At 55.8% G+C, this 111,047-nt stretch overlaps 2 protein-coding genes and 1 long non-coding RNA gene across 4 annotated transcripts; 1 reads left to right on the top strand and 2 right to left on the bottom strand.

The window, feature by feature from the left end:
• Positions 1-1,844: 1,844 nt before the first annotated feature.
• On the bottom strand, positions 1,845-11,549 carry NXPH4 (neurexophilin 4). Its single transcript, XM_017536170.2, has 2 exons — positions 11,339-11,549; positions 1,845-3,416 (listed from the first exon to the last, which is right to left on the bottom strand). The coding sequence occupies exons 1-2, from the start codon at positions 11,393-11,395 to the stop codon at positions 2,553-2,555; spliced, it is 921 nt and encodes a 306-aa protein (XP_017391659.1). The 5' UTR covers positions 11,396-11,549; the 3' UTR covers positions 1,845-2,552.
• Positions 11,550-15,279: 3,730 nt separating this feature from the next.
• LRP1 (LDL receptor related protein 1) lies at positions 15,280-101,479 on the bottom strand. The gene is made up of 89 exons (XM_017536168.2): positions 100,853-101,479; positions 91,942-92,064; positions 89,059-89,196; positions 86,459-86,578; positions 84,877-85,005; positions 84,487-84,750; positions 75,488-75,650; positions 75,158-75,380; positions 73,583-73,772; positions 72,949-73,092; positions 70,947-71,183; positions 69,585-69,765; positions 68,473-68,695; positions 67,037-67,238; positions 66,544-66,669; positions 63,040-63,180; positions 62,765-62,890; positions 61,903-62,019; positions 61,433-61,513; positions 59,630-59,797; positions 55,635-55,817; positions 55,007-55,207; positions 53,062-53,307; positions 52,661-52,858; positions 51,533-51,737; positions 51,188-51,352; positions 50,335-50,579; positions 49,935-50,066; positions 49,402-49,629; positions 49,015-49,189; positions 48,830-48,924; positions 48,433-48,582; positions 48,118-48,258; positions 47,638-47,772; positions 45,741-45,872; positions 45,371-45,505; positions 45,065-45,194; positions 44,816-44,942; positions 44,356-44,507; positions 44,142-44,266; positions 43,428-43,805; positions 41,885-42,074; positions 38,406-38,610; positions 37,906-38,098; positions 35,916-36,041; positions 35,579-35,707; positions 35,174-35,293; positions 34,857-34,970; positions 34,357-34,506; positions 34,163-34,285; positions 33,775-33,891; positions 33,465-33,593; positions 33,087-33,209; positions 32,866-33,006; positions 32,593-32,783; positions 31,632-31,815; positions 31,403-31,488; positions 31,123-31,242; positions 30,445-30,632; positions 30,105-30,310; positions 29,112-29,300; positions 28,431-28,579; positions 27,927-28,020; positions 27,643-27,759; positions 27,305-27,424; positions 26,456-26,578; positions 26,171-26,296; positions 25,574-25,690; positions 24,822-24,928; positions 24,589-24,721; positions 23,645-23,764; positions 23,429-23,551; positions 22,929-23,069; positions 22,685-22,819; positions 22,493-22,612; positions 21,455-21,723; positions 20,336-20,514; positions 19,747-19,853; positions 19,361-19,477; positions 18,722-18,898; positions 18,420-18,560; positions 18,108-18,281; positions 17,716-17,877; positions 17,264-17,438; positions 17,031-17,132; positions 16,806-16,870; positions 16,603-16,693; positions 16,353-16,497; positions 15,280-16,200 (listed from the first exon to the last, which is right to left on the bottom strand). The coding sequence occupies exons 1-89, from the start codon at positions 100,917-100,919 to the stop codon at positions 16,060-16,062; spliced, it is 13,635 nt and encodes a 4,544-aa protein (XP_017391657.1). The 5' UTR covers positions 100,920-101,479; the 3' UTR covers positions 15,280-16,059.
• On the top strand, positions 82,336-85,353 carry LOC119472357. 2 transcript variants are annotated; one of them, XR_005201500.1, is made up of 2 exons: positions 82,336-82,539; positions 84,894-85,353. It is a non-coding gene; the product is annotated as an uncharacterized LOC119472357 (long non-coding RNA). The 2 variants fall into 2 exon arrangements; XR_005201501.1 differs by lacking the exon at positions 84,894-85,353 and adding an exon at positions 83,259-83,489.
• Positions 101,480-111,047: the final 9,568 nt, after the last annotated feature.

Raw genomic sequence — 111,047 nt, 5'->3', positions numbered from 1 at the left:
AAAAAAAAAAAAAAATTGTTTTTTATTTTTATTTTTAAAGACCGGGTTTCACAATGTTGGTCAGGCTGGTCTTGAACTCCCAACCTCAGGTGATCCGCCCACCTTGGCCTCCAAAGTGCTTGGATTACAGGCGTGAGCCACCGCGCACGGCCCCAAAAATAGTTTTTTAAAGGCTAGTGAAGCAGTGGGAGTGAAGGAGGAACAAAGAAACCTGTAACTGGTTGTGATCAATTAGTTGTAAACATCACTGCTCTTGGACAGACAACCAGTGGTTTTGAGAATCATTGCCTTATGTAGCAAAGTTATTCATTCAACAGACAGATTGAGCTCTTACTCTATGCCAAGCATGCCATACCCCTGGAGATATATGAAGAGCTTGCTGGCTGCTGGGATACCACGAGGTGAACAGGTAACAAAATGTGACAATGACAAGCAGGGGCACCTTACCCTGCTCTCAGATGCCCAGATGTATGAGGTAGAGGAGGAGGAGGAAGAGGAGGAGATGCCTTGGAAAAGGCAGAGGAAGAGGAGATAACAATCCATCACAGCAAATGTTCACAAGAAAAGCCTCAATGAATCCCCACCACACACTATTTACTGTGGCTTTACAAGTGAAGAAACTAAGGCCCAGATGGGCTAATTTGCGAATTCCAGCCATCCCCACCTGGCTCTCATACCAGGCCTTAGAAATGCCTCCTCAGCTGGACTCTCCTTCCCTGCCACTCTAGGCTCGGCTTTTCTCAGGTGTTTCCAGCAATAAGCCTGGTGTTAGGAGACTTCTGGGTTCTTCTGCTTCTCGCCAGTCTCGGCTCCAGAACCATTCCCCATCTCCCTGCTCTCTTCAGTTGACCCTGTTATTCCTCTATCCAGCCAGCCAGCAGATATTTATTTTCTGCTTACTGACTTTTCACTCCCAGATATGTCTGGGTCAGACCCGGTTTCTGACTCAGTTTCAGGCTGCAGCCAGTGGGCAAGCCCCTGGGGAACACTGCCCTCCCAGTGGGCATCCTGACCCTGGACTCAAGGCAAAGGTGAGGAGTTTCTCGGTGCCTCAGCTTGTCCGCACCCCCTCCCTCCTCCAGCTAGGGGTCCCTAGGGGAGGGGGGCGGCTGAGCTGAGAACCGCTAATGAAGCCGCAGCCAATTAACGCCCAGGCCAGGGTTGGGGGCGGATAAAATTAGCAGCCTCGGCTGCAGGAAGAAGCCGGAGGCAGGGGTTGGGGGAGGGTGGGCATTTGGCTAAAGAGGGCTGCGTTTGCAGGCGGCAAGTAGCGGCGACGGGCCCCGCCTTCCAAACCGGCGCTGGCCCCTTCCCCCACCCCCTCATCCCAAAGCTCCCTCCCTCCCTCCCTCATCCGTCTGCAAACTCAGCGCCCACGAAATTAGGAAGGAAAAGGAAGATCGATGACTCCAGATGCTGTGAACACCGTTCCCCCCCCTCCCAACCTGCCACCTCCCGCCGGCCCCGCGGAGCTTAGCACGTTGTCAGCGCTCCGCGGACACTCCCTGCGTCTCCATCCCATTCAAGGTCTTGCAATTCCTTCCCCACATCGTCCCAAATAGTTCGCTGATGATCCCCACTTGGGTCTCATCTCCATCTCACCTGCTGCAGCTTCCCTTCGCCCACCTCAGGGAGGAGAATCCCAACCTCAGGCGGGCTCCTACACCGAGGGTAACCCTGAGCTCTCTTTGATCCGGTCTTTGGTGGCTTCCAAGGTTGTTAGCTCTGTCAGGCTTTGCCTTGGTTTCCCCACGAGCCGCTGAGGGAGAAGGCCCTGGCCAGGTCTCTACCAGACAGACGCCCACACCACATCCCCATTCCCTACAAAGGTCTCACACAGGCGCGTATTGGATTTCACTTTATTTTGTTCCCTTTCTCGTCTGTTTTGGCGTAGAAAAAATATCACCGAGAGGAAGCAGTTGGAGAGGGCGGGTGGAGCTGGACTGCAGGGACTGACTGGAGGGAGGCGGGTAGGGGCCGGGCCGGGCCAGCGCCTCAGCCCAGGAGTTCTGCTTCCACTACCCTAACGGGGTTTGGAGGAAACCGGGACAGGCATATAGCAGGCAGAAAGGTGGGAGGACAGGCCGGGGTTTTTAGGCCTTTACAGTCTTAGGTGGGCAGGGTGGGGCAGGACAAAGTGCTGGGGGATGGGAAAGTCAGGGCGGGTTGAGGGTGCCAGGCCAGGAGTTATTAAAGCTGCGGGGGGAAAGGGAGTGCCCAGCCTAGCGCCGAGGATGAAAAAGGGACTCAGTGTGGACCTAGGGGACATTGGGACCACCTCCAAGCCCCGCCTATTCTGGGGCTGCACTCTTACCCCTTTCATTTTGGGGTGTATTGGAGGGGGTTGCCCCAGCCTCTTGGGCACTCCACATAAGGTAAAGGGCACCCACGCTAGCTGAGGGTCCCGAGAGGGCCGTTCCCCTCCACCCCCAGAGTGGAAGAAGTGGGGCCAAGGGAGTGGCAGAACACGGGGAGCGGGGTGGGGGTTCCCACCTTGTGAGGCTGGGATTTGGCAGGAGTCTCGGGGCTGGGGCTGGGGCTGGAGAGGGGCGCTATCCGAAGTAGGGGTGCTCACTCTGGAAGTTATAATCTGGGCACACCTTCTGCACCAGTTTGTAGTCAAAGCTGAGGAAAGAAACGAAGATACAGATGACTTTGAAGGGCTTGGCACAGAGCCAGGCGGCCTGGCTCTGCGTGTGCTCGGTGAAGCACACCTGCGATGGGTCGTACAGGCACGGGCGGTGCTTGCGCGCGCGGTTTGTCTTCTCATACTCCACGTGGCAATTGAAAGCGCGCGACTCTTTGGCCCCTGGCACTCCCAGCGCGCCCCCAAGCGGCCCCGCCAGTGCGCCCCCGAGGGAGCCCCCAATCCCCGGCCCTGCCGCCGCTATCCCCAGCGGGGGCCCCAGCCCAGGAAGCACCCCCTCCAGGGCGAGCGTAGACTGCAGAGGGTGGGGGGCAGGCCCGGGCAGCCAGACTCCCCCGAACTCGACACGCTTGGAGGGCGGCACAATGCTGACACTGAGATTGCCCAGGCTGGACGAGTTGTGGCGGAAATACACACTGAAGGTACCGTTCACATGGTCCACGATCTTGCCGGTCACCAGCAGTGAAAACTTGAGAGTATGCACCCGAAAGTAGAAGTCCCCCCAGCCGAAGATCTTTTTGGCGCGGGCCGCCTTGATGGACGGCTTCCTCTTGGTGCGCTGCGCGGGCAACGCCCCGGCTGCCCCCGCCCGGGCCAGCGCCCCCGTGTGGTTGGTCGGCCAGGCCCAGCTCCAGGGGCGGCCGGCGCCTAGGCCGTCGGAAGACCTCGGCTCTGGCAGCTGCTGGCCCGGAGCACCTGCTGCCGCCGCAGCGGGGCGCAGCTCCAGGTACTGCGGCCTTCCGGATTCTGGTATCTGGGCATTGACAGCCTGTGCACGAAGAAAGAGGAGAGACGCTGGGTTTGTCCCCTGCCATCCCGTCAGAGCCCTACTCAGGCCAGCGCCTTTCCACAGCCGCTAGGAGACCAAATGGAACCACGCAGTCTCGCCGGGGGCAGGGAGTGTGCCTTGGAGGAGACCTGCAGCCCTTTCAAGCTATGTGGTTTTGGCCAAGTCCCTCCATCTCTCTGGGCCTCAGTTTGTACGTCTGTGAAATGACGTCAATAATCTTTGTGTGCCCACAGGGCTCCAATGGGAGCCAAAAATCCAAAGCCAGTAAGAACGTGAGGAGGGAGTGGAGCTCTGGCTCCCGGCTGCTCTTTCCTAGCCCCATCCCTGGTTGGTTCCAGTAATGAGCCCGGGAGCCTGAGACCACGTTAACATCCAGCATCAAGAAAGAAACTCTGGCCCGGCGCGGTGGCTCATGCCTGTAATCCCGGCACTTTGAGAGGCCGAGGCGGGTGAATCACGAGGTCAAGAGATCGAGACCATCCTGGTCAACATGGTGAAACCCTGTCTCTACTAAAACTACAAAAAATTAGCTGGGCATGGTGGCGCGTGCCTGTAATCCCAGCTACTCAGGAGGCTGAGGCAGGAGAATTGCCTGAACCCAGGAGGCGGAGGTTGCGGTGAGCCGAGATCGTGCCATTGCACTCTAGCCTGGGTAACAAGAGCGAAACTCCGTCTAAAAAAAAAAAAAGAGAGAGAGACTCTGGCTGGGCACGGTGGCTCAAGCCTGTAAATTCCAGGACTGTGGAAGGCTAGGTGGGTGGATCATCTGAGGTCAGGAGTTTGAGACCAGCTTGACCAACATGGCAAAACGTCATCTCTAGCAAAAATACAAAAATCAACTGGGCGTGGTGTCCCATGCCTGTAGTCCCAGCTACTGGGGAGGCTGGGGAGGCTGAATGATTTGAACCAGGTAAGTGGAGGTTGCAGTGAGTGGACATCACACCATTGCACTCCAGCCTGGGCAACAGAGGAAGACTCCCTCTCAAAAAAAAAAAAAAAAAAAAAAAAGAAGGAAAAGAAAGAAAAAATAGAAAAGAGGCTCCAAGACCTTAGAGACCAGGAGAATCCCAAGCTCAGGCAGGGTAAACTTCAGCCCCAACTGGCCTGCGAGGAGTGGGTGCTGGGAACCAGTTGAGCAGAGGACGAAAGTCCAACTGTCTCTCCCAGTCCCCAGTGCTCCAGCACTGGTCGAGGCCACCTGGCTGTTTTTTCTCTGGGCTCCAGGGGGGCCGAGGAGCCCCCGCCCGATCCCACCATTCTGTGTGTCTCAGATGGCCGCTGATCTCAGAGACAGCACGGGCTCCAGGACAAGATGGATCGAGAGGCAGGAGCGCCAGGCCAGGCCTGGGCCATCAATTATCTGGGGTGGGGGCAGGGGGTGGTGGCCGGGAGTGAAGGAGACAGAAAGGAAGTGAGAGGAAGAAATATGGAGATGCTGCTCCAGGGAGCGGGGCGGGCGGGAGAGGAGCTGCATGTCAGAGGGTGTCAGTCAGCTTGAGCTAGCCGCCACTGCCTCGTGCTGTGGCCCTGACTGTGCACAGGTCCCTGGGGGTGGGGGGAGGCGTACCACATGTGTCAGCCTGGGGTGCTGGTGTCTCCGTTAGCCCCAAAGGGTTGTGTGTGTGTGGCCTGTACGTGTGTGTGGCTGTGGTGGCTGTGTGTCTGGATGTCCACACATATGGGTCTGAGGAGGCTGTGTGTGTGTGGCTGCCGGTCGTGGCTGCATGTCTGTTGTGTAAATCGGTGGTGACTGTGTGTATGTGCCTGGATTGGCAGTGTGTGTGTGTGTGTGTGTGCGCGCGCACGCGCATGCACGCACGTGCCTGGTGTGGTTGTGTGTCTGGGTTGGCTGTATGGCTGTGTACAGTGGTCTGAGGGTGGCTGTGTGGCTGTCTGGAGGTGTCACCTTTCCTGTGTGAGCCCCTGTCATCCTCTGCCCAAGTGTCAAGCTCTTTCTAAAGGGGGTGTATCCGTAGTCACAGAACAAGTGTGGTCTCGCCATGTTCCGATAGGCACGGGATGTGTGTGCATGTCAATTGTATCTGAGTGATCTCTGGGGAGGTGTCCCACACTGGCCCACAGGCTGTGCTGTGGGTAGGTAAGGAGCCAGAAGGCATGGGTGCCCCCCTCTGTTTGCCCACACCCATGTGTACATACTCTGTGTCACCGGGGACAGGAACAGCAGAGCCAAGCTGCTGGGCTAGAATCTCCATCGCCTGTTGTCCCTGCTGCGCTGCGATCCCGGGTTATTAATGCTGCCGCCACCCGCTCGTCATACATATTTATCGCCCCCCTCATTCCCCCTCCCATCCATCCCTCCTCCCAGCCCAGGTGAGGGGGCGGGGATGGCAAGAATGATCGACTCCGACAGACAGGCTTAAGCTGGCAGCTAACACCTGGAGGGTGGGCCTTCGAGGGGGTGGAAGAAGGGGTCTCAGGGTACAGTGGGAGGTAGAAGAGGCTCCAGAAGTGGGCTTGGAAAGGACAGGGCCTGAGCCTGGGAGAAGGCACCGGGGGAGGGGAGTTAGGTTTCCTGGGAAAGCCAGAGGGAGGGCCGTTTGAACTCTGATCCCTAATCTCATCCAACCACTGTTCTTTCCAGAAGCCCAGCCACCCAGGTCCCCCCATCCCCATGCCATCTGATGCTGTAACTCCAAATGCCTCCAAGCTATCCCCTCCCAGCACACCCAAGCACCCCTATGTCCTGTACCCAGTCAGAACCTGGCTGGGGCGATTCAGGCCAGTGACTCCTACCTGGCAGGGGTGGGGGAGGGGAGGAGCTTCAGCAGGGTAAGGAGAGGTGCCTGGGTGTCACCCCCATCTCTGATCTCAGACAAATTGCCCTCTGTGCTTCTCTGATCCTGGTGAATCCCCTGGCTTTGGGCACTCCCATCCCTACCCGCTGCTGTAGATGGCCAAGATAAAAAGGAAGAGTTGGGGGAGCACGGCTGGCTGGCCGAAGCGACCTTGTGGGGGAGCTCGAACAGGGAGGGGCGAGAGTCTGCGAGGAAACGAGCCGAGAAATGGGAACATGGAATAAAATAAAATAAAATCCTCCCTCTGGCTCCGTAGATTGCTCTCGCTCTCTCTCCCTCTCTTGCGCTCTCACCGTTTTTCCATCTCTCTCTCTCTCTCTCTCTCTCTCTCTCTCTCTCTCTCTCTCTCTCTCTCCCCCCCTCCCTCCCTCTCCCCCCATTCTCTCAGTCTCTTTTGTCACTCAGTCTCTTTTCTCACTGTCTCTGCCTCAAATTTCCTCCTCTCGCAATTCTGATTTCCTCCCTCTTTCTGTCTGTGGTTCTCTCTGGAGTCCTTCAGGCTGTCTGTCTCCAGCAGCATGAGGGGAGGTAGGGGAGGGGGGAAGGCAGGTGGTAAGGAGCTCCTCTCTGCACAGAGCTCTCGTCGCCCACCTCCATGGCTGAGGGTGGGAGCAGGATGTTGTCCGAGGAGGGGTCCCCTTTGCTCCAGAGCTGGCTGGCTTAATTAAGCTAATTGGGCGCGGTGACATTTGTGGAGGGGAGAGGCCCGCTCCACTGTTGGCGCGGGGGCGGGGCGGAGGTGCCCGGCAGCTGGGGGGTTCGGCAGGCTTCTCCAGGCCCATGCCAGCGGGAGCTGTACCAGGAGCACTTTGCCCCCAGGCAGCGGGCCCACGCACATTCGCACCTTCCGGGAGTTGAGGTGGCCTCCTGCTGCTGGGGGCAACAAACTCCACTTCGGGAGTGGCTCTTGGGGATGAGACTGCTGGGAGTAGGGGGAGGATCAGGCTGTCAGCCCCCCCCAGCTGCACTGCAGGGTGCACCTCCCCTGGGCCTCCAGACTGGCCGGTTGCTTCTCCCCTGCCGCCTGGGTCAGGTGGGATACTCCCAAGATCTGACCCGGGGAGGGGACAGTACCCTGTAGTTGGGAAAGGGATAGTCCAGGCCTGGGCTAGGGAAGGGAGAAAAGAGCATGCTGAGCCCCTGCGCCTAGGAAGAGGCAGGGGTGCCGCAGCTGAGGCCGCTGGAGTCTGGCTGGGAGCCAGGGACAGAGGTGTGGGTGAGGACAGAGCTGGGGTGGACAGGACAGCCTGTGGTGAGGACTGAGACACAGATAGAGGGGGACTGGGATTGGGGCCCGGCAGGCATAGATGTAGGGTACAGAGACGAGGATGCGGTAAGGATAGGCCTGGGGACCGGGATGGGGAGATCAGACATGGTGGCCAGGCATGGGGCAGAGACAGAGATGCGGATGGGGTAAGGACCAAAGGAATGAAGATGGGCTACAGAACAGTCCAGGAAGCAGCATGCGGACAGGGATGGGGGAGGAGGGACAGGCACAGAGGACAGGCAGGGACATCTCTTTCCAGACCCTACTATGGCCTGAGGGGTGGGGCTGGTGGTGGGGTGGGCTCTGCCCTTGGGCTGGATGCCCCCTCCCTCTACACCCCGCCTAACTGCCTTCTCTCGGCATGCCTCGCAAGGCTCACCGTTATCTGAATTTTGATTTTATTTTATTTTATTTTATTTCCCTGCTTCCTAGAGCCAGCGCGGTCCCCGCGGGAACGGCTGCCCCCCGCCCCCCGCCCCGCGCCTCACTTTATTATTGCAATAAATGTGCCTATAAAGGCGCCGGCTCCGGGGCGCGGTGGGGGTTGGGGGTAGCTGCGGAGCCGGGATGTAATTTCCCGAAGCCGGAGCCTGAGGGGGAGTGGGCGGGGTGGAGGTGGAGGAGGGGCAGGCAGGGGAGAGGGGGAGCCTCGCCAATTTCCAGCGCTCAAGGCAGCACTGCCTGCTCCCCATCCCCACTGGGCAGCTGCTTTCCACCCCCCGCCCGGCGACTCCCTCCTGTGCCAGAGCCCTGGGACCCCTCTCCTATGACCCTGCCCCCTCTCTGTTTGCCCTGTCCCTCACGGATTCCACCCATCTTCAGTTGCAGGGCTAGGTCCAAAGTTCCCCATCTCCTTGCCAATTACTCCTCCGACCTCTGTGAGGTCCCCCCCACTTACCTGCTTTCCTTAGACGTTTATGTTGTCCCTCTCCAATTACCTCCTCCCTGACCTCTCTTTGCCTTGCTTCGGTCCTTATTACCTCACCTCCTCCCCGGTTACCCTTTCCTGGGTCTCCAGCTTCTCACCCATCCCAATCCTGACACTCTAAATTCTCCTTTCTGACACTTGCCGCTCCTAATAGGACTGTGAGGCTTCCACTGCAGGCTCCGGCCCAAGGGAGCTGTCACAGCAGCCCCCTCCCCTGTCCCCCGGCCCAGCTGCGGCCCCTGATTACCCCCAAATCCCCGCCAGCAGCTCTGGGCCCTAGCTGAGGCTGTGCATGCCTAAGTGGCCCAGCCAGAGATTAGCTGGGGGGCCAGAGGAGGGTGTGGAGGCAGGAGGGGGTCGCTGGCGGAGGGGCTTCGGCCAGCCAGCTCAGAGACTCATCCTAATCCTTTCCTGAGGCGGGATAGAGCTCGTGGGTCCCATAGGGCCCCGCCCCTGCCCTTCCCCAGCTAATTAGTGATTAGTGATTAGTGATTAGTGACTATTGATCGCCTGCTGCTTCTCCCAGTAGGCAGCTGCTTTGTCAAGGGGTCGGGGAGACACAGACAGGGAGGGAAAGGAGTCAAAGACTTTATGAGAAAGACCCTGAAGAATCCCTGACTGAGAGACCAGAACCCCAGAGGCAGTAGAAGCCAGGAGTCCCAGACCCTGAGAGATGGGAAGCCTGGAGTGAGGAGGAAGGGAGAGAACCCCGGAGGAGGGTGAGCAAGCAGGACGGGAGAGGCAGAGGTGTCAGCCTCTCATGGTTAGGGTTGCCAAAGAGCTGCCCTGTAAACTGTCCCCTACCCGCCTCTTACCCAGGATCAGCCTCATCGTTTGCCCACTCCCTGTGCTGGCACCAAGACACCCCTGAGCACCCAAACACATAAGCCACACTCAGATACATAAACACAACCTGAGGCTCACAATCTCATACCACGCTCAAATGGACTCATAATCACAGGCACGTAGAAGCACACTCACAAACCCCAGAGACTCATACAGACAACACATGGGCCCCAGCATACAGAGGACCATGGGGTACACATGCACACACACCACACTCACAAGTGCACAGAAGCACACACAGGTATTTGGACACACAAACACTCCTCTACCCACACTTCCCCATGCAGTTATACATATTCACACACCCGCAGTGTGTACACACACGCAAACACATTCTCACATGCACACAGGCTGGGCTAATAGCAGATCCACTCTCCCTGTTGACTCCAGCACGGAGGCCCCACAGCTGCAGCTCTCACACACACTCAGATAGATCCCATCGCTCATATCCTCATGCTCACTCTCCCTTGAGTCTCCACCAGATGTTTCATTCCCCTTCAGGGGGCAAAGGAAATTAAACCAGATCTGTCCACAGGGGAGTTTATTTACCAGGGAGAGTGGAGATGAGGAGGGAGGAAGTGGGAAGGAGGGGCAGGAGAGTGCCATACCTACCACCTCTACACACATGGGTGGCCTTCACACATGGGTGGGTGGGTTGTAGGGCACAGACCCCCCCCCCTCCAGTCCACTAAGGACAGAGCTGGGCAGCAAGTCCATAAGAAGCTCCTGCCAGTGGAAGCAGTTTGCATGGAGGGGCTCCTCTGCCTACCTTCCAGCCCCTCAAGGTCACCAGGCGGGGCTGCGAGGGCCAGGGAGCTCTAGCGTTAGCTTCACTGGGGCAGCCCCTGCCCTGCTGGAGTTTGCCGAGTGTAATTTGGCTGAGCAGGCAGGGGTGTCAGTATTAAGGGGAGAAATACACCCCTTCCAGACTACAGGAGCTGGGGCTACAGAGAGTGAGGGTTTGGGGAAGGACCTGCCTGCCCCCAAACTAGGTAGGTCACAGTTGGGGTGCAGGAAACAGGGAAGCCATGGGCAGGTAAGGCTGGTAGTAGGAAAATGGGGGACTGGGGACTGAGCCCCCCATTGCGGGCACACACCAGGGGCATAGACAGATGGCTGCACTGTGAGGCAGGCACTGGCACTCACTCACGAAAAGCCAACACCACCACACCACACCAGTATACACATGTACCCTGGTCCCCAGTACTGGACAGCCAAGCCTGGCTTCCCTGGACACAGGTGCACATGGTGACCCACGGTCTCCACCCAGCACATATGAGCACACCATGTACGCGGGTTGAAGCCTCCAAGTCAGAAGGAGGCAGATCAAGTCTGGGTCGCCTTAGCCTCTGGGTCTTCGCCTGAAAGCCTCAGGGAAAGAGGCCTTGGAGTGGGGTTGGAGGAGGGAGGGCATGGGAGGAGAGACTCCCCTTCCAAACAGCCCCCACTTCAGTGGGGCACGAGAGGGGGTGTGTCTGTTAGGTCGTGCAGGGGAGATGGTGTCTCCGTGGGAAATGTGATATGAGGCTGTAGCCAAGTTCAGCCGTGTCTGCCTGAGTCCGTGTGTGCGCGTGTACTCAGGCCACGGATGCTCCCAGCACAGAGCCCACCTGGCATGGTGACAAGTGCAGAGAAGAGAAATGGGAAGGAGAGGGTGGAGGGGTGTAAGGACAGACAGACAGTGAGGAAGGCGAGCGAGGCTGGCGCGGAAAGACGGCAAAGCTGACACCCTGCTGGCTTGTCTGTCTGTCTCGCACTCCCGCTCTGTCTGGCGCACTCGCGGGTCGGGCTTCGTCCCCTCCCCCGCTGCGCCTGAAGCCGGCTCCGAGCGGGGGCTCTGCCCGGCACCCTCTCCAAGCCTCAGCCAACTTGCGCTGGGAGAGCGCCCGTCCTGAATCCGGCAGTCTGTCTGTCCGCGTCCCCCACGCCGCGCAAAGTTAGGACGCTCGGAGCTGGGGGCGGGGCGGGCGCACGGAGCCCCTCGCACTCTGGGACCTTCGTGTCCCGGACCCCCGCGCCCTCGCCCCAGCCCTGCCACCCTTACCTTCCTAAGGAGCCACGGGCCAAAGAGCAAGAGGAACCATTCCGGGAGCAGCCGCATCTTCCCGGGCGGCTGCGTGGGGCGGGCGGGGCGGGTCCCGGGCAGGCGAGAGCTGGGCCTGGGGGCGCGGGGCTCCGGGCGGGCAGGCTGCGGGAGCGGCTGGAGCAGCGGGAGCGGCGGCGCGGCCCGCGGACTGGGCGCGAGGCGCGGAGCCGGCGCTGGGGGCGGGGCGCGGGCGGGGGAGAAAGTTGGGTCTGACTCCGCGGGCGGGGGGCGGGGCTCCGCGGCGCTCCAATCCCGGCCGCGCCCCGCGCGCCCCCTCCCGCCCAGCTGGGGGCACCGAAGGTGACTTTCACCCCGACACGCCCCGGACACGCCCCTGGCCCAGGTACGAGGCGGAGGGGGTCGAGGGGCTCAGGCCCTGGACTCCCGAGAGGCCGCGTCTGTGCGCCCAGGAGGAACAGGGCAGGGCGTGGGGCGCCGGGCTCCGGGCTCCGGGCTCCCGGCTCCCGGCCCGCGCACTCGGGCCCGGCGAGACTCTCCATGTCCGAGGCCTCTGCCCTGCTCAGGGGCAAGGTGGGACCGGGGCAGGCGCTGGGCAGGGGCCGAGGTGGGGACGGGCGGGGCCTCGGGCGGCAGCCGCCGCGCAATGCTGACGGGGATGGATGGGCGCCCCGCGGCTCATTCGGCCCGGAGATGAGAATCATTGATCACGGACGGAAACCCCATCACGTCTGTCAATAGGGCTGACAAACGGCGCCCACCGCCCCTGTCCCCGCCCCACCGCACGTCTGCGGTTTCAGGACCCCTCGGCTAGACCCGCTGTTCACCTTTGCCCTTCGTCGCCACCACTGACCCCCAAGAGGTCTGGCGCGCCCCAGCATGGGGGCTGGGCAGGAAATCCCGCTCAGCGCCGTCCGCCGGGCCTCTTGGTGCAGTCTCTGTTCCTTCCCTCCCGCCGTCCCGTCTTTCACCATCAGCCCTTCAGATCCTCATCCCCTTCCCTATCTCTGTCCTTGTCTCTGTCCCCAGCCCCAGCTTTCTGTCCCCATCCTCTTCTCTGTTTCTTCCTCGGTTCCCTCCTCCCCCAAGCCTCTCTCTCTCTCCTGCCCGGAAGGCTTCAGCTGTCAGCTGTTGCTATGCACTGAGGCTGTGGCTGAGTTTGTGGTATGACCAACACCTAGACAGTGAGAGGTAGGGACTAGAGAAGAGACCAAGAGACAGATACATCCCTTGAGGGCCCACCCCAGGCATGCATGCAGATGCATTCACCGGGACAGGGTACACGGAGCGAAATACAGAGACAGGCGCACACCTAGCGGCACCCCCACACACTGAGGAGCACAGCAACAGAGGCGAGCACACCTGCACCCAGACGAACACACCCAGACAGCTGCTCAGATCGCTTGCCCTCTCCTTGTCTTGGCAGAGAGAGCAAACACCCACAGAGGTGGACACACACACACTGAGACACACAGGTGTATGCTGTCACTGGCAGCCCAGAAGACACGCGGGAACACATACAAATAAATGGACAGACAGATATGGGATGTGACAGCCACATGCATGAGTCAGGGAAAGGACAGAGTGCTGAGAGGATGAGGCAGACGCGGAGACACCCAGGGAGATAGGCGGAAGCCAGGAGGCAGGAACCTGGGTGCCAGGGCGGGGGCAGAGAGGAGAGAGGCAGGAAGGGGCAGGAGTGTCCAGGCTGAAGGCCAGAAGGTTGGAGCCAGAACCCTGAGCCCAGGTTCCAAGCACGAGTTCTGCTTCAGTAGTGGCTGGGAGCAGTGGGCACACCCAAGGCTAGGCTGTCCAGGACAGAAGCCCATTACCAGGGTCCTGGTCTTCTGGGGCCCAACCCACCGCATCTCTCCTCCTTAAGCTACAGTCTCAGACCACCCGTTCTCTCTCCAGTTACACATACATGTGCGCACTCGCACAAACACGAGTGCACACATGCGTGCACACTACTCGCCCTGTCTCTGGGTCTTTGCCTCCGTCCCTCTGTCTCTCCACTTCTGGGCCTCTGTCCCTGTTTCTTCTCATCTCTCAGGTTGAGGTGAGGGCTTCCCACCTGCCTCCCTAGTGGGGAGTTAGAGGGACTGCCTCCTGGTGGACGCTCTTCCTAGTGAATCCTGACAGGCAGGCGGAGGAGTCTGCTCACTGAGGGGTGTGCCTTCCAAGCTGCAGTGGGGGCCCTTGTCGAACTGCCCAGGATCTTGAGATGACAGAGAATCAGTGGGAGGGGGGGTAGATGCATGGCTGGCAGAGGAGGGGCAGGCGTGGGGCTGGTGGTGGTGGGGAGCGGGCAGGCACTGGCGGGAAGGGGAGCCAGCTGGCAGAGGGTAAAGGGGTGTGGCAAAATAGCCGGAGGGAAGGAATTGAGAGAGGCTGGGCTGGGGTCCTGTCGCAGGTGCATGAGTGCTGAGGCGGGGGCGTGTGGGGCTGCAAGATAGGCAGTGCTGCAGGAGTACGGACACCACCTGGTGGCCAGATGGGGACACAGACCTCCCACCCGGCAACCAAGGATTCTGTTTCCACGCAGAGCTGCCCATCCAGGGCTCTTGAGAAGGCAGGGATCTCAGAGTTGGCTTGGAGGATGAGGTTGGAGAGGGCGTCTCAAGGCTAAGAGGGAAGGGGCGGGCTCTTGTTTCCACAGGTGCCTAGACTTGTAGCTTCCCCAAGGCAGAAGGAAGCCCAGTAGGAATCTCCTGGAGTTGAACCAGTGAGGGAGGGGGAATGAAAGGCAGTGCTCCCCGTTGGGAGTTGGGTAAGGGGTCTTCAGGCATTTGTGGCCACCCTCCCTGAGCTCATATTTGCTGTCCTGGGGCTCTAACCCTCTCTCAGTCCGGGGCAGTGTAAAACTGTGCAACCAGGCTAGGTGCGGTGGCTCATGCCTGTAATCTCAGCATTCACTCACAAGGCGAGTGAATCACGACGTCAGGAGTTCCAAGACCAGCCTGACCAACGTGGTGAAATCCCATCTCTACTAAAAATACAAAAATTAGCCAGGCATGGTGGCACATGCCTGTAATCCCAGCTACTCAGGAGGCTGAGGCAGGAGAGTTGCTTGAACCAGGGAGGCGGAGGTTGCAGTGAGTGGAGACTGCGACACTGCACTCCAGCCTGGTGACAGAGTAAGACTCCATCTCAAACAAAACAAACAAAAAACTGCGCAACCTTCTGCAAGAAGTACCTCTAGGCAAGGGTTGAAATGGACCTGGATACCTTTGATTGACAGTTTTTTCCTGTTACTCCCTGGAATGGCTAAAAAGATTGGTGAGCTGGGGCTGCTAAGGGCCTGGCAAACTGGTCTTCCCAGCTCTCCTTCACCCCAGGAGACCCCCGGCTCTGGAATGCAGCATTTTACTTCACATCTGATTCATTAGTCTCCACAAATGTCAGTGCTCCAAGAGCAAATGCAGGCAGAGAGAATCACATGGGAGCACCCTGAAGGATAGGAAAGACTTCGCAGCCTCAATGTATTCACTTCTTACAGTGGAGCTTCTCACTGTGGGAGATCATTTTGTGTAGGGGGGTGGTGTCCAGTAGAAGTGAATGCAGAGAAACAGATCTGAGTTAGTGTCCTAGAGCCAGAAGGAACACACGATCCGGAGACTCGAAGTCACGGCTGAAGGTCACACAGCCAGAAGAAGCAGATCTTCCTTGTCAAGTCCAGTGCCACCCGCTTCCCGGCACAGCAAGATGGAGAGGGAAGGGCACTGAAAACTAGCTCGTCTACCTCCAGCACGGAGCAGGTCTCCCTCTGGTGGCCAAAGCAGGCAAGTGCAGCCCCAGCTCCCAGCGTCTCTCACACACAGGCAGACACCAGTGGCTTTTTTTTCTTTCTTATTTTTTTTGGTTTTTTTTTTTTTGTTTTTTTTTTTTTTTTTTTTTTTTTTTTTTTTTGTGCAATGGTGCAATCTCGGCTCACTGCAACATTTTTTTATTAATTTTATTTATAACAATATCTGTGTTATTTAGTTGTAAAGGAATTCAGCAAAAATTATTAAAACGTTCATGTCCCCAAAACGGGGCTGCCCGCTTGCCCTTCCTCGGTGTGGCCCACCTCCTCGGCATCCCCAGGAGAGGGGAGGTTGGGGGAATGTTTACCAGAGGAAGTCTCCAGCCCTGGAAACCTCGGTGGGGGCCCTGGAGATGGGGAGGGCCTGTCTGAGAGGGGGACTGAGCATGGCCATCTCATAGGGGCCCCTGGAGTCGGGGCTGGGGTTTGGGGTGGCCTTCCCCAAGAACTGAAACACTCCATCCTCTCCTGCCCACCTCAGCCAAAGCCACAGCTTCCAGACAGGGGCAGCAAAGAACTCTCCCTCCCCAGAATTAGCCCTCAGGGAGCTGTGGGAGCGGGTAAGCAGGAGTAGGGGAGAGCCTTGGCAAAGTGTCTTATACAGGGAGGGGTCAGCAGCCCCAGCTCTCCCAGTGGGGTGCGTTCTGGTGCGAGGGTAGAAGTGCAGCCCCAAGCCCTCCCTGCCTGCCTCCCTGAAGGCAGGATGGGGGTGCCGAGGAGCAGGCAGGGAGGGGATGGAGAATTAATACTGTGCTCGCTTGCTGGCTTGCTCACTCACATATAAAACGTAATTCCTTCATTTTTACATTTATACATCCGGCGGGGCCGGGGAGGGGCTGGCTGGGGAGGGGCTCGCTGAAGGACTTCTCTGGTGGGGGCAGGAGGCTCTCTGGGGGGAGTCCGACGGGGCAGGGCCCTATGCCAAGGGGTCCCCTATCTCGTCCTCAGGGCCCCGGCCCAGGAGTTCTCGTTTCTCATCCGTGCTGGCCAAGGAGTGGCGACTGCCGTGGCCGCCCATGTACAGTGTGGCATACACGGGGTTGGTGAAGTTGGTGGGCTGCAGGGTGACAGGGTTCAGGTGGGGCTCAGCAGCTGGGCCTGTGGCCCAGGTCAACTCACCCCCTCCTCTGCCCCCTCACCTAACCCAACACCTTTGATTAGGCCACCCACAGCCTCATGGCCCTCCACCCTGCCCGCCTCCCAGCCCACCTTGTCAGGGTCCAGGGCAAAGTCGGCATCCAGGAGGCCTCCCACGTCATCAGGCTCTCCGCCCTCGTACATCTTGTAGGTGGGGTTCCCAATCTCCACGTTCATGGCCCCGTTGGTCATCCGCTGGTGTTGGAAGCCCTTGGCCCTGAGGAGAGGCAGGAGGATAAGGGGACAGAGATTATTGGGGGGGTGGCATTATTATAGGATGGCAAAATAATGGCCAGAACGTTCCAGATTCCCTGTGACTCACCCTTGGACTCGCCGCTTATACCAGAATACCACTCCGGCCACCAGAAGCAGCAGCAGCAACAACAGCAGAGGGATGAGAATGGAGGCCATATCTGGAGGGAAGAGGTGGGACACTGAGTCACCAAGGCTCAGGGAAGGCAGGAGGCACACGGTCCCCCTGCTCTGGGTCCCGGCGGCCCTGCCTGCCCCACCCCTGCCACCTACGTCCTGGCTGCTGCTGGCTGAAGACATGCTCCTCACACCGGGGCCCTGTCATGTGGGGCGGGCACCTGCAGAAAGGAGGGACACAGCTGAGTAGGCATAACTTCCATAGCCACTGCTGCCAGGGAGACGGGGTGTGGAGGGTGGGTGCTGAGGCCCGGCAGTCCTGCTCAGATCTGGGGAAGGGAGGGATGCTCTACGTCTGGGTGAAGCCCAGGCCCAACTCACTGGCACTCAGGCATCATTTTGCTGTTCATGGTGCAGGAGCCGCCATTGCTGCAGTGGCCAATGCAGGTAAGACAGCTGGGGGCCACCCGGCCATCTGTGCAGCTGTGGGAAGAAATCAGAGGCTGGGGCTGGGGCTGGCAGAGTTGTGTGTGGGATGCTGAGGAGGGGCTGGGCAGCGCTGGGACAGGGCAGGGGCTGGGCGGGGTGGAGCCATGGAGGAGGGTCCCACTCACTTGCAGGTGACATCACCACTCTGCTTGTTGACCACACAGGCTCCTTCGAGACAGCGGCTGCACTTGTTCACCTCACACCTTGGCCCCTCGAAGTAGGCAGTGCAGCGGCATTGTCGGGAGCCATCGGTGGCCATCTGGCAGGTGCCAAAGTTCTCACAGTAGCCAGAGCACTGCCCTGTGGTTGGGGAGGGAGAGGAAGTGCCTCAAACCCCACCCTTGTGCGGGTTCTCCATACGTTGAGCCCAGCTTTTCTGTCTGGATAATCCTGGTGCTGGGGGTGCACTGTATCTTTGTGGGGAAGCGCCAGCCACCTGGGCCTTGCTCAGCTGCAAAAGGCCTCCCTTCCTGAACTGGCCCCTGTGGGTCCCAGGCACAGGTGGACCATTACCCCATGCTCTGGGGTCCTCTGTCACCCTCCCGCCTGCCTTGGGGCCCAGGGATGGCTCACTCACGGTACTGGCAGCGGTCGCCCAGGAAGCCAGGTAGGCATCGGCACTGGGGCTGGTTGCCCTGGTTGACAGTGCAGGTGCTGTTGTTGGCACAGTAGCCCGCACACACCTGCTGGGTGCATTTGGGGCCCGTGAAGCCCGTGGGGCACCGGCACGTGGGCATGCCTGGTGGGAGAAGATGTGTGAGTGGGACTGTGGCCCTCGGGACCACCTGGCCCTACAGCAGAAGAATGGACTGGACCCGGGCGGGAGGCAGAGACCAGAGTGCCTGGATGCTGGGTCGTGGAGAGGCTGGAGGTGAGGCAGGGGCTGGGCATCTGCCTGAAGTGGGGCAGCGCGTGGTGGGGCTGGGGCTTAGGGGCAAGGAGCAGGCTTGGCAGCATGAGGGGGCATACCAGAGGGGGAGGCAGCGCAGGTGCCCCCATTGCGACAGTGCTCCCAGCACTGGTCCAGTTCACACTTGTCACCTGTGTAGCGGGGCTGGCAGCGGCACTTGGGCTGCCTCCGTGCATTGAGGAAACAGCTGCCGCCGTTGAAACACTGCAGGTTACAGGTTCCAGGCCGGGAAGCTGCAGGATGGGCCAGTCAGGCGGCAGAGCCAGGGGAATAGGAGGGGAGGGACGGGCAACAAGGTCAGGAGAAGTCAGGCGCCACAGGAAGGAGAGGGTCCTGAGGCACGGCTGGGGACTGGGAGGGCATGAGCGTACCATCTGGGGGGGGTGTTGGAGAAGGCACAGGCACGCACGTGCCGTTGTCCAGCCGCTTCCCATTGGGACAGGTGCAGACAGGTCCACTGGGGCTCAGCAGGCAGAGCCACTCGCATTTCTTGCGGTCACATGGGTTGGTCACTGCAGGTATGGGTGGGGTGGGGAGGACGCTGAGCAGAACCCTTCTCTGAGGCCTATGAGCCCAGGATGAGACCTCCCCACCAGGTCCCAAGGCCACAGCTTGGAGACTCAATGCCCACAGGCCTCCCCTTCCCCAGCTCAGGCTCTCCCTCCACCCCTACCTTCGGGCTGCTTGTGCTGATGGTACAGGACCACGTCAGAGGCATGGCTCAGGGCCCCCGTCAGGTTGACCAAGGGGCTGTGGCCAAACTTGTGGATCTTGAAGACACGATTATTGATGTAGGTGACACCATAGATGTAATCCTCAAAGACGTCGATGCTGAAGGGGTGACTTAGGCCTGGGGGAGGAGGTGGAGTCAGAGGGGACCCAAGGGTCACTCAGGCCCTGGCCATGCTGTCCATGACACTGGCACCCGTGGCTCCCAGACACCTCAAACTCAACACATCCAGACCAAATTCCCCTCTCTGCACCTGTTCCTTCTCCTATGGCCACCACTGGCAAAAGGTCCCATCACCCTCAGACTTCTGGGGTCACGGCTGACTTCTGTTCCTTCTCTTCTCATTTTAAGTTCCTAATGTACCTATGCTGCCTCCGCGCAACCCAACCAATGAGTGGACGAGTAGGCCAGAGGGCCAGGGTGGGCCTCAGGCCTGACTCAGGGGGAACCCAGCTGGAGAGGCCTGGAAGGTACTACAGCATTGCTGGGGTCAGTGACAAAGGATGGGAGGCATTGAAATGGGGCCTTTGGCTTGGTAGGGAGGATGGCAGGGCTGGGGACAGGCTGCTGCTGGGCTCTGACCTCGTTTGCTGTCAGCAGCCACAATGGGGTCCGTGCCATTGAGCCGGATGCTGCCGATGACTGAAAGCTTGGCATCTGCCCAGTACAGCCGCTCATTGTGATAATCCACAGCCAGGCCTGGGTAGGCAGAGAGCACCGTGAGGGCTTGACCTCCCGTCCCCAGGCTGAGGGTGGAAAGCAGAACTGCCTCTATGCCTGGGACAGCTCCACCCTGTTCACACGCTACCCACAGTCGCCTCTTCCGGGAAAAGCCTCTGCAGCCTATCCGCCCGTCCCAGTCCAAGCCCCATCCCGTCCCTCGATTTTGTGTGACTTCAGCAGCAGCTGGGCTCTGCGAGCCAGGCCCCTCCACGCCCCTGCCCCTCCCACACTCTGTCCCCACGAACCTGTGGGCCACTGAATGTTGTCCTGCACCAGTGTCTCCCGGAGGGTTCCATCCATTGCTGCCGTCTCAATCTTGGGGTGGTTGCCCCAGTCTGACCAGTACATAGTGCTGGGGGGGGAGAAGGGGTGAGTGTGGGCAGGCCCGAGGCAGGCCCAGGCAGGACACCAGCTTGCTGGTCTGGGTATAGGGACTGCTGGGGACTGGGAGGAGGGCATTCTGTCCTCCTACAGAGAAGCAGGAGGGAATCTGCATTCCAGCAGGTTGAAGGGCTTTTCCTGTAAAGCCACATTGTGCTCAATCAGAGCCACAGAGGCTGGCAGAGCTGTTCCCGGGGCAGAGCGAGGCTGCTCATGACAACCAGCCAAGCAGAGATCAGGTCCCAGCCCGAGCAGGCCTAGCTGGGGGCCCCGGGCAGAGGCAGAACGGGGAAGGCCAGGCAGGGGCGGCCAAGAAGACCCAAGGGCCTGAGAAGGACTCTGTCCTCAGGCTGGCCTGGGAGGGAAGGGCACGCCTGTGGGTGTAGCCCCTGACTCTGTCCCAGTGGCTTCCTACCACCAGCCCAGAGGCCTCCCCCCAGGGCCCTTGCCCACCCCCTCAGTGGGTCCACCACAATGGCATGGGGCTCGTCAATCATGCCCGAGATAAGCGTCTTGCGGTTCTCGCCCTTCATCTGTGCCACTTCGATCACATCTCGGCCCGAGTCGGTCCAATACACGTTCCCGGCCACCCAGTCGATGGCAATGCCTCTGGGCATCTTCAGCCCTGAAATCTGAATGGAAGCCACAGGTTCAGGGACCACTGCTTTGTCTTCCTGACATTATCCCCCACTACCACTCTGTCAGCCTGTCCCTGCTGGAACGTCAGCCCAGGCTCACAGCCAGTTCCCTGGCTTTAAAGAGATTCAACTGGCATGGAGCTTATGTGCAGACCTGCGGCTCTCACAAGTGGCTGGTGAGCCCTCCCTAAGCCTGAACGATGGCAATGATCACCTGATTTTATTGATAAAGTGACACCGAAAGACGTTAAATGAGTCGGCTAAGACGTATATGGCAGGTGGTGGCAATGATGGGGGACCGTGCGGGGGAATGTCTGCCTACCCATCGTGCCCTGGGCTGCCTGCAGTAGAGCCAGCTGCTGACCATTCCCACTGCTCTGTCTTCCCACTGGTCATGCCTAGAACACAATCCTGAGACTGCCCTGCCCTACTCTCACCCTTTGCCCCTCGCACTGATAGCCCTTTCCTTTTTTTTTTTTTTTTTNGCAGTGATGTTGCTCTCCCACTGTCCTACTTGTATAAAATAATTTGATCTGTACCCCTAACGCTCTTGCATTGTGGTTGTTGTTGTTAGAGACGGCATTTCTCTCTATTGCCCAGGCTGGAGTGCAATGGCGAGATCCCAGCTCACTGCAACCTCCACCTCCCAAGTTCAAGGAATTCTCCTGCCTCAACTTCCCAAGTATGTGGGATTACAGGTACCTGCCACCATGACTGGCTATTTTTTTTTTCCTTCTTTCTACACACTCCTGGAAAATTTTCGTATTTTTAGTACAGACGGGGTTTCACCATGTTGCCAGGCTGGTCTTGATCCAGGCTGGGATTACAGGTGTGAGCCACTTTCCCCAGCCAGCACTGCCCTTTTCAAATCCTGCTCTGAACCGCATGCTCTATGGGGTGCTTCCACTCCATCCACACCAGGTTGGGCACTCACGTTGAGGTGGGTGACACCCCGGTCAATCTGCCGCCGGTGGCGGTTGGAAGTGGTAGGAGGCGCAGCAGGTGGCAGGCTGCGGTAGGAGATGGTGCCCGTGTGCCAGTTGGTCCAATAGACGCGGCCAGCCTTCACATGGACATCCATGGCATCGATGCGGACACTCTCGTCACCCTGGAATGCCTGCTCGTAAGCTGAATGGGGGTGCCCGGGGAAAAGGCTGCGGATCTCATTGTCATCGGCGATGTACAGGACCTGGTACTCAGAACCTGGAGGAACAAGAGGCCAGGGCTGGGGCTGTGGGATGGAGATGTGCACTGCACCCAGCTCAGCTTTCACACGAGTGGTGTCCTCTCTCCTGGTGGAACCATCTGCTCTGGCCAGAAGCTGCTGCTTACCCTCCCTGTTTGGGGTTGCAGGCTCCCCAGCCACACCTCTGGACCTCCTCCTCTCCTCCCCTGAGCTGATCTACTGCAACCTGCTCCTTTCAGCCAGAAAACAGCCTCTGGATGGTATCACCATGCTCTCTGCTACAAACTGCCTGGCACATGCTCGGGGGTGTGTAGGCACATGGGGTGTGTGTGCTTGGCATGGAGCGTGTGGGTGTGCATGGGTGGGCATGATGGGAGTGTGCGTGTATGATATGTGTGTGCAGGGGTGTGTGTGAATGTGCACAGGTATGCACAAGGCACAGGTGGGTGTCAAAGTGTGTGAGGAATATGCAGGTGAGGCCCCACAACTGTGAGTGTGCAATGCATGTCTGAGTGTGCTCTCATCCTGGGGATGGTGAGTGAGGAGGCGTGTGTAATTCAGAGCACTGCTGCACCCCAGACTCCTTCAGTCAGCTGGCCCCAGGACCTGCCTCCTCTGCTTGGGCCAGCCCTGTGCCCAGGCAGGCGCACCTAGGAGTCTGGAGCTTCCTGTCTGGGCAAGGTGTCTGCAGAAAGATATTCCATTCCAAGTCGGCCCTGTTTGCTATCCCGGCCGCCAGTCCCCCCGCTCCCCCAGAGCCTTTCTGCTCTCCGGCGGCTGCAGCACCTTCAGCCTTGCAGGTGTTGTGCGTCTTCATGAAGTTCCGAGCGCAGCTGCAGAGGTGGCCACCCTTGGTGTTGTTGCAGAGCTGCGAGCAGGTGCCGAAGCGCAGGCACTCGTTGATGTCTGGGGGTTACAGGGAAGGTCATGTGGGTTCCCGGCTGGGGTGTCCGCCCCCGTTCTGCTCCGCTTTCCTACCTTGGCATCCAGGCTGGCCGGGCACGGTGTGGAAGCCCGAGCGGCAGGCACAGTAGGCTGCTTTCTCGGTGCGCACGCAGCGCGCCTCGTCCCCACAGATGCTGGCGTTGGTGGTGCAGCTGGTCAGCTTGGGGTCTGTGGGGGACAGAGAGTGGATGCCCCCCGCCCGAGCCACCTCAGGCTGGGGCTCAGGTCTCCCCCTGCCCCCCTCCCTGTGGGCGCGCCGTCTGCTTCCGGGCCTGACCGATGCTGCAGTCCTCCTCGTCGGAGCCGTCCCCACAGTCGTCAAACAAATTGCAGCGCAGGGAGGAGGAGAGGCAGCGCTGGTTTCGGCACAGAAACTCCTTCTTGTCTTTGCAGTGGGTGGTCTGGGCCGTCGGGGGCTCTGAGGAGGGGGGAGGCTTTAGGCCCTGAGTATTCACCCCTGCCCTTCCTCCCACAGCGACCCCATAGATACCAGGGGCTCCCAATTCCTAACTGACAAGGCTTGTAGGGGGAGCAGGTCAAATGTTCGGGTTCCCAGCCCCACCTATGAGACCTGGGGCATCAGGCAGCCCCTGGAGCCTCCCCCAGGGTCTTCTCTGTCCCAACAAAGAGCCCCCAGGATCCCAGCAATGGCTCCTCCCCTTCCTGGGCGAGTCCTCCTGGTTAATCCTAACCCCGACGCAGCTCGTACGAAGCCCACGTTTGTGTGTCCCGCGCACCACCGGTGCCCCCCAGGCTTCCCGTCGGCCCCCTGCTCACCACAGTCCTCCTCATCAGTCCCATCCCCACAGTTGTCTGTGCCGTCGCATTGGCGCCCAATCCACAGACAGACGCGGTCATTCTTGCAACGGAAGGGCCGGTTGGGAGGGCACACGAACCGGGCTGTGGCAGCCAGGGGGACACAGAGCCAGAATCAGTCTTGGTGGGGTGGCTGCTGGACACAGGGGAGCCGGGGAGCCCCGCCCCAAATCTCACCACACTCCTCGGGGTTCTCATCGGAGTTGTCCCCGCAGTCGTCCTCGCCATCACACTTCCAGGCCAGCGGCTTGCACAACGTGTTGTTGCACTGGAACTCATCCAGGGGGCAGGTCCGCACTGGAGCCGGGGGAGCCGAGAGAGAGGATGAGCTGTGAGCCCACCCAGACCCTCTCTCCACAGGTGGGGGCTCCAGGCTCATAGGGGTCACCAGGCAAGCAGTGGCACAGCCAAATTGGAGCCAGGTCTCTTAATTTTCTACTTGGTGGGGCAAAACTGCTTTCTCTGGTGTTTAGGGAGAAGAGGCCATTTTTGGGGGGTGTCCAGAGGGATTCAGAGGGCAATCCTTCTCTGGTACGTGCCAGGGCACTGGGCTGTGTAGTTCCACAGCGGGGACAGGGAACAGCACTGGGCTGGGAGTGGGAGACCAGGTTTCCACCCCTGTAGAGCCAGGACATCTGCCTGCACAGTTGGGATTTCTGCTCCAAGCTCGAGTCTTCTCTCACTCCAGGCTTCACCTGCCCCCTCTGGGCTGCCAAGGCCAGGTAGGTCAGCCTGGGACAGGCATTGTCTCACTGTCCCAGGAAGGGAAAATGGGTAGGGCTTTTCTTCCTGGGGCAGCAGACTGTCTCGGAGAGACTTGTGCGGTGGGGCCTAGACAGGCACAGCCCTCAGGGTTTGCTGGATTTCAGCTCAACTGGTCCCCTAGACCACATGACATTGAGCTGGGCACAACCTGCACAAAAATGTATATGCAGGACCCTGTGTCTTGTTTACTGCTACGTCCCTAACACCTATGGCAGTGCCTGGCATGTGGTAAATGCTCTATGAGTATTTGTTGCATGAAGAATGAATACAGAAAACAAAGAACAAGTGAATGACTGGGCCACGTGAGAGGGCGGGCAGCAGAGAGAGGACCCAGGGAGAGCAAGCCAGGGGCGCACCACCCGTGCTGCAGGCCTCCTCGTCGCTGCCATCCATGCAGTCGGCGTCTGCGTCACAGCGCCAGCGCAGCGGGATGCAGTGGCCGCTTTTGCACTGGAACTGGTCCATGTCACAGCGGGGGGTGCAGTCTTTCTGTGGGCATAGGAGCAGGCAGCTGGTCAGCTCTCGACACCCCTGAGCCCTGCCGGAACACCTCTGAGGCCACTTCCCTCCTTCTCATCTCTGCGCCCACCTCGTCCGAGCCATCTGCGCAGTCATGGTCCCCATCGCATTTCCAGCGCCCCGCAATGCAGCGGCCGTTGGCACAGGAGAACTCACTCTCGGAGCAGGGTCTTGGGGCTAGGAAGGACAGGGGGAGACAGGCCCAGGAGGGTGGGCACAAGGACTCCAGGCCGCAGCAGTGCCACAGTTCCCAGCCCAAGGCCCATCCCCATGCCTCTGAAGTCCGCAGCTGACTGACCCAGAGGCTGAGCCAGGCCTGGCAGAGCCCACTGGCTGCCCCTGTGGAACAGCTGGGCACAGAGGGTGCCCACACTTACCCCATGAGACAGACACCAGAGAGGGCACAGGTGCCTGGCCTTGCTCTCAGGACAGACTGTATTTCGGGAGGGGAGGGAGGGGCAAGACCACTAAGACAAGCATCAGGGTTTGGGGAGAGGTCAATCAAGGATGATGGGGAGAGGCACGGCACAGGGACAGGGGGCTCTGGGGCAGAGGTTGGGGGTGTGGTGGGAGCACGGGCACATCAGAGACACCTACCTCTGCAACCCCGAGAGGACAGTGTGAAAATGGAGAGAAACATGAGATGAGGTGAAATGACACAAACTCAAATACACGACATGGAGTGGGGTGGGTGAGGAGGGTGGCTCCTGTCCCTGCCCTGGGAGGTGGCCGCCAGCTCTGGCTCGGCCTGTGGCAGGAGGGTGTTGCGGCAAGGGCCAGGCCCGGGAGGGGTTCTCTCGGGCTGGGCAGGTGGGGACGTACTGCAGCTCTCCTCGTCAGAGTTGTCGCCACAGTCGTTGTCGTAGTCACACTGCCAGCGGCCGGGCACGCAGCGGTTGTTCTTGCAGCGGAACTGGTATGGCTCGCAGGTGCGTTCATCTGGAGGAGGTAAGTGTCAGGGCAGTCAGGGACAGGGCTGGGGCACACATTAGGGTCTAGCCAGGCGTAGTCAGTCTGGCCTGGCGGGGAGGGTGGGCATCTCAGCTTGGGAAGGGTCAGCCTCGGGGAGCCCAGCTGGTGTTTTGAGATGTGGCGTCTACAAGGAGGTCTGGGGACAGGAGACATGGGGCTGCATGCGCAGCTGCTTTGGGGAGGAGATGAATGGATCCCATAGGGTGGGCAGGGAAAGCTCTGCACAGGTATGTGCTGATGAGGCGTGGGCAGGGAAACTGGGAGGCACAGGGCACAGGTGGATGTGGGGAAGCGAGCTCCAGCCAGACCTCCCTCCCCAGCCCCAGGAAGCCTGGCACCAGGGCCATGCTGACCAGTCAGTGGCGGCCCCCAGCCCTCCATCTGCCGGGGTGCCATGCCTCCCACCCGGGTAGACCACCTTCCTCCTGGAGCGGGGTCTCTACTCACCACACTCTTCCTTGGGCTCATCCGAGCCATCCCCACAGTCATCCTCTCCGTCACACTTCCAGCGCGCCGGGATGCAGCGGCCCGAGTCCTTACATCGGAACTCATCCACACCACAGGTCATCTGGGCTGCAAGCAGGTGGGCACAGGGTGAGGATAAGGTTCCTTCCAGGAGTGTGCCAGGAGGGTGGGGAGGGCGTGAGAGTGGCCACTGAGGGGGTTGCTTGTCAGGGTGGTGGGAGCAGCAGACACTGGGGAGGGATCTGGGCTCCAGGCCAGGCAACTCACTGCAGTTGGTGGGCTCGTCACTGCCATCCACACAGTCATTGTCCCGGTCGCAGACCCAGACCCGGGGGATGCAGCGTTTGGTAATGGAGCACTGGAACTGGTTGGGGGCGCAGGTCACCTCGGCTGTGGGGCGGCAAGAGAATGAGGGCCCTCCCTTACACCTACCACCCCAGTTCAGGATCACCATCTACTTCCTCTTCCAAGCCCTGGCCTTGGTCCTGACAGCAACTTCTTGGGAGGAAAGAACAATTTTTTTTTTTTTTGAGACAGAGTTTCACTCTTGTTGCCCAGGCTGGGGTGCAATGGCGCAATCTCGGCTCACTGCAACCTCCGCCTCCCAGGTTCAAGTGATCCTCCTGCCTCGGCCTCCCTAGTTGCTGAGATTACAGGCGCCCACCACCACGCCCAGCTAATTTTGTATTTTTTTAGTAGAGATGGGAGTTTCGCCATGTTGGTCAGGCTGGTCTTGAACTCCTGACCTCAGGTGGTCCACCCACCTCAGCCTCCCAAAGTGTTGAGATTACAGGCATGAGCCACCACCCACCTCAGCCTCCCAAAGTGTTGAGATTACAGGCGTGAGCCACTGTGCCTGGCCCGGAAGAACAGTTTATCCCCTTTTGGTGCTTTTTGTTTTCTGGATTTCTCTATCTCTATATCATGCACAATGATTTTTATGAGCAAAGCAAGTTACACCCAATATAATTTGTGTTGTCCAGCTACTAAAGCTGTTTGAGAGCCTCTTGAAGCTGTGGGGAGATTCCGCCTGCCCTGTTTCTGTGTCATCTCCCACCACCGTCCCCCACCTGACGCTGCTCCTCATCCCCCCCAGCCACCGCCTCAGGCACTCACGGCAGTCCCTCTCGTCCTCCCCGTCTCCGCAGTTGTCCTGCCCATTGCAGCGGAAGATGCCGGGAATACAGCGGTTGGTGTTGGTGCACTTGAACTGACTGGGCAAGCAGACGTGGATGTCTGTGGGGGGAGAAGGGGGTGACTCGTGGTGAGAGGAGGACTCACGGGCAGGGAGAGGGCGTCCATCCCTCAGCGGGGAAAGCACAGGCTTGAGCTGAAGGAATCCAGCCTGGAGAGCAAGCTGACATGGGCTTCAACTTCCCTGACCCTGAAAGCCCCAAATCCTGGGGTGGGGAAGATGCCGGGGAAGGAGGGAGGGTGGCTGGGCAGCTCTTTACCGCAGTTGGCCTCATCACTGTTGTCCTGGCAGTCATTGTCACCGTCACAGATGAAGGCAGGGTTTGTGCAGATGCCTGTGGAGCACTGGAACTGTCCCGGCCGGCACTTGAACTCAGCTGCCGGAGAGGGGGGAGGCTCAGTGTCAGAGCGGCTGGGGTGGGCGCCGCCAGGTCCCCTTGCAGAGTGCTGCAGCCCCAGCCTCTCTGGTGGCCATTCAAAGCCTCGGGAGCCAGGCCACCCCGACACAGCTGAGGAAGCTCCTGTCACCCCAGCAGGCACTCACGACAGTCGGGAGGCTCATCTGAGTGGTCCCCGCAGTCATCCTCGGTGTCACACTTCCACCAGAAGGGGATGCACTTGTCGTTCTTGCACACAAACTGGAGGGCAGGCGGGGGCAAGAGGGGTTGGTGGGGGTCTGGGGAACTTAGAAGTCTTTCTTTTGAGGGACTTGGATGTTTCAAACAAGTTGTGGGGGTCAGGGTGTTCTGGGGCAGGTTGGGCTACGGCGAGTGAAGGAAGGCCAGGCATGGGCTGCGTGGGGCAGAGTGGGGAGGGCAGCACTGGGGCATGGCGAGGAGGGTCAAGGTTAGGGTGTGGAGGTGTCTGTGTGAGGTGACGGGGTTAAAGTATTGCTGTGGGGAGACAAGAGGTAGGCAAGAAATGTCGGGGTGTTAGCGTGGGAAAACCAGATGCATGAGGACATTAGGACAGAGCAGGTGTTGGGGTCCAAGGAGGATTGGGGGTCGGGGAGCGGGCACTGGTGATGGGGTCTAGGGGACAGCCTCACCTGGCTGGCCGTGCAGTTGGACACGCAGGTGCGCCCGTCGCTGCCCAGGTAGAAGTTGGTGGGGCAGGCACATTTGTAGCCTCCCCCAGGGGACAGCAGGCACAGGTTGCTGCAGCCACCATTGTTGACCTTGCAGGGGTGATTGGGCACTGCCAGAAAAAACATGGTCACACAGTGGCTGGGGAGACCCAGTCTGTGGCTGCTCCTGGGCCAGGAGCTGCAGGCAGAGTACAGGCAGCACTCACTGGTGACATTTTCTAGTCTTCCAAAGGCTGCCTAATTTACTCTATCCTGGACAGAGGTGGGTGGGTCTAAACCCTGCCTCTTTTATGAGGGAGTTGAAGCCAGAGACAGGAGAGGATTCTTTCAAAGTCCCAGGATCAGGCCAGGCCTGTAGGCCGGCTCCCCACCTCCTCTGTGCTTCCCTCCCTGGGGCCTGCCTTGCTTCTGGGGGCCGGCACCCAGACCCCCGCTTGACTGGCCTCAGGGCCTTGCTGCTGCCAGACTTCAGGGCTGGATCCAGGCTGGGCTGAAGCTCCCGAGAGCCAGACCATCCCCTGTCTAGACACTCCTGGAGTCTCCAGGTGTGGCCAGGAGAGTGTGGTTGATGCTGGAGAAGGGGTGAGCAGGAGCTCCCAGGGACTGTGACCCTTCGCCTGCTCCCACCCCTCGCCTGCTCACCATCTGGCTGGCGCAGGGCATGGAAGACGTGCAGGTCCATGGGCCGGTGCAGCGTGCTGATGAGGAGCGTTTTGTTGGTGCCCGTGGTCTTGTGGGCTCGGTTGATGGACTTTGTTTCCCAGTCAGTCCAGTAGACGTAGTCCTCAAACAGGGTCAGTGCAAAGATGTGCGGGATGTCCTGGCTCAGCACTGCGGGGCCGAGGGGCAGGCACAGCGCTGGTCAGCCCAAGCTCGGACAGGGTGCCAGCCCACTCCACCTCCTCAAGCCCCACCACCACCCTGAGAGGTGGGTGTCAGCCCCAGTTCCAGACGGTTCAGGGGCCCCCCATGGTCTCACAACTAACAAGCGTCAGAGCTGGAGTTCAAACCCAGACTGCCTCATGGCAAGTTCCTACCTGCCAGTGCAGGCTTCCCCTTGGGAAGTGGGGAGCGCTGCACTTCCCAATCTCAGGCCTCCCACCCCGCCCTTCTCGGGGCCTGTCCTCCAGAACTGTGTATACAAGCGAAGGGCTCTCCTCCTCCTTCCCAAGTGAGCCGAGTGGTGGCCAGGCCCGGGAAGCCCCTCAGGTCCTCTGAACTACATGCCTTGGTGAGTGGTGACCTCAGACCGTGTCCTCTGCTTGTTTTTTTTTTTTTTGAGATAGCGTTTCCCTCTTGTTGCCCAGGTTGGAGTGCAGTGTTTCGATCTCGGCTCACTGCAACCTCCAACTCCCGGGTTCAAGCAGTTCTCTTGCCTCAGCCTCCTGAATAGCTAAAGTTTTAGTAGAGACGAGGTGTCTCCATGTTGGTCAAGCTGGTCCTGAACTCCTGACCTCAGGTGATCCACCTGCCTCGGCCTCCCAAAGTGTTGGGATTATAGGTATGAGCCAGTGTGCCCAGCCTGTCCTCTGCTTTTTATGTCCACTCTTGCCCCCAAAACTTGATCCCCTGTCGCTTCAGACCCCCATCCCCACCGAATGTGCTGCGCCTGGACAGCCTCACTGGGGCACTGACCAACGTGGCGATTGGAGCCATCCAGGCTGGCAAACTCGATGTAGTCCTCGCGGGCGTCGGCCCAGTAGATGCGCTCAGTGACATAGTCCAGCGTCAGGCCGTTGGGCCACGTGATCTTGGTGTCCACAATGACACTGCGGCTGGACCCATCCATGCCGATTCGGCCGATCAGTGAGTGGTCACCCCAGTCTGTCCAGTACAGGTACCTGGCGGTGAGTAGGCAGTGAGTCCCCAGAGATGCTGTAAACCGTCCCACCGGTGGCCTGCATGGAGGCTGGACCTGGATGCTGAGGGTGCCAGGTGCTTTCAGGGGCTCCCTCAACCCTCCTCAGCCACATACCCATTCTGCACGTCCACCACGAGAGCCCTGGGCTCACGGAGGCCAGAGCTGACCAGCACCGTCCGATAGGCCCCATTGAGCTTGGACACCTCGATGGTGTCCCGGCCTTTGTCACACCAGTACAGGTTGCCGCCCACCCAGTCCACAGCCAGCCCATCGGGGTTGCTGAGGCCTGTACGGTGCAGGACCTGCAGGAAGGGGTGGGGGAGGGAGAGCCTTGGGTGACCTTGGAGAGGACCTGTAAGCCTCTGTGAGGCTCAGCCTCCCCACGTGTAAAATGGGGTAGAGCTCCCTTTGTCAGCTCTGTTGGGAGAACCATGGAAGTAAAATGCCCAGTCCTGGGCATGACACTATGTAGGTATCAGCATAGACTCTAGGAGAGGAGTCTCTAGGTGAATGGGAACACACCCCAAGCCCCACAGTGTTGGCCAGACCTCAGGGGGAACTTCCTGATAATTAGGGAGATGAGGGGCCAGCAGCAAGGGGAAGAGTAAGAGAAATCTCCCATTCCTTGCTGTCTGGGACCGGAGGAGAGGGAGCAGCTAGAACCAGCAGCCACATAGTTACTAGTGAGCGAGAAGGAAGCGGTCCGGCTGGGTAGGGGTGGAGGGGAGATGATCTGAAAACACAGCCGGCTGGGACAGCCCGGTGTCGGTGGCTGAGGACCGCCTGCCTCACCTGCACGTTGCTCCCGTTAAGGTGCATCCTTCGGATCATGCTGCCCTGGGTCGTCACATCCGTCCAGTAGATCATCTGCTCTCGGTAGTCAAAGTCCAAGGCAACGGCATTGTTCAGGCCCTGGATTTGGAGAGTGGGAGACAGCAGAAGTCCGTTGTGGCAGCAGGGGCCACACCTGCATTTCGGGGAGGGGTGGCTGGACCCAAGCGGGGAGACTGGCAAGGGAGGCTGTGCTGGGTCTGGGAGAGGAGCACCAGGGAGGAGGACCTGGGTTTGGCACCTGCTTAAGCAACGTGTAGTTGGAGCCATCCAGGTTGAGCTTTCGCAGGTAGTACCGGTTGGCGAAGATCAGAAATGGTTCTTCGTCTGTAGACAGAGAATCTCGCCTCAGCTCCTGGCACATCCTAGCGGCCCTGGTCTCCAGCCTGTCTGGAGCTCTGCCACTCGGGCAGTCCCGCACAGCCCACAGCTGCCTGGGTCACCTCATGCCTTCCAAACACACATCTCACCGGTCACAGCCTTGCAGCTGTGGGGGTCACCGCCACGGGGTGCGTAGCCCTCCACACACAGACACTTATAGCTGCCATGGGTGTTGATGCAGCGCTGGCTACAGGGGAAGGTGGTGCTGCACTCATCCACATCGGCACACGTCCGGCCGTCGTCCTTCAGCCGGAAGCCAGGGCGGCAGCGGCACTGCGGGCACAGGGAGCCTCGGGCTGGGTGTGTGGCAGGGTCCGGGCCTTCTACCCTGCAGACCTGGCTCAGAGGCCTGGATCCCCTCTGCCCAACCTCACCAGGGGCAGCAGCACATGGGTACTGAGCCCACCCAGCTGGCCATCTGGCCCTCGGTCACACAGAACCAGGTGCATGAGGACGCCGCATTTCCACACAGTGACAGATGTTTCTGTACCCAGGGTTCACAGTCCAAGCCTCCTCCCGTGTGCCCCCTAGCGTCATCTGACAGAGCTGCACGTGCCCTCCGGCTGGAAACGCTTTCTTCCCCTGGCTGTTCTCCTGCCTCAGCAGCTGCTCCTTCTCAGGCTCTTCTGCTGGTCCCCTCACCTCCCTGCTCCTGGCTGTTGCTCAGCTCGGGGCTCAGACTTTGGACTCCTCTATTCTCCACCTACACTGCTCCCTTGGGAATCATATCCAGACTCAAAGATTCAAATAGCATTGCTATGGTGATAACTCGCAGACTTCCCTCTCCAGCCTGGGCCTCTCCCTTGAACTCCAGACCTGTGTATCTCTTGCCTACTTCATGCCTCACTCCTCTCACACCCCATATCTCATCTGTTAGCAAATCTGCTGGCTCTACCTGCCAGATAGAGGCAGACCCCAACCAAGCAGGTTTATGTCTCATTCACTGCTGAATCCCCAATGTCTAGGGGATTTATGAATGAATGAGGAGGTAGAGAAAGGCATTCCTGGCGGGTCTGAGGTGTGGAAGCTCCTCCCCAGGGCTGGGCATACCTTGAAGCCGATCTTGAGGTCCTCACAGTCCTGGCTGCAGCCACTGAGCTTGCGGCTGAGACACTCGTTGATGTGGCAGCCACGCTCGTCTGAGCTGTCGCCGCAGTCATCCTGGCCATTGCAGAGCAGGGCCTCAGCCACACAGCGCCCGCTGTTGCACAGGAACTGTGACGAGGCATTGCACTTGTGCTCTGTGGAGGGTGGGGGTGGCAAGTCAGCGGGGTCCCAGGCAGTCTGGGGAGGGGGCAGAGGGGAGCCGGGTCTGGGGCCCACCTGGGCTGGTGCAGTGTGGGTTCTTGGGAGCCTCGTCGCTCTGGTCATGGCAGTCATTCTCGCCATCGCACTCCCACTGGCGGGAGCTCAGACAGCGGCCATTGGCACAGCGGAACTCGCTGGGGCCGCAGGTCGGGTACTCTGGGGGAGGAAGGGACCTGTGAGGCTGATGCCCTGACCCAGCCGAGGGCAGGACCCCTCCCACCACGCTAAGGGCTCACCACACTCAGGGGACTCGTCGGAGCCATCGGCACAGTCACGGTCGTGATCACACACGAAGTGCTTGGGAATGCACTGGCGGTTCTGGCACATGAACTCACGGTCGTCACAGGTGCTGTTGTACACTGTGGACAGAGGTAGACAAGGCCCTTCAGTCCTGCCCAGCCAACGGCCGACTGCCCCACTTGGCCTCCTGTGGTTATCCGGGTAGAGTGGGCAGAGCACTGGACAGGGAGTCTGGACGCCTGGGCTGCAGCTATGGCTCTGCCCCTGCAACCCCCCCACCAAGGCATTTCCTCTCCTGCACCCAGCGTCCCCATCTGCAAAGCGAGACTGTGGCCATTTGCTGTCCACCTGCTCCCCTCCACCCTGCCACTCACAGCAGCCAGCTGCAATGCTCTCGTCCGCGCCATCAGCACAGTCTTTGTCACCGTCACAGAGCCAGCGCTCGGGGACGCACACGTGGGTGCCAGGGCAGGAGAAGGAGGAGGGGCCACAAGTCTTGCCTTCTGTGGGGCGAGAGGGGGCCACTGAGAGACTTAGGAGTGGGCAGAGCAGGTGGAACAGGGTCAGCAGAGGAGGCATGCACTCGCTGCTGCACCACCATCTGCAGGGGTGTCTGTGTGTGGGGTGCAGTTGGGTGGGGCTCATCCCTGGGGGCCTCCCCTGGTGCAATCCCAGCTTCCTCACCACAGTGAGCAGCCTCGTCTGAGCCGTCCCCACAGTCATCGCTGCCGTCACACAGCCACTGCTTGGAGATGCAGCGATGGTTCTGGCACTCAAACTGGGCCTCTGAGCAGAACTTGTCTGGGGCAGTTGGAAGCCATAGTTAGATGGGGAAGGGCGGGGGTCACCCACCTGGGCAGGCCAATACCACGGGAAGGACAGGAAGAGATGCCCATGGCATCCTGCTGCGGGGGTCAGCAGCAGCTACAGGCAGAGTCCCCAAGTCTGTGCTCCAGAGGTGGGGCGTGGGGCAGGGGTGAAAGCCCTGGGTGCCCTTTCCAAGGGGGGCCTTGCCCAAGGAGGGGGGCCCGGCAGGTTTTCGGAGCACTGAGTAGGTGCGGTGGTCACTCACTGCAGTGGGTCTCGTCCTCGCCATGTTCACAGTCATCCTCCTTGTCACACGTCCAGCTCATGGGGATGCAGCGCCCACTGGGGCAGGCGAAGTAATTCAGGGGACATCTGGGGCGCTTCACACCTGGGGGGGGGCAGGTGTGAGGGCTGTGCTGACCGCAGGCTACCACCCACCACACACCTGCCACTGCCCACCTGGGCAGTCACGCTCATCACTGTAGTCCCCGCAGTCGTTGGCGCCGTCGCACACCCAGCTGGGTGCGTAGCAGAGTGAGGTCCGCTCGCAGGGCTGGAAGAGCATGCCCTTCACGCCCAGGCGGAAGTAGCTGCTGCAGTCGGTGGCACCTGGTGGGGGGCAGGGGTGAGGGTGATACCTGGTTCCCCCCCACCCCTGGCATCACCCCTCCCACTGGGGAAGCTGCCAGCCCTAAGGCGCCTTCATGCGTTTCCAAAAGTTGAGTGGTGCCCTTCCAGTGGGGCACTGTCTGCACCGTCTACTCAGTGCCCTCTCTCGGAACCCCATGGGAGCCCAGGAGCAGAAGCGGGATGGGGACACAGTCTGAGGGACATGGAGGCTGCCAGGGGGCAGAGGGAAGGCAGAAAGGAACGTGGGCTGGTGCAGGAGGACCTGAGGCAGGAGATGCAGCAAGCAATGGGGAGGAGCCTGGGAGGTGCCAGCAAAGGGCGTCACTCACTGCAGTTCATCTCATCTGAGGCATCTTCACAGTCCACAAACTGGTTGCAGCGGCTGGAGTTCCCGATGCAGGTCCCGTCGCGGCAGCGGAACTCGCCCACACCGCAGGCTGTCTCTAGAACAGGGCCCGCCCCATACCATCAGCCCAGAGTTTTCTCTGGAGGCCAGGAGGAGGCAGGACAGAGCTCTTGGCCCACGGCACCTGCCCTGGCCTGTCAGAGTACCTTAGACATCACGGGGCCCAAGGACAAAGCTCAGCCAGGGAGAGAGTGGGCAGGAACTGAGGGACAGATGGGCTACGCCAGTGCGCCCACTCACTGTTGCAGGGAATCTCGTCGGAGCCATCCCCACAGTCGTCAGCCCCGTTGCACCACAGCATGTTGGACACGCAGCGACCGTTGTTACACTGGCGGAAGGTCTTCTTGCAGCGGCGGGAGTCTGCAGGTGGAGGAGGCCGTGTGTCAGCCACATGCGCAGGAAAGAGGCTGCTGTGCTGACATGTCCTGCACGTGTCCAGCTCGCCTCCCCACAACCCAAAGGCCCAGTCCAGGCTAACAGTGCTTCTGCCTTTCACAAGCTCCCAAAACTCATGGTCAGGAAGCTGGGTCCTGATCCTGCTCCACCCTGCAGGGGCTGAGGCGGCAGCTGGAGGGCCAGGAGCCTGGGGGAGGAGGACCTGGGCTCTGGGCCTGGAAGAGGCAGGGGCTGGAGGGATCTCCTTACTGCAGTAGGACGGCTTCTCATCAGACTTGTCCTTGCAGTGGGAGACACCGTCGCAGGTCAGGCTGAAGTTGATGCACTCACCGTTAGCACACTCAAACTCATCTTGTGCTCGGCAAGAGGAATTCACCGCTGGGGAGGGAGGTGGAGGGAGCTTTCTGAGCCGGGGCTATGGGCCCCAGTGCCCACACCTCCTCCCCCCAGGAGCTGAGGTCATGATCAGCTTCTTCTTGGCAAAAGACTTTGTGGGGCTGGGCTGGGGCGTGTGGGGGAGACGGTCACCGTCCCTGGTGTGTGCTCTGGTTCCCTGCCAGCCCCTCCCCCTCCCTCCCTCTCTCACCTCGGCAGGTGAGGTCCTCCTGGAGGATTCGGCCCCCTCGGCATGAGCAGTTGACATGGCCTTGGTGAGTGAGCAGACACAGGTCCTGGCAGCCTCCGTTGTTGATTCGGCACGGAGAGAGTTCACCTGAGCAGAGACAGGGCGAGCACAGGGCTGCAGTGTGTTCTCTGCTATGCATGCACCCAGAGCGTGCCCACCCACTCACCAACTTCCCGGAGCTCCCAAGCCTCCACCTGGCCATGACAGGCACAGCACTTGCAGCCGGGGGGAGGGCATGGGGATGGCTGCTTCAGGAGGGCCAGGTGCACGGGATTTGTATCAGCTGTGCTGTTGAGGATGTGTGTGCTTTTAGGCAGCGCACTGTGGGCTCTGAGAATTGTTTCTGGGAGATTCCAGTCTGAGGGCCTTGAGATCACGGGTGCAGTAGAGCCCCAGGGCACATGGAAGAGGACTGGGAAAGCTGCAGGTCTGTGGTGGGGGCGCTGGGGCATGTACTCGTGCCAACTGAGGGCGCGTGTACCCAGACTCTCAAGTGTCTGTGTGGCTCCAAGTGAGGATAGTGACCAGGGTGGGTGGTGGGGGCACCGAGGGCATGGATGAGCCCTGAAGGGCGGGGGTGACATGAATGTGTGTGTGATGTGGAGATGCCAGGCCTGTGCTGCGTCCATCTGTGTGCACAGGTGTCTTGGGGAGAAAGGGTAGAGCAGCACTGAGGGTTTTGCAGTTTCAAAGGTGTATACAGCTGTGTGTGTCTGCGTAATGGAGGCCCAGGGTGAACAGGACCAGCCAAGTGTGTGTGGGGTGTGTGTGGTGTATGTGAGTGCGTCCTGTGTGTGGTGTGTGTTTGTGGTATGTGGTGTGTGTGTGATGTGTGTTGTTCGCGGTGGGTGTGTGGTGTATGTGTGTGTGCCCTACATGTGGTATGGGTGAGGTGTGGGTGCTGTGTGTGTATACAGTGTAGTATGTGTGGTGTGTATATGTGTTGCATGTGTGGTGTGGTGTGTGTGTGTATGCAGTGTGTGTGTGGTGATTGTGAATGTGGGGTGTGTGTCCTGTGTGGTGTGTGTGTGGTATGTGTGTGGAGTGGCATATGTTGTGGCGTGTCTTGTGTGTGGTGCAGTGTGTATGGTGTATGTGTGCAGTGTGTGTATGTGGTGTGTGTGTGTGTGTGGTATATGCGGTGTGTGTGTGTGTGGTATGCGGTGTGTGTGTGGTGTGTGGTGGTGTATGTGATATGTGTGTTGTGGTGTGTATGTGGTATATGTATTGTATGTGTGGTGTGTGTCCTGTGTATAGTATAGTGTGTGTGGCATATGGTGTACATGTTGTGTGTGTATGTGGTGTGTATGTGTGGTGTGTGTGGTATGTGTGTGGGAGTGTGTATGGGATGTGTGTGTGGTATTTGTGGGGGAGTGTGTGGTGTGGTGTACATGGGGTGTGTGTGGTGTGGAGTGTATGTGTTGTGTGTGTGATGTGTGTAGGTGTGATGTGTATGTGGTGTGTGTGCATGTATGTGGTGTGTGGTGTGACGTGTGGTGTGTGGTATCTGTGTGGTGTGTGTGTCCTGTGTGTTGTGTGTGTGTGGTGTGCATATTTGGTATGTGTCCTGTTTGTGGAGTATGTGTGTTGTGTGTGGTATGTGTGTTGTGTTGTGTGTTGTGTGGGGAGTGTGTATGTGGAGTGTGTGGTGTGAGGTGTGTATGTGGTGTGGTGTGTGTATGTGGTGTGTGTGGTTTGGTGTGGGGGGGTGTGTGTTGGGGCGTGTGTGGTGTGTGGTGTGTGTATGGTGTGGTGTGGTATGTGTATGGGGGTGTGTAGTGTGTGTGTGGGATATATATGTGGTGTAGTGTGTGTGGTATAGTATGTGTGGCATGTGTGAGATGGGTGTGTGTGGCATGTGTGTCTGTGTGTGGTGTGTGTGTGGAATGTGTGTGTTTGTATGAGCAGGCACGACAGGCAGCAGGGCAAGGCAGGTGGTGGCCCCACTCACAGCTGTTGGTGTCGTTGGCCACGGCAATGATGCCCATGGGCTGCTGGGGGATGTCCACGCGCAGCAGCTTCATGTTACTGCCCACGTGCTTGTTGGCCCGCTGCACTGCCCGCCGCACCCAGTCGGTCCAGAAGATATGCTCTCCATACACGGCCAGCCCAAAGGGGTGGACAGGCTCTGACTTCAGGATCACCTGTGGAGACAGCGTCATCACGGCATTGCTCGGGCCTCTCACCTCGTCTCCACCGGACCACAGCCTGGCCTGGCATCCAACAGCCACAGAATGGGGGCTTGCAGAGGCATCCTACCACCTGCTTCATCTAGCTGATGAGGAGCAGGCTGGACAGGGTGGGGTTGCCCAAGGCTAGGGCCTGGAGGGACTCACCTCCTCCCAGCTGCTCCCACTGTGTCTGTGCCTGACAGCCTCTTCCTTGGCTGACAGCCAACCCTGGCCCTGGCCTCCCCTCAGCCACCTGCCCGCCCCCACCCCGCAGACTCACATAGCGGTGGGAGCCGTCATACTCGCACCGCTCAATCTTGTCCAGGGTGGCATCGGAGAAGTAGAGCTTCTCGGCACGGTGGTCGATGGCCAGGCCATTGGGGGTGCGGATGTCCTTCTCGATGAGGGTCAAGACATTGGCTCCCGAGAGTGCTGCCCGCATGATGCTGGGGTGCTGCTCATTCCAGTTGGTCCAGAACATGAGGCTGGGGGCAGAGGGTCAGGGATCAGGAGGCAAAGCCCGAGAATCTGCCATGTAGGGCACGGGCCAGGACGCGTAGGCACCTGGAACCCAGAGGCCCATCAGCGCAAGGCAACCTTAGAGCCATCGAGGCCAACAGTGCCCCGAGGCCCAGGAAGAGCCCCGCTATTGCACATACGGTTCACACACGACATGGCTGAGTGTGAGGATGAAGGCCAAGCGTGAGGTATGCACACTGCAGTATCTGGCAGTGACTGCCTATTTGCTGCGGAGAGAGACTATGCAGCCAAGAGAGACAGCTCTGGGATTCCAGCCCTGGCTCCGCCACCTGCCAGCGAGGTGCCCTCAGGCAACTTACTTAACCACCCTGTGCCTCAGTTTCCTCCTCTATGAGGTGGGGATGGTAGCACCACCTGCCTCACAGGGTGGTTGTAAGAGTGGAAGAAGTTAATCTCATCTTAAGGACAGATGGCACACGCTATGTGAGTATTTCCCAGGAGTTTATTCTTAACTGCTCTCTTCTGTGCAGGGAGGCTGGCTCTCCTCCAGATCATTCAGGAAGCCCTTGTGGAGCTGAGTGTGGCGTGTGTCCCAGGTCCTGGGGTATGTGGGTCCTATCCTCAAGGAGCTCTTGAGTCCCCTTCTCCATACTTTGAGGCCTTTCCCTGTATGGGGTTGGAGCCATCACTCTGCCTCATACCTGCTCCGACCTCGAAGGAGCCTGTTACCCTCTGAGCCTTGGTCAAAGAGGCAATGGGAACAGCCAGCCCCCCATTATGCTCCTTGTAGGGCGGTGCTGAGGCTGGAGGGGGCTGTGGAAGGTCTCAGGGGCTGTCAAGCACCACCCTGGGTGTGATAGAGTGGTCCTTGGACCACCAGCATTGGGTAGTGAGTTCTGGGCCCTCGGTCCTAGAGCTTGGCACTCAGCTAGGCCCAGGGTGGTGCAGGGGACCCCACATTCTCTCACTCCTAGGCCATCCTTATGCACAGTAGAGTCTGAGACCACCAAGCCACACAAAAGCTAGCTCCGGGCCGTGTGCAGTGGCTCACGCCTGTAATCCCAGCACTTTGGGAGGCCGAGGTGGGGGGATCACCTGAGGACAAGGGTTCGAGACCAGCCTGGCCAACATGGAGAAACCCTGTCTCTACTAAAAATACAAAAACCGAAAAAAAAAAAAAAAAAAAGCAGAAAACATTAGTCATTAGCCAGGCATGGTGGCAGATGCCTGTAATCTCAGCTACTAGGAAGGCCGAGGCAGGAGAATCGCTTGAACCCAGCAGGCAGAGTTTTCGGTGAGCCAAGATCATGCCACTGGATTCTAGTCTGGGTGACAGAGTGAGACTCTGTCTCAAAAAAAAAAAAAAGCAAACCAGCTCGTTTCCAGTTCCCTAACGGGACCTGCCCCGTCCCTGCCCCAGTGCCCCTGGCCCCCTCGCACCTCTACCTCTCCACCATTTTGGCAACAAGTCTGTCTTCTGGCCTGTGAACCTGTCTCCTCAGACCTCTCCAGGTCACAGCCTTCTTGCCCACCCCCAGCGTCTCCAGCACCATTGAACTATCTGCCTTCTGCTGGGCTCAGGTAGGAAAATGGTGCTGCTCTGCCCCTCGGAAGACACTGGCTGCCCCGTGCCTCGGTGAGCTCATGAGAAGCTCTGATCTTTTGTTGTTGTTGCAGAAAGGTGATTTTATTTAGGTAGAGAAAAGAGAAGGAAAGGAGAAGAGAAAGACTTCCACGAAGAGTGTGGAAGGGGATTCCAGAGGGGAAATCCCAGAGAGAAATCCCAGAGGGGAAAGGGAGCTCCCACCATGTGGGAGGGGATTCCAGAGAGCTGGAAATCCCAAGAAGCTCTGCTCTTAAGGACCTCATCCTGGAGGCTGGCAGGGGTTTGTGATGGCTCTGGAATTGGGAAGGTGGGAGGGAGGCGGCGTGTCCCTCTAGCTGTCACAGGGAAAATTGGTGTCCCGGGCTGCGGCCGGTCATTTTCCTGCCTTGTCAGGATTGGACTTGGCCTGTCAGTCCCCACTGGGGACTTCCACACCTCAGGTAAAACCACTCACACTCACGGTGAGAAGTGGCTTTCCTCCTGGTGTCAATCTCCTCCATGTGACACAACTGTGGGCTTGGTGAACCTGCTTCCCAGGAGCGGGGCGGGAGGGAGCGAGAGGCTTTCCGGGGGCAGCCCAGCTGGACACTCCATGGAGGCTCCAGGCTCATGTGGGATAAGACAGGTGAAGTGGCCAATGGCCACGGAAAGGTGGACTGGACTTCGTCATCAGCTGCAGACGTGCCGGACGACAGAGGCAGGAGGGAACAGAGGGCCCTTGAACCAGGTTGGACGTGACTGATTTCAATGGGGGCGTCTGGGTCTGGGACATTCACAACGCTATAGAGCAGCTGTGGGTTGTGTTTACCTCTTCATTTCCTAATAAAGCTTTTCAAAAACATTTCAAGCACTGCTGAATTGTAAAAAACCTTGTTGCTTACATGTGGGCCGGGATCCCTAAGGCAAAGGGGTGGGTCATTAGAGGCCCAAACAGCCAGGGTGAGGGCTGCCCCTGCAGGAGGACAGAGAGGGTGGACTGCGGGTGGACCCTCCAGGGCACCCACCTCCGGGTGCTTCCTCCCACCCCTTCCTGGCTTGTGCTCTTAACCTCTCGCACCCTGACCTCACTCCTGGCTGGCCTCAGGCCTGCCTACGCCCCATGGCGTGCGGAGGTCCCCTCTGTCCTCCATGTCTTGAACTTGCCCTTCTTCAGGCTTTCGCTCACATCACTTCGCCGTCCAAGCTGGCCTTCCATATCCTTCCCAATTCCAGGCTCTGTGCCAATCTACCGCTTCCATGATACCCGTGGTCACCGTGTACAGCCCTGTGCCAGTCACCATGCTTCCCACGAGTGTGACTGCTCAACCCAGCTAGGTGGCTTGACAGGCCCAGCCTGAGGCTTCCGTACTAGAAGTTCCGTGAACATTCTTTGCCCGAGGCTTCGGATCCCAGAGCTAAGGCCCTACCCTGTGCCTCCAACATGGCACTCTGATGAATGAATCAATCACAGAGGTAGAGCGTCCCTTTGTGAAATCTTAGCAGGCTTGTATCACAGAAGAGGAACCTGACGCTTGGGAAGCTTTTGCAGCTCCCCCCAGATTACACAGCAGGGAAGGGTGGAGCTCAGGGGAGGGCCCGCCTCTCCTGCACACCTGCCTGGGTCTGCCTGGGGAGTTTCTGCCATCCCAAGGCCCACCTCTCCCTGCTACCCCCATCCCCAGGCAGCAGCTCACTTCTGGCACTCGTCCAACACGAAGGCTCGAGGGTGGTCATCTCCAGACATGGTGATGACGGTCTCACGCTCGAAGGCCCCCGGGCGGGTCTGGTCCACTGTGTGGCGCGTGATGGTGGATGTTGTGTAGCTTGTCCAGTAGAGAGTGTCCCAGCCACGGTGATAGGCCAGGCCTTCCACGGAGCCCACGTCTGTGAAGAGACAGGAGCAGTCGTGGGTTGGGAGGGGGGCCAGAGGGTAGCCTGCACAGGAGCCGTGGAGATGGGCTGGGGCATGTGCTCTCCTGGCTGGAAGGGGAAATGTGGGGTATGGGAGTGAATGAGGTACAGCAGAGAGGGCTCAAGGGTACCAAGGTCTGACTCATTGCCCCCGACCTCTGCTGTCCCCACCCAAATGACCCGTGGTCACCTCCCAACCCTCTCCCTCGAGTCTTCCCACTCAGGGCAATTGGTCTTCCGGATGTGGTTGCACTTTCTGGAGGTGCAGTTCTGCTGAGTTAAGTGTAATGTAGATTTCAGGAAATCAAATCTTACTTGGGCTGTACTGGGGAGTCCACTACTTAAAAAGATCCTGAACGGGATTATTTTATAAAGCAGACATCTTAAACTCAGGTTGAAGAACCAAGGCACAGTGAGAGACACAGCTGAACAGCAGTATCAGAGAAAACACTCGAGTGTTAGTGGCTACAAGCGATGGTGGCTGCCAAAAGGCCACGCTGTGGTGTCGTCTGCAAACAGCCAGAGGGGAGGGGGCATCCCTTCCAGGGGACTGGGGATTGATCTGCTAGTCTCTCCTGATCAAGCTGTGAGCATGCAGTACCAAGTTTAGCTTCGGATGCTACATTTTTAGACAGACATGTGGGCTGGACTGTGTACAGCAGAAAATGTCCCAGAGAAGGCTGGAAGGACACGCCTGTAAATGCGGCACCTGGTTCAGTGCCTGGCAGGTCTCTATGGACCAACTTAATGAATAGATGAGCAAATGAATGAGTCAAAGGACCTGGTGGTATCCAGGCTGAAGAAGAGAAAATGTAGTGGGATGTAGTTTTCAAAGAGCTGAAAGGCCATCCTATGATGACAGCCCTGACACGGTAGCTGCTCTTTCCAAAGCACACACTCCAACCCCAGCTTTGCTGAGCTAAGCCTTCATGCGTAGCTGCTCGGGGAATCCTGTCTCACCATGCAGATGAGAAGGCTCAGGCTTGGCGAGAGCAGGAAACTGACCCAAGTTACTGAAACCCCAAGTGACTGGAGCTCAGCCCCGTCTCTGCAGCCTGGGTGTGTGAGCGCTGGGCTCCACAGAGACCTCTGGCTTGTGCTGTGCAGCCCTGAAGGCAGAACTAGGACCAGTGGCGGGAGGAAGAGGGCCTGATGCTGACTGCAGTCAGGAATCATGTAACTGCAAGGGTGCAGTGGGGTTCGGCTGAGCTGCAGCCACTGGGATTCGGACCCAGGGGAGAATGACTGCTGGGGTGTGAGAGTCTGTGCTGTGCTGCTCCCCACCCCACGTCCCACTTCTCGGGAAGACTTGGGGTCTGGGCTCACTCTCCACAATGGTGATCCTCCTGGAGCCATCATCGTTGATCTGCTGGATATTTCCAAAGTGGATGTCGCTGAAGAAGATGCGATTGGGGGTGCCCGGAGAGGTGCCTGCCCGGTAGTCAAAGGCCAGGGCGATGACGTTCTTCATGTGCTCAGGGTCCTCGAAGGGCTGCACAGGTGCGTTGAGGTTGTGCTCATCCGACAGGTGGATACTCTTGAGGATGGTGCGCTCAGAGTAGAGCAGGTAGCCAGCGTACTCGCGGCACGATGCTCCATCTTCAGCCAGCATCCCATGGGCACAGGCGCAGGCCCGCTGCCCACGGCCCCGGTAGAGGCACAGCTGCTGGCACCCGCCATTGGCCACCGCGCACACGTTGGTGCCTGGGGGAGGGGAGGTCACAGAGGGCAGGGCCTGCCTTGGGAAAGGCTCACTGGTGCCTTTGTCATCCAGGCTTCGGCGAAAGCTCTGCCCACTGCCTCGGTATTCTTAGCTTGGACCACCCTCACCTTCAGGCGTGAGTCCTGAAGCCCAGTGCCCAGGATCTGTCCTAGAGAGCCTCAGCCTTTCCCCCCATCCCTGGGTCTCTCAGGCCATCGAAAAGCGCCCCGTGGGTCTAACTTGTCTCCCAGCCCTCTCATTCTGGGTTCCCTAGAGAGCGTAAGCCCAGGCCAGAGTCCACCACCCCTCTCCACCCCAGCCCCGAGCCCCGGCCTCACCTTTCTGCCGGTCCCGGTTAAAGACTTTGATGTCTTTAAGCTGGACACCGATGCCAGTTCGCAGGGGCACAGAGTCTGTGGCATTGTCTTTGCTCCCGCGCTTGATGGAGCCGTTGGCGTGAGTCCTGAAGGAAGGACAGGGCATAAGCAGGGCATCAGTGGAGCCACGAGGGAAGGGAAAGATGGGCTGAGGAGGCCAGGATAGAGCCCTCACCTGTCACTCCAGTAGATGAAATCCTCAAACACAGACACTGAAAACATGTCCATGTTGTTGCTGGACAGAACCACCTCGCGGTTCTCACCCGTCTCCAGGTCGATCCGCTCAATCTTGTCTGTCCGTGCGTCACACCAGTACAGCTTCCCATCCTACAGGCCAGAGGCACCCTCACCTCCAGGCTGCACTTGATGCCAGCCCCATGTCTGGGGCAGCAAGGAGTTCGTGGGCCAGAGTGGGGCCCTCGGTTCAGCCTCCCCCACTTCCTGCTCCCCACTTCTGAGTGACCCCCGCCCATCATCTTAGGTAGCAGGAGCCCTATTCTGGGTGGGGGCTGCGCCGGGAGACCCTGTGACATCCTCTGGGCTCTGTCTTCCCGGAGTGGGCTCATCACAGGGAGCAGGGCCCCGGATCAGGCAGGGATCTACCATTGGCTCCAGGGCCAAGTCGGCGAGCGAACCTGGTAGTCCACAGAGATGCCGTTGGGCCAGCTGATGCTGACGTTGACCAGCACCACGCGTTCCGTGCCGTCCAGCCGAGACCGCTCGATACGCGGATACTGACCCCACTCAGTCCAGAACAAGTACCTGTGGGGTGGGGATGGGAGTGGGAGTCAGTCCCCAGACCCTGGAGAAGACAGGGCCTCAACAGCATGGGCCGTGGGCAGAATGACAAGGCCAGACCCGAGCCAGTCTGTCCAGTTCCTCACCCTTTTTCCGGGTGGACAGTGATGGCCCGGGGCTTGTCTAGACCCTGGGAGATCACCACGTAGCGGAAAGAGCCATTGAGCCGGGCGACCTCGATGACATCGAAGCCCTGGTCCGTCCAGTAGATGTTGCCTAAGGAGGGAGTTGGTGGGGCTCAGGGAGGTTGGGTGAGGACAGGTGGAACTGGCATCCTCTGAGCCCCCAGGTACCCCTGCAGCTCCTCCTCCTGCTCCCGCCGACTCCTCCTCCCGCCACGTCTCCCAGTCCTCCACCACACCTCAAGCCCCACGAACCCACCCACTGCTCACCTGCGATCCAGTCCACTGCGATGCCCTCCACGCGGCCAATGCCATTGGTCACCACATCCTCACGCCACGTCTGGTCCCTCTTGGCCCGGCTGATTGTGCTCAGACCCATGTCCACCCAGTAAATGGTGTCATTTTCTGGAGGTGGAGGAGGTGACATGGGGATGCCCAATAAGGCAGGGTAAGGCGAGGGTCAAAATCTCACAAGGCTCAGGACAGAGGTGAGAGACTGCCGGAGGGGCCAGGTGCTTGGAAGGGGAGGTGGAGGGGAGGTAGCCAGTCAGGCAGCCTCTCACTGGGCCCTCAGGGCACATCATACCAGCCCTAAAGCTCCCAGGTCACGCCCAATTCCCTCTGCCACCAAATGGCTCACCAGCATGGAAGTCGATGCCGACAGCCAGCGATGTCCCCGACACTGGGACCAGGGCATCTGATTTGTCGTTGGGATCCAGGGGGATTCCCCTGATTCCCTCGTGCACAGAGTACAGGAGAAAGGAACCCACGCCTGAAACACAAGGACACCTAAGGCATGGGTATCGCCAACACTCCTTTAAGCTTGGTTCCTGTCACCCTCCAACTGTTCTCTGCTTCTTTTCTGATATCTCCCCCTCACCCCCACCGCCATCACCCCTATCCTGCACCCAACACACACACATTCTAGCCTAAGGCCAGAGCGCGGGGCAGGGAGGAAGCTCACCTGGCAGGTAGCTCTGGGGAACCACCTGCAGTACCCCTAGCCACCAGGAGAGGGCAGAAGAGACTTGGATTTCTCACCTTGTGCTCTGGGGGTCTCCACTCAGAGCAACCCTACACCCACCCAAGTCCCTTAGGGAAGTCTGGGAGTTCCGGCCAGACAATCAGGACTAGGTGACCCCAAAATCTAGACTTCAAGTTTGGTATTCAGCCTGACCCTAGTTTCCTCTTTGTCCTCCCTCTGTCTGGTCTATGCCACACCCTCTCTTCAACACCTGAAACTCAACCAACTAAGGTTACTCCTAAGCCAGTCTCATTCTCAGTTTTCCTATTTCTTTTTCTTTCTTTCTTTCTTTCTCTTTTTTTTCGAGATGGAGTCTTGATCTGTCGCCCAGGCTGGAGTACAGTGGCACAATCTCAGCCCACTGCAACCTCTACCTCCACAGTCCAAGAGATTCTCATGCCTCAGCCTTCTGAGTAGCTGGGATTACCGGTGCCCACCATCACGCCCAGCTAATTTTTGTGCTTTTAGTAGAGATGGAGTTTTACCATGTAGGCCAGGCTAGTCTCAAACTCCTGACCTCAAGTGATCCGCCTGCCTCGGCCTCCCGAAGTACTGGGATGACAGGTGAGCCACAGCACCTGGCCCAGCTTTCCCAGGTCTTGAGGCACCGCTACCAATGCAGCTCAGAATCCTCCCTTGCCTTTACCCCTTTGATACAGCCTGTCCCAAAGTGAATCTCCAAATGGGCCAGGGTTGCTCAGACTCCGTGAAAAAAAGAATGAATGGTCAAGCGTGTTTTGGAAAACCCCAAACCCTTGAAAAATTCTCAGCACACATGAACATATTCAAGGCTCTGAGAAGTTCTGCAGCACAAAACTTTTAAACTTTGTCCAACCCAGAGTTTCTTTTGGTAAAATCTACCCACATCAAAAAGGGAGGCTCCTAGGAGCGCACTTTTGGGAAATGCTGTCTCCTGGCAAGCTCATAAATCAGTTCTTGTGAAATGCATCTGAGTTTCATTCCTTCTCTTCAACCCTTGCTAAGCCCAGCCCAGGCTCATCATCTCCTCACACTCCCATTACTCCTAATAGCCTCCTAACTGGTTTAACCGCCTCTGTTTCTCCCTCCCCCAATGCTACCAGGTTACTCTTCCTCAAACATCACTTTCCAGGCACTCCTGGCTGAACACAGGAGCCCCGTCCTACCTCACAGCCTTATCTCCAGGACCTCCTCACACTCTGGCCATCACTCTTGGCTGAGGCCCCTGCACATACCTTGTCTTGTGTATAGTTCCCTCTCCTTTGAGCCATACATCCAAATCCTACTTGTCCTATAAAACCCAGCTCAAAGAGGGCCTCTTCCATGCAGCTGCCCCCGATCTGCCTGCTGACATCTATTTTTCCAAAATCCTACTGCAGGCACTGGAGAGTCATAGCCACCTCATGGTTCAGTGTCCCCTACATGATGAATGCGGTCTTTTCCCCAAGGTAAGAAGAGGAAGGTGGGGCTGTAGGGTAGGAGGGGTCAGTGTTGGGGAGCTGGGACAAGGCTGGGAGGAGAGCCGGGCACTGACCCTCGCAGGCCTGCTGGCCACTCCGGAGGCTGTAGCCGGCTGTGCACATGCAGGAGCGGGTTGTCTCTGACGTGGGCAGGCAGAGCTGGGAGCAGTCACCGTTGTTGACACTGCAGGGGTTGGTGCCCTTATGGTCTAGGGGCAGACGGGAGACAGAGGGACAGGGTTAGGTGGCCCTCCTTGGGACCTCAGAGTCAGGCCTGGGCTGCTCAGAAACAGGGCAGTCACTGCCTTCACCCTGGACCTAACGGGGTCACCACCCCACCCAGCTCTCAGGTTTTTTGTCCTCCTGGACCCCTGGCCTTGTGACCAGGGCTGCTGGGGGCCTATAAGGAGCCTTTTCGGGAAGGAAACAAGGAGCCCCTTTGGGTGGTGGGTGCAACCTAACCTGCTTTCTTTCCCACTCACTCCCTTGCCCCACTGCCCTGCAACCCGCAGCTCCAGAGCCTCCCCTGTTGCCCCGCCCGGCCTCATGCCTACCCAGCTGGATGCTCTCGTCATAGACCTTCATGTGCATCACCAGGGTGGTGCTGTTCCGCAGAACCACGGAGCCTGAGCCGTCAGCCTTGTTGCACGTGCCCATCTTCTCCGACACCTGATCTGCCCACCACAGCTTGTTCCCTGGGGCAGCAGGAGGGGATGAGACCCTTGGGAAGGCCCCACACCCAGCTCTCCTGAAGGGCCTATTGGCCCTAAGTCATCAGGGTAACAGACTGCCCCAAGCTAGCCCCCGTCTCCCAGTGGGTCTGGCCCGGCCTGCCCCGCGCCGTCTCTGCTTCGCCTAGCAGCCCTCACCCATGATGGCCAGGGCAGTGGCCTTGCCCAGCTGGCTCTGCATGGTGTCGATGACCTCTAGCCCACTCCCATCCAGGTTGCAGCGGTTGATGGTATGGTTCCCGGAGCTGATCCAGTAGAGTTTGCTTTCAGGGAAGTCAATAGCCAGGCCTGGAAAAGGGGGGTGTCACTGCCAGGGAGTCTGGCCCGGGGCTGGGGATCCAGGGATGGGAGCAGAGGATGTATGCGAGGGCGTATGGCTGTGGGGGGAGGGTGGGGGACATGGGGGGGACAGGTGGTAAGAACAGGCACTAAGCTGGGGCTCCAGGGAGGCTGAGAGGCAATGGAGGGATCCTGTGAGTAGCTCCTAGTCAAGGAACTAAGGAAGGGCTGTGGGGGTGGGCAGGGAAGCTCTTACCCACAGGGCCCTTTTGGCCACTGAAGAGCAGGGTGCGACTGCTTCCATCCATGTTGGCCATGCTGATGTTGTCACCATCGGTCCAGTAGAGCTTCCTGGGGGGAGGGGGCCAAGAGGGAAGGGTCAGGGTCCTCTTCTTCCCAGCCCTGCACCCCATGCTCCCCGGCCCTGGGCCCTAGACTGACCCACGCAGAGGGTGGACGACAAGGCCATGGGGCTGCTCCAGGCCCTGCACCACTGCGTTCTTGAAGGAGCCGTCCAGCCGTGCCACATTGATCTGCTTCTTATTGGTGTCATAGCTTGTCCAGAACAGGTTTCGGGAGACCCAGTCCACAGCCAGCCCGTGGGCATTTGGCAAGTCTGGGGACACAAGTAGGGAGTCAGTTGGGTGGTGGGTCAGGAGGGGAGCTGGTGTGCTTTCTGGAGAAGAGGGATCAGGAAACCAGGGCTGAAGCACTGAGGGGGAACAGGACTGGGAGAAGCACCACTTGGACCAAGTAGACCAGGGTTGGGAGCAAGAGGTGGGTGGGGGTGCCCATGCCCAATGGTGGGTGTCCAGGGTCAGGAAGGACCTGCAGAGACGACTGTCTCCACGCCGGTGCCGTTGATGAAGGCCCGCTTGATGGCCTGCGTCCGCACGTCGGACCAGTACACACGCTGCTCGCGGGCATCGTAGTCCAGCACGGTGACGTTGTCGATGTCGGGCACCGTGAAGGAGATGATGTAGTTGTAGTAGGGGGCATCCAAGTCCACACCTCGGATCTCCATCTGACGTGCGTACAGCAGGAACTTCTTAAACTCTGTGGGGCACCGGCTGGTCACCGAGGGCAGTCCCTGCCTCCGTGCTTCCCGCCCGCCCAGTTTCAGGCCCTGCCTTCTTCTGGATCCACCTGTTTGCTATGGCCCTTGGTTCTATGGACACGCCCTGCTGGGGGGCAGCCTCCCCGGCACACCTGCAGCCCCTTCTCACAGTGGCTGTCTCTAGAGCCACTCCTATCGGGACGCTCCTGACTGGGACTGCCTTCACTGACAACTGGGAGCCTGGGGCCTGCGGCCTTCCCTCCAGCCTCAGCTGACCACTGGCTCTAGAGGGAGGGGCTCCTACCATAGCAGGTGGTGTTGTCCTTGTGGAGCTTCATGAGGTGGGGGCAGGCGCAGGACACGGTCCGGTTGTAGTTGATGAGACACAGGTGGGAGCAGGGGCCCCGGCCCCCATTGGCCTCGCAGGGATTGGGAGCTGGGGGCAGGGTGGAGAAGAGAAGAAGACTGAACATCCTGTGACTCACTGCTCCCTACGTGGACCACCCCCTCCTCGCCCATTCTCCTCCCCTTGTTCCAGCACCCCTGCTGCTAGACCCTCCTCTGTGAACAGCCGGCCTGCCCCTGCCATCCCAGCAGACTCTCTCCTGTTCTCACTGCCCTCTCCTCTCCTCTCCTAAGAGCTTCTAGAGCTTCTAAAGAGGCTGCTGGCTCCCTCTGGCTGCTGGAGGCCCCGGGCCCCTTACCCATGGGCTGCCGGGATGGGTGGTACACCTGCAGGTCAAAGGGCTGTGTGTTGGTTCTCTGCACCACGGTGACATTGTGGCCGGTCCACTTGTTGGCCTTAGCCAGCGTGTTTGTTCGCCAGTCAGTCCAGTATACCTCCCCCCCGTACAGCGTCACTGCAAATGGGTGCGACAGGAACTCGTGTCCCCGAAGCACCTCCATGTGGCCGGAGCCGTCATAACGGGCTGAGTAAATGGCATCTGACCTGAGAGCATGACAGAGCAGAATGAGGATGCCAGCCGGGATCTCAGCCCTCAGCACTCTGCCCAGGTGCCCACCCTCTGTGTCCTGGCCATAGTCCTCCCAGCGAAGAGCACAAGACCATTCCCTGCCCTAAGCTCTGCGGGCCAGGGAAGACAGACAAAAGGACCAGGGTGTGAGAACCCAACAGGTCCCGGGTTCAGCTCTCAGGCCCCGATTCCCAAGCCCCAAGGGAATCTTTCGGTCACTTCTCCCCAGGGCTGCCGTTGGCACTCAGGGCTTTGATGAAAGTCAGAAAAAGGCAACCTCCCTGGGCAGAGCAGTTAGAAAGCAGTTCCCCTCCCTCTGGGCAGACACAGCCCTAGCAGAGGAGACAGAGTAGAGAGACGGCACAGCGTGAATAACCACAGCTGACGGCCTTGCTTCCTCCTCCACCCGCCCCTCCCCTCAGCACAGCCTCCCCACTCCCCTCCGTCCTTCTCCTATGCCCAGTCCTTTGCCATTGTTCCTGGTTCCCGTGGGGCTTCTCACCACCCTCGTCACCGCAGGTCCCTCCCCACCCTGTCCCGGTGCCACAGACTTGGGCCTCCCCAGGGCGTAAAGGGCGCTGACCTGGCGTCAATCCAAAGAATGCGCTTCTCCAGGTAGTCCACGGTGAGCCCGTTGGGCCAGCCCCCAGAGCCTGTCTCCCGGTGCACGGTACGGCGCCCAGCCCCACTCATGGAGGCTGCCTCGATGCGGGGCAGGCTGGCATCCCAGTCTGTCCAAAACAGGATCCTGGGGAGTGGGGAGGGTCAGGAGGGCTACAGTTGGGGCCCTCGAGGAGGGACTGTGGTGGGATCCTAGCTAGAGGGTGGGAGCAGGCGAATGGCACTGAGGAGCCAGGTGTCTCTGGCCAGGCTGAATGGGACTTTGGGGGGGCCATGGGACCAGGAGAGGTTGGGGCATGGTCCTCACCCATCCCGGGGATCCAGTGCAATCGCCCTTGGGTGCTCAATGTCACCGGCCAGCAGGGTGGTCCGCAGGGTCCCATCCAGTTTGGCCACCTCGATCTGGTCCAGGTTACTCTCTACCCAGTAGATGTTGCCTGCAATCCAGTCTACAGCCAGGCCTTCGGGTGTGGCCAGGCCGTACTGAATCACCACCTCAAAACTAGTCAGGGCTGGAGAATAGAGGGCAGTGAAAGGTTAGCATCTCCTGGAAAACTGTGCATGAATGTGTGAAATCCCAGGAGCCCTCAATGACCACCCTCAACCCTGGTACCTCTGCCAAAGTTTCTGATTTACCCACATTCAACAGTAGGACTCCTATTGTCTCCCCCGCATTTTTTTTTTTTTTGAAATAGGGTCTTGTTCTGTCACCAAGGCTAGAGTGCAGTGGCATGATCATGGCTCACTGCAGCCTCAACTGCCTGAGCTCAATTGACTGCCATAAAGATTTTCCATGCTAATACATTATGTGTGTGCCTCACTGTTTTAGACTATTGCACAATGTGAATATCATCACAGTTTACTTAGCCTCCCCTTGTTGACTGACATTTATAATGGTTTCAAGTTTTCCTTATTATAAATACAAACTTCTCTAGTAAAATGTGCCTCTTCCAAGTCTTTGCTCAGATGTCACCTTCTCAGGGGACCTTCCTTGACCACACAGCTGAAAGCAGCCTGTTTTGATCACTGCTACATGCCCACTGTCCCATGTGTACCGTTGGCACTGTCGAGTGTGACAAAGAAGTCTGGGGTGTGCCACACTGCGTGGGACAGAAGGCAGGGTTCAGGTACGCCTCTCCTAAGTGGCTTTTTCCTTTCAAGCCTGCAATTCTAGGATCTGGGGAGCAGAGCTCCAGGCCATTCCAAGGTAAGGCCGATCATTTTGTTAATTATCAGGCTGGCAGTTCTGCTGACGATAATTACAGGGCATCAGGCATGGAGACCCACAGCAAAATCTAACTCAATTAACAGAAGTGTGGGGGATGGGGGAGCTAAGCCTCTGCTTTGGGGCCACTTGGATGGGACCCGTGGCCCCTAGCGTCTAAGTGCTGCGCCTGCATCTGAGAGCATCTCCCCCGCAGCCATGGGTAGTCACCTCCGTTGTCCAGCAGCTTCCCTCGGTAGATCTTGTCCTCCACCACGTCGGTCCAGTAGAGGGCGCTCTGGCTGAGGTGGAAGTCCAGGGCGATGGTGTTGCGCAGGCCGGGCACCAGGACACTGTAGTCCCCTTTGTGAAGGTCGATGCGCCGGATCTCATGGCGGTTGGAGAAGATGATGAACGGTTTGAAGGGGTCTGGGGCGGGAGGGATGTGACAGGGTCAGGAGGGGGCTAGCTGCCTGTGTGCCACCCTGTCCGGGCGCAGGCAGGTCTCTGCTGGTCCAGGCACTGGGGGCTCAGGTGGATAACTCAGCCTGTGGCACCTGGCACCAAGCCCAGCCTGCTGCAGCTCCGGGGCCTGCCCCGGCCTGCCCCACCACACCTCACCGTTGTCTCACCCAGGCTGCGGCAGCTCTCGCCGTCAGGCTCCAGGACCCAGCCCTCGTAACAGGAGCACTTCACGCTGAACTTGTTCTGGTCGCACTTCTGGCTGCATTTGAGATGCTTGGCACAGTAGCTCTGGATCTGGCAGGTGTGGTTGTTGGGCCCCAGCTCCATGCCCAGAGGGCAGGAACACACAATGCCTTCGCCAGGTGCCACCGAGCAGTTGTGGCTGCAGCCACCGTTATTTAGAGAGCACTGGTCTGGGGGAGGGGCAGGCAGGGAACAGACCCAGGGTCAGAAGCTGAGAGGAGGCAGAAGCACGGCCCTGCTGGGTCCCAAGTCCTGGGCAGCCTGGACCAAGTCCTCGTGCCCTGCCCATAGTCCCCTTCATCTCCATTACTGCTGAGCCTCAGCCCAGGACTTCCTGGGCTCCCTCAGGACCAGGGTTGGGACCCCTGCACCCACCAGCTGGCACCACGCCTGCCCTTCCCACAGGGAGCACCCCTCAATATTTCTGTCTGGTCTTGATATGTCCCTCCCTTCTTGGGCCAAGGGTGGGGGCCACAGCATTTTGCCTCCCTGGGAGGGACCCTGGGAGGTCCTTAGGTCCAGTTCCCTCATGCTGAGCTCTACTGATTTGGAGGGGCTTTGGGTGGAGTGCTGCAGGGCCTATCCTGCCCTGGGTCCTCTGGCACAGCCTGGAACCTGCCAGCCTGACTGATGGCCTGTTGGCAGTTCTCCCAGCCAGTCCCTGTGGCCTTATCTTCCACTCCTCCATCCCAAGGAACTGGGGGTTCTGCCTGGCTAAGAGGACCAGATAAGGCTGCTCTGCTCCTTGTCCCCTAGTCATACCACATGCTTCTCCCTGACTCCTAGACTCCCCAGTCTCATTTCTTTTGGTCTTGAATGGGCACCCTCCTCCCCTTGCCTTGTTTTTGTTTGTTTGTTTGTTTGTTTGAGACAGGATCTTGCTCTGTTACCCAGGCTGGAGTGCAGTGGCAGGATCTCGGCTCACTGCAACCTCTGCCTCTACCTCCAGGGTTCAAGCAATTCTCGTGCCTCTGCCTCCTGAATAGCTGGGATTACAGACATGTACCACCACACCTGACTAATTTTTGTATTTTTTGTAGAGACAGGGTTTCGCCACGTTGGCCAGGCTGGTCTTGAATTCCTGAGCTCAGGTGATCTGCCTGCCTCAGCCTCCCACAGTGCTGGGATGACAGGTGAGCCACTGCACCTGCCCCCGTGCCTTCTCACTCACCGTAGTTCTGTCTGTCCTTGGGAACCCCATGCAATCCCCACAACCTCCAGGAAGCCTGCCCTGACCATCAGCCCTCAACCCTGGTGCCTTCGTCCATAAGACCACTCTGCACCTCTCTGTGGTTTGCACATGGGCAAGAGGTCCGTGTCTCCACAGCAGTTTAGGAGCTGCGGACCTTAGCCCAGGTCTGGGGAACCACTGTGGAACCCCTCTGTGCCTCAGTGCTCTCATCTGTAAAATGGAGAGGACAGAGCACCTGGCCCCTAGGGATGCCTTCTGCCTAAACTGCTCTTGGTGGGTGGGGGAGCCACGGGAGGGATAGCAGGGGGTGGGGGGATTTGGGAGGGATAACATTAGGATAAATACCTAATGTAAGTGACGGGGGGATGGATGCAGCAAACCACCATGGCATGTGTATACTGTAACAATCCTGCACGATCTGCACAGGTACCCAAGAACTTAAAGTATAATAAAAATAAAAATAAAAAAATAAACTGCTCCAATGGCATGGCTCACCCAGCACAGCGCCATGGGGAGCACTGGGTCCACACAAGCTGCTGGTGACCCCTCTGGGTGCTGCTTGCCTGCTGGGCCGCCAGAGCTGCTCTCTCCTAGACTCAGGAGTGTGGCCCCAAGACCGGCCCCGGCCCCGACTCCTACCCAGCCACCCTCCCCGCCCTCCCCGGGCCAGGCCTCACCACAGAGCTCGCCCTCATCCGAGCCATCGCCGCAGTCATCGTTGCCGTCGCACAGCTTGTCAGGGGGCAGGCAGACCGAGGTGTTGTTGGCACAGGGGTGCGAGGGTGGCCTGCAGGCCAGGGACTCGCAGTTCTCCTCGTCCGAGTTATCTTCGCAGTCGTTGTCGCCATCGCACACCCACGCTTTGCTGATGCACCGAGCTGAGGGGCAGGTGCATGATGAGGGGCCAGGCCCGGGAACTGGGGCTCTCCCTGCCCTTCCTTCCAGACCCCGTGGGCTTCACTAATAGGGTCAGCACTGTAACGCTGTGGGGTCCACGAGGAACACTGAGGCCTGTTTTGGTCAAATTCACATAGGCAACAAAGAAGGCAGGAATCTGCCACCAGAGGTGATGGTTCAACTCCAGCAAGGGTTTCGGCTTCTCGGGTCCTCCACGCAGGCCCTGCCCTTCGTGCCTGCCCCACCCCTGATCTACAAGCTTCCTCTGGACTCTCTTTTGCCTTGTACCATCCCCAGCCTCGATCCACACAGCACAGTGCCATCCCCCTTGCCGCTACTCTGCTCTCAACACGGTCTCCTCCTGCCCACACTGTGCCCTTCCAGGTGCCCTCCAGCCCTCCTCTTCACCTGAGTCCTTGCAGCCAAACTTGACACTGGGGTCGCAGACATGGGTCACTCCCTCACAGCTCTTCTCGTCGCTGGAGTCCATGCAGTCAGTGTCCCCATCACAGCGCCACCGCAGGGGGATGCACAGTCCATCCAGCCGGCACTGGAACTCATCCGTGTGGCAGCCGCCAGGGGGCCTCGTGGCTGCAGAGGGACAGTGGAGGGCCTCAGGAGGGAAGGGTTGCCCAGGTCAGCCCTCCCCAGCTCTGCACCCGCCACCCCGATATGCCCAGCCTGGGGCTATGAGTGGAGGCAGACCTGGAGCGTCCACCAAGCCTGCTGACACTCTTTGGAAGCACAAACTCAATAGCAGAGTCAGGTGCCGTCATAGCTCCAGGAACCCGCGATCATCTCATCGAATCCCCGCCTTGACACAGGAGATCTCAACTGGGAAAGCAATTTGCTAGGCCATAGCTCAGATGCCTCCCACTTTACCCTCTATTTCATTCATTCATTCATGCCACAGACATTTACTGAGTGCCTCCTGTGTGCCAGGCACTGTCCCAGGGCCAGCAGTGAACCAAAGTCCTTACTCTCACAGAGCTTAGGTTCTAATGAGGAAAGAGACAACACATAACCCATAAATCTAGACTCTAATTCCAGGTATTGATAAAGTTACGAAGACAAAGCCAGGTAAAGGCCAGAGAGGGATGGGAGTGATCGGTCAGGTAAGACGGTCAGGGAAGGCCTCGGGGCAGAAGGCATCGGAGCAGGGGCCTGTATGAAGTAAGAGCGAGCCAAGGATCCCTGGAGGCACACTCCAGGCAGAGGGAAGAGCCATTGCAAAGTCTCTGAGATAGGACGATGCTGGCACTTCAGAAAACATCGGGGCAGCCACACAGCTGGAGTAGAGTGCAGGGGGAGGGGAGGGCAGGAATGCAGGTCAGAGGGGTAGGGAGGGGCCCTGCAGCCATGCGGAGGGGCTTGACATTTGTTCTCAGGGTGCAGGGAGCCAGTACAGGCTCGAGGGCAGGGCTGGGGCATGATCTGACTTACGTTGTCAGAATCACTCTGGCTGCTGTGCTGAGATGACTCAGGAGGCCAGGAGAGGAGCAGGAGCACCGCCCGGCCGAGCCCCACACTCACACTGCCATAGACAGCCCGCTCCTCCACCCTCCCTGCCCTGGTCCCGGCAGATGCTCTCATCTCATGCTAGGACTTTCAGCAGCAGTCTCTGAGCTGATTTTCCCTTCTTGGCACCCCCGAACCTCTTCTCCATTTAATCTCCCTCCAGGGCTGTGTTCTGAAATCACCTCCTACATCACAGCACCTTCCAAATTTGAAATCCTTCAAAGGTTCCCAGTGCCTCCCAAATCAAGCCTCTGACTGATTTTCACCTGCTATCATCATCTTCCCCCTTTGAGGACAGCCTCATTCCCCACTGTCCCTGCACAAGGCTTTTCCTCGGTCTGAATGGCCCCATCTGGCCCCACTGTCACCCTACGGAAATGTTCAGTTTCACCCTCTAAGTCTTGATGACTGCGTTCTCCAGACCATGCCATCCCCACTGGAAGACTCCCTTCTGGCCATTCCCACAATCTAAACCCACCTCCTCCTGGATAGTCCCAGACCATCCCGGCTTAATACCACAGTGAACTACTCCTATTAGTGACACCTTGTTCTCCCACGCCAAGCCTTGCATACCTCAGCTCATTTCATACAGGAGGATGCCCAAGCTCAGAGGAAGCAACTTGCCCAAGTTTGCCCAGATTATCTGGGAGGGGAGGAAGCTCTTCTCACCACACCACACAGCTTCCAGAGGCTCATTCTCAGAACCTCAAGGGATATCACCTGTGTCCCTCACCCTCCCCTTCACAGAGATGGCCCTGGAGACGCAGTTACTATTTCCTGAGCTTTCTGTGGCCTTCTCTGTCCTCCCTCTCAGGGCGGGGATCATGGTGGACATTCAACACTGTCCAGTCTTCTCCTACAGGGTGGCAATGTGCTCTAACTCAAGGCAGAAGCTGTAATCTGGTGGTCCATGGCAGATGAGGCCTGCAGGAAGAGTATGGCCTGTAGCTTTTCTTAAAACTTCGTTTTTTTTCTTTTGAGAAAATGTCTTATTCTGTTGCCCAGGCTGGAGTGCAGTGGCACGATCACAGCTCACTGCAGCCTCAACCTTCTGGCTCAAGTGATCCTCCCACCTCAGTCTTCTGAGTAGCCGGGACAACAGGCACGTGCCACCATGCCCAGCTAACTTTGTTTATTTTCTGTAGAAACAGAGGTCTCACTATGCTACCCAGGCTTGTCTTGATCTCCTGGAAAGTGATCCTTCTTCCTCGGCCTCCCAAAGTGCTGGGATTACAGGTATGAGTCACCGAACCCAGCCCTTTTTTTTTCTTTTTTTTCCAATGTGGGGTTTTGCTATGTTGACCAGATTGGTCTTGAAGCCATAACCCATAAATCTAACAAGACATAACCCATAAATCTAACAAGACATAACACAAAAATCTAACAAGACGTAATCCAGAAATCTAGACTCTAATTCCAGGTATTGACAAAGTTATGGAGACAAAGCTAGGTAAAGGCCAGAGAGGAATGGGGGGCGATCGGTCAGGTAAGATGGTCAGGGAAGGCCTCTGGGCAGAAGGCATCGGAGCAGGGGCCTGCATGAAGTAAGAGCGAGCCAAGGATCCCTGGAGGCACAGTCCAGGCAGAGGGAACAGCCACTGCAAAGTCTCCGAGACAGGATGATGCTGGCACTCCAGAAAACACCTGGGCAGCCACACAGCTGGAGTAGAGTGCAGGGGGAGGGGAGGTGATCCTCCCACCTCAGCCTCCCAAAGTCCTGGGATCACAGGCATGGGCCACCACGCCTGGCCTGCACCCAGCCTTTTAAAACTTCTAAAATCAACTGCCAGTTGCTATGGCTTGAATTGTGTTTCCTAAAAAGACCTAAGTCCTAACCCATAACACCTGTGAATATGACTTTATTTGACAGTCCTTTGTCTTTGCAGATGGTCAGCTTAAGATGAGGTCATAAGGGTGGATCCTAATCGAGTATGTCAGGTGTCCTCATAGAAAGGAGAAATGGGGATCTGGTGACAGGCATGCCCATGGGGAAGACTCCGTGTGAAGACGAAGGCAGAGATCGGGTCAAGCTTCGACAAGCCAAGCAGCTGCAAAGATTGCCCGCAAACCACAGAGGCTAGGGAGAGGCTCGGGACAGATTCTCCCGCACAGCCTCAGAAAGAACACACCCTGCTGACAGTTGGGTCTGGAACTTCCAGCCTCCAGAACTGTGAGACGAGAGCGACTAATGTTGTGGTATTAAAAATTTGGTAGTTTTCACATAAAAATCTGCACATCTGATTTCTCCTGAAGCCAAGGCAACTCTGAGTTTACATTCCTCCGTGGTAATAATAGGCCAGAGCTAGGAAGCCAGCATCCTTGAGAGGGCCCGTCCCTCCAGGAAACGAGGCCCCCACTGCCCCTGGGGCTGGGCCCGAGAGGCTGGGGCACTGTGGAGCCAGCCTCTCCCTCCTCGTCTCCTTGTGCTCATTCATCCCTGCCCAAAGCATCCTTTCCTCAAGCTACTATTTACCAAACATAGGCCCTGTGCTGAGCGCTCTTCGTGCATGATCTCACTAAACCCCCACATCAACACTGTCATGTTGGTGCTATTATTACCCCACTTCGCAGACGAAACTCAGAGGCCCACGGAAATTAAGTAACTTGCTCAAGGCCACTCAGATAATAAACTGCAGAGCTGGAGCTCAAACCCAAGGCCGCCAACTGCAAAGCGCCTGATCTTAACAGTGTGTGGCAATGATTTGTCGGCAACCTCCCCCTCCCATAGGACTGGGAGCTCCTGAAGGACAAGAGCCATGCCTAAGATACCTCTGGCTCCCAGATAGTGGCTGACGCACAGAGGGTTGGAGAGACAGACGGATGGGCTGGGTGTCTGATGCAGGGGGCTGGACCTCATACCCGCCCCTCGGGCCCCCGGTGCCCACCCTGGTTGGTGCAGTTGGCGTGTGTCTCATCACTGTAGTCTCCGCAGTCATTGTCCCCGTCGCAGGTCCAGTGCTCAGGGATGCAGCGCCCGCTGTTACACTTGAACTGGGTGCTAGAGCAGGAATGGCTGCAGCCAGCTTCGTCACTGTTGTCCCCACAGTCATTGTCTGCAGGGAGGGAAGAAGGGGAGAGGCAAAGAGGGAGTTGGTGGAGCAGCCTTCTCTGTGATCCCAGCTTGGGCCCCCAGCCAAGATCCCACCCTCGGCCCACCCCAACCCCCACACTGGGAAAATAACAAACAGAAAAGACACAGAAACTGCATAGACTGCAGCATGCACCATGGCCCATGTGGTGGGACAGAGGGAGGAGTGGCTGGGACGGGGAGGAGGGGGAGGCTCCCGGAGGGCCCCTTGATGAAGCTCAGAAAGGCTGAAAGTAGGGGAGAGGAAACGTTCCTTTCCCCTTTCTGGCAGGTGTGGGAACAGGTCTGCTTGCTTTTGGGGGAAAGGCAGGGGTTTCTCCAGTTTTGGAGGGAGAGAGGTAGGTGGGGTGCAGATAAGGCCTCTCTAATGGGGTGGGACGGGCTTTACAGGCCTACCCTGAGCCTGGCACTGCTGGGTACTGTGCTCTGGCTGCCTGTCTCACAGGCGCCCTGCCTGTGGCTGGCAAGGGTGGGAGCCACTTGTGGACTGAGCTTGCTGAGGCTGGCTCAAGGAAGCTCCTGCTTTCTTGGCCTTGGGTGGGGGCTGCTTGTCTTGACCCTCATATTTACGGGACACGTGGTGGAGACTGCAGCTTGGGTGATGTCCTGCCTCTTTCCAGCTGGATTTGCTTCTCTCTCCTCCCCTACACTTTGGCCTTCTTGTCGCCCTCTCTCTGTCATCTCCTTTCCTCTGAGGCTCCCTGTACCCTCTCCGCTTCTTTCCCGCCCACTGTTTGCTTCCTCCCTCTGCTTTCTGCTCTCCCTCCTCTCTGTTGCTTTTTCTTCAGATCATAGCAGCTCTGGAGTGGGAGCCTGGGGAAGCTGTGGGGGGGCTGGGGTCAGCTGGGGTCCGGGTGATGGTGCATGTGCTTCTATGCACTGACCGGCAGGCTCAGGACAGGTCTTTTCGTCAGAGCCGTCCCCACAATCCTTCTCTGAAACACAGAAACCGCCGGGGCAACCATTGGCACGCGAGACACGGCAAACGTGAGGGGCAACGTGGTCCTGACCCAACACAGCCGCTCACACGTCAGCTGGGACAGGAGCCACTGGGGCAGCACGTCACAACACAACACAGATACAACAGAGCCTGAGACGCCACACACAGCGGTCACCTGCCCGCACATTTACAAGCACAATCACCCGGGTGGCTCAAGGCTGACATCACCTCGTCCATGGCTCACTGCGAGGTGGGCTCCCGAGCCTGAAGCCCAGAGCCCGAGGGGTGCACCAAGGACTCCAAGAGATGGGGGTTTGCAGGGAGAAAGGAGTCAGGCACCAATTTCTCCTTGCTCTGCCTCTCTGGCCCATCTCACTGGTCTCTCCCTGGCCCCCGAGCCCTGCCAGAGGGTGGGCAGCTCAGGCCCTGCCTGGGGTAGGAATGGCACTAAAAGGCAATGAGTTGGGTCTCCCCTCAGTCCATCGCGGCTCCCCACTGGCATTTCTGACTTCTCCTCTTTTCTCCCAGGCAACCCAGCAGGGATTCAGTGTCCTGGAGGGAGGCCCCACTGGATTCTGAAACCCTTTGTCTTCCCTGCAGGACCTGGCTGTGGCCTCGAGCTGTCTTAGGAATCGGCAGTTGAAGGGAGCAAGCTCCTACCATTGTCACATCGCCAGTTGATGTTGATACATCTGCCGTTGTTGCAGGTAAACTGAGTCAGAGGGAAGCAGGTGGGATAGGCTGTGAGGGAGAAAGAGTAGCTGAGTAGGGCCTTCAAGATGACACAGCATCACAGCCCTGAGCAGGTGAGTGCAGAGGCCCTCCCATAACCAGCAGCCTTTAGCTCAGTCAGGCAGGGTGGGGAAGGCCCCATAGCAGTGCCCTGGCTGGAAATTCCACTCACTCACCCCATGAATCAGCAGACACAGGACCTGTGCCGACTGCTTTTCCTGCATGAGTTTGCTGAGACACAATCATCCCCATTTTGCAAAACTCACAGAGACCACCGAGATTAACTTGCTCAAGGCCACCCAGGTGCTGAGCTGCAGGTGTCTCCCGCACCCCCACCCAGCATGCTCTCAGGATGCCCCTCCCCCAGGCCCGCCTGGTCCCTCTGCCGTCCATCTTACCACAGGAGGCGGACTCGTCAGAGCGGTCCCCACAGTCGTCATCCAGATCACATGTCCAGGAGATGGGGATGCAGCGGCCACTGGCACAGGAGAACTGGTTGGGGGGGCAGGTGCGTGCTGGGGGGCAGGAATGGGCGTGAGCACTTGTTATCCCGACCCTCTCTTCACTGCCTCTTCTTCCCTATTATTCTCTGCCTTTGGAGTCCGTTATTGCCAAGGTTCCAAAACCATTTCTCTCAGAGAATTCAAAACCATCTCTGTGGTCTCCCTGGGTGCCTTACCCTGTCTCTCAAGGGGTCCCTGGTATCTCCCCAGGAGGAGATCTGCCCTGCCTTGCTCCTCCTCTCCAGTCTGGAGCTGTGCTCCCCCCCTGCAAGCTCAGCCCTCTCAGCTTCCCAGGCCGGGAAGGGGATAGCATATCCCCCTCCTGCTCAGAGCTCCATCCCCTCTGCCCTAAGTTCTTTTCTTCCTTTCATTTTATTTTTAGAGACATTTCTTGCTCTGTTGTCTAGGCTGGAGTGCAGTGACACAACCATAGCTCACTGCAGCCTCAACCACCCAGGCTCACTTTAGAGCCCACCTTAGCCTCTCAAGTAGGTGGGACTAGAGGTGCACGCCACCACGCCCGACTGATCTTTTATTTTTTATAGAGATGGGGTCTCACTATGTTGGTCAGGCTGATCTGGAGCTCCTGGGCTCAAGTGATTCTCCCACCTCAGCCTCCCAAAGTGCTGAGGTGACAGGCATGAGCCACCGAACCTGGTCCCTGAGTTCTTTTCTTTCTTTCCCAGGCCTGGCCCTCTCGTCTCCCCTGCGTCCTTGACCGAGGGGAGCCTAGTGTGCTCTGAGCCCCATTCCACACCTGAACAAGTGGCGTTGGACTCGTCTTCACTGTTCCCACAGTCATTGTCCCCGTCGCAGAGCCAGCGGTTGGGGATGCACCGGTTGTTCTCACACTTGAATCGGTCTGAGGGGCAGGTGTGCTGATCTGGGGAGGGAATGCGTCAGGGGTCAGCGAGAGGGTGGGCCCCTCCCCCAGCTTCCCACCTGCCCCAGGACAGGCACTGCCAGAGCCGAGCTGCCCAGGAGGCCTGCCGTCCAACGGGCGGGGCGGGGCGGGGCGGGGCGGTGACTCACGGCAGAGGGCTGGTGCCTCGTCACTGTTGTCGAGGCAGTCGTTGTCTCCATCACACTTCCAGCGCTCCTGGATGCACCGGCTGTTGGCACAGGCAAACTCGCCCGGCTGGCACTGGGGTGGAGGCACGTAGGACGGGTTCGCTGTGGGCACCACAGGAGCGTGAGGGGGAGAGTCAGACCCAGGTTGTGGGACAGGTGCTAAGCCCTCTGTACCATTTTTGTTTGTTTTACTATTTCTTAATAATACAGAGTAATTCTTTTTAGTACATAATTCTTTATGAATAAATTATCTGGATGGAAACTGCAATTCTTTCCCAAGCAACAACAGTGATGTTTACTCTACTTAATACATGCTGTACTTCAGTGTGGCCTGATAATCAGATGGGGTCCAATGGAGCCCACAGCCCCTATACCTCTGTCCCTACTGAACAGGCTCTCCCTGTTCCTTCCCTGCCGTCTCCATGAACCGCCCCGGAGGTCATCTCCAGAATCCCCAGGGCCCTGCCCCAGTCCCTGGACTTTTTCTTTCACAGTTTCATTAACCCCACCAGCAAGAATGAAGACAGGCACCGGAATGACACAGGCTCTACCCCTTCTGCCCCCAGCACGTCCGCCTTACCACCAGTATCTGTCTCGGCCCATTAGAAGCTAAATCACTACTTCCTTTGTCTGTGCTTTGGTAACCTCCACAAGCTCAGGCTCCTGTGTCAGCCTGGCCTCCAGACCTCACAGCCCTGCACTTGCCTAGTTTGACCCATCTCCCAATCTCTGAAACTTCCCATGGCCCCAGGGTGGCAATTTCCCCTCCTGTATTCCATGGACCGTGGGCCTGGAGGTATGCGTCCTCCTTGCTCCTCACTGCTGGTCCCTGGACTGTTCTTCCCCTTATACCATGCTTCTATGCTAATCTCTGCTTCTGGAAGGCTCCCAGGCCATGCCATCCGTAAAGATTTTTAGCTCCTGGCTCACTGGCACTTTCTCCAAAATCACTTCTCCTTCAATTCTTGGTGACTCCAACTTCCGTGTGGATGATCCTCCCATTGCCTTGGCCTCCCAAGCCGTTCCTTAACCCCCTATGCCAATGCCCTCACCTGACCCCAGCCACTCCCTCTCAGCTGCACACTATGGCTGCACCTATTTTCACTTCCGGGATTCTGTCATAAGGAAACCATCCAGAATATGGGCAAGCATGATGATGTGAGAAATAGCAGAGGCAGGATTGAAAAACAGGCTCTGGGTCAAACTTCCTGGGTTTAAATCCTGCTCTAACTTTGGTCCTCCGTTTCTTCATCTGTAAAATGGGGATAATAAAACCACCTTTCCCACCAGGATGTTTTTAGGAGTAAACAAATTACTGCAAGGGAAACACCTACAACAGTGCTGAGCACATAGTCCATGCTCAGCAAACGTGGGCTGTGATTATATCAAAAAACTGGAAACAACCTAGACATCCAACAGTAGAGAAACAGTTAAGTAAATTAAATGAAATTTACCAAATGAAATATATTTTAGCCATTAAAAATGCTGCTTCCAGGCTGGGTTGGTGGCTCACACCTGTAATCCCAGCACTTTGGGAAGCTGAGGTGGGCAGATCACCTGAGGTCGGGAGTTCGAGACCAGCCTGACCAACATAGAGAAACCCTGTCTCTACTAAAAATACAAAAATAGCTGGGCATGGTGGTGCATGCCTGTAATCGCAGCTACTCAGGAGGCTGAGGCAGGAGAATCACTTGAACCTGGGAGGCAGAGGTTGCAGTGAGCCGAGATCATGCCATCACACTCCAGCCTGGGCAAAAAGAGTGAAACGCCGCTCAAAAAAAAAAAAAAAAAAAAAAAAAAGAAAAGCACAAAAAAAAAAAAAAAAAAAAAAAAAAGCTGCTTCCATACTCATTACATGCTGTCAAGTGAAAAACAACAGAGAACAGTATGTGCAGCAGGACTCCATTTATGTGAAAGTAAGTCATAGGGCAATGTCTGGGAGGTTGTTTCCCCAAACGGTCACAGTGGTTATCTACAGGTGGTGGAATTTGGGGTGATTTGGGCTTTCTACTTTACATTTTTCTATACTGTTTACTTATTTCATTTTTTTGTTTTGTTTTTTGAGACGATGTCTTGTTCTGTTGCCCACGCTGGAGTGCAGTGGTGCCATCTCGGCCCACTGCAAAGTCTGCCTCCAGGTTCAAGTGATTCTCCTGCCTCAGCCTCCCTGAGTAGCTGGGACTACAGGCGCATGCCACCATGCCTGGATAATTTTTGTATTTTTAGTAGAGATGGGATTTCACCATGTTGGCCAGGATGGTCTCGAACTCCCAACCTCAAGTAATTCGCCCGTCTCGGCCTCCCAAAGTGCTGGGATTACAAGAGCGAGCCACTGTGCCCAGTCTTATTTATTTGGTTTTACAATAAGAACAACCTACTTGTTTAACACCTGCCTATGAGTGAGAACATGCGGTGTTTGATTTTCTGTTCTTGTGGGGTCTGTTGGGGGGAAATAGGGGAGGGACAGCGGGGGGTGTGGAGTTGGGGAGAGACAGTATGGGGATAAATGCCAGGTATAGGTGAAGGGGAGGAAGGCAGCAAATCACACCATGTATGTACCTACGCAACAATCTTGCATGTTCTTCACATGTACCCCAAAACTTAAAATGCAATAAAAAAAAGAACAACCTACTTTTATAAAAAACAAGGGTTGTTAAAATCATGCAATAACACAGAAAATTCTGTGACACTTGAACCAAAAAGGACAGAAGACAATTACAGCTATATAAAAGACAATACAACCCCCCCCCCGCCCCAAGGAAAATAGAATGTTCACTTTATCACAATGCTATCAATACAGTGGTGCTCACTGGTGGGACTTGGGCTTTTTTCTCCTCTCTAATTTCCAACATATATATTATATATTTTTTTTACCTTAATTTTTTTTTTTGAGACAGCGTCTCCCTCTGTCACCCAAGCTGGAGCGCAGTGGCACTGCAACCTTCACTTCCCAGCTTCAAGTGATTCTTTTGCCCCGGCCTCCCGAGTAGCTAGGATTACAGGTGCCTGCCACCATGCTCGGCTAAGTTTTTTTATTTTTAGTAGAGATGGGGTTTTGCCTTGTTGGCCAGGCTGGTCTCAAATTCCCTCAAGTGATCTGCCCAGCTTAGCCTCCCAAAGTGATTTCCAATATTTGAAACTACTATTATTTTACTTTAGTAATGGGGAAACATTTAAAAGAAGTAAAGGATAATTTCCTCCTTCCATCCATAGCTGTTCATTCTTCACTCAGTTTCCCCTAATCATCATCTCCTCGAAAGTCCCTCCCAGCCCCTCGTCTTCCCTAAACTCCCTTTAAGCCCCCAGAGCCTTTGCTCCCCTCCTCCCTTGCTTCCTGTTGGCCCCCTGAGAGTCCCTCATTGCCTCCTTCATCTCTGACTGGGACCCTGAAGCCTCCCCTGCCCTCTCTGCGGCGTCCTCCTGCTGGGGTCTCCTTCCCTCTCCCACCAGCCAGGCCCCTCATACCCAAGCAAGTGACGCCGTCTGCGTCTAACACCTGGTCCTCCGCGCAGGCGCACTGGCGGCTCCCAGGGGTGGCCAAGCACAGGCTGCTGCAGCCGCCATTGTTCACCCGGCATTTGTTGGTGCCAACTGTGCGGAGGGGCCGTGGGGAACGGGAAGGGGAGGAGGAGGACAGGGAATTGGTTGTAGCAAAGTCAGGAGAGGCCAGAGAGGGGATGGGGAGGAGACACATTAAGATAAGGGGACAGAAAGAGGAAATACGGAGAGGAAGAAGATCATGTTGAAGAACAGGAGACACAGACATGGGGCAGGAAGGGAAATGAGGAACAGAGAATCAGACTGGTTTGAGGGACTTCTCTTCTCAGGAGCCTCAAAAGTAAGAGCCTAGGATCCCTGGGAAGTGCCTTCAACCCCAGGGGAGTCTCAAATACCTGCTTAGGTCCCACCCCCACTTCTAGGTCCCACGCTGCCCCCAGCCCCAGCCCCAAGGGGGTACCTTGCTGCTGCTGTGCATCATACATTCGGATCTCAAAGATGGGAGGCCGCTCGCTGCGCAGAAGGGTCACAGTGGGGGGTGCACCTCCTATGCCCCGTTCCAAGCGGTAGACACTGCCACTCCGATACTCAGTCCAGAAGAGGTAGTTGCCATGGTGACACAGGCCAAAGGCGTGGTTCAGCTCAGGACCTTCATACACAATCTAGGGACAGAGAGGATGTTACTAAGGAGTTGGAAGAAAATTGAGGAAGGCCCGTGAGATCACTGTTTTGTATATTCATTTGTCTAGGTCCTGGCATGGGTCTGGTTTTGTTTCCCCTGTAAGCCTGGGAGCCCCTGAGGGTGATAGCTTTGCACACAGTAGGATGGTAGATCCTGAAGCCAGCAGATGATCAAGTGATCCAGCAAGGATGCTGATGGAGAGGTTGTCCATATGGCTCTCTCTTGGGCTTATTCATATTCATTCATAGTACCCCAACACACACACACACACGCGCACACACACATGCACATGCAGACACTTTCACATGCTCACACACATGCAAACTCGCTCACGCACACGCACACTCGCTCATGCGTGATGAACGCGCGCGCGCGCACAGACACACAACTGAGCAGAGGGTCAGTATTCATCCATTCATCCAACATTTACCAGGATCTATTAGGGGCTGAGCTGTAGTAGGTACTAAGAGGTGAATACAACACGGTCTCTGCCCTTGAGCTGCTCACGGTCTCATGCAGGGCACACATGGGTGATCCAGTGTGGAGAGGAATCTGGAGGTGACATCCTAGAGGAGGTGGCCCCTGAGAAGTTTGCCAGGGGAAGAGGAGTTGGGGTGAACATTCCATGCAGAATGAACTGCATGAGTAATGGCACAGAGGGCAGATGCTCTGTGACGTGTGCTGGGAGGAACAAGCTGTCTAGTGCTGCTTGTTCCAAGAGTGTTGGGATGCGGGCAGTGGGGAGAAAAAAAACTAGAGAGGGAGTCGGGCCATATCATGAAGGGCCTTATACACTAGAACACGTACACAACTCATGAGGCACATGACAACCCAAACAACCAAGTGTACAGAAATGCCACCCCTCGGCCCTCACACTTGCAGAGAGTGCAGACACACACCAAGGCATGCTGTGAATCTATGCATACACGAGGAGGTGCACACGATGTGTATGCAGAGACCAGCACATGGGCAGTCAACTTCACAGACAACACAGATAGACACAAAGAGACACAAATGGAAGCAATCCTCAAACAAATAACACAACATATAAGATATGCAGGCATACAGATGTACACATCTATAGATAAACATACATGAGGCACACAGGCCTGGACACGCACAGATGCCCACATACTCACACAGAACCTCATCCACACGCAAGCGTGGTCTAGCAACACACACGGACGCCCACACACAGGCACATGCCTGCCCACCTTCCGGTCTGTGCCATTGAACAGTATTGTCTCGATGCGGTCATAGAAGGCATCTACCCAGTAGAGGCGTCCAGCTGGGATGTCCAGGCTTAGCCCATTGGGCCAAAGCACTGTCTTGGAGGTGACAAAGATGTCTCGGTGTGAGCCGTCCATCCAGGCCCTCTCTAGCCGCCCTCGCCGACTGTCCTTGGGGTCCTCTTCCCAGTCTGTCCAGTACATCCATCTGTGGGCAGCGACTGGTCAGCACCATGTGGGCCTCCCTTGCCATCAACAGCCTCACCCATGATCCCAATCCAAGACTGCTGTCCCAGAGCTCCTCACAGGAGTCTTCCTGTCCTGCTCATCCCTGGACCACACATTTCATTCATTCACTCCGTTCAACAAGTATTTGTTGAGTGCCTGTAAGTTGGGCACAGTTTTGGCGTTCAGGAATACAGTGGAGACCAAGGCAGTCAACTCCTGCTCCCATGGAGCTCCCATCCCACAAGAAACAAGTCAATCGAGGTTACATGGAGAGCAACAAAGGCCAAAAGGGAAATAAAGCAGGGTGATGGGGTGGAGAGTGACCAGGCTGTAGGTGGGGTGAGTGTCAGGAGAGTGATGGAGAAGGCCACCCTGAGGAGGCGGCATGAGTGAGACTTGATGTAGCAAAGGAGCCAGTCCTACAAATATCTGGGAGTTCCAGGCTGAGGAACTCCAAGAGCAAAAGCCCTGTGGCAGGAGAAGCTGGGGTGCTTGCCGGAGGAACAGACAGCAGGCAGTGGGGACAGAACTTCAAGTGTGGGAAGCGAGATGCGGATGGGTCAAACAAGAGCCAGGCAGACGCTGTGGGGCTGTGCAGGCCTGACAAGGAACGTGGGCCTCATTCTCAGGGTAAGGGGAGCTGGTAGAACGCTGAGCTGGGAGTGACAGGATCAGATTTCTTTCTGTGTTTAAGGAATCACTCCCATTTCCTTGAAGACAGGGACGCCTTCTCCCCTTGCAGCCTCCCATTCCTGCTAAAGCGTCCCGCCTTGGCTGCCTTCCCCTGCTTCCCTGTCCATCTCATCTTCCAGTTCTCTGAGGCTCACACATTCCTGGCTCCGCCCACCCCAAGGCCTGGGAGGACTCACCCATTGAGTGGATCCACCACAATGGCCCTGGGGTGTGTCATTTTGCCCTCAATTAAAGTCTTGCGGGTCTGAGCAGCTTTCTCCAGCCTGGCCACGCTGATTGTCTTCTTGGGCCCATCATCCGTCCAGTACAGATTGTCCCCCATCCAGTCCACGGCCACACCCTCCACATTGTGAATGCCTGCGGGGGGAGAGGGGCTGGTGATGAACAGCTTCAAAGGAAGTTCAAAGCTGCCTGCCTCTGGCTTTCTAGGACTCAGGTACCTTTGAGCAGCCTGGGCTACATAGGGAGTGCAGGGACCCTCTGGGGCTCTAGACAGGCAGGTCGGGGCAGGGACAGGAGGCTGGAAGAGGAGTAGGGGAAGGCCCTGTGTGCTGCCATTTGTACTGGGGCCAGCCTCTCAAAACCACACATGGCAGACGGTAAACTACATGGCTGATGCGGGCTCTTGTGTAAGGGCGTCTGGCCTGTGCCTGGGTGGAGAGCTGAAGCAACAGACACATGGCTCTGGGTGCAAGTGTGACGTCACATTCTAGGCCTAAAAATACTGAACTAACAAAACTAATAAATTAGGAAGTGATCTTTCACTTAGCCAAGCACTTCACTCCAAGTGTCCTTTAGCGGTTTTCTTGGTATAGGGAACCCCAATCTTTTCCTGATGAGTTACTTTTGATTTTCCCAAAATCTTATGATATGATTGCTGACTGCTGATTTCAGAGCTGCAGTGGGGGATGGGGTGAGGGGCAAAGGTTGTAACTGGCACCCGCCAGACTGATGGGGAGGTGGCCTGATCCTGGGGCCCAAGTGCAGATTTGGGGCAGAACTCGTACAGCTCAGAATCCTTCACGCAGACATTAAAAAGACAATGCACTGTGAGCCTGCCCAAGCAGCTCAGACGGAAGACCCGTATGCAATTCACTAAACAATTTTCTTAGGACACGTTAGCATGTCACTTTTGGTGGCTGTAAGGTCAGCTGCACAGACCCTGTGTGTGCACACATATGTGGGTGTGTCCTGTTTTGATCTGGCAGGCCGTCTCCAATTCACAACCTCGGTTCTCTCCTGGCTGTGTGCTGCATACAGCTCCAGGGCTCTGAGCCAATGGCAAAGAGACCCTGAGTTTTCCCCAAGGGCTGGCAAGGACAGCCCATGCTGCCTAACCCATCCATCCTCCTGCCTCTTCGGCTTAGCCAAGAAGGGGGTCACACAGGGGTCAATCTGTCTATCCCCTCATCTCCATGCCAACCAGTGCAGCCAGCCGGTCAGCAGGGGACCGTCCATGCTGAGAGGGCACCGAGGAACAGATGCCTGGGCCCCCGCCTGCTTCCATCCATATGGGCCATGTCCCTAGGAGCCCGTACCGTCCTTTAGGATGGTCTCCCGCTCAGTGCCATCGATCTTCTGGCGACCAATGAGGTAGCTGGTGGTGTCAGCAAAGTAGATGAAGCCGGTCTCAGCGTGGAAGTCCAGGGCTCGGGGGTTCATGAGGTTTTCAATGGGGATCATGTGCTCATCCGGGACCTTGGCCCCCATATCCATGCCCCGGATGATGCCTGGCCGGCCCTTGCCATACACGAGGAACAGCTCATGCTCCGGCTCTAGGGCAGGCACAAGCCAGGGTACAGTCAGACACACACACGATCATCATCCCCACCCAGGGGCAGCAGCCAAGGGGCTGCAATGCTCTAGCTGTAATGGGTCAGGAGACAAGAGGGAGGTGAGGCTCTGGGTCGGATGGACTGACCACATACACGCTAACATGTGGGACACTGGGTCCTGGCCACAACACCCCCGGGGTCTGACCTCTGCACTAGGAAATGAGAGAAGAATAGCAGGTTTTCAGCTAAGTGCCCACTGATCAGCCATGAAATCAGTGGTATAAAAGGAGTACCTTGAAAATATGTTGGTGTCAGATCACTGCTTACCACTTCCTCTGCTACTATCCTAATGTAAACCACATCACTTCTTGCTCACTACGCTGAAAAAGTCTCCTGGCTACTTCCCTACTGCCCGTCCCCCACCCAGCAGCAGCGTGACTTTTAGACAACTGTGAATCCAATCAAGTCACTTCCATTCTCAAACATCACCGTGAGCTTCCCATCCCAGTTATAATAAAATCCAACCACTCCCTCCTTGTCTGCCCTCACACCACTCAGTCCCACTGGCCCTCGTGCTGTCCCTCTGGCCTGCCATGCTCACGTCGGCCTCAGGGCGTTTGCACTGTTGATTCCCTCTGCCAGACGTGCTCCTCCCTCAGGGAGCTACATGGCCTCTTCACTTCACAGAGAGCTTGGCTCAAACGCCACATCCTCAGAGAGGCCCTTGCTGTCCTCATTAACTCTATTCTCTGCCTTATTTATTTATTTTTTATTTTATTTATTTTTTTTTTGAGACGGAGTTCCACTCATGTTACCCAGGCTGGAGTGCAATGGCGCGATCTCGGCTCACCGCAACCTCTGCCTCCTGGGTTCAGGCAATTCTCCTGCCTCAGCCTCCTGAGTAGCTGGGATTACAGGCACGCACCACCATGCCCAGCTAATTTTTTGTATTTTTAGTAGAGACGGGGTTTCACCATGTTGACCAGGATGGTCTCGATCTCTTGACCTCGTGATCCACCCGCCTCGGCCTCCCAAAGTGCTGGGATTACAGGCTTGAGCCACCGCGCCCGGCTTATTTTTTATTTTTTGAGTTGAAGGCTCGCTCTGTCGCCCAGGCTGGAGTGCAGTGGCACCATCTCAGCTCACTGCCACCTCCGTCTCCAAGGTTCAAGCAATTCTCCTGCCTCAGGCTCCCAAGTAGCTGGGATTACACCACCACGCCCAGATAATTTTTGTATTTTCAGTAGAGACAGGGTTTCACCATGTTGGCCAGGCTGGTCTTGAACTCTTGACCTCAAGTGATCTGCCCGCCTTGGCCTCCCAAAGTGCTGGGATTACAGGCATGAGCCACCGCGCCTGGCTATTCTCTGCTTTATTTTCTTCATAACCACTTATTACCACCTAAAGTTACATTTATTTGTTTCCCCAACTAGACTATAAGCTCCATGAGGCCAGGGAAAACATCTATCTTGTTCACCGCTGAATCCTGATGGCCAGAACAGTGCCAAACATGTAGTGAGTGCTCACTGCTCACTAAAAAATTGCTGAATGAATCAGATTAGTTTTCTGCATAGCCGGTGTGGGGGAGTGAGAAAAGTACTTTTTTCGAATGTGGATTCAAGTCCCAACTCTGCCTTCACTAGCAGTTGGGACACTTCCTTCATCTCCCTGCATGTCAGACAGATGCAGTCGGGCTATGGGGGACACCTGAGGATACCCTCCTGCTGCCTCCCAGTGGGCACGCACCCCCTTCCCTGTCACTCACTCTTGCATGACTTCCCGTCACTGCCCAGGCTGAAGCCGGAGCGGCAGCGGCAGGTCCGAGCCTTGTGGCTGTTGGCCAGCAGGCAGATGTCAGAGCAGCCACCCGGCTTCCCATACTGGTCATTTTCACAGGCATGGCTTCTCACTGGGGGCAAGGTGAAGAGCTGTCAGGACCCCTCAGAGCCCCTGTGCCAGGCCTTGAGAAGGCTTCCTGAATCTGACCATACCCCCCTGTTGCTGTGGTCTTTGTGCCTGTTGTCCCATTTTAGGATTTGGAAGCCACAGGGGTGGAAATCCTCTGCCCCCCACAACCCAGGCTTCAGACTCTTGCTGGGATAGAGGGCTTCAGTAGTCAGGGGAGAGTCCCAGGGTTGCCTATGGCCAGGTGCTCCTGCTCCAGACTGGCAATGGGACTGGGAGGAACAGAGTGGGATCTGGAGGCTGAGTGGGTGGATGGGGGCTGGCAGGGGAAGCTGGGGGGCCAGGGCAGGTAGCCCGAGTGGATAGTCCTGACGTGAAAGAAGCCAGAGTCACCACAGGAGGGCCCATAGAGGCTCTGTGATCCCAAGGGCCCAGAGCCATTGGGATCAAATGGGGTAAAGCCAGCTTTGGAGGGGCCACAGAGCCCTGCTCACCTCGGGGCTGACGCCGCTGGTGGTAGATGTGGAGGGCACCGCCCTTGTCCACCCGGGTGACGACCTGGTACTCGGTGCTGTTAAAGCGGTTCACACGGATCACGCTCGTCTTCTGCTGGGCATTGGCATTGTCCGAGTTGGTGGCATAGAGATAGTTCTCAAACACTGTCAGGCCGTACAGGTGCTCGATCTGAGAAGGGAGGGCAAGAATGGGCAGCATGAGAGGACGGGGGGCTTCTTCCACTGCCCTGGAGATCCCCTCAGCTTCCTCCAAACTCCGTGACCTGCATTCCCCAATTCATCCTATAGTTTTTTATTTTTATTTATTTATTTGGAGACAGGACCTCACTTTGTCACCCAGGCTGGAGTGCAGTGGCATGATCACAGCTCACTGCAGCCTCCACCTCCTGGGCTTAAGTGATCTTCCTGCTTTAGCCTCTTGAGTAGTTGGGACTACAGGTGCATGCCACCACACCTGGCTAATTAAAAAAAATTTTTTTTTGTAGAGATGGGGTTTACCTATGTTGCTCAGACTGGTCTCGACCTCCGAGGCACACACAATTCTCCTGCCTCAGCCTCCCAAAGTGCTGGGGTTAGAGGTGTGGCTCTCGTGCCCGGCCCCAGTATTTTTTAACTCCATGTTTTACTCCTGTCTCCTCTGGCTGGACTAACCTGTTCTGAAGATGTTTGCTTGCCAAGATCCCACTCACCCTTTACAGAGCATGTCTTTGAAGAATTTCTGGAATCTTCTAACCAGAGATGTTTTCTTCCTCTACATGTTCTCTGTGACACTGCTATCCCGTGTCTAGCATGGTGATTTTGGACTTATCTCACCCACTCTACTCAGACCCCTTGAGGGCAGCAACCCTGCCCTTCACATAGTTAGGCACACGGTAGATGCTTTAATGATTTTAGACTGAATTAGAGTTGGGCTCTAAACTCTCTCCACAGAGGACATTCTTAGCCTGTTACGACAGCTAAGAGGACACACTTGTCCCAAGCAAGCCGTGTAACAGCCCTGACTACCCACATAGGTTATCTGCGGTGGCCAACTGTCCTAGTTTGCCTAAGACAAAGGTAAGGGTTTCCTGGCTTACCAGACTTTCAGGGCTAAAACTGGGACAGTCCTAGGCAAACTGGGCTGGTTGGTCACCCTAATTATCCCAGAATGGAGGTGCCATCTCCAAGCCAGCAAGGCTTCTAGACCAGGTTCCAGGGCTATCACTCGGCTTTGCAACCACAGGCAAATCACCTAAGCTCTTTGTTCGTGCTTTTTTCATCTGCTGAAAGGGAACTGAACCACCTCCCTGTTCATCAGCTAGGAGTTATCATAGGGGTCACATGAGAAAAAGGAAGTAAACAGAAGTGGTGTCTAAATGTTCCCATCACAGTGGAAGCCATGTCTTGACCTTTCTCTGAGGTATTCATGCCCACCCCATTAGAAAGAGGGCTGGGGCATCATGCCCTTTACCAGGAGACTCAGAGAACGGTTCCCCTGCAGAGGCTCCCCCCTCACCAGAAGGCCCTGGATCGTGGTTCCCCCACAAAAACCTCAGACAGTAGTAGCTCCCTCACCAGGATGCCCTGGATGATGGTCTGACGGCCCTTGCCCTCGTAGTCCACCACCTCGATGTAGTCCAGGTAGGCATCTGCCCAGTAGACGAGGCGGCTGACCAGGTCCAGTGTGATGCCGTGAGGAAACACAATCTTGCTGTCAACGAGCTTGGTGCGGTTCTGCCCATCCATGTCACAGCGTTCCACCTTTGGGATCTGCCCATAGTCAGTGAAAAACACCTTCCTGTGGGAAGATGCCTGTTAAATGGAGTCTGGACATTGGGCACCTCCTTCCCACTACAGCCTCAGCCTCCCACCTTCCAGGACCAGAACCCCGCCTGCCACTCTCACCCCATGGCAGGGTCCAGGGCAATGCCCTTGGGGTTGTAGAGTTCCAGGTCTAGCAATGTGACACATGTGTCCCCGTTTCTGTTGCAGACAAAGATCCTATCATCGATGTCATCCACAAAGTAGAAGTTGCCTGTCAGCCAGTCGATGGCCATCTGTTCCACGTCTGGAGAGTATGAATGAAAGAGCCATGGGGTGGGGTAGGCCCTCTCACAGAGATGCCCACCCTTTGCTAGTGAGAACCCACACCTGGAAGCCCACCTTCTCTGGACGCCCTCTCTCGAAATACCCCCATGCTGAGCTCAGGGTAGATATCCTGGAGGCCTTGCATAAATGCTGGCTGGCTGGCTGATTGAAAGGCTTCCCAATTCTAGTCCATCCTTTAACAGGGACCATCTTCTTGGGCCACCAAAAGGTAGAAAGCATAGGTCCACCAGCTCAGTCCAATATATGTGTATATACACATATTTATATATATATACACATACACATATATATATATATACACATACTTTTCATTTACTTTGCTTTTACTTGAGATAAGAGCACTCAAGCTACCAAAACATTACACATGTTTGCTTTTTGCTGGACTTTCATCTACTTTCTATGGTAAATCTAGTTATCTCATGCTAACCTGGAAGTGACTGGAGGCTGTACATATGGCACATATTTTTAAAATGGAAAATCAGGGTACACACTAATAAACCCTGTTTGAGAGGAAAGTATTTCAAAATATGAGCTCTACAGAGATGCAAAAGGGAAGGTCCATGGGAACAAAAGGTTAGGGACCAGTGACATGCGCCAAACTTCCTCTTCTCAGCCCCAGTCCCCTGTTCCTACAATGTCCTTATTGCTCAATGTCCTCATGTCCTGGGGAGGGTCAGAAGAGGTGGGGATTAAGTCATAGGGCTGGAGGAGAGACAGTCTACGAGGAGGGCCATCCAAGGACCCTGAGGGTAAACTGAGGCATGGCTCAGAAAGAGGTGGGGCTTAAAGAGGATGGGAGTCAGGGAAGAAGATGGAGCCCAGGTGCCTAGACTCAGTTTCAGGCACAGTTCTGGAGGAGATGGAAGAGGCTAAGAAGGGCCAAAGGAAAGAGAGGCAAGGCAAGGGTGGCCAGAAGTCAAGGAGGCAGGAAGGTTGGGGACAGGGACCCCCACTGGCCTCCTCTGGAGCCTCCTCTCCAGGACCACTGGCTTCTATCTACTCACTGCCCCCTTCAACCACCACCATCAGAGGTGGTGCCTCTTACAAAGTGAGAAAATCTTAAAGCAGTGACTTTCCGGGACCCCTGCCTGGAACTCCACCTTCACCAGTTTCCCCAGCGGGTAAAAAAAATCTTTGGGCTACCTGCTTTGGGGTTCATCCTCCATTACCCAAACTCAACCCAGTAGGGATTACTCTGCCCCCACAGCTACAGGTGTGAGACTTGCTGCTCTGCTGGACCCCTCCCTGATTCCCCCTCCTCCCCACAGGGATTCAGGGGCTGATCCCTAACAGTGCGGTGGGGGGGTCGGGTGGGAGCAAGGACAACAGGAACACAGCCCTTAAGGAACTTGGCTGGGCCCTGACACTGACTCAGAGTCACAGGACAGGAGGGGAAGGAGCCAACTGAGGGCTTCATCAAACTAGTTTCTTCAGGTCCTCTCTGCTAAACCCCATCCCGATGCCTGGAGAATGAGACCACAGGGATGAGGTATTGCCCCTGTAAGTATTCATGCATCCCCAAGCCCAGCCACTCTTTCCTCTGGGCCCCCAGTACTGTCCCATCTTCACAAGATTGGACAGAGGGGGAAGAGTAGTGTGGGGAGGCCCAGGCCTTGTAGGAAGAGGGCCCAGTGCAGGGGTAAGGCAACCAAATTCTTTGCCCCACACACTGTAACCACAGAGAAAACAGATTAAAATGAATGCCGCTGGGCTGTCTCCAAAGGAAATCGAAGTCCCAAAGCAGGGGACCTGCCTGCAGCCCCTGGCAGCCAGCAGGATGGCTGGAAGTCAAACAGGGCTGCATGCCCTTTACTTGGTGGGCACAGCAGGAGTCTGGGGGCTGCTGGCATGTATATGAACTTCATCAGTGAAAGCTGTTTTCCCAGCACCAGCTGGCGCAGCTACGGCAGGCCTTCTCTCTGACTTCCTGAGGCTTCCCTGAGTCACTGCCCAGCCCTGGGGCTGGCAATACCCTTCCCTTGCTCCCCGCATCCGCCCTTCTCTTGGCAAGAGGGAGGAGGAAGAAAACCTGCAGAGATCTGATGCCCCCATCCCAGGTGCAGCTCCACAACCGGCCTCCTCAGCCCCAGGATGTGGCCTGCATTCCCTCCCAGTTCTGGGAAGGAAGGCAGAGAGATCATCCCTGCTCTCAGATATTTACCCTTGGCCGGTCTCCCTTCCACCTCCCCAAAGGCCAGGCAGGGCCCCACTCAGCAGGCCGGTGAGGAGTTGGCAAGAACTGGAGTCCCCAGCCTGCCTGGCCTCCCTTTTGGTATTTTTGCAGCTGGAGACTATTAGTTGCAAGCAAAAATCCTTTGTTATCCAACCCCCCTCACCACATTATTTTCCTCTCTTCTAAAGTTGAGATTCCTCTGCCTGCCCCACCACACACACACACACACACACACACACACACACACACACAGGCACATGCATACACAATCACACACACATGCACACACGCACATGCACATGCATACACAATCTCCCTCACACACATACACACACACACACACACACACGCACACCCACACATGCATACACAATCACCACACATACATACACGTGGCCACCACTCCAAGGCCAGGGTAGAGAGATGGGCTTAAATTGGGAGGAGGAACCTTGCCTCCAGGGCTGCCCTATAGGCAGTATCTGGGCCAACCCTCTCTGTCATATGAATTGGGGTCCAGGTGGAGTCCTAGGTTTCAGCCTAGAGGTCCTGAGCATTCTGGCTCCACCCATCCAGAGGGGAGCTGTCCCTTTGTGCCCCCACCTTCTAAGGGTCAACCCACCTTAGTGGACCTTCTGAAGGGGCTCTGGCCAAAGGCTGCAAATCCTGAGGACAGGAAAATCTCAAATAAACCCAAGGAGAGGGAGGGAGGATGTGTTGTGGGAGGAGTTGGGGGTGGTCTAGGGGCAGTGGGGTGGAGGATTCCAGCGTGAAGAGGGGGGCTAGGAAGCAGGGAAGGGTTGTAGGAGTCAGATGAGAGACCACAGCTGCCCATGATGTCACAGAGGACTTTCAGTTCCAGGCCCCAGAATAGACCTGGTGTCCTTGCACCCCATCCCACTGCTCAGCATCTGCATTCACTACAACTCCAGCTTTTCTCAACTTCTCCATCACTCCCATTGTTCAAGAGCCATTTCCGCACATAGTGGCTGCTTTCCCAAACACATGGGCCCCACCTCATGCCCAAAAAGACTCTAGCTTCAGCTGCAGGATTCTAGTCACCTGCTCTAAAATAAGGAAATAAGAAGGAAGGAAGAAGGCCATATGCCCTGAGAAAATGTCACCCAACACATCTACATACCCAAAGAGTGTATACACACCCAAAGAGGTCCCTGGACCTCTAACACATCCCCATCGAGCACATTAGATTCTGGCCCTTGTTCCAGGAGCCTCCCCAGCTCTCCTATCATTCTGCTCTGCCCTGGGCCCAGCTGGGCCCTAGACACTCACAGCCTGAGTCTGAATTCTGGTTCCATTATCTTCTAACTGAGGCCATGGACAAGTTACTTATTACCTCTGAGTCTCGATTTCCTCATCTGTAAAACTGGTTGGTGCACTAACAGCACTTCGCACGGGGCCTGCCACATGATAAACACTCCCCACATGGGGGCTGCCATTCACACCATGTCCTCCCCTCTCCAAGCCCATCCTTTCCCACCTTTTCCACCAAGTCACCCTCTGGGCCTCCAACCAGAGCCCTGTGGCCTCCTGACTCTGGGCAGGCCCTCCAGGTGAGCCATTTGGGGCTAACACCTACTATTTGTCAAGACTTGGCTCAGGCTCCCAGAAGGAAGATTGCCCTATTAGAAGGAAGCTTTGGCCAGGCGTGGTGGCTCACATGTGTAATCCCAGCACTTTGGGAGGCTGAGGCAGGCAGATCACCGGAGGTCAGAAGTTTGAGACCAGCCTAGCCAACATGGTAAAACCCTATTTCTACTAAAAAAAGGTACAAAAATTAGCTGGGCATGGTGGCGGGCACCTGTAATCCCAGCTACTTGGGAGGCTGAGACAGGAGAATAGCTGGAACCCAGGAGGCAGAGGTTGCAGTGAGCTGAGATGGCACCACTGCACTCCAACCTGGGCAACAAGAGAGAGACTCTGTCAAGAAAAAAAAAAAAAAGGAAGTTTTCCTGTTACAGGCTCCATAGGCCTCTGGAGCTTTTTTGATCATGGCCTCTTCACTTGACCACAAATACCATAAGGGCAGGGCGCTGCCTTTTGTCTCTGTCCCCAGCGCCTGACACACATGTATTGATCTGTTGAACAAATATTTATTGAATACTGAGTCCTCACTCTGTTGTTCTAGAGCTGGGACTTCATTTTCCCCTCTCTTCTACTGCCAGGATCCTCCCTCTCTGGCCTTGGGACACTCCAAGGCAGTGGGAGAGGACAGTCTGTCTGGTAATCCCACCCAGGGATCTCCCCCGGGGGCTGGGGAGATGGCGGAGAGTCTGAGGACTTCGAAGGTGGGAAGGAGACCTCGTGGTGAGCCTGGCAGAAGCTCTGCTAAACGACGTGGCTTCATGCTCCTTATTTCCTGCTGGGTCCCAACTTTGGCTCTTCCTCCTTCCACCAGCCAGTCTGGAGCTTAGCCGTGCTGTGTCACCTCTTTCCCCTGGGCTCCCTTCCCGCTCCTGCCTGTCATTCCAGCCTGAGGTTACGTCCTGCTACCTTCCCCTGCCTGGCTCAGGTCCCCAAGAGGCATTTCGACCTAGATCCCAGGGATGACGCCTGGATTCTGCTCAGCCCATCTTCGGGTCTTCCTTGTATTGAGAAATCCTTGCTGGGCTCTAAAATACATCTCTTGCTTAAGTTACTTCCTCTGGCTTGAAAACAGTGAGGGGAGTGCTGAGAGCAGGCTGGGTGAAAAGGCAACTTCAAGGAGACAGCGGGGGAGGAGAGGACAGGGCTGGATCTGGGCCGGGAGACACAGGGCTGGCCCTGGCCAGGAGAGAGGAGGAGCAAGAGTGAGCTGTTAAACGATTAAGAAACAGAACAGGAATGGGAAGCAAAAGTGCCAGGATGCAGGGGACCCAAGGCCAAAAAGGGTGGCTAGGGCTACCCCCTTGCAAACAGCCTGGCATCCAGTGGGTCAGAAAGGCCAAGGAAGGGCATGGTTAGCTTTCACATATGAAGTATGGAAGTGCTCTGCAGGCGAGGGTGGGAGGCTGAGAGGGCCTGGGGGTGCCCAGCACACTGGGGAGGTAGCACCCCTTCCAGCGGCAGCAGCCAGTTCATCACAGACTCAGAGGGGCTGCTGTCTGCCCCTTCTTTGCCTCCCCTCTAGACAAATCACTACCCCATTTCCTGTTGTGATTTCAAAAACACACACACTAAAAAAATAAATAAAAGAAAGAGAGAGGAAGGAAAAAGTGAAGTTGGCCAGCTGGACCTGGGGACCCATTTCGCAACCTTGCTGCCTGCAGCGTAGGGAGACTTTGCTGGGCTCCCTGGCCACCTCCTTCTTCCCCATGCAGCATGGTGCAGGGAGGGAAACCCTGAGACCCCTGAGGGCCCCTCCAGACCATCCTTTCACACACAGTCCAAACTCCTGAGTGACTTCAGCAAACCGATTTCCTTCAAGGCCTCCATTTACAACACACACGTTCCCAGGGCCCCACTCCTGCACTCTGCCTCATTCTTTCTACAGTGGCAGCATCCTCCAAGCTGAAGGGAATACAGACCAGAGGAGCTCAGCTTAGAAAAGGCAGGGCTGGGCTGGGCTGGGGTCGGTAGACTGCACCACCCAGCCATGTCCAGGGACAGCCTGGTAGAAGGCTGGATGTAGCTGGAGGTTCCCTGAGAGACCGGTCAGAGGTGAGGGTGAGAGTGTGCAGGCTGGTTCCTGGCTCAGGGACTACTGGGCCTGTTGATCCCCCCGGGCCTCAATTTCCAGAACTTTAGTCTTTTGTGTATCACTTCCAAAATGTCTGCCATGGTTATGTACAGCTTGTGCTACTGTTTATTACCAGTTATTTCAATTAACTCACTTTGCTTATTTCACTGCATCCTGAACAACTGATCAAGGAACAGATTCGAAGTGCTAGTTATAGGAGTTTCCTAATGCATATCAAATAGAAACGTAACTATAACAGATTAACAACAACAACAAAAAAGCTTGTCCAGGTATCACCTAGAATCAAATCAATGGATAGCCCTTTGGGAAAGCAGTAGCGAAAACCAGGCTGCTCTTGGTGCTGGCCAAGGGTCTTCCCTTCGCTTCTGGCTATCACCATTGAGTTCTCCAGTCTTGGAATTCGAGCCTCATAGACCTCCCCAAACCACTGGGCCAGTGGCAACAGGGAGGGTGGGCCCTGGGAGGTCATCTCAGGTGGGAGGAAAAGAGATGACCCACCCCAATCCAGGGGGATGATACTGGGCCTGGGGCAGGAGGGTCGGCAGCCCTGGTCTCGTTGAGAAGAATGTGCACACACTGCGGGGTCTCGGAGGGGCTCAGGGGCTCTCAGGACTCCACCGGAGGTCTGACTCACATGGCCCAGGACCCATGTAAACCAGGCTCACTTCCTGGCCTCCTTCCTTCTTTCTATTTTACTTCTGCTTCCAGAGCTTTCTCTGGGGCAGGCTCCCCCTTCTGCCTGCACCAGCGGGCTGGCCTCGCTGGCTTGAACACCCCTCACTTGTCAAACTCCTCACTGTGTGCACCCCTCCTGCATGAGGCTCAGCACCAGGGGTCCAACAGGGGTCACAGTCACAGCATAGAATGGGAGGTTTGCAGGGAGGGCTACCCCAGAGGGCAGAGTGAAAACAGGAGAAAGCTGCAGCCTTTCTTCTTCATCCTCCTTGGGGAGCTAATTACAGGCCAGGAGCCACTGTGCAGGTGAGTTCCTGGGACCAGCCATCCCACACACCAGGGCAGGCCAGTCGGCGTCTCCTCGGGAGGGGGATGACCAGGGAACAGGGTGGAGGGGAGGGGACCAGGGGAGAGACACCGACATCCTCAGCTCGGGACCCATAATTAGTTTGTGGGAGAGAGCAAAACAACCATCCTCAGGGTGACAGCCAGACATCCAGGCGGCAGGGGTGTGGAGCAGGGCGAGGGCAGGGAGGAAGGGACAGAAGCTGGGACAAGAGAAACCCACTCATTTACCCCACAAGCATTTCCCTTTGGACTCTTCTAGCCTCCTGGACTCTGCCCCTGAGGGGCCCAATGAGTCTCGAAGACTGGGAGGCAAGGCAAATCTGTTTGCCAAGGGAGGGATACCAGCTTCTCTTGGGGAGGAAGTCAGATAAGGAAACCAGCCCAGAGTAGAAATTGAGAAGGTTCCCTCCAGGGCACCCCACAGCCAGCTACCTACGGCCCACTGTGTGGCACTGATGCAGGGCTGGGGAGGGAACTGACGGGCTGTCTGCCCAGACAGGCCTGTTGAGTAGGGCAGTGGACAAGGAACAGGGGTAGGGCAGCTGCATAAGGTCTAGCGCCAATCCTACCCTATCGCTCATGGGGTTTTCTGAGCTGCCCACTCATCAAGAGCTCAGTCAACCAGGCATGCTAGCCCCCAGCCCAGCACTCCAAGGAGGACACATGTCTGATCACAGGTGAGCTGTGGACACCAACAGTCCAAGGACGCTAGCAGGAATGCTCTGGAGGAGCCAGAGGCCGCAATGTGAACCTCATGCTGAGGCCACAGAGAGTGAGGCTCCCAGGAGAACCCCTGCTCTCCACCATCCCGGGGAGGCCCCTTTCTCTCTCCCGGAATGAAACCCTTGTAACCTCCTGGGATCTTTGTTTTCATCACAAGAGCCAAATAAAGAAACCTGAAGATCTTCCTGAGAGGCCCAAGGCTCACAATCCTCAACTTCAAAGCGTGCTGTTCTTTACCACTGGCTTTCACTCCAGTTAATCTGATCTGGACAGACAAACTCAAACCCATTATGCAGATTAGGAAGCCAAGGCAGAGATGGGAATTCTGGTTTACTAAAGGTCACAGATCAAGTTATTCTCTCTCAGGGGTCAGCTCAACCGCAGGCCAGATTCTTCCTCTCAGCTCTGTGGTGCATTTTGTTGGAAATGTGATGCTGCCAAATGTTGACTTTACTAAGGCTGCTGGTGTAACAGCATCTGAGATGGGCAGGGCTGTTCCCAGCAGTGGGTCTACACCCAACTATGCTCACACCCCTTCCTGTGACACCCCTTCTTCCACAACTAGGACAGCAAAGTGTCGCCTAGGGAGCAGCCTGAATGGAAGCATCCAGGAAATTCTAAAATGCTCATGTGGCTCAGGCTCCTCTCCCAGTCTCATTCACTGCCACAAAGCCACAGAGAAATAACCTCAGGACTGCCCTCCCCGATGGCAGCAGAGAGTCCACTGGCAGTGACCCCCTGGGGAAACCATGGCCCATGGCGACAGAGCAGCTGGGCCCTGGCTTCTCCACCTTCAGCCGCAGCCTAACACGGCGCCTTAGGCTTCTGCTCCTTCTTTCCCTAGCCTTGGCTCCCCCTGCACCGGAAAGTCCCTCTAAGGTCTAGTCCACACCCCCCTCTCAGAGAAGGGACAGTCCCTGGTTTCTGGAGATTGACCAGTCATTGCCCCCTCAGCCCTAGGCCAGAAATGCAGGAGCCATCCAGACTCTTGCTCAGGGAGCAGGGAGGAAGCATGGCAATGGCTCTGTCCCTGCCTCAAACATGCATCATTGTATCCAGCCTCCTGCTTCTCCTGCCCCAGACAGGAGCCATCCTAACTCTCTGCCTCTGCTGCAGACAGGATCCACCTTACCCGTCTCCCCTGCCCTCCCCGGCCCTCCGAGCTGAGAGCAGGTGACTCACGGTGCAGACTGAGGGAGATGTTGATGGTGTGCTCATCCACAAAGCCCTTTAGGCCAGGCATGCGGGCACACTTGAGCTGCGTCTGGGCAGCACTGTCTCCGACATGCACCCAGCATACGGTCTCGTTGACGTAGTTGAAGTCCATGGCTGTGGTCTGCCGCGTGCTCGTAGGTGTGATGGTAGACACCTGGGCCCCACTCAGGTATGTAGCCAAGATGTTCTGGGAGTTGGCTATCAACAGCACAGGGGGCCGGTCTACCGGCTCTGGGGATGTGGAAGAGAAGAGTCAGTGCAGCTGGGGCTCTAGGGCCACCTCTCAGGCCACCACCCATCACAGAAGAGCACTGAGAGGGCTTAGTTAGCACTGTGGCCATAGGCAACCCCACCCACCATTCTTGGCCTTGCAGGATCGGTTATCCGGCTGCAGCAGATAGCCTTCGACACAGCCACACGTGAAGGAGCCGTCTGTGTTGGTGCATAGCTGACTGCAGGTGCCGTACACTGAGCACTCATCAAAATCTGCCAGGGAAAGGACAAGAATGTGGTCATTTCCAGTGTGACAAGGGCAGAGAAGTGAGTGCCCATCAGACATGATCAATGTGTCCATCCTTATAGCTACCTTGAAGGACAGTTTGGCAGAATCTATTACAGTATGAAATGTGCAAACCTTATCACCCAGCAAGTCCAGTCTCGGAATCCGCTCTAAGGAAACGCATATGCACATGTCATTTATTCATGCAGGGAAGATTATTGAGTCCCTACTATGGGGCAAGTGCCAGGGGTACATCAGTGAACCTTAAAATAGACCCACCTTCCTGTCCTCATGAAACTTATATTCAGATAATAAATGAAATATAGTTACTATAACAAATGAAACAAAGTATATGTTAGAGGTGCTAGTGCAATGGAACAGGGAAAGAGAATGCAGATGGCAGGGGTGTGATTTTAGAGGGGTCTGGGGGACAGCTTCACTGAGAAGGTGGCATTTGTGCAAAGACCCAAGAGAGGCAAATTTAAAACAGAAAAGTTTGCATTGCTTGTAGCAGCGAAAAATTAGGAACATCTTACTCATCAAGAAGGAGGTGGCCAGGTAAACTGTGGTAAAAGTCATATATCACAGTGGCTTCTAAAAGAATGATGTACATCTTTATATACTAACACAGGAAAAAAAAATGTGGAACATACTGATGAGTGAAAAACATTGAAAACGATACATACGGTAAAGTATCATTATGTGAAAAAGTGCACACACGGCTGGGCACAGTGGCTCATGCCTGAAATCCCAGCACTTTCGGAGACTGAGGAGGGCGAATCACCTGAGGTCAGGAGTTCGAGACCAGCCTGACCAACATGGTGAAACCCCATCTCTAATAAAAATATGAAATTACCCGGAGTGGTGGCACATGCCTGTAATTCCAGCTACTTGGGAGGCTGAGGCAGGAGAATTGCTTGAACCCAGGAGGCGGAGGTTGCAGTGAGCCGAGATCGCACCATTGCACTCCAGCCTGGGCAACAAGAGTGAAACTTCGTCTCAAAACACACACACACACACACACACACACACACACGAGCAGTACTTCCAATTAGATTTTTTTGTGAATATGCATAGACAAATGCAAAAAAGGGGTCTGAAAGAGAGAGAGCAAGCTGATAATAGAGTTGAACTCCAGGGAGAAGGGAAAGGGAACAGAATTGAGGGAAATTTGTCAAAGGGGACTTTGGTTTTATCTGTTAATGCTTTAATTTTTTACAACAGAAAAATTTACATAAAAGCTATAATTTTAAGGTGAATTTTTAAAAGTGGTGGAAGTGAATGGCTAGGGCTCACAGTCATGCCCTGGAGTGGTGATGCCCCCTCCCTTGCACCTTCGTTCTAGTTTCTCTTATTCCAGCCAGGCCCCCTGCCCCTCTCTGCCCACCTCACCGGGCCGCTGGCACACACACGTGCACACAGGCACATGCACTCACATACCTTTACAGGTCTTGCCGTCTGCCTGAAGCTGAAAGCTGCTGTTGCAGTAGCAGGTGGGCCCATCGAGTGTGGGGACGCAATGGTGCTGGCAGCCCAGACGAGAACAGTTGCCTCGGAGCTCTGTATGGGGGCAGGAGAAGCACACATTCAGGCTGCCAGACGTGGAAGCCGCACACAGGCCACAACCTTCCCTCAACCCCAGTCAACCTTCAGAAACCACCTTTTTTTTTTTTTTTTTTGAGATGGAGTTTCACTCTTGTTGTCCAATCTGGAGTGCAATGGCACAATCTCGTCTCACTGCAAGCTCTGCCTCCCAGGTTCAAGGGATTCTCCTTCCTCAGCTTCCCAGGTAGCTGAATTACAGGCATGTGCCACCATGACTGGCTAATTTTTTTGTATTTTTAGTAAACATGGGGTTTCACCATGTTAACCAGGTTGGTCTTGAACTCCTGACCTCAGGTGATTTACCTGCCTTGGCCTCCCAAAGCGCTGGGATTACAGGAGTGAGCCACCAGGCCTGGCCCAGAAACCACTTCTAAGGGCTGCAGTGTCAGAGATGGAAGGGGTCTTAGGAAGCATCTACCATATTTCACAAGTAAGGAAACTGAAGCCTAGAGAGGCTATAAGACAAGCCCAAGGTCACACAGCCAGTGATAGCTTAGAACCCACATGTCCCTGTTCTGGCTGCTCTGGACTACTTCTGTCCCCATGGAGAGGGGTTCTGATACTTTGTTGGGGTCAACAGGAAGAGGGACTGGTGAGCCTTATCCCTTTCATATGCCTCTCGTTTGCACTGCCTGGGGATTACAATGTTAGTTTCAGCAGAGCCTGAAGAGTGGGCATGGAATCGTGTCTGTCCCCACAGGATCCCAGCTCTGGCCTGGAAGCACCCCTTTAACCCATCCTCAGAAGCCTAGAGGCCTCAGAGAGAAAGGCCTAAGGCCCAGGTAGAGGACAGGAAGGAGGAGCAAAACTGGTTCCCTCTGGATTCTTTTCTAATCTTTCTCCTGCCATTGACCCACTTCCACAGGGGAGACAGAAGGGAATGAGACAGGAGGGGGGAGAGGTGGGAGAGCAGTTGCCCCCCCAGACCAGCGACCCAGTTAATGGCCTTGCGTGGGGCCAGGCGGCCTGGCCACAAAGACCCCTTTGTCCAGCGGCCTCACACCCTGGCTTCCCCCTCCACCCCCACCTAGGAGAGAGAGCCGCCCAAGATGCTAAGATGTTTAGAGGCACTAAGCCTGCCAGGAAGAGTTGGGATGGGGGGCCAGGCCCTCAGCTATTCTTTCTCCTCCCCACTTCCACCCAAGAGCCCATATGTGCTGCCTGCCCAGCCTAACTCCACACAGAGGGGAAATATCATTTCCTCTGGAAAACCTAGAAAAGAGAATCTTTTCTGGGTATAGAGTGAGGGGATAAGGAGGCCAGTTTCTGTAACATCAGAGAAGGAAGTTCAGACCTGAGGTTTCTGAGGTTTTGTGTTGTTTTAGAGACCATAAAGGTACTCAAAGGGAAGCAAGCTTGAACATGCACCACCCGATGAGAAGGGGTATGCATGGTCATTTAAGTCAGCCGTGGGCCCGCATTCTGCATCCCGTCCCAGGAGCTTCAGATGAAAACATGCAAAATCAGCCAAAGGAAGGGAGAAAAATCTTCCACAAACTCCCTTGCTCCAACCTCCCTGCTCCTAGTGAACAGGATCCAGACGAGTCCCCTCCACAGGCAGATGTTTTCTCGGGCACACAGCACAGGACACTGCCCCCACACCAAGCACAGCCCCTCCCCTTGGGCCACGCTCATGGCCTCTCAAAGCCAGCCTCTTGCTGCGGGCCCAGACCCCAAGGACAAGCGAAGGGAGACGTCACTATTCCCTGACATGCAGACCTGAGGCTCTGCCTCCCCCTACACGACTCCTCAAATTGCCCACGCTGTGACCTGGACTCTCCATGGCCCACAGAGGCTTCAGGGGAATGACTGCACAGCCGGTGACAGGGCCGCAGGCCGGAAGCCGTCTGATTTATCATCCTGACGTTCCCACCTCCGCCTGGATGGCTTTCCTCTCAACCAGCTCAGACAGTCCAGGCTGTCAGAGAGGGGGGGACCAAGGCAGCTTCAGGGCGCCCCAAAGACCTGCAGCTCCTGGGGGGTGCCTCCTAGGGCAACTGTAGGGGCGGCAGGTGGACTGGACTAGATCACTAAGCTTTAGTCAAAGCACCTCTGCTCCTCTCTGTGGTCACACTCAGGCTTCATGCAGAAAGCCTTTTGAAGAAAGCATCATACTATTTTAAAAAAGTATGAACACACTGATCTCTCATCTCACAGAAGAAAAACTGCGACCTGCAAGAGGTAGTGACTAGTCCAAGAACATACAGTCAGAGGGAAGGGCCCAGGCTAGGGCCCACGGCTGCGGCCCGCAGGGCCGTCTGACCATGCTCCAAGCCCAAGGGGCCCATCAATTTCATCCACTCTCTGAAGACAAATCTAGGCGAGGGACCAGGACAAGGCCTCACCCCCACTGAAGGTGCCAGGACAGTCCTCGGAAAGTGGGCTGACAACATGCTGCATCCACACAGGACAGGAGAGAGTAGAAAAGTCCTTACCTCGGCAGTGGGGTCCCTCATCCGAGCCATCCACGCAGTCCTGGACCCCATTGCAGAGTCGGGACATGGGAACACACACCTCAGTACCCAGGCAGTTATGCTCATTCGGCTGGCATCGCTGGGCCTTACTCTGCGGACCTGAGGGCAGACAGAAGCATGGGCATGAACAAGCTGGCTATGGTGGCTGTCTGGCCAGCTGTTCACTGGGGGTGAGGGGAAATGAATTAAGACTGGGGTTTCAGATCTCAGGAGGTCTCAGGGCTGGTTAGACTCTTCCACCTGGAACTCTCCTACGACACTCCCCACAGTAGCCACACACCTGCAGGCAAACAGGTGGAGGTAGAAACTAGGCCTTCAGCAGAGTCTACCCCCTAAGTGACCCATGCCTATGAACACCAATGCCTCAATATTCTATGCTCAGGAGACAGGCTGAGGACAGCCTGGTTTCTGATGATGACTGAGGTCAGTAAAAGGTTTTGATGAAGCCAGGAGTGATGGCTCACACCTGTAATCCTAGCACTTCGCGAGGCTGAGGCAGGCAGATCACTTGATGTCAGGAGTTCGAGACAAGGCTGGCCAACATGGTAAAACCCCATCTCTACTAAAAATGTAAAAAATTAGCCAGGCATGGTGGCATGCACCTGTAGTCCCAGCTACTCGGGAGGCTGAGGCACGAAAATTGCTTGAGCCCAGGAGGCAGAAGTTGCAGTGAGCTGAGATTGCACCACTGCACTCCAGCCTGGGCAACAGAGCGAGACTGTCTCCGAACAAACAAAAAACAGTTTTGATGAGCTGAGAGAAGCAGAGTCATGGCAGAGAAACTCAAATGATAAAACTCTTTCTCATGGCTCCCAGCTTGCAGAACCTGGGCCAAGAGTGGTGCCAAATCTTCTAGATCTTCACTGTCCAATTCATAGCCCAGCCATATGTGGCCATCAAGCACTTGAAAGGCAGCAAGTTCAAGCTGCAAATATAAAATGTACACTGGATTTTGATGACTTAATACCTGAAAATGCAAAAGATCTCTAATGATTTTATATGAATATACTGTACTAAAGTGATACTATTTTGGATCCATTGGATAAAATATTCAAATTAATTTCATCTGTTCATTTTAACCTTTTTTATGTGGCTACTAGAAAATTACAAAACAGCACATGTGGTTTGTTCGATTCTACTGAACAGCACTATTCTAAGCTTCCAACCCCAAAGCAACAGGCCTGATAGAAGGATTGGGGAAAAATCAAAGGTTGTGGTCTGGCCAGGCATGGTAGCTCACGCCTATAGCCCAGAACTCTGGGTAGCTGGGGCAGGAGGATCACTTGAGGTCAGGTGTTTGAGACCAGCCAAGGCAACATAGTGAGACTCCATCTCTGAAAAAATAAGGTTGTGGCCAACTGGTGATTCCCTGGAACTTCCTTTGTTGCTCAAGAGGACGAATGAGATAGACAGACCACTGTCCATTGGCTCCCAAGCCTGGACATTGTGTGTGAGTGACAGCGTCTACAACCCATGTATGCCTGGGCAGGAGTCTGCTCAGACAACTGGGTGTGTGGCTGTAGAGCATTTAGTGGTGTGTAGTGAGAGTGCATCTGTGTGTCTCTCTGTATGCTGGTGCTTCTGGCCTCAGTATGTGAGTTTCCATGTCCTTTTGTGAATCAGTCTGGGTTTGTGTGTGTCTGGGGACATCTGTTTGAGTATAGGGTGTGTTTCTGCATCCACATTTGAGTGTGACTCTGTGTTATTGTGAGAATGTGTTTGTGTCTGGGTGAGAGTTGGGCACATCAGTGCCAGGTGGGTCTGTGTGTGATATTACAGGTCCAGGAGGGTGTATAAGCGTGAACAGAGTGGTAATGCATATAAGGTGAGGTTTACAACAAACTGAAGGAAGAATGAACAAAAAGAGCCAGATCTGGCCCTTCTGCGTGACTTTCTTTATTTCTAATACCCAAGCATCAGGGTCAGAAGTATGGGGGTGCAGGTGGCATCAGACAAGAAGAGACTCTAGGCTCTTGGAAGCACACTGCCATAGATGCACTCACTTAATGCCCTGGCCCCTGTCCTCCAGGGCAGAGCGTAGGGGTGAGGCAGAGTCCACTAGTGGCTCCCTTTCCAGCCCTAAAATTACCCCTGATAATTATGGGTAGGGGTGTGGGGAGAGGACGCCAGATGGGACTGGAGCAGGATAAAGCCCACGAGAGGGAACAGAGACAGACCTAGGAATCCAGGGTCGTTTTGACCCTGGCCCAGATTAACCAAGCAGGGGAAAGGCTGAAGGTGGAGCCCCCAGGATCATGCCAGCTACCAAGGACTCTGGGGTCCCACCAACAAGTTCTCCACCTCCCCTTGGCAGGGCAAAAGCTGGGTGGGGACCTTTCTCCCAGTTAAAACAGCTGCCTCCGATTACACCACTTACTGGGGGCAGGGGAAGGCGGGGGTGGCGGGAAAAGCACAGGGGTGCGGCTTCTGGTACAGGGCTGAGCAAGTGCCAGTGGCCTCTGGCCTGGGAAGCCAAAGGACGGAAGATGATCTGAGGATCTGACAAGATCTGAGGCTACTCATCAAGGGTCAGGAAAGCTGAGAGGTGGAATGAGGAAGAGCTGGAAGGAAAGGGAGGCCGGGCCTTCTATAAGGCTCCAGCCTGGAGAACACCATCTTGGGGTGCAGCACCTGAGGGATAAGGCTGAGGTGCCATTTCTAAGCCCAACAGGCACCATGCCAAGCACTTTGAAGAGGGGTAAAGGACAGTTTTAGCTGTGTCATGGACAAATACAATCACTGAGCAAGGTCCACACCAGGCTAGAGATCAGCTGTCCCAACACCTGCCAAAGGAAGAGGGATACATCAAGGGTTTGGGGAAAATGATCCAGAAAAAGTACTTACAAATCTCGGGGGCTTCGTCAGATCCATCTGGGCAGTCCCGCTCACCGTCACACCGCCAGCCCTTTGAGATACAGGTGATTTGATCTCTGCAGGCAAACTGCTTGGGGCTGCAAGTCTTAGGGGCTAGGGGCAAGGAAAGAAAAGGGGGTATAAATGAAGGATGGAGGCCAATTCTGTGGCCCTAAAGTTCCCTAGAACTCCTTCTCCTTCCCTAGCATCAGTCTCCATCTGGTCCAGGCCCTGAGTCACGGTCTATATGCCTGGAGGTGTCAAGGGGTGGCTTTGGGTAGTTCCTAGACACTGTGTACCTGTGGCGGGGGCAGGGGGAGGATCCAGAAGCACATCTTACTGCACCCCTCCATGTCCCCTAGGCTACCTGTCTCTAGGAGTCAGGGTCAAGCCTTTGCTATTCTTGGTTACTCTGATCAGACACCAGCACCCCCTGGCTTTGATGACAGAGTGATGGAGAAGGGGGGTGCATTTAGGCCTTTGACGTGCTTTCTCTTTATCTTCCTCTAACTCCCACTAGAGGCCCAGAGCTGCTTCTCTGCTTCTGCTTCTCTGCCTCTGGGACACTCCTTGTCCCCAACCCATCACCCCATCCTTCCTAATCCTTAATCGCTAAGCCCCCAGATGGGAGCTGTGGGGAGGGATGCCCTTGGTACACATAGTAGTAGCGTGGAGACGGTTTTAGCAGAGGCAGGGGAAGGCAAGGCTGGGCAGGAACGGGCAGGATGGAGAGCCCTGCTTCCATCTCCATTCCCTATATATATATATATTTTTTTTTTTGAGATGGGGTCTCACTCTGTCCCCTAGGCTAGAGTGCAGTGGCACAATCTCAGCTCACTGCAACCTCCACCTCCTGGGCTCAAGTGATTTCTCCTGCCCCTGCCTCCCCAGTGGCTGGAACTACAGGCACGCATTACCACATCCAGCTAATTTTTCTATTTTTAGTAGAGACAGGGTTTCGCCATGTTGGCCATGCTAGTCTTGAACTCCTGACCTCAGGTGATCCACCTTCCTCGGCCTCTTCATTCTCTAAAGACACAACCTACTTTGGTTAGACCTCAGAGGGTCTTTCAGTAGCATCCTTAGAAGTAAGAGGCACCTAAAGATTGCTCAAGATGACAGAATGGGGAGCAGAGGCAGGGGGATGGCTGAAATGAACTCTAGGAACTGGTTTCAGCCAGTCATCCTAGTTAGTTACTATATGCAGGACCTCTTGGCCCTACCCTCTCATCCCCACCAGGCTTCTTCCATTCCTACCCCATTCTCTTCCCGCATCCCCCAAGGAGGAATTAAGGATAGTGACAACTAACTCTTATTGTGGGCTCAGTATGTGCCAGGAACTGTGGTGAAGCAGTTTTTTTCTATGTATGATCTTATTTAATCCCCTCCACAGTATGACAAAGTGGAGACAACTAATAGCAACATTTCACAGATGAGGAAATTGAGCCAGGTGACTTGCCCAGGGTCAAATAGCTGGCAAGTGACAAGACCGGGACTCAAACCAGCTCAGCCGACTCCAAGCTCTAAACCAGTGAAATCCACATCAGTCCTCCCATTCCCACTCCTCCTAGCCTCTATCACCACATCCTCCCCGGGAGGAACAGTCCCCCACTCCTTCTCCCCCACCCAAGGCTGGGCTCCCAGTCTCCCGGCCTTTCGTGCCTTTTCCTCAGCCTGTGTCATTGCATTTCTATTCTGCTGGCACACACTGGAGGCCAGATCTATGCCAGGCACTGCACTAGGCATCAGGGTGCCAAGGAGGGTGAGATGACCCTCTGCCTGCTGCAGGAGCCACAGTCTCCCGAGAAGACAGCTGTACCCAACCAATGCAAATGCAGGGCAGAGACAGAAGTATAAGGAAAATGTGGTGGGGGTTGGGGGGGCTCTTAGAAGGGAGGGAGTCTGATGGGGGCCACACTGAGATGTCCTCCCTCCTAACCCTCATCGCTGGCAGAGGGGACAGCACTCAGGCCCCTGGCCAAAATGACCAAGTTCAGGAAACACATCAAGGATGGCCTAGCCAGGCTCCCCCCTCGGACCCCCTCCCCTGGCCCCCACCCTGAGCCTGGAATAAAGGCCCCTTGAGGAGGTGGATAATGCTGAGTTCATTGCCCCACTGGGCCAGCTGTGAGGTCTTCCCGGGAAACACAGCCCGCCAGCCTAGTTAGCATGCTGGAGAACCGTCAGCTTCCCCTGACCAGCCGTGGCAGGCTGAGGGGGAAGAGGGGGGCTGGAATGGGACTCTGAGGCAGATGGGATGTTTGGAGCCCAGAAACAGACCCCCATGCCACCCACAGGCCCCAATGTACTTCTTCCCTCCCCCACCTGGGACTTGGTCCATGCCCTGCTCCTCCCAGGGGCAAAGCGTCCAGCCACAGCCTGAGGTCACCAGGTGGTTGCCTAACCTCCCCTCCATTCCACATCCCAGCCATGGTGCCCCCTCCTTTAGCCTTCACTGAGTCCCCCCCCCCGCTGTCCCCCACCCCCATTTTTGGCCTGAACTCCACAGAGGAAACAGCAGCTGGCAAACTCCAAAAGCTGGAATGAGAGAGATTCACAAACCAGATGTGCTCTTGCAGGGAGGGGATGGGGGATGGGGCAAGTGAAAGGAAGAGGAGGGCCCAGGCCCCTACCCCACTGCAGCATGGGGGGAGGGGGCCACATCTCCCAAGGGCCTGGCCAGCACAAGGATTGCAGAGAGATACGTGAAAGAACTTCCTTCCTGTCAGGGCTGGTGGAAAAGGCCCCAGAAATCTGGAGTGAGAAGGCTGAGGCCTGTCTTTGATTTCCTTCAGGGGGAGAGGGAAGAAAGAAACAAATAACCTACTTTGGGGCAGTTTACACAGCCAAGGGAAGCCTCACTCAGAGCTGGGAGGGAGCTGCGGTGGGGGTGGGGTAGGAGACTTATAATCTGCTTAGAGGCAAAGCCAACCCCACTCCCCTAGCAGAGCCTTCTGTGTCTGAATCCAGCACCCAGAAAACCCACCTTTGTGGTCCTGCAGTTTGGATGAGGGAACAACAGTGCCTTAAAGTCAGAAGCATCTAAGACCTTCCCGGCTTCCTGGCCCACATGAGAACCCTGTCTCCCTGACTGATAGGAGCTAATCTTTTTCACCGTGCAAAGCTCCGGTACTGATTGGAAACACGGTACCTATTAACTCACTTAGATCCTACAACCCTGTGAGGTGGGGGACAGAGTGACTAGCAACTGAGCAGATGGTTTCCTCATTGACCATGGATGGAGCCAGGTTAAGAAGGGAAACTGATCAGGCGCAGTGGCTCCCACCTGTAGCTCTAGCACTTTGGGAGGTGAAGGCAGAGGTGGGTGGATCACTTGAGGTCAGGAGCTCGAGATTAGCCTGGGCAACACGGCGAAAAATTACCAGGAAATTAGTACAAAATTAGTACAAAAATTTGTACTAAAAATACAAAAATTAGCAGGAGGCGGAGGTTGCAGGGAGCAGAGATCACGCCACTGCACTCCAGCCTGGGTGATGGGGCAGGACTGTCTCAAAAAACAAAAACAAAAAAAACCCCAAAAAAAACAAGGAAGGGAAATTGCAGGGAGAACGTTGTCATTCTCTGGCCCTGAGAGTGGAGAGAAGGATTGTAAGGGGTGGCCTTCAGGGCTCCTCAGAGAGAAGGGAAGAGCACAGAGGAGACAGAGAGGAAGAAGAATGGGACAGAAGTGGACGGGTGGGAGAAGGAGGAGAGAACTAGAGAGGAAGGAGAGAGAGTGAGGTTGCAGGAAGAACACCAGGACACAGGGGCTGTCTGTTCTCGGCTTTGCCTGAAGATGAATGTGACTGCCATGCTAACTTGGCCAACACCCTGCCCCACAACCCCCAAACCCAGGCACCCAGCCCAGCCATGGCCTCCAGGGCCACCAAGCTGGAGCCAGGGCAGGAGGTGTAGAGTTGGGTGTGCGTCCAGACACAACACAGACCCCACTGCCCTGCTTGAGCCTTGGCTGTCATCCTCTGTCCCATTCTGGGCCCTTGGGGGTGGGGTGGGGCAGCGGGGTGAGAATGCCTGGCCAGAGAGGGTGACAGGGAAGGCCAACCCTGAAGGAGTCTTCTCCAGAGGAGGGGAACACATCCTTTGATACCCTTTGAGGGAGCGAGGGCGAGGAAGAGAGCTAAGACCTTAGAGGTGCTGCTTAAAGGACAAGGAGACTCAGGGACTGCAAAAGCTTGACAGGGACCTTGGGGCCCTTTTTAGGAGTGGACACAGCAGGAGAGATAGGCTCTCATCTGAGGTAGGTGAGGTGGGGGTTTCTAAAGGGAACCACATGATATAGCTAAGGGAACAGAGTTGGGGGAGGATGCCTGATGGGGGTGAGGGGGCAGAGCCAGCAGGAATCTGAATGTTCAACCCTGTGTGGGTGGGGCAGCAAGGGCTTCCCAAACCCAAATGGAGAGGTTTTCATTGAATTTTATGTATTTTGGGTGTTGCCCGGTGGCTCCTTCCCGAGGCTCAGTGAGGCTCAGACACATTTTTGTCATTCCTGAGTCTGGGCCTCTGCTTTGCGGCCTGGACAGACAGACAGACAGGGTGGCTTGGACAGCCAGGGGAGGGAAAGGGTCTCTCCCCTTCCATTCTGAGTCAATATTGACGCAGCAGGACATTAGCCTGACCCGCGACCTCGCCCACCAGCTTTTCCTTTCCCCACAAATAAAAGCCAGACCCCCAGAAGGCCTCCAGAGGTCACCATATCACTCACCCGGCATTTCTAAGCCTCCCTCCTTCTCCCCCCACCCCAGCCGCACACACATGGCTTATGCTCACCAGAGTCAAAACTCCAAGCTCTTGACTCACTCCTTACATCTTTCTCCAGTTCTCGGGCTCCTGGTCAGGAGGAAGTTCTGCCACAAGTCTAACCTCCCTCCTTCCTTCTGAAACACCTCCTTTTTCCCTCTTAGCCCACAAATGGGATCAAGTTCCTTTCTTCCAGAAATATTCTCTCCAAAACCCACTCCCCAAATTAGTGGAGGGGTAAGAAGAAAGAGGAAAGTGGAGAGGAAACTTTTGCTGCCGAACTGGATGCGAGGTGTGGCCAGGAAGGGGGAAAATAGCCAAAAGGGAGAAGAGGGAGCTAGAGGGTAAGTGGGAAAGCCCAGACTCTTGCTCCTAAGAAGCTTTTGGGATACCAAGAGACCTGGATGGGGGCAAATGAAGACAGAGACAGAGACACAGAAAGCAGGGCAGAGAATGTTACAGTGGTTCAGCAATGAGAGAGATGTACAGAGAGGCTGAGAGACAGGTTCTAAAAAGCCAAGACAGCGCACACTAATGATAGACAGAAAGAAAGACAGACAGGCAGAAAAGCCAAGAAGGGGGCTCAGCCCAGAGGTTGCCAAGGTGATGGCACAATTGTCCTGGGATGAACCCAGAGAATGACTGCCCCGCTGAGCCTAGCTCAGGGTGGGAGCAAGATCTGTCCTAGCTTGGGGAGACAGAGTCTCGGCCCTAGCAGCACCTGACGCAAGGGAGACCCAGAACAGGGACCACCACCTCCCCTGGTGTCAAGAGGGTAGGAGGAAGGAAAACGGAGCTCTCCAGCCAGGGAAGCTAAGGCCTGGTAGAGGCTCTCATCTCCCCTGGAGGTGCAAGAGGGACAACTCTCCACACACACCCCTCACCTCTTTCCCAGGGAGGTTTATATTGGTGCCTGAGGCCATTGCACCGGAAACACTCCAAAGCCAACTGCTTCCTTCTCCAAACAATGCAGGATCCTGCTAACCAGGCTGAAATCTGGGACAGAAGGGGGAGGCTGGTTCTCCACCGCTCATACCCAGCACCACCAAGTCAGGGGCCTTCCCGCAGAACCATTCGACTGCTCCCCGTTGCCCCACGAGCAATGAGCCCACATCCAGAGCTGGAGGACCTGAAAGGTGGAGAGTCCAAGGGGTGAGGAGGACCCTGGGAAGAGAGTACTGGGAGGGAATAAACCTAGGCTTGGTGGTTCTGATGTGCGAGGGCTCAGGCTGCAGCAGGAGGAAAGAGAGTTAAGACTTGAGTGAGGAAGGGCTTCCCAAAAGGTAAGGAAAATGTTTTGAAGAGCGGGGGCATCCGGACAGGAACTGACTCTGGCCAGGACCCGGGCTGCAGTCCTTTGGGAGACTCGGTGATGGAAGGATGGTTGAGGGTAAAAATAATATATATATATGGGGAAAATGAAGGGAGGAGAGAACAAGATCGGAAGAAAAAGATGTCTAGTGAAGCAACCCTAAACATCAACATATCCCTCCAACCCCAAAATGAGTTTCTTACACATTCTTGCTTTAAAAGTCAGCAAGGTAAGAGGAGACATTTAGGATGTGAGTCTGATCCGGGAGAAAGGAGTTTGGAACTTTCTCCCACGGATCCAGGACGCTAACACCGCAGCTCCATACCTCACGTCCACCGCACCTACTCTAGTAACTGGTAATCCGCCAGCTCAAGGGGGTGTGTGGACAAAGGTCAGGAGGGTGGGAGGGAGGAAGTCAGCCTTATTCTTGAGCCGTATCTATCCGGGGGGTGCCCTCCCCACTACAAAATGTTCCCCAATCTCAGCAGGGCCTCAGTAGTCCCTCTTCTCATTCTCCACCCCATCTTTCTCCAACCTCTCCAGCAGCAGGTACACTCAATTTTGTCACTAGTGGGGAGTGGCATTACTCCCCAAAGGGCAGGGACCCTAGGGGCAGTTTCAGGCATAGAAGAGAAAGCAGAAGAGGTGAGAAAATGCCTAGGATTGCGGCCCTGGAGAGAAAGCAGCAAGGCAGTGACAGCAGGAGGAAGGTTAGATACTAAGTCAGGTGAGCTAGGTCATCAATCTCTGGAAAGCAAACAAGAAAGTTCAGTGTTGATGGACCCAAGGCAGGAGGGCAGGGTTAGGGATAAGGCCCCCTAGGCTGCCTCTGGAGAGTCGAACTTGCATTTCTACACAACTCCCCTTTCTCACCACCCCTACCCCAGAGTGGGGTGGAGCTGATTATTTATATTCCCACTCCCAAGGCAGGAATATTGGTGTGTGCTTGGGAGGGGTCCCTTCCTGGGGCTTTGGATAGAGTTTGATCTGAGCTGGGGATACAGAGGGAGGGTTGGTAGACATTTTAAGAAAGGGTAGGGAGATAGTGAAGGGAGGCATGTCCAGTTTCTCGCTTCCAGTCACCCCCAGCTAACTTGGTGTGGCAAACAGAACCCCTTTAGGGCCCTCGGAGTGGCACTATCGGGTCGCTTCCTGATCTTCCCTGCTCTCCACAGAGACCCTCTTGCTTCTGCCTAACTCCAGCCACCCTCCTTCATCAGGCTCCTGATGGGTCTCTTTCTCTCTCAAAATTGTTTTGTATTCCTCCCAGAAGCGGCTGCAACCCCGATCTCCCTGCCTCAGTTTCCCTTCTCACCTCTCAGGGCTGAGAACAAGAGGAAAACACATGATAATGACAGGAGTCATGGGCGGGGGCTGACTGTGCAGCTGGTCTGGGGGATATTCAGGGCAAGACCCCTCTCCTCCTCCTGGGCAGATAACTGGGGTGGGGGGGAGGTCAGACTGTCCACAAGATGGCACAACCGAGGGCCACTAAATATGTTTTTTGGGGGCACAGCTACTTCCTGACCCTCTAACTCTCCTCCTCCAATTGAAGCGGAGAGGGAGGAAGATAATCTGGTTTCAGAGAAAAACTTTCCCAATCCCAGTCTGGCAAGACAGAGGAGGGGGTGTATGATGGTACCGGGCCCAGTTCTGTCCTTGGATGAGAGGGCTAAGATGACGGGAAGGGATGAGATCCCACCCCTTCTCAAATCAGGGACCCAGCCCAGCCCAACCCCCATGACCCCAGCTGAAGTCTTAAAGCTTGGGCAAGACTTGAACCAGTGACTCACAAGAGAAAAAAAATAGCTGACAGGAAAAGGGGAGAGAGGCACCCCATTTCCCCAAAAAGACGCAGTTCTAGCCTAAGCCTAACTCTGCAATATACAAAGTGTGTATGAGATTTGGAGATGGGGGGGAGGCACAGGGAATAAACACGTTTACTAAAGGACTGTGGGGGCAAAGCCATAATCCCATCCAACCTCCAACTCTCCTTCCAATCCAAACTGTGATCAAGCTAGGAGTCAGGGAGAAGGCAGCCTCCCCCACCCTCCTACCCCAGCATTCCAGGCCATTCTCCAGTCCCCTTCCCCAAAGATGACATCTGACGTTTTTTCGTCTCAAAGCTCCCAGGAATTAAGAAGGAAAATTCAAAGTCACATAGTATGACGAGCTCCCCTTCTCTGTCCCTCAACACAGCCCTACCCCAGGCTACTGACAGAGGCCGGGAGAAGGGGAAGAGCCCACTTCAGAACCCAGGCCTCCAGCCGGGGCTCTGGGGCCCGATTCCACACCCAAGCAGGGGGCCCTCCCTCTCCCCACCCACAGCCTTCCTGGGCCTGCCTGCCCTCTGCCCAACAGGGTACCCCCGGCCGGCTCCCCCTTGGAGCTTCAGAGGCCACTGCAAAACGCCCCCCCACCCCACCCCCGCCCCCTTTTGCAGCAGAACATTGCAAATCCGGATTCCTTCACAATTCAGATGGGGGGTGGGGGGTTGGAGGATGCAGGGGAGGTGGAGGCCCTCCCCGAGCAGAGATAGGAAAAGAAGGCCTCTCCTTCCCAGAAACAGAAAAAGGGGGAGTCCTCTTCCCTCTACCCAGGTCTCTGGTCTTTGTTTGTGCTGGGGGGCCCCGGAAGCATCATTTGCCCAGGGCCCCCATCCCCCAAATCGGACCCCCATCCCCGCCCCCAGTCGGGCCGCTGCTGTGTCAGCTGGACTGGGATAACAAAAGGCACCCCCTCCCGCGTCTCCCTTCCCCACTCGTACGCAGGAGTGGGGGGTGGGGAGAGGGTGCCCCCAGGGGTCCAGGGGGGACGCGGAATCTCACTCACCGTCGATAGCCGCCGCGACCAGAGCGGAGAGCAGGGGCAGCAGCAGCAGCCACGGCGGGGTCAGCATGGTGTGGGCTGATGCAAGCAGCAACCCCTTCCCCTCTGGTCCTGCTACTTCTCGCCTTCACCCCCCAATCGGGGGGTCCCCCTTTTCCCCTCCTCCTTCTCTATTCTTATTCTTTCCTTCGGCAAAGCGCACCAGGGGCGTGGGTGAAGAGGTAGAGTTCCGAGCCACTCGGGGAGGGCCTGCTGACGGGGGTGCGCCCCCTGCCCCCAAATCCAAACCCTTCACCTCCTCACCCCCCCCCACTTCACTCCGCGTTGCTCCTTCCCCCCTCCCCGGGCTAAGCTCACCGCCCCATCTCGGAGCCGCCTCCGGCTGCAAAAATGCACAATTGGGAGGAGGCGGGGTGGGGGGGTGGGGGGCGTGGACCGGGTAGGGGAGCCTTTGGAGGGGGCTTGATGGAGCTCTGGGGGCTCCCCTCGTTTCCGCCTCCTCAGTGCATGGGCCTGGAGCTCGCACGGCTGTTCCCCGGACTGAAGTGCCGAGGGGGGGCTGATGGGGGAGAGGGAGGGGACGCTTAGAGGAGGGAGGGAGGGAGGGAGGGAAGGGGCGGGGAAAGAAAAAAGGTTGGGGGGGTAGAAAGAGCTACGCGGCAATCCAGTGAGTGCGCATGCGCATATTTGACGCGCTGCCCGGGGGAGGGGGACGCGGACCCGCGGCAGGGCTCGGAGTTCTGGAAAGCGGTCCGAGAGTAGGGGTCCCGGAGACTCGCTAGCTAGTTTGGGGCCTGGGGCGCCCTCTTCCCTGCCTGGGCCCTCCTCCCTGGCGCTCTGGAGGGCTGAAGGGGCCAAGGGTGGGATTGGGCTGTGGGCGGAGAGCTGAGCGGCTCCCCTTTGAAATTCGGTGTCATACTCTAGGATTTCAGGCTCCCTCTGTGGGCGTCCGGGACTAGGTGGTCTCGGTCGAGGCCCGATTTTCAAGGGGAACCCTGACGGTGCCTCCCCTGCCCGGGGCGGGGACAGGGGCCGCCAGCCCGCGGGGAAGGTACAGGGAAAGGCTGAGCTTTGATTTGGAGACTTTGGAAGACCGGACCCGGGCTGGAGCGTGCGGAGGAGGGGCCGCGAGGACCCGCCCCCACCTCGCTCCCGGGCTCGGAGTAAACAGGGACACCAGCGGGGACACGCCGGAGCTTGTCCGCCCGCGTGGGGGTCGGGGATGGAGCCCACCTCGGTACCCGCCCGCCCTGCTTGCCCAGCCCTGGGCGCGGGAGGGGCCGGCCCTGGTTTAGAGAGAGGTGAGTCACCAACGGGTGGGGTTAAGGAAGGGCCACCACCCCCTTTTTGCCCAAGAGGTCGGGGCTCATTTATTTTTCTGTTTTGTTTTTTTAATACCTTCTGACTGGCTTGCCACCAAGTCAGGATTTTAGATACCAAGCACCAGGATTTGGAATAAGATGAGGGACTCTGGACCTCCTCTTCCAGGCCTAGGGTTCCAAGGAGGTGTCTGCTGAGTGCCGGACCTTTGTCCCCAGGCTCAGCCCACCCGGGAATGTTACTTTGCCGAAGGCAAGCGCCGGGCTGTTCCCAGGGGCCAGTGAACGTGCTTCTGGCCACTGCCCCCTTCTGGGCGGCGTTTTATGGCCGTTCCCTTAGTGTCTGACTTTCTGGGTGTCTGCATGTCAGAGTTCAAGGAGCCGGGCAGACGACGTCGGCTGCCAAAATCTGACCTGGAGATGAGGGACGGTTCTCCCTTTTACGTGCTAGTCACGTAAAGGTAGTGGGAAAGGTCCCCACTCCAGTCTGTCCCTGGCAGAAACAGGAGCAGCACGGAGGACTGGCCTCCTAATGACAGTGAGCTCAACCTTTAGCTTCTTCCAGCCGGCTTTGCTCAGTGCAAGGTGGCCACCTTGCCTTTAGTCTCCCGGGCTAGAAACCTCAGACTTTTTGCCACCTCACGGGGGCCTTTCCTTCCTATATCCAATCTTGCCAGCCTGTGCTCGAGGCTTGTCGTTTTTTTCCTTTGAAATATATCTCAGATTTCCTCCATTTCCACTGCCAGAGAGTTGCTCCAGGCAGAAATGGGGTCTTATTTCTCCTCTTTTCCTGCCCGCTCCCATGGCCCAACACTGTGTGAGAGGCACTACAGCGACTCACCAAATGCCTGCAAGGTTCCGCCCAGGGCTCCTCCCAGTATTGAGATCCAAGTGAAATCAGAGTGAAATGGACCTTGGACAGTTTGACAGCTTTCAAAGGAAAACGGTACCTGGAGCAACCATATGTAGCCTGAGAGGGCTTGAAGGGGCTTTCCTCCCTCCCACCCCCCATCTGTCAGGTGAATCTTCCAAAAACTGCTTTCCTCGTGTCTCTTCCTTGCTGGGGAACTTCTAGTGGGTGAGTGTCTATAGACCGTTGTCAAATGTGAACTCCGCTTCCGTCATGGCCTTCCAAAACCTGGCCTTGGTCGGCACGCACTTCCCACTTGCAACCTCCCAGCCTCTGATATCTCCTGAATGTGAATGTATATTTTTATTAACTTCGTATGGCTAAAAAAAAAAAAAAAATGGTAGTACCTAGTGGTTAAAAAAAGTATCAAAGTAAAAGGAAACTTGCTGCTCTCCACATCCCCATTTTTCATCTGCACCCTCAGAGTAACTTCTATCAGCAATTCCTCAGGTCTCCTCTACCAGCAGAGTGCTCCCCGACCCCCACAAGGTGGAGTCTTGCTCTGTCTCCCAGGCTGGAGTGCAGTGGCTTGATCTTGGCTCACTGCAACCTCTGCCTCCCAGGTTCAGCAAGTCTCCTGCCTAAGCCTCCTGAGTAGCTGGGATTACAGGCATGCACCACTACGCCCAGCTAATTTTTTTTGTATTTTTGGTAGAGACAGGGTTTCACCATGTTGGCCAGGCTGGTCTCAAATTCCTGACCTCATGATTCGCCCGCCTCGGCCTTCCGAAGTGCTGGGATTACAGATGTGAGCCACCGTGCCCAACCAGGAGAGTTTTTAAAACAGTAACATACAGGCCAGGTGTGGTGGCTCACACCTGTAATCCCAGCACTTTGGAAGGCCAAGGCAGGCGGATCACTTGTCAGGAGTTCGAGACTAGCCTGGCCAATATGGCAGAGCCCCGTCTTTACTAAAAACACAAAAATTAGCTGGGCATGGTGGCTTACACCTGTAATCCCATGTACTGCAGAGGCTGAGGCACAAGAATCACTTGAACCTGGAAAGTGGAGGTTGTGGTGAGCCGAGATCGTGCCATTGCACTCCAGCCTGGGCAACAGAGGGAGACCCTGTCTCAAATAAATGAGTAAATAAATAAATAAAACCGTAACATACAAATATAAGTGAATATCCTTTAAAACCACAAAGGAACTCATAAGATATATACTGTTCTGTAACTTGCATTTTTTCAATTAACTTAGCTTGATCCCTTTCCACATTGCATGTACGCATAATTTAGCTCATCCTTTTATCCTGGCTACTTGGAATCTTCTCACTTGGATGCCCCACAGTCTATTGGGATTGTTGGGCATTTGGGTTATTTCCAGCAGGTGAACTGCTGAGGGTATCTCTGTAAGGTGAGAGAATGCATATTTCAGTCTTTCTTTCTTCTTTTTCTTTTTTTTTGAGATGGAGTTTCACTTGTCACCCAGGCTGGAGTGCAGTGGCATGATCTCAGCTCACTGCAACCTCTCTACCTTCCAGATTCAAGCAATTCTCCTGCCTCAGCCTCCCAAGTAGTTGAGATTACAGGCGCTCGCCACCATGCCTGGGTAATTTTGTACTTTTAGTAGAGATGAGGATTTCACCATGTTGGTAAGGCTGGTCTCGAACTTCTGACCTCAAGTGATCCACCCATCTCAGCCTCCCAAAATACTGAGATTACAGGTGTGAGCCATCTCGCCCAGTTGAGAATGCATATTTCTACCTGAACTATTAATTATACAGCTCCCCTACTCCTCTCTACCCTCCTCAGAAAAGCCCTCCTATTATTCCCGCTTTGCCCATCTCTCCTGTTCCAAACTTGTATCCAGGACAGCTTCAGTATCCAGAGTTTAGCACTTTATTTTGTGGGCTCTGTATCCAGCACTAGACCATATACTCCTTGAGGGCAGGGACCATGTCTTGTTCTTCTTTGTTTCCACCCAGTGTGAGGGGCTCTTGATTGGTGAAAGGAATGTTAGGACTAGAGGTGCCTTCCCTGGAAACAGGATGTGACTCTAAGCATCTTCTTCCCTGTATTTCTTCTATGGCATTCATTGTTTAATCTCTCTCTGCCTCAGCACCTTCTCTTCCTCCCCACATCTGTTCTTAAGAGGCATCTTTCATCTTCAAATCCTCGGGTTGAGATTATAACCAAAATAGTGGGGAATCATGGAGGAATTCTCTGAAATTCATGATCAATACCTGGAATGATGACAAGGGCAAAGAAACTAGTGTAGGGAAAGGGTGTCTCGTTTTTTGGATGGCTCAGCAAATTACAAAATACTCCCTTTTCTATCTGAGTATAACAGGGCCTGGGCTGGGGCATTAATTGGGCAACTCTGGAACTGAATGTCAAGCCAGAGGCTAACACCACCTAGTGGTCAGCTAAGGAAGTGTGCGTAAGAAGGGTATCCCAGAAAGATCTGGTGGAAGGCGGAGAGAGAGGAAAAGACCAGTATTTATTGAGCGCGTAGCATGTCCCTGGCCCAAGCAGTGGACTTCATTTACAGTATCAGCTCACTTAAGTCTGCCTTGTGTCATGTGTGTTATTTCTAGTGTGTATAAGAAAACAGAATGTTCTGAGATATTAAGGAATCTGTCCCAAATAATGATGCAGATCCAAGCCCAGATTTCATTCACTTAATAAAAATTTATTAGGTGCCTCATATTAGCAAGCACATTGCTAGGCACTAGGGACAAGAGATGGATACACACAGTCTCAGTCTTCAAGAAGCTTGTATGTTAGCTGGGTGCTCAACAAGTGACAATAACAACACAGTCAGTACCTTAACACCCGTGATGAAGGCATGCACAGAAGGCCATGGGAACCTGGGAAGGACACCTCTTCCAGACAAGGTGGTCAAGACAGAGAGGGGCATATGATACTGGGCTAAATGTTGAATGAGAGGAAGAAAGTGACAACCAATAACAAGAGGAAAGGGTGCTTTAGGCTGGAGGGTAGGCAAAGGCATTGGAGGCATGAAAAGTTTAAAACATGTGAAGAACATCAAATATGGTAGGACAGCTGAAGTTTAAGGTACTTTTTGGGGAGGATGATGGATGAAGTATCAGAAAGTCTAATCACAAAGCATGATTTTAGCCACAGTAAGAAGTTAGAATTTTTTTTCTAGAAGTAGTGTAAGCCAGTTGAGCAATGGGTGAAGTCCTAAGTGCATCAGTGGTGGAGCTAAAGAGGGAGAGAATTCAGAAACAATAAAGATCTGAATGAAAGATATGATCTAGTATACTAACCAGTTAATTGTGTAGGCCTGGAGATAGTGACAGAGAAATCTCAGTCTAGAAAATTTGACTCACGTTAGAATCACCTGGAGAGTTTTTAAAAGTCCCAGTGCTGCAGTGCTGTGGTGACATGCATTTGTAGGCCCAGCTACTCGGGAGAGTAAGGTGGGAGGATCGCTTGAGCCCAGGAAATTGAGGCTGCAGTGAGCCATGATCATGCCACTGCACTCCAGCCCGGATAACAGAGTGCGACCCTGTCTCAAAAAGAAAAATAAATATATCAATGCTGGAGGATTTATGCTACTTCATTTCAAGACCTGTAAGCTACAGTAATCAAGGCTATGTGGTACTAACATGAGAATTGACAAACAGATCCATGGAACAGAATAGAGAACCAGAAATAGACTCACAGTCATTTGACTTTTTAAATAAAAATTCTATATGTGGGCCGGGCGCGGTGGCTCAAGCCTGTAATCCCAGCACTTTGGGAGGCCGAGGCGGGTGGATCACGAGGTCAAGAGATCGAGACCATCCTGGTCAACATGGTGAAACCCCGTCTCTACTAAAACTACAAAAAATTAGCTGGGCATGGTGGCGTGTGCCTGTAATCCCAGCTACTCAGGAGGCTGAGGCAGGAGAATTGCCTGAACCCAGGAGGCGGAGGTTGCGGTGAGCCGAGATCGCGCCATTGCGCTCCAGCCTGGGTAACAAGAGCGAAACTCCGTCTCAAAAAAAAAAAAAAAAAAAAAATTCTATGTGTTTATTATTTTATAATGATACTTTTATGCACTTTTATCTTGAAATTATTTTTCATTTGATTAGTTTTCTATGCATTTATCATTTTCCCCAGATATTTCAATATAATTTTTAAAAATCAGATAGTTGTTCCATTTCTTATTCCAGTTCCTTAGTGTTTACCACCACTCCACCTTGCTCCTCCCTATCTCAACCCTGTGCAACTTCTGCATTCTTGCTTCAATGTTGACTAGGTACAGACTTCGTTTTTCTTTTTAAGACAGAGTTTTGCTCTGTTGCCCAGGCTGGAGTGCAGTGGTATGATCATAGCTCACTGTGGCCTCAACCTCCTGGGCTCAAACTATTCTCCCCGTCAACCTCCCAAGTAGCTGGGACTACGGGCTCATGCCACCATGCCTGGCTTCAGCATCCATTCTTAAATTCATCTTCACCATTGATCTGAGATTTTACTTGAAGCTGGAACCTGTCTGAGACCAGACTATTGGAGGTCTCCTACTGCTGGAGGATGGTAGCTCTGAGAAAGCCCCATTCCCAGACCCAGGAATCCAGTACCCATCTCAGTGCAGCTGTTCTCAGCTCTCTACTTGTCTGGGGTACCATACTTCTCAACTGGATTCTGTATTTCTCATAAAGGTATTTTGATCAGTAAATTGTTAAATCTGTGTTTCTGTGAGAGGACAAGAGGCAGGACTTCCCATTTCACCAACGTGCTGACCTCACTGTAAAGGTCACTTGATTTTGACAAAGATGTCAAAAGGCAGCCAGTGGAGAAAAGAATGTCTGTTCAACAAATAGTTCCGGAACAACTTAATATCCATATGGGAGAAATAAATGAACCTTGACCCCCTACCTCACACCATATGCAAAAATTAATTCAAGATTGATTATAGGCTGAGTGTGGTGGCTTATGCCTGTAATCCCAGCACCCTGGGAAGCTGAGGCCAGTGGATCACCTAAGGTCAGCATAGCCAACATAGACCAGCCTGGCCAACATAGTGAAACCCCATCTCTACTAAAAATACAAAAATTAACAGGCGAGGCATGGTGGCTCACACCTGTAGTCTCAGCAATTTGCGAGGCCAAGGTGGGTGGATCATCTGAGCTCAGGACTTTGAGACCAGCCTGGCCAACATGGCAAAACCCCGTCTCTACTAAAAATACAAAAATTAGCCAAGTGTGGTAGTATGTGCCTGTAATTCTAGCTACTCGGGAGGCTGAGGCAGGAGAATTGCTTGAACCGAGGAGGTGGAGGTTGCAGTGAGCTGAGATCATGCCACTGCACTCCAGCCTGAGTGACAGAGCAAGCTCTGTCTCAAAAAAAATTAATTAATTAAAAACATAAATAAAAATACAAAAATCAGCCGGGTGTGGTGGTGAGTGCCTATAATCCCACCTACTCAAGAAGCTGAGGCAGGAGAATTGCTTGAACCTGGGAGGCAGAGGATGCAGTGAGCTGAGATCACGCCACTGCACTCCAGCCTGGGTGACAGAGTGAGACTCTGCCTTAAAAAAAAATTGATTATAAACCTAAACCATAAATGCTAAAATAAAGCTTTCAGGCAAAAACACAGAATTCATTACTTGGAGGAAAGTAGCCCTTTCTTAAGCTATAGAAACCAATAACATAAAATAAATTTCTTGATAAATGAAACATCAAAATAAAAAACTTTTGCTCATCAAAAGACATTATGGTGTAATCCCAGCCCTTTGGGAGTCTGACACAGAAGGACTGCTTGAAACCAGGAGTTTGAGACCAGCCTAGCCATCAGAGCTAGACTCTGTCACTACATAAAATAAAAAAAAAAATTAACTGAGTGTGGTGGTGTGCACCTGGAGTCCCAGCCACTCTGAAGGCTGAGAAGAGAGGATTGCTTGAGCCTAGGAGTTAGAGGCTGCAGTGAGCTATGATTGTGCCACTGCACTCCAGCCTGAGTGACAGAGTGAGACCCTGTCTCAAAAAACAAAACAAACAAACAAAAAATTATGAAAATGAGTAAGTAAGCCAAATAGGCAAAATATCGATCTGAGAAAGGACAAAGGAAGGCGAGATATATTAAAAATTCTTATAGTAGGGCCGGGCGCGGTGGCTCAAGCCTGTAATCCCAGCACTTTGGGAGGCCGAGGCGGGTGGATCACGAGGTCAAGAGATCGAGACCATCCTGGTCAATGTGGTGAAACCCCGTCTCTACTAAAAATACAAAAAATTAGCTGGGCATGGTGGCACGTGCCTGTAATCCCAGCTACTCAGGAGGCTGAGGCAGGAGAATTGCCTGAACCCAGGAGGAGGAGGTTGCGGTGAGCCGAGATCGCGCCATTGCACTCCAGCCTGGGTAACAAGAGCGAAACTCCGTCTCAAAAAAAAAAAAAAAAAAAAAATTCTTATAGTAATAAAATGACAACCTAATGAATGGACAATAAGCATATGAAAGGTACTCAAGGCCAGGTGCTGTGGCACACACCTGTAATCACAGCACTTTGGGAGGCCAAGGTGAGAGAATCGCTTGAGGTCAGGAGTTTCAGACCAGCCCAGGCAATATATCGAGACCCCATCTCTACAAAAAATAAAAAATTATCTAGATATGGCGGTGCATTCCTGTAGTCCTAGCTACTCAAAAAACTGAGACAGGAGGATCACTTGAGCCTAGAAGGCTGAGGCTGCAGTAAGCAGTGATTGTGCCATTGTGCTCCAGCCTGGGCAATAGAATGAGATCCTGTCTCAAAAAGAAAAAGAAAAAGAAAAGAACTCAACATCTTTAGTTATCAAGAAAATGCAAATTGTAACCACAGTATGATACCTCTCCATACTCACCAAAAAATTTTTAAAAACTGACAATACCAAATGTTAGTGGGACTATAGAGCAACTGGAACTCTCATACATCATTGGAGGGAATGTAAGATGTACCATCAATTTGGAACAATGTATAGCCGTTTCTTATAAAACTAAACATACACCTACCCTATGACTCAGCAATTCTATTCCTAGTTATTTATCCAAGAGAAATGAAAGCATATGTTCACACACAGGCTTGAACACAGAATATTCATAGTAGTTTTCTTCATGGTAGCCAAAAACTGGCTATAGCTCAGGTGTTCTTCATTTGAAAAAGGATAAACTGTGGTATAGTTCATCATGGGACACTACTCAGCAATAAAAATGAAAGAACTATGGATATAAGCAACAACATGGATGGATCTCAAAACATGTTGCATAAAAGAAGCCAGACATGGCTCATACCTGTTATCCCAGTGCTTTGGGAGGCTGAGGCGGGCAGATCACAAGGTCAGGAGTTCAAGACCAGCCTGGCCAACATGGGGAAACCCCATCTTTACTAAAAATACAAAAATCAGCCAGCCATGGTGGTGGGTGCCTGTAATCCCAGCTACTCGGGAGGCTGAGGCAGGAGAATCGCTTGAACGCAGGAGGCAGAGGTTGCAGTAAGCTGAGACCACACCATTACATTCCAGCCTGGGTGACAGAGTGAGACTCCATCTCAAAAAAATAGCCGGGCGTGGTGGCTCACATCTATAATCTCAGCACTTTGGGAGGCCGAGGTGGGAGGATCATGAGATCAGGAGATCGAGACCATCCTGGCCATGGTGAAACCCCATCTCTATTAAAATATAAAAAATTAGCTGGCATGGTGGCGCGCGCCTGTGGTCGCAGCTACTCAGGAGACTGAGGCAGGGGAATTGCTTGAACCCTGGAGACGGAGGTTGCAGTGAGCCAAGATCGCGCCACTGCACTCCAGCCTGATAACAGAACAAGGCTCCGTCTCAAAAAAATGAAATAAAATAAATAAATAAAAATAAAAAAAGAAGCCAGACATAAACGTACATCCCATATTACCCTACTTAAAAAAAAAAAAGTCTAGCTGGGCATGGTGGTGCGTGCCTGTAATCCCAGCTACTCAGGAGGCTGAGGCAGGAGAATTGCCTGAACCCAGGAGGCGGAGATTGCGGTGAGCCGAGATCGCGCCATTGCACTCCAG

The sequence above is a fragment of the Cebus imitator genome, unplaced genomic scaffold (assembly GCF_001604975.1).
Source record: "Cebus imitator isolate Cc_AM_T3 unplaced genomic scaffold, Cebus_imitator-1.0 Scaffold96, whole genome shotgun sequence".
NCBI classification, from domain to species: Eukaryota; Metazoa; Chordata; class Mammalia; order Primates; family Cebidae; genus Cebus; species Cebus imitator.
The sequence above is the reverse complement of the archived record's forward strand: the minus strand, read 5'-3'. Positions and strand labels throughout refer to the sequence as shown.

What these genes read in the sequence shown, in the direction of transcription:
- NXPH4 (XM_017536170.2), bottom strand. Translation starts at nt 11,395, where the DNA reads ATGCGGCTGCTCCCGGAATGGTTCCTCTTGCTCTTTGGCCCGTGGCTC. An exon ending in GCCCGTGGCTCCTTAGGAAG is followed by an intron (nt 3,417 to 11,338) that starts GTAAGGGTGGCA and finishes CTTCGTGCACAG; the next exon opens with GCTGTCAATGCCCAGATACC.
- LRP1 (XM_017536168.2), bottom strand. Translation starts at nt 100,919, where the DNA reads ATGCTGACCCCGCCGTGGCTGCTGCTGCTGCCCCTGCTCTCCGCTCTG. An exon ending in TAACCGGGACCGGCAGAAAG is followed by an intron (nt 43,806 to 44,141) that starts GTGAGGCCGGGG and finishes CCCCTCCCCCAG; the next exon opens with GCACCAACGTGTGCGCGGTG. An exon ending in CGACGAGATTCCCTGCAACA is followed by an intron (nt 34,971 to 35,173) that starts GTGAGTGGGCGC and finishes GCCCTGTTCTAG; the next exon opens with AGACAGCCTGCGGTGTGGGC.